At 41.3% G+C, this 141,271-nt stretch overlaps 1 protein-coding gene across 7 annotated transcripts; it reads right to left on the reverse strand.

Annotated features, from left to right (window-relative positions):
- Positions 1-5,055: 5,055 nt before the first annotated feature.
- PTPN5 (protein tyrosine phosphatase non-receptor type 5) lies at positions 5,056-91,090 on the reverse strand. Of its 7 annotated transcripts, none has more exons than XM_074884552.1 (16): positions 91,029-91,090; positions 86,899-87,046; positions 85,747-85,907; positions 66,934-67,044; positions 43,449-43,630; positions 42,431-42,550; positions 40,491-40,574; positions 35,055-35,293; positions 31,908-32,097; positions 28,800-28,884; positions 24,189-24,268; positions 23,565-23,702; positions 20,152-20,262; positions 14,282-14,442; positions 10,764-10,877; positions 5,056-6,930 (listed from the first exon to the last, which is right to left on the reverse strand). In XM_074884552.1, the coding sequence occupies exons 4-16, from the start codon at positions 66,941-66,943 to the stop codon at positions 6,837-6,839; spliced, it is 1,608 nt and encodes a 535-aa protein (XP_074740653.1). In that variant the 5' UTR covers positions 66,944-67,044; positions 85,747-85,907; positions 86,899-87,046; positions 91,029-91,090; the 3' UTR covers positions 5,056-6,836. The 7 variants fall into 7 exon arrangements, with proteins under 7 accessions (XP_074740653.1, XP_074740656.1, XP_074740652.1 ...); XM_074884555.1 differs by lacking the exon at positions 91,029-91,090 and adding an exon at positions 89,921-90,042 and having other exon boundaries at positions 43,449-43,615; XM_074884551.1 differs by lacking the exon at positions 91,029-91,090 and adding an exon at positions 89,921-90,042.
- Positions 91,091-141,271: the final 50,181 nt, after the last annotated feature.

Consider the following 141,271-nt stretch of genomic DNA (forward strand, 5'->3'; position numbering starts at 1 on the left):
TACATACTGGCCTCTTGTGGGCTGTGGTGTTACATCCTTTACACTGGCTTCAGCAGTTTCTCATTCTTGGAATAACAGGATGATAAAACTTCAAGTATGAGGCTAAAAGGAGTAAACCTTCTGTAGGCCAAAACCACCTTTTTATTTAAAAACAAACATTACCTCCCCAATCCCAGGTTTTCTTATAATTGTGACGCCATTTCAAAACTTTGATCAAAGCCAGACTATTAAACAATTTATCAGTCTTGTTTTTCATGTTAAAAACAAAATAATGTGGGTCCAGGTTTCAAACAGTTACAACATTCAACAAATGCTGCTTCGGTGTTTAGGTCAGGCTCCAGTGCTCCTTTCAGACCTCAGTGAAACAGCCAAGCTTTGGCTTTGGTTATTTTTAAGTTATACAGGCAGCACTTCCCACCATTTCCAAGTCCAGCCAGTTCATTACTCAAACAGGGACTAGGCTCATTAGAAAATCAGTTTTTCTAACTTTAGATTACAGAGGTCACTCTTTAACCAGTTTTCTACACCTTAGTAAGTCTGAGATTCTGTCACCCTTCTTCATACTGAGAAGGACTTCATTCCCAACGAGTAAGGTACTTTTCAAGAAGCGAATGAATTACAGATCTCAGCCTGTGTATTTAGCTCTCTTATTTTACTAGTGTTAACAGCATCAGTGCTGAAATAGTGCAGGTACAAGAAGCCATTTTACGTGTATATGGATCTATCCATTCTGAAGGACACAATCTTGCTTGCAACGACGGCTGAACTAGTGGCAATAAACTGCTTAATTGTTTAATGACCGCATTTGATTTCCATTTGGAACAGACCGCTGTTATCTATTCTGTATTTATGTTAAATTCAAATGAAAAGGAAGTCTAGTGCAGGAGGCACCTGGGTTATGCTTTGCAAAACACAGGAACTTAGAAAACCAAGAACATCAAAATCTAGCCAACTTCCAGAGACTGACATGAATAATTCTAGGCGTAAACTCTTGGAAAAAGCAACGGCAAAACCTTGCAGGAATATGACACCTTTTCTGATGATTTTAAGATGATTTCTGCTAGTCTAGGAAAGAAAGAGGAAGGTAAAATTTTAACAAAAATCAAGAAAAACATGTGCAGAAGTTGAAACATTGTCAACTTTTCCAGTGAGCAAAAAACACCATATACAGACAGCCAAAATAAACACATGCTGTAGTTCGCAGGCTAAAGGATTCCAGCAAGTCAGAGGCTCTGTGCTCCCTTCTCTTGAAGTTAGTGTTCTTATTAACACAGATGCATTTATCAAATCAGAAGTGCATGGAAATGGGATCAGTCATGCTGTAGATAAAGTATTATTTATTGTTTGTCTAATAAATCTATCAAGGAACTAACCTCCACTTACCTCTTCAATATTCTAATTCAGGTACAAGAGCCCAAGACAGATACAGAGAAACCTAGTATCTGGGCTGGAAGTCACATTTTCCCCAACAAAACCAAAACACTGCCAACCCAATCCAACCCCTCCCACCTATCCAAACTGCCTCAAAAACCAGGCAGTCCCTTTCCGTGTTCATTTCACAGTGCTTGTGAATCCTCCCTCATGCTTCTGTTCTTACACTTGCCACTGTGGCCCAAGTGGGCACCTGCGTATGCACACACACTGCTGTGGGGGAAAACCAATGCATGTGAATGAAAAGATCTTTCAGTGTGGATCGTTAAGTCTGGCCACCCTGCCAGGCATAGGCCTCAACAAGGAGGTGAGTGACTGAATGATCTCTTCATTACCCTGACCTTTGTGATGCTTGAGTGTTTGCTTGCCATATTCCTCTCAACAGCCTAAAGACCACAAAGACAGTGGATGTAGTGAAACCGATCACATCTGGTTTTCTTTTGAGACAAAAGGAGTGAAAGCTAATTTACAAGGGGAGGTTTGTGCTGTTCTGTTTATTTTTTATTGTTAGTTTTGACTTAATTCCTGACAGTCTTCCTTGCGTCCACTTCAGAGGCAAACAAGCAAAGGAGAAAGAGCAAAAGGATCTATGCAGGATTTTTTTCCCTGGAGACAAGTGTTGTCTTTGCCTTCTCAGAGGAAAGAAGACACCTTGCAGCTGCTACTGGGACTATGGGAGTTAAGGTCAGACATAATAAGAAGACTTTGACTCAGGCAAACACTACTGTTTCCCAAAGGAGAAATGCCTTTAGTAAGATGCACAGTACTGCAGACTACTCTGTCCCCAAAATTCTGAGATGTATTGAGATCAAAAGGTAGTCAGAAGGGTCTGATCCCTCTGAAGAGTGTTTAGCAAGACAGGCTCTCTCCAAGGGAAGAGATGATCCCTGGAAAACAGTGGCTGTCAACATACTGGATTCAAACTAGTGCAATACAGTGACTCATTTAACTCTATTTTAAGCCTAAGAAGCAACAGGCAGATAAGAGATAAAGAAGCAATAGAACACAGAAGTTGAGTAGCACGGTCCAGGGAAGAGAAAGGGCTGGGAATTGCAATACCCGAGTCCTTGGCAGACTTTATCTTCTTAAATGCTCTGAGCCATATTGCCAGCTCCAGTGCCAACATGGCTTTTAATTTTGAGTAAATAATTCAGCCTTTCTCTGCATTCAGCTTTGCTATCAACTGAATAAACCTGACACTGCTGCCCTGCTGGGGATTACATGGTGCACAAGCTTGGGCAGGTCTTCTGCACTGAAGTTAATCATACCCCCTTCTGTGACTTTCACACCATGCCATGAGAATGTGGCATCTGTTTTTATCCGGGTGCTGGAGCCTGATCTGTATCAGTACTCAGAGGAGAGTGGACTCTTCTCTTTCCTTGTGTCTAATAGAAGGAATTCATCTCTTTGTGAGTATGTGAAATTCACTCTGAGACATTAGAAATCAACGCTTGTGTTGAGAGCATGCAGTTCTTTGACTGCCTGTCCCTTATGCACAAAGCTGCAAATGCAGCTTTCATTCACATATTTCTGCTGTGGTTTTGAATGGAGCAGTATTTTTTCTTGCAGAACTTCTGAGCTGCCCTACATTATCGTAAGTTGATAGTCACTCTCGCAGACATCGGCAAATAAACATCTACAGACTTAGGAGAAGAAACAAGGTTATCCCCAGTGTATCTCAGAAAAAGTGTTTTGTTTTTCTCTCCCTAGCAAATGTATAAAGCATGTTTCACGTCAAAAATAGAGACACACAGTTATGATTAACAAATCGTAAATTTACCACTTCCCTTTGTTTAAAATGGTTTCCAGGGATAAAGTAATATAAAATAAAATAAACACACCAAAAATAATAGCGCAGGTCCACCTCTAAAACCTGACAACTCACCAATCAACAGATATACACTTTCTAAGAGCACCTGCGTGCACGCTGCGTGGTTTCTCCACTACAGAGACAGCAGGGAAGTGACAGGAACCAAGATCCCCTTTAGTGATCTCTTCAGTCTCAAGCCCTTCTGCAACTGCAAATTCACAGGTTAAGATTTTCCGAAGTAAACTAATTGTAGAGGAAAAACCTTGAACTGTTAACTACTTTTGGAAGTCTTGCAAATAAATGTGACTACTGTACATGACCTGCTAGGTAGTTGATGTTTCAGAATAATTTGATCAAGTCATCTTTATCTCAGTCCTTCAGAGAGTCAGACATGTGCTTTACCTGGGGACAGCTCTTGCTGTGAAGTGCAATCTTAGTTTTTGTTTTACGTAACTGTGTATCTGCTGATCTCAGAGTACCTACAAAAGGACAGACTGTGTCATTAATCTGTTACTACATAAACAGCATAACACTGCTTAAGTGTGATAGCCAATAACCAAATGACCAGCGAACAAGCGAGGCATTGAGCTAGGCCCTGCCCTCTTCACAAAGTGTGAAAAAACTTATGAAACAAAAAACATCACAGTTGGTTCTAAATAAAATAATCTCAAGTTTTTTATACACTAACCCACCTGGAGAGAGGGCTTCAGTCCTCTGGGAAACAACTGTGTTGTAGGTATCAATGCTGTAGTCTCCAGTACAGAGGTCTGGATGGTGAGCTGGAGAGAGCAGGTAAGTGTGCCAGGAATTTTTTTTTAATAGAGTGCCCATTAAAAACAGAAGTCTAGTAGGTCACATAGCTGAGCTTAGTTCCTATTTTCAGCTCAGTTTCAAACCTACTGATTACAGAAGCAGCAGCCCCACTCATCTCAAGTGCTTCTGCATGGCCAGAGCTCCTTTCTGCTAATCCTAAGTATTTCTTAAGATTACCTCTGCCATCAGAAGAGATCAGAACAGCTGATATAAGGTCCTTCACACCTCAAATTCTATTTTTTAAAAGAGAGAGGAAAAAAAAAGTTAATTACAGTAAGGCCAAAGAGTAAATAGGAGGATTAGCTCCAAATCTCTTAGACAAAATAATGCTTCAAGAGGCATTTGAATATTTTGATCCTGACCAAGTGGTATGCTCTTGCCTGGTGTGAGATGGCAGCAGTGCAGCCCTCATAACCAGACTCTGCGACTAGGCTGATGTTTGCTTTGTACTTGTGAACTGATGCAAAGCAGCCTGATTTTATCAATGATCGCTCTCTCAGGATATTCCACAGATGTAGAATGAAAGTGCACAGGCACGCTAGATTTCCTTCATTCACTTCTACTAAAGTCAGTGAAGCATTGACAACTAGTACCTGCTGAGGGTCTGCACAAGGACCTTAAAGTCAGTATTTTAGAGCCCTTTATACCCTGTTTGCTGTAAAGCAAGTCCCCTCTAGAAAGTCTCCTTGTACAGGAAGCAACTTATACATTGAACTTCACTCCTATATGCGCACTCCTATCAATCAACAAATATTCTTTAGCAGATGCACAGGAAGCTGATCACAGAACAAGTAGTTTTATTCACTGAGTCAGTTTTGACACTGAAGGGCACTGAACAGCTGAAAACATTTAAAGGGAGTTCCACTTACAATGTTACTCAGATCAGTGGTGCTTTTGTTATTTCTAAGGAGTGCTTAGATGGAATAGTGTTACCCCTTTGAAAGAACCAGTAGCAGTGGGGAGAATACAGCTAGCAAGTTTACATAAAACTAACAGTCATGTTATGCTCAAAAGCTTAAGTTTATTGCTCTATTTAATGACTACCACCAGTATTTTTAAAAAGAATGCCAGTTCTTCCTGCTAGTTTCTCACTGAAGGAAATATTTTAAATACAGCAATAAAATCAAGTGGTTTAAAGATAACACATTTTGCCACACATTCATGCAAACCCTGCTGACAGGATTTTTTACAGGTTCATGGATACAGAATAAACACAAAGGATGTGTACTGAAATACTGGGAAACTCTCCCCACAGTGATGAAGTTGTAGGCATAACATTTCAGGCCCTACCCTGCACCTACTGACGTCAATGGCAAAACCTCAGTGGGAGCAGGATCAGCCCTTATTGTTCTGAGAGCTGCTTTACCTTCTCCTGATTAAGAAGTGCAGTAAATTCTCAGAATCTCCTGCACTAATAAAAGCAGTGGGTTTTGGTTATTGTTACAAATAAAGAGAAGCAAAAATATTTTTAGTAGATCATTACAGCTTCTATTCACAAAACGCTCATCTTTCAAGTTAAGGGTCCTGTGTACCTCCATTTTTCTCTACTCAATAAAGCACTTAAACATGTGCTTACCTCTAAGCATTAAACACAAACTACAGTCTTCATAGCCTGATTAAGGTCTAAAAAGAATAGCATTGGCAGCAGTCTGTATTATTGGAAAAGAAACACTGCTGCCTGGACTAGTGATTAGAATGGCTAATGATTGTCTAAATTTGATCTGAGGGCAAATTTATCAAAAAGCAGCGAACACATTCAGACTGATTTTTTTTTTTTAAAGCTGCCTATAGGCTTTGTGTTAATTTTAACAAGCACTGGGCACCCAGTCCCCCTCAAAGCTTTGAAACAAGTTTAAATTCATAGAATACAAGTGATTTTATTATTACATTTTTAATAAAGATGAACTCAACTCACAGAATTCCTCACCTGGTTTCAAACCTCAAATTTCAGGGGAAATTGTGTCTGGATTGTGGTCTGACTACGTAAAAAGAGAAAAATCAAATCTGGTTGCAGACTGAGATGCCAAAATATTGACAAAGAAAAGGTAAAGCATGAAGAATCTGTGTTCAAATTAACTTCTACTATTCACCTCAGATTGACCCAGCTGTCATGATACTGGGATACATTGCTGGTAAGAACTGGAGGTATGAATTTGACTCACATCATTGAAATATTTTTTCCCTTTAGTTCTGGTAACACTGGTGGTGGACTGCTTTAGAAAAAATAAACAAGCAAACATGATGTGTGAAACATCATTTCAATGTGAATCTACTTGAATCTTTCAATGCAGAGGCTCAGAAGGTTTACGATATACACAGTATTCGGTAATTTTATATGTAAAAACAATCAGAAAGAGGCAAAAAGTTACTTTCAAGCTTAGTCAACATACGGCACATTTCAGCATGACAATTCCAAAAGTTTCACACTGTATTTGGATATATTAGCAATGATCTTTTAAAAATAGCAAACTGAAGACAGTGGATTTTTTTCTGATTTTTTTTCTTGCTTTTGTAACAAATGAAGCTACTATTCTTATTTACAGTATAAATAAGCCTTTTTTGGTGAATATTATGTCCTGTCACGTATGTTTAAGACAAGGCGTACCTCAGCTCTTAAATGTCAATGCAAACAAGAGCATAAAAGCAATATCAAAGTAAAATAATATATCTTTCTTTCCAGCTAAGACAGCCAGGTTACCATGTATGTCTTATCAGATCTGAAATATATCTGAATGCAGTCAGAAGTTCTCTTGGTTTTAGCCTTTAGGAATGTCATGAACACTTATTCTTCTGCTGCTCTAGAAAGCTGTTTTCCGTACAAGCTCATGACATGATGGACAAATTGATACTGTTCACAAGTCTGGATCATTCCTCCCCTGAAAAGGAAAGAAAAAGAGGGGAGGGAAACAGCAGCCTTATTACATGCAAACACATGAGGAAACGGCACAGCTAACATAAAGCTTGTGTTACACACAAAAGGTCTACTCAAAAGCTTCCTGAAATGAGTGAAAAGTGCTCAATGATTGCAACCAGCTCGCAGTCTGACCTCGAGCTCCATTCTGAAAGTCTCTACTAACTAAGGAACAGAGGTAGTCAGGACAGGAATGGGCCTTACCTTAATTTTTCTTGGCAGAGACCCTCATTCAGTAAGGCAACACCATCATCTACATTGATATTACTGGAGTACCTCTACTCCAAGCAGCATTTTAATCATCAATGAAAAGCAATCCCCACCCCAAAGCTCTAGACGGAGAGATGGGAACAGGGGGAATAAAAAGGGGAAGCAGCTTATCCAAGATGTCAGACCTCTCCTAGGGACTGCATTCAGGGCTACAGAGCGCCCGGCCAGCCCAGCCCAGACACCTGATGCAGCACACAACTTTCTCATCCTGGAACGCGGGTTCGTTCCTCTGTGCCATCCCATGCTGTGCTTTGGCAAGTTCACCATGGAACTAGGGGATGGCCAGTAGGATTTTGGAACAGACAATGGAACTTTAACAAAGACAACCCAGATTTGTAACTGCCACGCACACCTTGATCACTAAAAGACTCCCAGCACAGAAATCTGTTTTGGTTCAGCTTTTATTTCAGCTTTTGCTGTTCTCTAAAACTGCAAACCTGAAAGGAAACGCAAGCAGGAGCAGAAACAGTTTGCTTTTCCATGTATCATTAGCTTGAGTATTTCTGCACGTAGCATATTAATCAACATGAGTACTACAACCGGAGACAGAAATTAACAAAAAGAACAAGGATGAAGTTGTCCATTTTAAGCACTTACTAACATTTAAAAGTCTGCTAAGAGTACTTCATCAACAGTGATACATTCTCTTGATAATCCATTACGAAAATAATTAAACCCCATGGCTCAAATTCACAGAAGGTGTATGCAGAATTGTGCCAGCACTGGTGCTGGTGCACAGATCCTGGGAACGCAGTGCCAAAAGGAGGCCAAAAGGAAACGACAAGGGGGGCTGAGGAACATGGGAACCTGCAGGTGGCCAGAGCCAACCACACTGTGTCAGTCTGAGGAAATGTGGTGCATTCCCTCAGAAACCTTCACCAGAGGAAACTAATGAGAAGTTGCTTTCTCTTAGATAAACTGGTAGCAGACTGCTAGCACCCTCTTTGGGGACTGCCCTCTTCTATGGGGTCCAGCTTAACAACTGTGGGTCACACAGTAACCATACCAGTAAGGGGTAGATGAGTGGGCAAGACTGCACTTGATTTCCATTTGGAACAGACCAGTGTTATCTATTCTGTATTTATGTTAAATTCAAATTAAAGGGGAGTCTAGTGCAGGAGGCACCAGGGCAAGACAACCTCCCCCTTCAGTCTCTTGCAGTTACTCTGTTAAGTGACTGCTAGAAATAACACTTAACAATGAGCAGAGAAGGGCAGGGACCCATGCTCCAACCTCTCATCAATAAGAAAAGGTGGGAAACATACTGTGTTTCTAAAGAACCTACTTCCTAGCTGAGCATCTCCTCCCCATCTGGTATACTTAATGCAGGCTCACAGTTGACCTGTTTCTGAGTCCTTCTGTGCTGCACATAGCATTGAAATGTATTTATGTCAGTCCATGACACACAAGGAACATTAGTCATATCTGGCAATTACTCTCTGTGCAATTCCATTAACAGTGAGGTTGTTCCCTGAAGTTGTAGCAACAGAAGCACTAAGGTGGCCATCAAGTTTCAGACCACAGGAAATTATTTTCCTTTTTATCTGGTTCCCTGCTATGTGGTGGCTTCCTCCTCTTCCCACACACATGCACACCATGACATGTGCTTGCTGTCCAGGCTTTGGCATAGAATAGAGACATTATGTTTTCACCCCTATTTGCCACAGAAACCTTTCAAATCTGAGTTGCATTGTGGGAAAGGACAGCAAATGTCTCTCAGCACTGTGGGAAGGATGCAGGAATGATCACTTCCTCTCCTTAGTCATATGAGGTTATTTTAGGAACAACTTTTGGCCACTGGTGCAAAGCCCAGTGCATAGGTTTTTCCAAGGGAAAATGTTTCTTCCCAATGAAGGGGAAGAAACATTTGTTCCCTTCACCCCCACAGCAACCTCAAATGTGGTTCTCAGGGATAATGTCAACCTCTCTATGGCTGTGAAGCAGTGAGGTGCATTCATTTAAATGTCTGCTCTGGCTTGCACCCAACCCTCTTTCTCTAAGTGCCTGGTGACTCCTTCCTACCCGCCCTATTTTCTCTAGTCAGTAACCACCAGACAGAGAGGGTCTTCCTTCCTATAGCTGCTTGGACACTGTCTCATCCTCTCATGCTGCTTTTGAAGTCACTAAGAGCTCTTGTGGCAGTGTAGTGAAAATGACAGTGGATGGCAGCATGACTTCCAAGAGACTACAAGCCCCATTTTTCAGTCCTTGAAGAAACCATGCTCTTCTGTAGCAAGGATGTTGATTTGACTGCTTTCCATCTTGAGTATTTTCTCCCATGACATTTAAATGGCTTTTTCCTATCCCATCCCACTCCTAAGAGGTACATGGCAGCCACAGAAGTCCCTGTAGTCTTTCTTTCCCTCCATGACATCCTTGAAGTGTGATCTCCCTTCTTCAGCCTCTGCAAATGACTGCCAGTTCCCCCCTCCCTGCAAAGCTAGTATTTTTAATTGGCCTTCTGTACCACACACATTTGTAAGCAGGTGTCTTCAACCTTCTATTGGCTATCTTCCTGTGTAACATTAGTCACAGAGACAAGATATTTCTGATACAGCCAGATATTTCATTGGGCCATGGATAATCAGCACTCACTATTCATATTCTGGTTCTCTTTTTCTCAACAAGCCTTTCCTTGTCTGGCCTGAAATCCACTGAAATAGCAAAACCTCCAAGCCCCTGCAGGTCCCTGTCTATCAGAGCCTCAGCAGGGCAGCAAGTATTTCATTTTCTGCCTCCCACTGAGCATAATTTCTCCTCTGAAATAAAGTTCAGCGTGGGGTTGAGGTTCTTTTTTTTTTCCTCAGAAAAATCTTTGGTATGTTTTTCGTGACATCTCTTCCCCCGACTACATTTATCATTATCATTAGAGAGAGCACTGAGACATGTTTTGATGGCACTTGAAACCAGTGGGAGAGGAAAAATAACATCTCTGGTGCAAAATTCAAGTCTGTTTACTTCATAATCAAACTCAAGGTGATGTGTTAAGAAATGCTTATCTGGAAACCATCGAATTTCTGGAGATTTTCACAGCTCCTTTTGTATGTCTGCAAACACTCCAGAGTGTGCATAGTCTCCCTCTCCCCTCAATGTCCCAAGCAGCCATGCCCTCCCAACAGTGCTCCCAGCTCCAAGTATGCAAGGCCAGTTTTCCTTACTCCTCCTGGAAGCAAAGTGCTGATCTGTGGCTCTGAATTTAAGTACAGCAAACCTTTAAGCCTTTGCTTCTGTATGAACATGGGGCCAACTCCTCCGCTGGTGAAAGATCATCCCTGTGCAGCTATGCAGATTTTGATGCCAGACGTGAATCTAGCTCAGTTCTAGGGCTGTTCATTAAGGTTTACTGCTCATAAAATAGGCAAAGATTGCAAGTCAGAACGACTTAGAACATGACAACTTCCTTCAAGGAATGTTCTCTCTTGACCTTTGCCTTTGTTCCTCCTCTCTTCCCATTTGTTTCTCCTTAAATAAAGGGAAATGTTATGATTTTTCTTTTTATTTTTCTGGAAAGGAAACAGGGTTTCTTACCTGTCTAACCGTAACTGGCAGGCTGTTCGCAATATGTCAACTATGCCCTCGCTCTTCAGCTGTTTACAGCAGACACTAGTTGCAATAAAGCAGCCAGTCCTCCCGATGCCTGCACTAAGGGAGGGAAAAGCAGAGAGAGGCAGTGGAGATGTTAGAATGGCTTTGGAACGTTCTTGTTAAACGAGCACCATTAAACCAGTAATCAAACCCCATTATCCCTTTCCTCCCTCCAACCCTTGCCAGGTGGGTGCTTCTGAATATAAAGCCATAACTAGGAAAAGATACTAACTTCAATGGGACAACACAATTAAGTGTGAGCTACTCACAGCAAAAGTGTGAACATTGCACATACAGTGCTAAAAATGGTACCGTTTGGCCCAATATGTCATTGAACCTGTCACTGAACCATCGAAAATAACCAGTTAAACAGTATTTCTTAGTTAGACTTGGTCTGAGGGCAACCCTTGCTTTGAAGGCAACCTTTGCTTTGAGATTCTTAGTCCTAATAGCTTCTTTGAATATTTTCATTCACAGGTACAGTAAAAATACCCCCTTGCTTAAATAATTAAAGCTAACAGCAGTATGGTAAGTGTGATGCCATTTGCTGATCAGATCTACAATCTACTAATTCTCTGAATTAGTGCTGGATACAACAAATTCACTATTAAAGAAATTTCTTTGTCTTTCCTGAACACGTTTCTATCTGATTCAATCTTTGCTTCATGACCAGAATTGATTTTATTCTCAAAGGTACAGTGCAATCGAAGCTGTGAATTCATCTTATCACCTAATAAAAAACTAGCAGCAAAAGCTGACAGCCCTTCTTATGCGTTAAATAATTAAGTGAGCATACTCAGGAATAATTACTTGACAACTGCAAGAAATCCTGCTTCCATTTAGATTGCACCAAAGTCGTAATACAAAACCACTGGCAACAAACGTACAAGCAAGAATGGAGTTTGCAGTTAGCTGCTGCTTGCAAAGTCCAAATACTGTTTCTTTGACTAAACAGACAGGTTTTTTACTCTGAGTTTATGCTTGTTGAGGAAACAGCTACATTTGAATCATTTTAACTTCTATTATGGAATAATCAAGGCAATTCAGTAATTTGGGGGATGGTCTTACTCACTAAGAACTCATCTCAGTCTTCAAATAATTGTGATGGAGGTACCTACCTGACCTAAATTTTTTGTCCCTGAAGCTCTGTGTACCTCATTGTCCTGACTTCTCTTTTCTTGACTGTATCTAGTTTGTTCATCAAGACTTCAAATATTTCATGGTTTCAGAGGACTCTTTGCTGCATATGGATGGACATCAATGATTAAAAAAAAGGCCCTTCGCCTTCCAACTGATGCCATAACCAAACAGGCCACAGTATACAGCTCTTGTATACTGTTTCCTATCCACAGACCTCAGTGTTTTACAAAGGGAGGGAACACCCATCTTTAGATAAAGCAAACAGCACCACTGAGACAGCACTCGTCCCAGGACAAGCTGCAAGTCTCTCAGTGGTTGAGAAAAAGTCATAATCCCTCCAAGACTGCCCAAGAGCGGCACATTATCCATAGGACCTTAACAGGACTGCTAGCCTGCCTCTAACACAAAGCTGCTTTTAAGAATAGCTTCATGATTAGCTTTGTATCTATTTTTTTCTTAAAGGAGCATTATTTTACGTCACTAGAGGCCAAAACCACAGCGATTATGTTCTACAGAGAATCTCCCATAAAGGTCAAAGGAGCTACAGTACTCAGAGTAACACAGGCCTTGGCTAATGGGTTGCTACATGTAACAGTCTGAAATAGAGGCAAGGTATTAAATTCCTTCTTCAGATGAGGTGACTGCAACTGGGAATAATCTGAAAGGGCTCTGGTCCACAGTTATCACATAAAATACTTTATAATCCTATCACCATGTCTCTTAGTAGATATTTCAAATAAAAACGCCCCATTTCCCCCCCAGTTATTACCGTGTCATGGGGATGACACCATACAAGAGGACAAAACAAGTATGCAAAGCAAGAGTGACATGGTGACCAGAATCTTTACCTGCAGTAAATACCATAATACTTCAAGAAGCTCTTAGAGAGTCACAGATTTCCAAGGACAAAGGGGACCTTCTTACAAACCATTTCTTATTTTTCTCTGAACTCTCCCCAATTTGTCAAAATCTGTTTTAAAACACAGGCAGAAAAACTGGACATGTGGCATCACACGAACATTTCACTAGTGATTACTCCATATTAGCTTATAGGTGGATCTTTGATGACACCAGGCTACCAACCATTCATGCCAAGAGTCTCTTTAAAAAGATTCCCACTGTATGATAATAACCCATTTACTTCGACTTCTGGATAGCAACCATCTGCCATTTCCTAGAAAATCTTATGCAAAACTAAGTAAAATCCCTCAAAAAAACCCCAAAGATCAATTTGGCAAAATGTATTTTATTGAAATTATGGAAGATTAACCTGGCAAGATTACTGCATCACTTATCAGGCTTTCTGCTATTTACCTAGAATAATTGTTCTGAGAACTGACTTGTAATTTTCAGGTAACCACATTTAACCTTTCTAAACACTGGAAAAACAGGACTTGCTTTTAGACTTCTAGAATTTCTCCAAGTTGCCAAGAACTAGAATCTAGCTATACTAAACTTTAATGCTTTAGAGCCTATGGACCAATTTTTTTAAACACTCGTGGGTAAAAATCATCCAGTATAGCTGATTTAATAATGGTTAGTAGTTGTTGCTTGACATGCTCCCTAGTTAGCAGTGCAAAGGAATGTACTTCATCATGTCTACAAGTGATAAGTACATCATCCCACTTCTTTCTGAAGACAGAAGAGAAGTATCTACCTTTCACCTATTTATTCTGTTCTGTGATTGATAATTACAATTTTCTCATCAGGCTTCAAACCACTGTCAAGATTTTGATTCTTCCATATAAGAGTTTTCATCTTTGCCAGGGGCTTTTCACAGATACTTCAGGTTTATTATCAATTGTATGCATTTCCTGTCTGTTAATTAGTACTTGCTGCAATCAGCTTTGCCACTGTTTCATTTGTTTTATGTATTAAACTTAAATTATTGTCTTTGGCCTAATGAGGATTTTTTAAAATCAAAGAAGAAATCTACAAAATGGGGGCTTTTGAGGCTTGAAGTTGAATGTTCTTGTTTTTCTGCTTGCATGTGCCTTCCTCCTCAATTTCACTCACAGTAGGTTAATCTTTGGTAAACTGGACCTTTTAAGATCATTAAAGGCATATATTACTGGTAAGGCAAATGAAATGACTGTTCTTACAAGTAACTGAGCCACCACCAGCTTCTGTGTTCATCTCTGTATCTGAATGTAACACTTGGTAACAGAAAATTATTGTCATTAAAGTTCAGAAGTTCAAGCACATTTCAGAATCAGTTGGGCAAGATTTCCCACGTCTGACTGATAGCCAATACAACAGTACCTGCACTATGCCACTGTATGTGAAGAAGCCCTTAGAAGTCAGATATAACATTTATTTACCTGCAGTGAACAATCACTGGTGCATTCTTCTCTTCTGCACTCTGCATGGCCTCTTCCACTTCCAGTACAAGCTGTAACAGAGGTGGGGCTTGATCTGGTGTCTTCTGGTCTGGCCAAGACGTGTACCAGTAATGTTTCAGGTTTCTGACCTCTTCTCCTTTCTGCAATCCAGTTAAGACAAACACCACAGTTTTTAAAAGAACTTCTGGTTATAAACTGGTATTGAAACCTGGTCTTCCCTTTAAAAATGAGATGAGTAAATCAATGCTAAATGGAACAGGAGATCCAAATGGCAAGCCACACAACACAGAAGTCTGGATTTCAAATATCACATCTGCACTTCAGTAAACTGCCTTAAAAAAAAATATCCCCCCCAAGTATTCTGCTCTTTTAGTGCCAAGAGCTGTGTGCAAAACACTCCAGGCAGTCTGTTCCCTCTTGACAGATTCATTCAGCAAAGCCAGAGCTGTGCTTGTGACATAATAGCTTTCATAATGTATTTGACAGACAGAGAGCCAGGAGCCATATCTCTGTCTCAGATAGATAGATAGATAGATGAGGGAGAGAGATAGAAGCTTATTTTTCTATCTCCTCTGACAGACAGACTGATATCAGTTTCCTGTCAATTCTACTTTTCTCTTAGACATGGTGAGAAATTCAGAGACACTGCGGAAGGTGGGAATTGTATCTAGACTCAGTCCAGGGCTTTTTGAGAGACACAAATTCCAATTCTCTGTCTCAGCATGGCTATGAATATAGCAAGTGTGCCGTTACCTTTTCTGAGTGCCAAGTAGCACTGTGTGCTTCTGATTTTGTGTGTTCAAAGTGACATCCTTCTGCTTGATTTCTAAAGGTGCCAAAGAGTAACATGGAGCTCAGGGAACTGGCCTTACCCTTTCAGCCATTACATAAGCCAGCTGGCAAGGGGCTAAGCAAACGTCTTCAAAAGGTCTGGGAACAGAAGTGTTAGCTTCCACAACCTTCCCTTAAACACATGCCTGTCTAAGTTTAAGAGGGGAGGAAAAAAAGAACAAATTTCTCTCCTTCCAAAGAACCAGGCACAAAAATCTGGAAATGGTTTCTAAACTCCTAAGTACCTATGACTGTCAGTCACTGGATGTTAAAAGTGCTCTGTGGTTGTGCCACTTTTCAACCTTCTCTTTGGTTGACAAAGCTTTTGCATAGCTTTACAGTGAACTAGACTGGGGAAGTGATCTAGTTAAATCTTTTTTCATTCTCATGCTGGATTAATTTTCAGATGGGTTGATCAGTTTCCCCCTTTGGCTTACCACACAGTCACATAAACGCTTGTGTGGGCACATGGGAGATGGCACAAGGGTAGGAACAAGAGAGCTGGACAAAGGGAGGCTGGGCTTCACTGAGTTGCTTGTTCTAGCTTATACTGGGTTTAAAGTGCTCATTGAAGCACAGCCATAGGAACCTTAAGGGCATATGTCTAGCTCAGTTGAGGAAAAAAGTGTCTTATTATACTAGCACAGAGCCTGGCCATAGTTATTTACCCTAGTGAGAAGATATTGTGGTTAAGAGAGCATAACTAGTTGTCATGAATAGTACTTGAGCTCACTACAGTAAATCTGATCACCACTGCTCTGAAACATGAACATACACAGTTGCTTTTGAATGTATGACTATGTGTGAGCCATAGAAGTTATGAACACGGGATTCTTAAGTGGGTTGTGGAAAATTAAAATAAAAATGTCAATAATACTGAGAGAAAAGCAAAAGATAAAGAGTCATCTGAAGAAAAACATGAATCACTCCATAAAGTCACTCATTTGACAGAAACAGAAAACAGCCAAAGTTCTAATTATGAACTTGGGTTGTCTTTAGTTTTGTCTATGCTGTTATCAGTTTTATGCTTCTGCTTAGAGAACGCTGACTTCTGCGGTTCTGTACACTTCTGCTTTGACTTTAACAAAATATTCTCTATTGGTGCTTCCTTGAGAGTGAGAAGACTTGGGAACACCTAGGAGGAAGCAAGATTTAACTGACGGTTTGAAGTCTACCATCAGGTATGCTGTAGCTGAGGCTGAGATCATGAATCAGTGGCTAGACACTGGCAAGTTCCTTTGAGAAAGGAAAACAAGCCTTGTCCTATTGCCTGAGTATTTTCTAAATTCCTAAAGCTTGCCAGATCCCCTGTTCTGAGAGAAGTATGAGATGCAGTAATACTGCTGGTGGTGGTATCATATATTTCTGACCACTCCTGTTTAAGGGAAAATAGGAGTCAATTCACTGCTTCTCTAGTTTTCACTACTGAGTCATTTAACATACATAAGGTCTGGAGCTGCTACTCCACTACTGCTATTAAATGACAAATGTACAGCTCTAGGCAATGGTAACTTAACAAATGGAATCTTTATTTCAGCTCTAGAACTCAGCAGTTCACCTCCTGACTTTGGGGGTGGGGGAAAGAGACACTGTCGCACTAGTACAGAAAACAAAGACATTGTTTAACTGAGAAACAAACTGGGATGAGCGTAAAGAAAATAACCAAAATGATAAGTCATTTGAGTAGCGAAGGAACTGCATCCTTGGAGATGTTTACATCCAATAAAGGCTTTTGCATCATTTGTGATAGGAAAGCACTTGTCTTTCTTGGCTATGATTGGGAAAAATGTGTGGTATCTATACTTCTTTACTTATAACTTTGCTGTACTCTGCTACCCTAGCTGTTCTTTTTTTCTTTCTGTGAGTGCCTGAATATACAGGATACACCAGCCCTGACAAATAACTTTGCTTTCAGTTTGCTGCTGGTTGTTTTTTTTTCCCCTTGTGGGATCCACAGTTATATATACAGAAAAGATATATTCAAATCTGGCTCTGAATTCTGAAGCCCCTTCTCTAACACTCAGAGCTTCACCTAGGGAATACCTGAGCAGGGACAAGAGAATTTGGGAAAATACTGAGAGGGTGCTGTTGGAAGAAAACATTCTGCAGGGATGAGTATTAGCATGAAAGGTATTTGTGAGATAAGAGTATGGCCTATTATGCTTGAATTGTTGTATATAAGCTCTTCGGGACTGTTTCTTTGTTTTGTGCAACACCTGTTAGTGCAATGGGTTTTTGGATATGTGTAAGGAACTGAAGGAATGCCTCAAACATTCATCGACACAGAAAACCCCAAGGAGAAGCTGTGGCCTCTGTAATTAGTCTAAGGAATGTCACCTAAGGAAGCACGGAGTGTATCAAAGGATGCACTCCCCACTCCCCTGCAGTTGCATTGACTAACTTCTTAGATAAACCTCAAAGGGGGGAAACATGGACTGAGTGAAACCAAATGTTTCTCATCAAACACAAGGACCACTAATCACTGGCTCCACTGTGTAAGTCCAATACTCTGTGGCTGTATTGCATAAGCCTAACACCATGCAGGCCTTGCTAACGACTTCGCCATTGAAGAGGTGATAAGGCCTGATAAGAGGTAAGCACTTCTGCCCCAGAAGCCGGATGACTGCTCAAGAAACAGGAAGTCAGCAAAAATCTGTGGGAACTGGGGTAGAAGTAAAGGTGGCAGGGCAAGCACAACCACTGACTCAATTGGACAAGGGCATTGGTGCACCCCATTCCCCCTCAATGCATGCACAGAACCCATGCTCCATGTTTTTTCTCGTCTCTTATGGAATCGAATTTGTGGAATACTTGCCTCTCCTCATCTAGCACGCTAATCAGCTGATAAAATGAATTTAAAAGGTGACAGAAAACTTTGCTGTGTGTTCACCCACCACCCGAGATTACTGGACCTCAGACAATGCTGGATCCAGGGGTGGTGACTGGATTTCTTTGACTCTCTCTCCTTTCTTTTTCTTTCCTTTCTTTTCTTTCTTATAGATGTATAAGAGACCACAGTGCTTATTATCCTTTCCGAAGTTTAAGTTGTTTCTACCACAAGTAAAACATTTTAACTGGTCGTTTGGTGTCGTTTCACCTTAATTTAATCCAAGGGGATCACAGAATCTTTATGACTCTCTGGGCTCCCAGTCCAGGTCGTGATAATATGCTACTCCAATATTGCTATTAAAAGCCACTCCCTTGTAATTCCCATTTGAAAATGGAACTGGCTATTACCTTCCGGAGAAGAATTTGAATAATCCTTCCCCAGGGAGAGAATCAAATTTCTTTCCATAAATACAGAGGGAAAGTGGTTTTTTATTGGGGGGTGGGCGAAAGAAAAAAAGAACATTTCAACCTAAATGTCTAACGTTTATGTCAAGCCTAAAAAAAATGCAATATTCACTAATACTAAAATGCTGTATTTAACGATTTAAAACAATTATGAAAATCTCTTCTGGCAGACAGTATAGTTTTTATTGAAAAAATTTTGTTTTGTCACCATAATAAAAAAAATGACTGGTTCTGTTAGATACCAGCATTCCAGCAGAATTAATCTGTGTATTACTCTTGCTGCTGCACTGTACTGTTTGGGATAAGTTGTACTTAAGACGTCTGCAAGTCTGCAACATACTTGTAAATATTCTTTACTTCCCACTTGTCAGGGAGTGTGATTTTCTCCTTGCTGCCTTTGCCAAAAGCATGAGTGACAGACTTTCCACACTCTCAATCCAGACATGGGATTTCATACGCTGGCTTTCTGCCTATTAGCATATGGCTGAAGAGACTTGAAACTGGTTGGATAAAAGGAGAGTTTTTTCAGCTTGGAAAGAAACTGTGGTGTTATACTGAGGTCAGGGGTAGATCTGGTAGATGAAAGATGTATGAAGTTTATGTAAATAGACTGTTCTTATTAAAACGTAGCTTGAGATTCTAGAGCCTAGCAATGAAAACAGTTGTAAAGTAGGACTCTGGTACTTTAGACTAAGTACTTAAAAAATTAAACCCGTGTTTAAGCTCTCTATCCACAAGATGATAGAATGGCTACTGGTATGTAAAACTACATATACAGTTAGTCAGAAAGATACCAATGTTTAGAAATGTAAGCATGGAGAATGCTGTGGTGAAAGTGTTTTTAAAGGTCATCCACAGTTTTAGTGTCTTGGAGTGGAATGATCCCTTAAAGCATCTCCAAAGTCAAGTCAGCCGAATAGCTCAAAGAATAAATTAGCATGCTGCCTATTAAAAGGGGTTCAGCCATGGTGAACAGAAGTGTTGCTACCACACCACTGACAAGTGCCAAGCAGACCAGTATTCCCACTGCTGAGAGAAACTGAAAACAGGTTAAGAAGAATTAAAACGCCTTTTGTTCAGTTCTCAACTCCCCAACTTCTTGTTAGTAGCAAGCAGCTGGTGGGTATCCAGTAGTCTGACAGAATTCTAATAATGATCATAAAAAGACAAGAAGCACAATCTAAATATTTCCTAGAGGTCTCTGCATACTACAAAATTTGTAAGACGCCATGCAGGTAGAAGTGCCCTGTTAGTAATCAGTAACCCTTTGCCTAAGCCCATGGCCCAAAGAATAAAAAAGCCTTTGAATTTTACAGAATCACAGAGTCTAGTGGGTTATTCCACAAGTGCTGTCTGTAGTATGACTTACAAAGGCTGGTAAGAAGCTATCCGTGAGCTAACATGTCACTAAATGACCAGTGAACGCAGAGGACACAGGCACAGAATGAGTCACTGGTTTCTTCCACTGAGTGAACCCCGTACCACTACAACTGGCCTGGTAGCTTTCAGACTGTACATATGCAGTCTAAATCTCTGACTGCTTGTTTTACTGTAGGCTTTGTATGTTGATGAACTGGGCAAAGCTATAATGACTTCAGTAATGAAAAGTGGTATTTGTACAGCAGTACAATGTGCAGAAGATTTTTTTTACACAGCTCTCCATGAACATCTCCATTTAAGGGTTTAGACAGCTGAACTACTGTAAGTACATTGGAATGATTTACCTTTAGGGTGATGAGCCTTAAACGGTAATCGTCTGCTTGTATGACTCGGTTAACTGTGATTTCTATTCCTTCGTAGGTGACCTGTTCCTCTGGCCAATATTCTGTGCATTTCTGTATGCAATATAAAATAAATCTAGTTAAGCAGGTATCAAGGGAGGTTCATTTTTACTCCTCTGAAATTGGATATAGCACATGCATAGATGAATATGAATAAACTTCGTTTCTATAATAAGTACAAGTTTTCACTTTCTAAACAGGGACCACATTTCAGGTGATTTTTGCTGCATTCGTAATAGCCTGATTGCGTGATTAAAAACGCACAAATCAAGTAATGACTAACCAATGCTTTTAAATACACACGTCCTTATTTATCTTTATGCAACTAATGCGCATTTTGAAGGTTCACTGGAAAGGCCAGTGGCTATGTGCTTGTGTTTTTAGATTAAGCCTTTTCTTAAGATAATAATGACTAGTATAATATACACTAGTAACCAATATCTCTGTGGTGTGTATACACTGATATGAAAACACAAAATATATCTTTATTTTTTTATAAAAGGTCAAGACTCTCCGAATGCAAGATAATAATTTGCATAGGCTTTTGTACAAAAGAACACGACTGGGGATGTTTTAGGAATTAGATTATGTACCAAAATCCACTTTAAATGGACACTGGGAATCTTTCAAAGCTAAGGAACCTAAAGGAAGCAATAGCTGTGAGAGCTATTAGACTACTACATTTGATTTTGCCAAAAAAACAGAAATGCAGTCAGCACAACCTGACAATTAGAGAAGCAGTAACTACAGTCCATTTGCAAATCTACATTGTGGTACTAATACACTAGAGATGAGTAGGCGAGATGAGAATTTGTAAGCGCTCCTATCTTGGAAGGAGGACTGAAAGAGACTGGTTTTTTGTATGTGGTGTCTCTTTAAACTAATCAATATGCAAAGGAAGACAGGCACTTCAACATGGTGCATGAACTAGTTCACGGACAAGGAATGACATGAACAAGGCAGGGTCTGAGAAGAAGGCTCCCTTGTGATCATGGAAGAAGCAATCTCATCACTGGAGAATAAGAATCTGCTATTGGACAAACCCAGTTAAAGATGATGCTTGTAAGCTTCCTCTTTTACATAGCTGTACACAATCTTGAAGGAAGCAAGTTAAATCATTTTGCTCTCCCCCACAAAAAGAACTCCACTTCAGGAGAAAGGCTAACAACAGAAAAGTATCTTGCAAAGTTTCCGAGTCAAAATTTTTGTGTGGGAGAATCAGTGTTGTTCCATCTGCGTAGTGCATCAGTTAATAACCCACTGGGAGTGTGGCCCACTGTGTCTCTGTAAAACTATTTACGCAGATTGCGTTTTTTCTTCCTCTACCCTTAAACTGCAGAATCCATTGTAAAAATTGTCAAGAGCGCTAGCAGCTATCAATAGCACAGACGTTGCTCTGCTTAAAGGAGTGGAGTAAGATTGCCCACTCATTTCTGTGGGCTGTCTGTCAGTTCAGATTAGATGTGACAGAGGGCTGAGATACAGAGCTTTTAATACTCACATTAGCAAAATCACTGCACTGAGGAGGAACACAAAGCCTCTGTTACTAGCATCATTGCTGAACAAAGGTTTTGGTTTTGAATCTATGTACTTCTGAGTCCTGTTATTCATATATTAATATATGTGTTATGGAAGAAAGGGAATGAATGTAGAAGACATTTACATGAAAGGACTTACCCTATATTTACGGCTGAGATTCCTGACACCGTTTAATTTTTGACACAAAAGGTATAGGAAAAGACTCAGCAGCTCTGTTATGATATATAGCCTGTAGCAAGCTCCAGTTATATAGTGTATCAGCACTGCAGTGCACTGCTTCCCAAGACTGGTATGATGGGTGAAATACTTGGTCAGCCAGGATAAGAGGAAGTTCAGATGTAATGGTTATTTTACATTCCTGTTATACAATCTTGCTAGGAAAATAACAGTGGAAGAACTTATCACCAGATATGTCATTCAGGACCAATATTTCCTCTGCATCTTCTTTAAACCTCAAAGTCCTTAAATGATTCTGGTACACTACGTCATGACATTTTAACATCTTATTTGCCATACACTGGCAACTCTGATCAACAAGCAAGTTATTACTTCAGTGGTGCCTCTCAGAGGCAGATGTGAGTTTAAAATGTTAGTGCAAATAAAGCATTTAGACCAGCAACATACTGTATTTTGCATCAGCAATGCCCTGACAGTATGTGTCCAATCAGTAGACTGACTATTTTTAACTTGCAAAGCATGATAATTCTGTGTCTGTCTTGTTCATGTCTTTTTTCACTAAAGTTCAAGGTTAAATATATTTACTTCACAACTGGGGAAAGGTAAAGGTTTGTGCACATGCATAGTTATGGGCACAAAGCTTCCACAGCTAGCAGTTGTGTATGATGGAGGTATGCCTATACTCTTGGGCTTCTAAGTGTCTAAAGCCTCTTCTCCAAAGGAAACTCACCTAAATTACTAATAAGTTCTCAGGGACAAGCTTTGACAAATACTGCTGCTGCAGCTTACGAAACACCAGTCGGATCTCTCCACTACATCTTGCTGCTAGTGGTGAGGGGGGAACGCAGAGCTCAACACATGCCCAGACAACTTTCTTACATCTTATACTGCCAATAAAGGCAGATGTAAGCTCAGCTACCTGTCTCTGAATTGAAGCTCAGGCACATGGTTCTTGCAACTCTGCTATGGGGCAAATATTTCAGCAGATAAGTAATGAACAGCTGGAGGGCAGCAGTATTTTAAACTGTAAACAAAAATCACATTAGGTGGATTAGCAGAAACACAGTGACAGTTTAATTTCTGAAAGTAGGTGGTGGGTAGTAAACTTCAGCATTTTGATTTCAGTATTTCAAAAGCATTTCCTAGATGCATTCAGGAAAAGGTACTCCATATCCAAGTCAGCTCTAGTTGTTGATTATTTTAACTACCATCTTTCATAAGCCAGGGACAGCCTCAATGAAATGTAGATATAGACACCGAATCATAATAAATGCAAAATGAAGCAGCACCAGTTCTGTTGACTAAAGATATTCAACCTTAGCAGTTATGGAATTGTTTTTGATTCTTTTAGAGAGAACTTGAAAAGAGAGAACTGCAAATGGAACTGGGTTTGGAGAGGTTTCAGGTCAGCTGGCAGAGGAAAAATGGCAAAACCAGCAGTAGGCTGTCAGACAGCAAAACAAGACTTCCAGTAAACTGAACTGAAAGAGAAGCCCACATCTTCTCCAAGCCTGAAGAATTTAATGCTGGCTCTGACTGCTCAGGCCACCAAGCTAACTTCTGTTCGCTGGCTTAGCATCTATGCTGAAAATATCTGCTAGAGTACAGATAAAAATACAGACTATATGTATCACCATTACCTCATTCATCTCTTCTATGTTGGTAATCATGACAATGATGGGAGAACGCTCCTGCCACACCATTCTCCAGAAGTCACTGACAGTATTAACTATCGGTCCCTGAGTAGCAATATATACCTTTTCCTCTCCTCCATAGCCCTGCCAACAAAACAACAAGAGATCAATTTTAACAGGGATGTCCACCACAACCTTGAAGGTTCAGTCCTTAAAACAGAGAGCTACCACTGGTTGAAATGGTCATTCCATAGCATCACTTCTTCCCCGCTCTCTCCTGCACATATGTACATGGAGCAAAGGCACAGTATGGACTCACGTAATTCCAGCAATCAGTGTCCAACAACCTTGAGGTGACTCTGGCTACGTCAAGAGCCTTACTTAGGCTTACTATCCAGTGCCTGGGTCAGGCCAGCTGACAAGCAATTTGCATCAAGAAGTGCAGAAGTGTGGTTAAGGTCTGAACCTGTACAGTTGCTCTCAGATTTGGTTTTCAGTTAATGTAAGCAGGAGAGAAGAGCAATCAGTTCAGCTAGGATGCCTTTAAAAGCCAGTGGATGCTGCAATTCTGTTTACATTGACAGTGGCTGATAAAGGCTAGGCAGACACATTGGACTATTGAGCTCTTACCCTGATGTAATTAGCATTGATGTAAGAGCTGAGGGGGTCGTCCTGATCAGCTGAGGTAAGGCACACTCTGCTGTGAGGATCTGAAAGGTGTAAAGGGATAAGTAATAGTTTATGAGTTGCTCAGAGGAGAGAGACACAAGATTACTTTGTACAGCAAGACATTTACATGCATTCATGGCCATCACAACAGATGTGAGTGGCCTTGGAGAGCTCCCATGTTAAAATGTTATCATAAAAATGGGGCACGGATAGTTGGGGTAATTTGGCTTCTTCTGATAGTTTTACCCACTCTCTGAAGCCTGCTTAATTGTTCTTGTTGCAGTCAGTGTCCCAGAGTGATTCTGGAAAAGCAGTTTTCTGCTCTAGGAAATTATTTCTCAATTTGTTAGGTCAACAGACTCATTCTGGCTTGTAAGACATTAGAATATTGTTTGTGAAAGGACAACAAACAGCTTTTCTCCCAAACCATAAACACACATTTCTTGTACAAAGGCAAGCCAGATGACAATAACTCTTTCCCTGTTTTATCTTGCAGTGAACTAAACTCCAAGATGTGCTATTAACAAATATAACGGTTAAAAATAAATTAAAGAATATTAACAGTCTCTTGTACTTCGCATGAGTCTCTTCAGTACTTGAGTCTCCTTCATTGGGGCTGTTTATGAAGCATGATTCTTGTTTTAATAAGACGACAAATGAAAACATTATTCCACCTGAGAAGTTCAGTCCAATTCCCACTGAAGTCAATGGGAGCTGTTCCACTGATTTTGATGCGAGCTGACACAGGCCCGTGTTCATCCACTTTCACCAGTACTACACAGTTTGTTATCACTGACAAGAAACATTCTCCTGACAGAGGCCTCAGCAAACAGCAACAGCATGTATCACCAGGAGAGTATTAAAAACAAACCACAGATGACTTCTTCATAAAAAAATCCAGCCTGCTTAGAAACCAGAACAAAATAAAAAATATGCAAAAATAGTGTGATATTGGGTAAAGGACTAAGCACACAGTAATTTTTACAGTACTACAAACACAGACTTTGCATGAAACTCTGTCCGCAGACAGAACGGATTCATGTTATCTATTATGTGATAATATAATCAAAGCAAAGATATTAACAAAGGTACTGTTTTATAGCACAGAAGTACAGAAACCAGCGAGTTCCTCTCTAACAGTTCCCTCCTGCTCAACTTTGCTCATGTCTCTAGTACTGGGGAGATGGTGAGACAAGAGATAAAATCTGCATTTTAATCAGTAATTCTGACAGCCTGCAACATGTCACACCATTATAAAGGTGACATCGGTTGCCAGATATTTATTCAAAAGTCACTGGACTGGGTAGTTAGACCCCTTGCATGAAGTCCCTTTGCCTGGGTTTTATGCAGTCATCCATGGAGTCTACTGAAGTTTGAGTAATGATTACATGGCTTTTCCCTACTAATAACAGCAATAATACTACATTGTATGTCCAGCTCATGGTGGGCCTTTAGGGAGAAATAAAATGGATCTGAAGAACTCTATCAACAGGTGCCACAGACTTTTAAGCACAGGCTTCTTTTAGTATTCTTCAACTGCAGTAGAATTTGAGTTACTATTCACTGTGGACTTTTTTAGTGCTGTATCCACAAATATTAAAACATTACTCAAAATGTGCTTTTACTTTATAATACTTGTCCTGTGATTTTTCTGTTAATGTAGTATTTACATTTGTCAAGGTAGTACGTTAGTGAACAGTTTCAATCTTATTTCATATAAGGGAGGCCTATTAATGCATTGCTGATACAGAAACATGCACTGTTTTGCAGAATGCATAGCCGAAGCTGAATCGCATCTCTTAAAAATATACAAAACAGGAATAACTCCTCCTTAAAAAAAAAAAAAAATCCTAAAAAGACTGTATTTAATATAAGAGTTTGCCATGTGAATTTCAAATTTTCAATAGAGAGGCATTCAAGCAAACCCAAATCCTACTCTTAATGAAAACATTTCTCCCAGGACAAAACAAGTGCACAGGCCAGGTTCAAGAAGACACCACGCCTTTAAAAAAGCAGCAGTAGTCTGTACCTCTAAGAAATCAAATGATATGTCAGCTATTTTTTCCACAGTCTCTTTGATGGCCATTTTCTGTTGACACTATGTCTGACATTTTACAGAAACTTGCTAAACTGAAGTGTTCTGCATAACTTAAAATGGTGTAAAGGCAATAGAGTATGTAGAAATTTAAAAAGTCTGTTGTCTAGACATTACTCTTGAGAAAAGGATTCTAAGAGATTGATATACAACATGCTTCAGTAAGTTCTTGCCACCTCTGGAATTCTATAACAAGAACATCCTTTTCTACGTATTCAAAAAGTGCCTCCAAACATCTTATAGAAAAGTTATCATTTTCCAGGAAATGCCATAGGAATCATCCCCAGAAGAGGACTGTCTGCAAACAAACAAATTCATAGTTAGGAAATATCCAAATCAACCTCCTTAGCTTGGCATTTTCCCAAAAACACCCTTCTGCCATCAAAAAGCCACCTTCTAAGCCATTTTACTACCAACAGCACAACTGGGAGAATCTGCAAGAAAAATTATTACAAAAGAAATATAAATGAAATTAATTACAGACTATTATCATGTCTCTCACTTACTACAATCAACTCTAGGGTTACAAGTAACTGATCATTATATTAAGTGCTTACCTTTTAATGACAACTGCCTAGACTGCTTCTGGCGATAGAGCTGGTAAGGGAATTTTAGTTACTTTTTTAAATTCAGATTTTGGGTTTGACTCTAGTTTGGTAATCAAGCATTTGATGTTCCCTATGATAATCAGTCATTTGAGTCTGCAGCACTGCAGCCTGTTCAGCGGTTCCTGCCATTACTGCTTTCTGCAGCTAGAACTTGGAGGAATGCTAGGGAGATACTCAAGGTAGCATAGACACCATTTGGTCAACTGAGAAACAAAAGTCAGTGGATGGTCATAGCCTGAAAAGCACTGGAATCTCCCTCATCTTGCCTCTGGTTCCCCCTCCTGTTTTGTGCATGAATAGTTTACTGGGATCCTCGGCTTTGGAGCACGAAGAGGATGTCTAGCTCTCCTTGCTAGCCTCTTTACTGTCAGCACCAAGCCCTTCAAAATGGAGGTATTTGGATAAAAGTGAACAGTCAGCCCTCTTCTTTCCTCAGCACATCAAGCCATCCTTTGGTCACATCCAGGGACAAAGCGGCACAGAAGTTACTAGTTTTGGAATTCATTCAGAAAAAATATCCATATCACAATGAGCTTGGAATAAGCTTGGTAACCCTTGTAGGCATGGAAGGGTAGAACCTAGTTATCTTATCTGGAGAGGTCAAAGTGACAACAATGGCTGCCAGCAGATATCCATACGGCTGAAATGAAGTTTCCAGCAAATAATTAACCCACTGAGTGATCATTCTTAAAAATATAGGATAGTGGGCCAATTGGCATTTGTTAGAGTGTTCAAAATGGCAGCAACACTGATGTTTCAGTTTAAACATCCAATGTGAGATATTTAAAATTGATCCAGTTCTCAAAGTACACATTAGGTACCAAATTCAGAATATACAGATCACTTTAAAATCTAGCAGTTTGGGTATCTGAAATCACTAGCAACTTTTGCAATCTTCCCTTTCCAGCAAAAACAGTGAATTAAATTTTCCAGCAAAAACTTGAACGATTCACCTAGTCATTAGCACAGCAATAGTGAAACGTGGCTGAACATTTTTACACTTCTAGTCTAAGGTGGAATACAAAGTCATTAGAAGGGCAGTGCACATTGGATCATTGGCTGCAGCTGCCAGAGTTGTAAGCCTAGATAAAATAATCTCTTCTGGAACCATTTCCAACCCAGGTTCATTGACTAAAATGACAGGTATAACTGAGGATATTTCTGCACTTATCTTTGCTAACCTGACACTGAACCTTCTGGGCTTTGCAAACAGAGCTACTGTGGCTAGTGGTGGCATCTTCCAGCAATGGCTTAGAGCTAAAAAAAGAGGCATGACATCTAATCGTATCACTTTGCAAAGTAACTTTAGGTATGACAGAGGGGAAAATGATGACACGTGTAAAAATTTGTGCCAAAATGTTTCTCAAAACTCCTACTCCTGGCTACAAATAAAGTAGTGTAATAGAAAAGGATTTTGATTTTCTGTACCATCTTAATGCCATCAGGCCAGTTCCCAGTATTCTCAGTTTGCATCTAAGGCATGACTGAGAAAAACATTGGTCAGGAAAATAACATTGCTAGAATTTAGTCCTTCTAAAGGAGTTTAATCAAAGAAACCACTAAGTATTATCTGAATAAACACACCAAGTTCTTCAGTAGAATTTTTAAGCAGCACCAAATGATGCAAATTCTAATGACTTAAAAACCTAAGTGCTGCTGATGTTCAGTGAATCTCAGGTTCTTCATACTCTGTACCTCTTTTGAAATTTAATCTATGCTTTGAAGCCATGTTGGTGCTTCATCATATGGGCTTTGGACAATACACTGTAGTGACAGCACACTTCATGCATTCTGGAAAGGAAAGTGCAAAGCCCTTCAGCATGTGCAATAAACCACCCTGCCTCAGTGACTTAAAAAGCAGAAACTTACTTGGGAGAATTGTTTTGTAGCGATTCTTACGCACTAAGCCTGGAATATCATATTCCTTTGGGTCAACAAAGTTCATTGGAATTTCCTGTTAAAAAAACACAACCAAACACAAAACATAGTAGGTAGTATTATTAGATTCACGAAAGGAATAAAAATCCCAAGCCCATTATGTCCTGCCTGTGAGTGAGGCAAAGTGATGAAGTCACCTGAGACATATGGCACAGTACTTCTAGCAATTTACCACCAAAATATGATTGATGTTTCCTTTTACTGTCACTGGCTTTCTTTTCTGAAATTCTTAATATGAAAATGCTCATAGTGACTAATTCGTTGAGTAATACACACGACGGTGTTGTGTTAGCTCCTAATATTATTAGAACTGAATTGCAAGTGTAGGCTCAGAACTAAGCAAAAGGTGGTACGTAAGATACTCTGCTCCAAAAGCAATGGACCTCAGACACCATCCTTTCTGACTCACACTCTCTCTTCCTCTCTGAAGGCAGAAGGAAATAATTTGCTACTGACTCTCACCAAGCAACAAATTATGACACATGTTGTGACAGGCTGGCATGCTGACCTGCCTCTATGGAGCTGGGGAGTGTCACTCTCTTTGCTCACCACACTTCAAAGCTCCATGGGCAAGGAGAGCAAAGAGGTGTTCAGGGATTACCTGCTCTCTACACTGCTGAGCCAAAGAACACAGAAAGATGGAGGGGCTTCTTCTCCACTACTCATCTCCTGCAAGTTAAGTGGCCAGGCAGGAACAAACAGGAACCTTTCACCAACTGGAGTCAGTGGGCATGTGATGAGATGGGATGTGTTCACCAGGCTCAGCAGAGAAAGGGCTCACAGCAGCTTGGGAGCATAGCTGGTCATCCCAGTGGCTGCACACTGGATTTGAGAGGCCAACACTGGACATACTGGTAACAGGAGTCAGGGTTGAGTAAGACAAGCCTCACTCGAGGAAGAAATTAAGATGAGCAGAGCTATGGACTATGTTAAATTCTGGAACTTTAGAAGACTGACTACCTGCGTTCTGTCTCTTACACAGCACTGTTGGGCTTAACCAGAGGCAATTAATAATAAAAACATTTTGTTGAAGTAGTTTCCTATCAGTCTGGGGAACGGCATGGGAACAAAACCTTCATGTTCTCCTCAACTGTTACTTGGTGTTTAGTCAGCCAAAACTCCTTCTTGAGTCAAGCTCCCAGGTCTGTTTTTGGGACTTAGTCATTCACTGGTCAAGCAAATTCTTGGTGAAGTCAACAGGACTTCTGCCTGAGTGAAACCTCTGAATCTTGTAAGAATTTCAGGACTTAGCCCTGCAAGTGACATCCCCTCTGACTTTCCTTCCAAAATGAAACACATCATAGATCTGGACTTTGAAAACCAAGTAGGTTAGACAGACTGAAAAGACATGATGCAGAGCTAGTTGGTGATAACTGTTTCATAAAAAAACCAAACTAGTTTACAATTTTTAATTATGGAAATGACATTTTGATTACACAGCATTTTTATCTATGCTTTTTCAGTTTTCATTAAAGAATGAAAATGGCTTGGGATAGTTTGGCTGTAGAATGATCTTCTGAACACCAGGAAAACTAATTCAAAATCTCTCAGAGAAATGAAGTGTATTTTTTTCTTACTTCTAACATTATTTTCTTTGCTTGAAAACTACAGTGCACCTCAGAGACTGATGAAACTGTATGTGGACTTGTTCATCAGTCAATTCAGACACTCAGTAAGTGAACATTTCCTCCCTAGAATGGCAACTGATGCTTTACTTTAAAAGAATCAGGGCTTGCCTACACAAAAGCTGCTTTTCTTCAACTTGCATAGCATTAAGTGAATTAAGGACCACAGATACCTAGCAGTCTGTTTTAAAACAGAAGTCCAGACTATCTCATCTCCCCCTGTGCTTGTAAACTGAAAAAACCCCTGAAATTGCACAAGGAGGGAGGACAGCAAGGGATAATCAAAGTGTTACTCCTGTCCTTTCAGACCCTTACAGGTCATAAAGAGGAGAGGCTGAAAGGCCTGTTATGTTGCAAAACATCATCATCTTCTTCCTCTGCTGAGATTCCATGCTTAAGAGAATATTTGACTTGGCAGCATTAACTTCATTATTAACTCTTGATCATGTGCTCTGAAATACCCCAGCATGCAAAGACTGTGTCCTGGTTACCTTCTGTCTCGTGCAGGAATTTACAACCCTGCCTAGCAGACGTAATACTCCTAGCCACTGCAGCATTTTGCATGTTTTTTTGTTAGGTATAATAAACATGACAATGCTTATCACATGGACACTCAAGCAATAAGGGAAGAGACTCATAAAATGCAAAGATCTAAAAAGTCAGTGTACTCAATACACTGAAACGCATCTGGCCTTTATCCTACTACTTAGAAATCCAATTTTCAACTGCTTGCTTCATCTGTGTATGTATATTTTTTCCCAAAATGAGGGAAAGAATTCTTTCTCCCAAAGCAACAGTGGATACAGTGAGCCAAGGAAACATACTTCAAATTCTTAAAAGCAACTGACAGAGCAGCTTACAACTAGTAAATAATTTTTCTGCAGAAAAAAACCCCAGTAAGACATACTTTCTATGGCTCCTGCTGAGTGACATCGCCATCCTGTGCTTCAGTTAACTGGAGAACATTCAGGCTTGGAAAGCAGCTCCATGCCAAGCATTCAACAGCAAAGAGCATGCACTTGGAATAATTTCATCCCTAGGGCAACTCCAGACACATTTCAGGAAGTTATACCTACAGCAAGCTTGGCTTTTTTTTCTGTACTCTAGTGAAAAAGTGGGGTTTTTTTTTGTTAAAAAGTAGCATGCGAAGAAAAAAAAAAAAAATACTTGTGAAAACAAAGCTTTTTTTTCGTTGCCAGAACCAATTCTCTAGTTTTTAAGTGACAATATCACTGAAAGCTTTCAGACATTGTCATTTCAAGGGATGACAAATTTAGGAATTGCATTAAACGTTTCACTGATGGAAGTGGAGTTTGTACTAATTTTAGACTTGCAGAAAATAATAGCAAGGTTCATAGAAGACAGACAACATTCCATTTTTCTGATGCTCCTAAAAGAGAGATCAGATACTCACAAAGAACTCTGCCTGGAGTATGAAAGGATCCAGTGCTTTCTTGTGCAATTCCTCTTCAGTAAGGATGTTTGATGCCGTCTGGAGGTATTCTCGGGCTGACTGTTCCCGTGGTGACATGACATAGCCAAAACCTTGCTCAGAACAGCCTGGGGTACACATATCCAGAGTGAGTGAAACATTTGAACCTCTCCTGTAAAACACAGCAATCGAAGTTTGCTTACAACAGAACAGACTGACCCATCATGGTCAGCAATGGACACGGTCCCAATGACAGATAAACAGCAACTTCAGAAAACACACAGCTGGTTCTGCTGTGTACATTTTGGTCACTAACTGTGACAACGGCTGATGCTTCTTGCGTCAACAAGACCAGAAAATGACTTTGCACAATGGAATATGAAGGCCAACATTTTCAAAGTGTTGTCTGTAGTGAGGTAACTGTATACTTCATCACCTAAACAGAAGCAACTTGCTTGTCAAAGGTGCTGAGCAGGCAACTGCAGGAAAGTTTTCATACTTGTGTAAATCACAACATATTTTTGGATGCTTAAATATGGACTGACACTTTAGACGTGATAGGTGAAAATCCTGGTCTTAGTTTTAGTCAGGCCAGATCCTACTGAATAATCCTTTATTAGTAGCACAGACTACATCAGTGGGGTAAGATCTTAGGATAAACACCACCAGTTCAACATTAATAAAGACATGAGAAGCCAACCATTACAGTGAATAATTTTTCTGTCTGAAGAACTTTCTTTCCACAACAGTACATCATGAGAAGGGTAAAATGAAGGTCCAAACATTTTAACAGTTACATTAAAAACACAGATGCTGTTGAGTGTAGAATTTTTAGTGGCTTTACTGTAAGTCAGCCACACAACAAAAGGAAAGTCAAAATGCCTGCATTGTTTATTGAATGCAGTTTTAAAGCATTTCCGAGCTTCTGTCAATCTCACAGATCACAGACAAAAGCAAGATTCAAATGCCATCAGTGAATCTATATTTAAATATCTTTAACATAATAATAGAATCACACAATACGATGATGACTAGGTGTAATGTTCTATACATCCACACAGTAAACTTATTTTTGATGACTCTCAACTGGCAAAATCTAGTTAGGAGGTGTTTGCAGGAGCTGTTGAAAAACCATGTAAACATGCTGGCATGGCCAGCTCACAGAGAAGACAGTAGAAGTTGTTACTTGGATCACAGCCCTTTTCTGGATTCAGGAGTTTTTCCAAAAGAATGTGCAGCCAGCCTCCTGCTATGATTCACAGTCATGGGGAAATGATTTTGGATGAAACATGACCACTAGTGGTAGACACTGAATCTTTAGTGACACCTTTCAAAAGATTTTGACCTCATGCTCCTGTGTGGTATTAAATAGCTACTACATTCCTCCTTAGAAACAGCTGCATTTGATAACAAATGCTTTTGGTTCTTTTAAGGTAGAAGAGGCTACATACATTAATATATTGATAGTTCTTCAGCATGAGGAAATGAGATTGTTTCTTCTTAAGACTAACATTCAGTGCTGTTTGAATTTAACTAGTGACTACCCTTCTAATGGCGTAGGTGGTTAAAGAATGAGAGGGAAGTAAGATGGAGAAGCTGAATGGATGCAAAAGAGGGACAAGTAGATAATTCAACACACCACCAAACAAAGGAAGACCAATGCTTGATGTAAATGAAATCTATCAGAGCACAGCTCAAACCTGAAATGATGGCTTCTCAAGCACACACGTATGTTGAAAGTTTATTTTACATCTTAAGCGTACACGTTCTACCTACTGCGAGAACTTCAAGCAATTGCTTTCTTTTTCTCTTCTGTACCCCTTTGACAGCTTTTTTCATTGTAATTCATTATGTGAACCAATTGATATTCCCCAACTGATACTCCCCAATTCTCTTGAAACAGTGAATATCTTTCCTGCAGGCTAGCAGTCACCTAAGAAATGTCAGCATCTTTAAAATGAGAGAGATGGAACGAAATCAGGGGTAGTGAAAAGCACAAATAACTGATGCATTTCAAGCCCAATTTTATCCATAATGAAAAGCAACAGCAAAACTCACCAATAGCAGCAGGTTCAGGGACAAGCCCCAGAGATTACTGCAATCTCATATTTAAAGTAGAATATAACAATAAATGGTAGGACATTTTAGGACAAATGTTGTAGCCAAGAATAAAGTGACAAAAAACATTCTAAGCTCACAGAGCGCAAATTAAAAGCCTCTTCTGTAACATTTCCTTTTACTGTGTCATGTGGAGCTTCAGAAACTCAGCATCATACTTCTAAAAATCTAAGTTCTGCTGTTTGTTTTAAATTTTAGATATGAGAATTAACTATGGTTACCACTCCATTTAAGCTTGCAAACCTAGAAATAAAGAAAGATGATACTTTGCTGTGTTGGGCCCTTCAGTAACCTCATTCTTATTCATAACATGATCACCTTTGCAGAATTTCTTCACAGGATTTCTATCATCAATTTCTTTGTGCTATTTCGCTACGACAACTGAAAGAACACAAACCAGAGAAAGATCTTCCTTTTATCATAAAACTGCCTTTTCCCAGCTGCCAATCTCTCTGAGAACCTCCACTGCCCTGATGGTTCAAGCAGTGAACACCAGTTCACCTCGAAGTTTCATTACTGCGTCAATTTAAAAAGGAATTAATTTACTTTTGGACTAACCCATTTATATGACAATTATTGTAGGTTACAACTTGTCCTATGGTTTTCTGTTGGAAAAAGGACTCCAGCATGAGCGACAGAAAAAAATTAACAAGATCCATCTCTTTCAGAGGTAAAAGCTTTCACCACCTGTAGTGGATTACATGCTATGCAGGTGCTATCTTGGGGAATGGCAAGAAGGTGATCAAACACAAAGGGATATTTCAAAGGAAAGAAACTATGTTTTTGAATAACGCTTGTTGACAGCTGTCTAGAAACTGTATGTTTTTTGGCTAATATGTTTATATTTATGACTGGACTAAAAAGAAGACAGGAAATAAAGCAGGTGCTTGGCTTTGAAAACACATTTTAAAGTGACATTCATGAAGGCAATAAAGCTTCCTACTAGGCACAGAACTCCTAATCCACAAAATCTTGGACCAGACTTTGCCCTATTAGTCACATCTACCCTACCTTTCTTGCAAGCCCACGGATTTAACCGTTAGAGTAGCTGGATCTGTCTCCGCTTTAATGTCCATTACGCAGTCAAAGACCGGAGTCTCTGGTACAGGATCCAAATCTAGGAAGTCATCCTCATTTTTATCCTCTGTCCACTCTGAGTACGTGAACGAAGGCTGACGGCTCACAGATTGGCGTCTGTCCTCTTGTAGCGGAAAGGGGGGGTCTGGACGGGCTCTGAGTAGATGCCAACACTGGAGGAAACAAACATTTAAAAAAGCTTTCTGCTTGTTGTCAGCCCTTCCACACAGCCTAGAGGACGGGTCTTTAGGGCAGCATCCCAGCTCACTATAACGTACTAGAATTGGAGAGTACTGAAGAGGACAGGAATATTCCATGCAGGAGTAGCTTTGTGGTGCATGTTACAAGGATTCATGTCTACCCATTCAAACCTGCTTTCAGCCACAGAGGTTTCCACAGAGCTGGCCAGGCTTAACTCAGGGATACAGTGGAAGCGGAATGTGCTTGTGACCATCATATGCAAGCCAACGTGATATCACTGTCCTTTTGTTCAGTTCCTTACCCTTCCTAGGCTTGTTTACAAAATAGAAATCTACTGTACTACTGTACAAATCATACCTCTCCTGACTTAATGGTTTTCCATCTAAAATTTAGATATAGTTGGGTTAAGAAAAGTAAATATGATTTTCCTGAACTGCACACCTTTGATAATCTGGCACTGTACCCCAAATTCATAGATAAATCAATTATTTTTTATAGAGGCCTTGATTTTAGTGTACTTGGTTTGAGGTCCAGAATGCTCATATCAGTTTTTGGCCAGTGGTAAAGACTGTTTTTTAATCTAATTATCTAATTTAAACATGGTATAGACATTAAATAATAAATCTTGTGAAGTTATAGCACATAAATGTATTATCAAAGTTTATAATATAAATTAATGAAAGGTTTGAAATAGCATGAACCTAAAAGATTACTGTATTGTATTGGTTTGCACAGATGCTGTGGCAGAGTAGAAGATTTGGAGATTTTATCAGTAGACTCTTTAATCCTCCACACAGGCCTCAGTTAAAAATTTCAAGCCCACCTCTGAACTCCAGGATCCGGAACCTTACAGCTTCAACCAACCTTGTGAACTTCATCCCTCTAGCATTGAAGTTGGAGCAGTATCACTCAGGCTAAATGTTACACAAATGATATTGTACCGTCATACATTCTTTTGAGACTAAGAAGAACAGGTTGTATTTTTCAAAGTAAAGCCTCTTCTGTCCTTTCCTTATATGGCTTTTAAAGGGACAGTTGAATTTAGAAAATGTACCATTAAAAAAGGTCAAATTTATCTTCCTAGGCTACTAAATCACATTAGCTTTAGGATTTTAAACAACATAGGATTTTAAGCAACAATTTTCTTGTGCCTGTGTGTCTTCACGTACTCTCATTTCTCTGAGCGCAAAGAATGAAGTGAAGCAAGTTTTAATTTCTGTCCACAGTCAGCTTTAGCAAATGTTAGACTCTCACAAACTTCAAACAAAATTTTCTTTTTTTTCCAGTTAATCAGAGTACACAGAAATTACAAAAGCAAACATAAGAACATGATTACTAGACTTATTTTACACACATTTTGGGCCAAGTCTGAACTAAGCCTGTCCTAGATACTTGGACTGCTGGATGACAAGCAAGAAGCTTGAAGATCTGATTCTATTTTCATTCCCCAAGATGACTTCTAGAGCTTGGCAGTCCCACAGTACTATAGCCATGGTTCTTTCACATACTGCAAGACTAACAGCTGAGCAGTTCACAGCATAAAGCATCCACTCAACAACTTTGAACTGCTGGAGAGTGCTGTTGTTACTAAAAACCAACACTGAGGGCCAAGTGTCAGGTCTAGGTACCAATTATATGTTACAGATTCTAGAGCTGGTATGATGACACAGGACTGATTTTACTGGTGATTTAACGCAGTGTAAATCCAAAGGAACAAAAATTTCACCATAGAAACTAAGCAGCTTTTCTCTATGTTGAAAGAAGTGTATGGAAAATAAGGAGCTGCCCAAGACACTGGAAGAAATCAAGTTATACTTAAAAGTGATTAAACTATTAAATTAAATAAAAAAATATTAACTAAATTAAACTAAATAATAGAAAAATAGCTCTGAAAACCTGTTCAGGAGGACTAGACAGCTCAATGCTGGTTCTCTGCAGCTGCCTGGGTCTTAACACACCATTGTATGAGACAGAAAACAGACAGCATCACTAATACAAGCCTCAAGCACTCTATCCAGCCCTTAATTTTCACTGTGATTGCTAACCTCCCAATGCATTCTGGTACCTGGGTATTCTCAGAAAAGTGCTTCAAACGTCAGCTGAGGTCTGCTCTCCTGAAAAACTCGCTCTGTGTGTAGAGTGACAAATTCCCTGATATAGGAATGAGCTGCACTTTAGCATGTGCACAGATCAGACAGGGCCTTTGTTCTCTTGGTATCACTTCTGAGAATCTGCCTGACCACCATTTCTCAGCCTTGTTACGTGGCCCAACAGTTATTGCTCTACATTAAAGCAACAAAGTACCTGTATAAACAAGCACGTTTTCTCCCTTCCCCAGGAAACTACTAAATGATTACTGTAAGTTACCACAGTTGCTGAATAAAAAAAACACATAATCTGCTTTTCACTGCTATGTCATCTAGTATATACATCATTGTGGGACTGATGTATCAGGTCCATCTATAAAGAGAGAAGGGTACATTTGGGAAAGAAAGATTTCATCATAAAGGCACTCCTCAACGTAAAAGACCCCTTCAAGGTCCCTTCTAGGCAGCACATCACTTAAAACCCATTAAGAGAAAGAAAGAGAGAGGTCACTCAGCTGAGACACAGCGAAAATGAAGTTGCATGAAGACAGTCTTCTATCTGTTGTCCACCAGGCTGGGATTCTAGAAACCCTGCTTAGCTCCATCTCTACATTATTTTCAGTGTTCTGCTAATGACTATTGTATACCTTATTCCCTAAATACTGGTAGAAGCAGATGTTTTCAAATTGCAAAGCAGCATGACCTGAGATATCAGAGTAAGGTAACCGGTAGGTAGGAAGGAACAAGGCTCATATGCTCTCTCTAAACAGCCTCTCTCCTATATTCTGATACTCTGCAAATCATCTAGAGGACAGTGACACACAGTGATATATGTACCTCCACTCTAGCTAGAAGACTGTTAGCACAGACCACTGGAATACAAAACAGAGCAAGCTTGACTACACAGAAATGGTTATAAAACCATTTTCTGTACAAAAGTTTTAAGCAACACTTAAAAATGGGCCAAGTCTGCTCTCATCTACACTGGTATAAGTGTTCACTTGCAAGGAGTTACTACATATGCAAAGCAGTTCAAACTGAGATCAGAATTTCTGTGCACAGAAAGCTTTCATTTAAAGTTACTTTGTGTGCTAAGAATGGGTCAGCAATGTTTCTATCCACAAAGAAATAGGCTGGATATGCAGAAAAATCACAACCCGCTATTCTGATTTCCAGCTAATCACCCCCTGCTATTCTGATTTCCCTGCTATTCAATCCAGAATTTTTGGGCACAGAGAGCTTTCATTTAAAGTTACTTTCTGTGCTAAGAACAGGTCAGCAATAAAATGTTTCCATCCATCAAGAAATAGGTTGGATATGCGGGGTGGGGTGGGGGGGGGCGGAATCAAACCTCTACTATTCTGATTTCCAGCTCAGAATGTTTTGCTGCAAAATTACCTGGAATTCACACAGTTCATCACAATTCTCAGATATATCAATTTTGTTCTTTAATGTTTGCAATTACAAAATCACCAGAAGTTTATTTTTTGAGGACAAAATTCATCTGGATAAGGAACAGCTGCAGAAAATAGCATAAATCCAGCTAACTTCCAGGCCTACATCAGTGATCACAATAATGGAGGCATTAACACTAATTACTATGCCTTGTGAATAGTTTTAAGAAGTACATTCACCCAACACATTAAACAGAAGATTTTGCCACTGTGCTGCCTCTGAGTGAGCTTAACCATGGTATGTAATACAACGAACTTCCTACCGGGGAGCGTGGCCAGCAAATCAAAGGAGGTATTGCCTTCTCCTTGGCACTGATGCAGCTGCACTTTCAATACTGTGTCCAGTTTTAGGCCCTCCAAATTAAGACAGATATGGACAAACTGGAGTGGGCCCAGTGGAAGGTTACACAGGAGATCAGGGGTCTGGAGCACATGACCTCTGAAAAACGTGGAGGGAATTGGACTTGTTCATTCTGGCAAAGGGGAGGCTGGGGTGATCTAACAGCCACCTCCAACTACGTGAAGGGCAGCTCCAGAGATGACGCAGCCAGACTCTTCTTGGTAGTGGCAGCTGATACCACAAGGGACAATGGCCACAAGCTGCAGAAATTCAGCTCGGACATTAAGCTTTGGGAATTTCAGATCAGGCATTAGGAAAAAAATTGTTCCCCAAAAGCACCATGCAGCCATGGCACAGGTACCCAGAGAGATGATACATCTCCTTCCCTGGAGGTTTTCAAAACCTGTGTAGAAAAATGCAAGGCTGACCTTATCGAGTGTTGGCAACAGCCCTCCTTCAAGCAGGATGTTAGACTAGCAATCCCTAGAGGTCCCTTCCCACTAACAGTCCTGTGATTCTATGATGTACTTCACTATACTGTGCATCACTCAAATGGCATGGACGCAGAACAGCTTCATCTTCCTGAGCTACCTGATGGTGCACTGCTGTAAGAACAGGAGATGATGTTCCACCTGCATGTTCAGCAACTGCATTCCCATTCTAACAGAACAGTACAGAGGGGCATGGAAAGCCATGTTCAATTAGAGCTCCCTAAAAAGAAAGAATTCTCCATAGCCTTCCTATCTACCACACAACTTTGTGCCAGTTACACAATCAATGGAGAAACACAATACACTGCCCCTGTTCCCAAACAGCTGACAGCTAACTAGATTAATTGTAGTCATGCCTCTAATCTTGTTCTGCAGCTGGGGCCTTGGCCTACATCTACAAGGGCATTACATTCACAAGTACACTGGTGCTCTGGAACAGCTCTTTCTGCCACTTAAGTCAACGGATGTTCTGCAGGCAATTCATAAGGCAGCAATATTAGATGGTCCCATTACTGAACCATATCCCTTCTATTTACGTGAAAATAGTTTGTCCATCTGTGGATGCAAAGAATAAAAACCATCAGCGTAATCCCCAGTTCATCAAGAAATTGAATAAGGGTAAGTGTAGTCGTGACTCCTCTACATAAAGCAAGCAGATAATGATATAGAAATAGCCCCAAGGATGCTGCTTTACAATCAACTTAGCCATAACATCAACAACTTTGGGTAAATTGGACATCTTATAAAACCTCACTGAAAAAGGGCATGAATATGGTTTGCACAGTATCATAACTTACCAGAGATCCTACAAATAACAGTCCTAGAGAAGCTAAAGACAGCAGGATGTATGATACCACAATGCTCCCAATTCTAGTCAGGTCCTGTGAAACAACAGAATTGACAATGATTCATAAAGTATTTAGGGGCACAGTATAGCATCTGCATGCATGCTCTTGGCAAACCGTGTATTCATTCTTGGATTTCCCATGCAGATTTAGTCATACCATACTCTAGTCTGTGGAAAAGCCACCACCACCAACAGAAAAAATGCCAGGCTTCAGAGAAGACTGAAATTGAAACCCTCTTTAAGCCCCAGCATCTCAGAAGGTCTAAAAACCAGATTTCACTGTGAAGGCACACAGGAAATCTGCTCCCTACCCTCTTGCATTGCCAAAATTGAGATCTGGATCCACAATTCAATTTTGCAGCCTGGACCAATGTTTCATTGCCACAGTCAGTGTAATTTTATACTGTGGCAAAGGGCTTTGACGAAAGTTTAGTACTGTTCCCATGCGTGTGGGTCCTTACATAAAACCCAGTCACAAGAGGACTCTTCTATGCTTTCTACACGTTCTGTGAAATACCATCAGGTTCATTCACACACTGGCAGTGAAATTCACTCCAATGTCTTAGTCATGTTTAAGTAGTTTAGAGTTCAGCCTATTCTCAGTAGTAGGTGCAAAACTCAATTCTAATGGACTTCAGTGGGCAAGGAAATTTATTTTGTTTCTGACCCATTAGTACAGCTCAAGAGAAATTCAGAGTTAAGAACTTTCATTTGCTTATTTTCACATCAGAAGATTTCTTTGCCTTTACTGTTTTCAAGTCTAAATTTGCACGGTAAATAGTGCTATAATAAACAGTCCCCAAATATATGCATGAACATCTGCACAGTTATACTTGGGGTGTTCTTGTGGTGCATTCTAGGAATTGGTTTCCTCCACACTGAACACTTATTTTAAGTCAAAATCATATAAATCAGGGATTTTCTGTAAGGAACAATTTGTTAACGATTGACCCACTGCAAATAAGATACAGGCAATACTCTATGAAGAGCTCTGATTGTGCATAATAAATCCAGTGGAGAAAGGTCAAAGAAAAGGTGCTTCTTTCAAATAACAAAAGAGCAGGTGACATGCAGCTCAAAGACTGCTATGAAAACACAGAAAACAGTCTCCACTGTACTTCAGCCACAAGAGGCACTGAGTCAGATTTCCTTTTTGTACCGCATAGCCTATGCTACGAAGATTACGTACAATTAATCTAAGCATTCTGATAGCAAATATATTTCACCTGATTTTTGAAAGTAACTGCTCAACATTTAATTAAGGTTCTGTCCACACTACAGAAATCTGCACTGGGTATAATTACCCCAGTAATTTATCAGATGAATCATACCGGTATATGTGTCATTACGTCATGGTGAGAAGCTAAGCAATTTTACTGGGGTAGCTTTGTAGATATAATTGAATCTGTAAACCTAGTACACCTGAAATACTTTTACTGCACATAGATATCCTCTAAACACTCCACAAAAATAGACTTTTGTGACTGAGTATCTTGTGATTTGCACCCTTTATGTGGGTTGATCCATTCTTCCATAATTTAAGCTTCAATCCATCCTAATAAATTAAGTTCCAGCTCTCCCTTTACAGTGGGCTAAACCTTAGTGGGCTGATTTCTTATTGCTTTGTTTCATTTGCAATCATTTGCACATTATGAAAAATCTGCTGTGCTGATCTAACACCATAGCCAAAAATTCATCCCTGTACCCTGAAGATAAAATATGGATCTTTTTTCAGAAAATGTTTTTCACTGTTTCAGGACACACACACAATGGCAGCAGTCACTGTATTATATGAAAAACATGTATATTATATTTTTAATCAGAAGAGATATTAGAAGCACCACCCAAGGCTACTGACATCAACTGTATGAGAGGAGTATAGGGACTTACCTCCCCTTGATCTGACAAAAACTGTTTAAATGGGGTAAGCAAGTAAGACAGCAGGTCAAAGGTATTCTGAGCTGCTGGGATGGTCCCGTAAGTGCTGTACCACAGCATCATGCAGAGAAGCTGTGCAATCAATCAGAAAATACATAATAAGCATCTCTCATTATACAAACATTCATTTTCATTTCAAGACTGCATAATTAACTAATTTAGTTCTCATTGATTTCATGTTGATCATCATTTTTGCTTTATGAAGTCAGGTATTTTCTAGGCTGTAGCTTGACAAGAATAAAAAGACTGAAGGCTAAATGCTCAGCTACCGTTAACTAGATGCATATCACTGAGTTAAGCAAGCTTACTCTGCTCTACGCTAGCGAAAGAACTGCCCACGGTAGCCTGTACATCGAAAAAGCAACAGATTCTTCCGACTTCTGAACTTTCAGCATTATTATGTTTAGCTCAAAACTGGTAATTCAATGAACTCTGTATGTTATTAAAAGCCTATTAAGGCCTATCATACTACGCAAAGCTCTCACAAACAGCCATATTCACAAACACACACATGTTGAAACATTTCATTTAAACCACTTAAGGTTGCTGCACACACCACAATGAACATAAAACTACAAAAGCAACAATGCTCTATTTAACACCCTCACAGAGAGGTATATCCTCATCCCCAACCACCAAGGGCACACTGCAACTTTAAAGGATACACCTCCCAGTCCACTTCTTAATGAGATGGTTAGTTACCCCCATACGTATCAGTTACAGAAAACAGATTTGTTGGGAGATGGGTCATTTGGCAAAGAAGGCTTTTGCAGAGGGGCAGGGAATGGGATGGGAGTCAGGGACATCAAAAGGCTGTTTGCAAAGCAAGGCTGGGAGAGGTGGCTGCAGAAATGAAAGGACTGCAGCTATGTCCATCGCTACATCTACAATGAATGAGGAGGACACCACCCAAGCCAGCAAAGTTAAAAGAACGGTCCCAGCATTTCAAAGTGATGACAAGATACCTTACCAGTATCTGTGAGAGGACAAACAGATACATGTTGCCTCCAGGCATTAATCCATTCCACTGGCCAGCCCAACCACGCAGTGCCGTTTTCTGAGAGGTTTTCAGGGACTGCTCCTTCCTGTTCAGCTGTCCTTGTTGCGTTTCGGCTTCATCCATTGACTCCATAACAGCTGGATTGGAAAGACCTTCACGTGAAAATGACATGTGCAGGGAATGAATAGTATGTAACCCTGCAGCCCCCGCAGAGGCTGCAAGGGCTATTGTTTTCCTAGAGACGATGGTTACCTCTCAGTTCTGCATCAGTAAGCGCGGCTCAGGATTGTGAGCGTCACACTCTATTAGTGCAGCTGTATTCACCTGCCTTCGTCAGAAAAAAGTGAGTGTGGGCGGATAAATTATTTTCCCTTTCTTTCCGGAGGTACAGATTCTGGGCTTTGTTGTTAATAAATTCTCATTTACATTGCTGCACCTTTTCGTTTCTACTTTTTAAAAGAAACCATCTGGGCTATTTCCTAGCTCCACACTTCCCAGCTACATGGTGGCAGAGAACCCATTTTGTCCCTCCCCTGCCTCAATTTGTCTATTTCCCCTTACTTGTCTGCTTTGTCTAATTTGATTATAAATTTCTGGGTAGAGACTGTTTCAAGTTATGTGTCTGAAAAGCGCTCAAGGGCTCTGGGTTTTGGCTGAGTGTCCTAAAGGCACTAATAAAATAGACTTTATTCTAATAACCTACTTCTTGGATGAATTCATACTCAAGAGCTATTTAATAATGTTGTAATGCTATTCTATTCAGTGGAAATATGCACTGGAGTGGCTAATCCCTCAGTAACACTATTTTGAACACAGTCTGTGTAGATATAAATTAATTTACAAGCTAAAAGGAGGGAAAGATCAGACCCATTTGATGTAAGTACTATTGATTTACTTCTTTCTGCATGAGGAAAGCCCCAAGGCTGCCCTATGTACAACACAGTAGCCTTAAGCCTAAGCCAGCCACCTGTGCCCCAAGGAAAGGCCACATCGCTGGCCCTTCCATGGTTTGTTGAGGTGAGGTTTCTACAAAATGTTCCTCTCATCAGACGTTTCTCGAAACGTCTCACAATAGCAACTCTAAGTCACATGTGCATCTATAAACTAGCCACAGCTCTAATTACACAAGTGAAACATAGGATCCATGTATCAGCTGAGGGTCTGGCCATTGGTACAGCAAAGATTTATGAAAATATCCCGTTCTGATTTCAAAAACACAAAAATGTGTGAGTGGACAGGAACACGAGATGCTTATTCCCACTCTGTGACTGTTCTCCCTCCTCTCACTGAAAAAGACCTTAGGACATCCATCCCTGCACAAGAGAACAAGGTCTTTGGGAAACACTGATGGCTTCCTCTACAAGGTTCTCCATTCCCACAGCCGCCCAGGAACAAAAGGGTCATGTGTAATGACTGGGGAGACCCAGAGATGTAAGGAGGAGCACCTGCAAGGTACTACCAGCTACCTTCTCAGAAGCTCAGGTTACTGGTTTCTCATTTTCAAAGTATCTCCAGTCAGTTTATGATGGGTAGTGGTCTCAACAGCGTATGTGGGGTATAACCGATTATATGTAGCTATTTTCATTGTCTTTACACAGGTATTTCTCAGGAACTGTAGAGAATGTGCATCTAGATAGACATACACCCATGTATGTCACACCATAGGGATATACTGAAATTAACTATTTGCCAGGAAGGACTCAGTACAGGTCAATAAATATGGAAAAATACAGAACTGAAGAGGTAAAGTCAGAAGTGTCAACAAAACCAACCTGTATTTCTCACAATGGTAAAACTTCCTTCAGTTTCACCTATATCTCTTTAATGCTAGAAGACAACTGCTTGAAAACAGCACTTTTCAAAGAAAAGCAGACAATTTCTGGAATATAGCTCAAGAGGTCATGGGAGCTCTATCTCTCTGTCCTTCAGGCTCCAGCTGGTAATCTACAGGTTGTGACAAACCCCCCAAAGAAACACCAAGAGCCCAGATGCAGTCCTTGGTGTCCAGGGACACTGACCATATGCTTAACACCTGACTTCTAATACCATGCTCCACAGAGCTGGACTCAAAGTTCTCCAGGAGCACACCACAGTGGCCACATTAAGCAGCCACAGTTAAGGCTGCCTAAGTACTTTCAATGCTGACCTCTGTTTTCCTTTTCTATAATGTGCTAAAACTTAACAGTTAAAGTGAAAAATTTTCAAGCTTCCAAACTGCTTTATGTCTCACTGGATTTCGACAAGAATCGAGGGGAAAACCCTTGTTAACGATTGCCAATTTTTTCCTGCTATTTTTGTGGGATGTTTATGCTCTGTGATTTGGAACAGGAATTTGAAATTTAGCAGGGACGGAATCTTGATGTCAGAAATTATTTTTGCCATCCATGCAAAAAGACATGCACCTGTGGCTGAGATACCAACCTTAAAAAAAATATCTATTTACATACAGTCTATTATGGCTTGTTCCTAAACTCTCTAACCTTCTGTTTTCACTAAGCATGTTTTAAGTTCTACTTTTCCTTTATCTGCATTAAATAATGTGCCTCTGTCCCTAGGAATGGCTAATGAACCTACTGTTTTTCCAAATTCTAGTGATTTCATTTCTTGGATACTCCTCCCCAAAGCTCAAGATAAAATACACACAGAGTAGAACTAGAACATCTTTGGAAAGACAACCAGAACAATGAATCAGGGAATGCAGATTTCAAGCTCAGCTTTCAACTGTTTTTTTATAATTCATAATATTTCATATTTCAGAAGACTTTTTAACTGACCAAAAGCTCATTCACCTGCCTTATGCAGCAGGTAAACAGAATTTGTTTGATATCTGTACAGCCTGAGATTTTACAAGGTCACTTCTGTCTAGGTTGGAAACAGCCCTGACTCCAGTATGATGATGTGAAGGTCCCTTAACCACATGCCTTCTGGAACAAAGATGTCAAAGTTAGGGGACCACTCTGTGTTTGTAACCATGGGGATCTATGCCTCTCCACAGCCCAGAAGCCCAATTCCTGCTATTTCAGTGTTGTCTAGCAACAGCTGTACAATTGTAGGAGTCACATTCTCCATCTTATGACTGCCCTATATGAAGGGCAATAGACTACTTCTACTTTCAATTATTTTCACTGCGTAAGGTAGAGATCTGGTCTATGGACCTAGGAACCCAGGATTCCAGCTCTGCTGAATTGATACTGTTATCAACAGGTATTTCATTAATACAGTAAATAACAATGGGGGTAAGAACTAAAATAATGAAGAACTGTCTGAATTCACAGATATAGTTGTATAGATTAAGATTCATGTCTTGGGTATACAAAGAAATGCCTTGGATTAATTAAAGTCCACTCAAAAATTTGCTACTCCAAATCACAAACGATTAGATTTTAACAAACATAATGATGCCCATCTATGGTTCTGTATTGATTTAACTATGTCAGCTTTAAACAATACTTCAATTACCATTCATGCTTCATCTTGCAACCCTATATTCCTGTATTATTTGTCCTAATAGGCCCTGGGTTCTTTCAGTGCACAGATTAGGTAATAAGTGAGTGAGACATCAGTAAAGTTTTCTTGTGTCAAGGTCAGTGTGAAGGTCTTGAGACAGCTGACAAGGATGACTACACCCAGGAAGAGTAAATTAAGCTACTCCTCTGCTAGCAATATGACTGACAGTGAAATCTAACATCCATGTAATATCCTCCTGAATTTCTGCACCATGGAGATTGAGATTCAAGTTCCACTAGTACTAATGCTTTAACACAGGACTATGCCTGCTAGAAAAAAACCTTTTGGCATAAGAATTAAAAGGTCTTTGACATCTGCAGCAGCCATATGGCTTGTTAAAGCAACTTGAAACTTTGAAACAGTACCATAAACTTAACCTCATCTTTGCTGTTCAGGGAAAGGAACTTTCTGGATCAAGCCAGTGATCCACTCATCCTGTATTTTTTTCCTTAAATGTAGCCACCAGTACAAGCTGCCAAAAAATAAATGGCAGAACACTTTGCTACAGAATAGTCTATACAGGAAAACATCTTTGTCCACTCACAAGGTAACAGCTGGCTTCCGTAACTCAGACAATGCCCATTTTAAAACCCCTGTGCCTCCATCTCTTTCTTTTTCTGACTTCATATGTGGATACATAAAAGGCAGAAGAATGAAACAATACCTATATACTCTCTCAGAAAAACATGTGCTTAGAGTACAAGACTTAACTGAAACACTAAAAGGCACTGTAGTAATGATAAGTAAGTCAACAACACCTTGCAGTAACAAACATGTCATGATCCAATGAAACGCTACTGTGGGAGAGGCATCAGCAGCTCTGTAACTCAACTGATTCATACTTAGAGCCTTCAGAGAAAAACAAACCAAAACAAAACACAAGCTCCCAGGACCACGTATCCTGGCTGTATTTCCTAATGAAGTTATCACTTTAAAAGCAACTTGTGTCCTCTTGCACACGGGAGTTAACTGACACAGCTCCATTGGCACACTTAATTTAACAATGTATTTTTGAGATGAAAAAAAGACTTGTTCCTTACCAAAAAGATTTTTATAATAGAAATAAAATGTATCCCAGCAATGAAAATATAGTGCTCATACAGTTATTCGACTTTTACTTACATCCATCACACTGCGCCTGTGGGAATTATGCTTCTGGGGGATTGGGTGTTACTGCCTTTTCACTGGGAAATAGAAATTTTGTTAATGGTCGCTGCTTCTTCATTCGTGGTGGAATCCCCAAGCTCTGTGGAACTACCTGCCAAACACACAAGACAGGAGGGAAACATGGGCCTCACCTGTTTTGCCAACTCTCAAGCTGCAGCAGTCATCACACCACAGCAGCTCAGCTGCACTGTCCCATATTTGCTTTACATGTGTGGAGATCCATATCCCTCTGGACCTGTCTGTATCTTCATGATGGCTGTGCATGGCAAGAATTTACTTTATAGAAAGGGACCACAGTGTAGAAGCATTGCAAAGTATGAACATGCCAGCTGTACTTCACATCCATCAAGATTACCAACACCTGAGTCTTACAGCCTCTACATCTTCAGACATCAAAATACAACTGCCTGCTGAAATCACTGTCTCCTGATTTCCAGCTAACTGCTAGAGAGACCTGCTATTGATTAGAGAACAGTAGATGAATGTATACTACTGATAGGGGTCTGCAAATCAATTGCTTATTTTCACATGCACCTAAATTGCATATGCAGGACATACCCCTGGGATTGTACTTCATGTATCTGGTCAAGACCTTGTTAAATTTGCAGGTCATAAGACATACAGATTGCAGGCAAGTCCAGACGCTGGCAAGACACATCAAAGCTGAATGAGCTGCCTCAGAGTGCACATGAATGAGACATAGCTTGTGCTGGAGGGTGAAAAGACAGCTCATCTAATCAAAGAATGGAGCTTTAGGAGAAAGGTATTGGCTAAGAAGACACGTTATCTTTTTTGCTTGCCACTGCAGTATGAGAAGGATGGTAACAGAATAATTAGCTTTTGGACCAAAAGTCAATTTTTCTTTTGTACTGCAGTGGCATGGGAGGAAGTGGGTAAGAGGAAGGGGACCTTTCATACTTGCCTGGCAAACACAACTATTACATTCCTCTCTCCACAGGAAACCAACTGGTGGGTCACTATTCTACAACTCAGAAACTTTTACTGAACTTTATAACCAGCCAGTCTCAAATATTAAAGAGCTAAGTATAATGACAGAAGCTGCATCATTACTGTTTACAGATGGATACAACTCGCCACCTATAAAAGCCTTTTTTTTCTTGATGCTCTCTGCACTCCTAACTCATCTGACAAATTATGTTAAAATTACACCCAAGATCTAATGAGCTGTATTGAAAGCTGGAAATGTTATTTCCAACATTTGCTGTAATCCTCAGAATGCATGTCTTTCTCTGGCTCCTCCATTATCCATTTTTTTTACCTTCCCAGTCATGATACGGTACTGTCTACTTCTACTCTACTTGATCCCTGACCCACTCTGTTTACAACAGTTCGATACATTTTCCTTTTCCAAATGGATGAATAAAACACTGACCAGGAGGAGAGCATCTAGTCCCCAGAAGTATCCAGATTAAGAGTTGCAAAGAAAAACATTCCCAGATGCACCCTACAGCTACCTACTACTGCCTGACTGGAGATAGAAGGGATTTACAACAATGTAATTGTCTCAATACTTCTAATTCCACTCTGGAAAAAGTGGAAGTTTTAGCTGTCAAGAACTTGTGGTTGGAAGATCTTACATTTGTATTGCAAAACCACATAGAGAACTACTTCAGAAGATACCAGACAGCTTAATTCAAACACTAGCAACAATCCAGACAGATAACATATCCCACTAGGTTTATCACCAACACTGCAAGCCACCAAAGCAATTCTAAAATTACTTTGGGATCTAACTGGAAGCCTGTTAGATTCATCCAGTGGTCCTTTGTAGGACTGCAAACTGTAACTGCAGATTTCATTCTCCTCTGTGCACCAGAGCTTAAAGTAGAAACAAGCCTGACATACCATTAATCCAAGTAAGAGGTCCAAGAAATTTTAACCACCATCTCTGACGCATTACAGAGCAATGGAAAACTCTTCACCAAGACTCAGTCTACATACGAGCAACCTGGTTGTCAGTCTCCTATGTTACTTATTCTGAGATGAAATTCAGCTTATGATTTCTAACGCTTTCAGTTTGCACTAAGGATATCTACTCCAGACCATAAGAATTAGATGGGCCAAGCTACAGGTATTCATAGCTGTGTGGAGAAAAACTGAAATGTGTAACATTCACGGCTTGTATTTGGGATGTTTTTGCTAAAATGATCGCACTGGAAGTAGCCAAGAATACTGGTATGTAATTCACCCTGATTCCTGGGTTGATATGCCCATCAAGAGGAATTCAGCAGCTCAAGAGCTCTCAAATGACACTTTCAGACTCTCTGCAGATTGAAGAAAACACCACCCCATGCATTTTATTTTTGGGGTGGGGTGGGAATGGGGGGGTGTATGTTGGCGGGTTTTCTATATCTACATCAGCTGAAAGGTAAAAAGTTCATCTGAGAGATCAAACTCTGGAACACAAGTCTGGAAAATTCTGCAAGAAAGATGCACGCTACAGCTTTAAAACAGCTTTTAGTAGTACAACTACTGATATAAAATGTCTACCTGCTGTTGCTTAGTCTATAGAAAAAAAAAATCTGCTTCAGTCCTCCCTTCTGAAAAACACAGAAACTGATAATAAAATACCACAACTTTTATCATCATTACAAAACTGCTTAGAAAGACACCTCCCTAATACTGAGTGAGAAAACGGTTAATTTACACTTGTGTGACAGAGGGCAACCCACAAATATAATCAATTTTCCTTTGCACTCACTTGTCCGTGAGTGGCAGCTAGCATGCTTGAAGTCAGCAGCCTCATTCTGAGAAAGTCAAACCTTCTCTGTGCGGAGTTCTTGAAACAACAGCTCAGAGAGAAATGGGTACCATCTACTAGCCACAAAAGGCACTGGAGTCTTGCACTTTTCGAGCTCAGCTGGTAGAGTTTGCTGCTGCTTAAGCCAAACTCTGATTTCCAAAATGGAAAGACGCATCAAGAGAAAAAGAAAGAAAAGATGATGGAAACTCACGCAGAAAATCTGTGGGCAAGCAAGACAGCAAACTGAGGCCTACATATTTCTGGTCCAATGTTTCTCCCCTTTCCCTGGCAACATTTTTAATGAACTTGGAGAAGAAACTTTGCTCTCAAGTAAATTCTGCTGAAAAGAATATGCAGCCCCTTCTCCCTGCTGGTGGGCTGCACAGCTCCATCCATAAATGGCCTATTCTCATCTCTGAGGGAACAGGAACCCAATGCCAGAGTGTGCGAGGAGAATAGTTGCCTTTCCACTCAGCAGCTCCCCGCTGAACTGCTGAGTCACACATTTTCTCTGCATTCATTTTCACACTGCTCCCACTCAGTCCACCTGCCACTTCATCTGGGATGGGTGGGAGGAGAGAAAAAGAGGTGAAGGCAGAAAAAAATGTTCATGTTCACCCAGGACCATTATTATGATACTGCAGGGTCGCATATAAAAGCAAGCCTGCAAGCTGCTAGAGAGGAACAGAGAAGAGAAATATCAGATTGCAAGACAAACTGCCTCCCCTTCTTCTTTAACAAGAGTGGACTGGCTATCAAACAAGTTGCAAACCTTATCTGATTCCCAATCAGTCACTGATGTTATGTGCTTGCTGATATGTTCTGCAAATTTCAGGCTTCAGACTAGTCCTTGAGGTTTTCCCTCTTTTCAGTCATTTAGAAGAACTTTCAAGCTGTTGTGATTTTTTTTTCAACAGTCCAACAGGTACTGCGTAGCAACTGACTGGCTGCCACAAGGAAGTGCCACAAGGCTAAGTGCCAATGCCATCTGGATAGATTCCAGTTCCTAAGGGCATCTTCAGCTGAGTTGCTGCAGTGGAAAAGCCCACCAGTCCCAACTTTCATTGTTCAAGAAGACGAAGAGAAAATTTTAGCCATTTTCTTGCAGTTTCCATAAAACCCAAGCATAACAGGAGCCGACATCTCCTACTACCTATCAAATTCTTATGTAGAAAAGGGACTCTGCTATCAGTGGTGGGATACATGTTTATCATGGTTATAGAGGGTCCAGATTGCTCTTAGGTTGGGCTGTACATACGGAAACATAGGAAACATACATTTAATTAAATTATCAAGGTAGTAATTTTTTCTTTAATTAGATTTCTGGACAGTACAGTTTATAGGTCATGGAAAAAGAAAATGCTGCTAAGCCTCCTAGTTTATTAAACCAATGATCTGAAAAAGTGCTTCTGGAACTGACTTTCAGACTAAACCAGGACAACTGTGATTAATTTTCAGACTAATTCTTAAATCTACTGCTACTGTTAGTATTCAGTAGAAAAACTGAGGGCTTGTTAGGAACTAAATAAGGATTTTGTTTCATTAAGCAGAATTAGCAATTCAAAAAGTAAGCCTGTTTCTCCCTGTGAGAGTCTGTTCTTAGGTAATGTTCAGCCTTGCTTCTCAGTAATTTTTCTGGTGCAAGTTTGTTCCCTTGAAAATGTGCTTGTGCTCTACAGGCCTGAAATGCATACAAACCCCAGCCTCAGAAGTGTTTCATGATATGTTTTTCTATATCAACTTCCACTCCCCACTCCCTTGAGTGGCTCATCTTCGTGTTGCTCAAGAAATAGTTAATGAAAAAATATGTTAACTGCAGCAAAAAAAATGGGGAAAAGAAAAGCAAAACTCAAAACCCTCTCGAATTTCCCTGCCTCCATACAGTTTTTTTGTTCCAAGTAACAAAAAGAATTTGGAAACCACACTTTTACAAGACAGGACTCTGGTCTATGAAGTCATCCCTGAAGAGGGAAGGATGCAGCCTGCTACCAGAGACTGTTTCATTGAAAGGTGAGACTGGGAAACTTCATTTGAGCTGCCATCAAACTCTTGTTCCTGGAAGAAACCAGATGCTCAAGACAACACTCCTCCCAGACCTGGAGTCCTACACAGTGCTATTGGCTGCTTAATATACCTAGCCCATCTAGTGTCAGAGAAAGTAACTTATTTGATCATCTCACCAAATCTCTAGTCCATAATAATTCATATGAAACAGCATTCTCGGCTGACACTACTCTAAATCAGGTGTAAGCCTCACTTAACGGGAGCAAGAAGAAAACAAAATCATCAGGCTCGCTGCTCTAGAAAGACAGGCCTCCAGGTTCAGCAAAGATGAACCACCAGGAGCCATCAGAAGGATTAAGGGACTGTCAGATAAAGCAACCATATGGGAAGTATATGAGAGCGACTGTACCATCTGTTGGGGTCCGATTCTCCTCCAATACTTGTTATAAACCGCTATGTCTCTACTAATAATGGGGGAGTTGCTCTTAATTTCCAATGCAAGATTAGTTATGCCTTTGTCCACATATAAATCGTACTCCCACTACTAAATCAAATACAGAAGAGGTTTATTCTTAATGGCTCTACTAATGCTTACAGGTCTTAAACACAGGATGTGTTGTTAAGCATTGTCCTTTTTCCTTTTCTCCTGTAAAATGTGTCAAGTTAAAGGATATGCTATTTCTTATGGCAGCTAGGGCCCCTAGAGCAGTGTTTGCTTCGAAACAATTAAAATATTAAATATGGTGTCAAATTACAGCTCTTAAGTGAATGTAGACCCTCGGCAGGCAGAGACAGTGAATATTAACTTCTATCACACCCACACATAATTAGCATTTGCCATCTTTCAATCAGGGCTCTGTTCAAAGCTTCTTTTGTTTTCTGCATAAGGCTCTTTTCTCCTTTCCTATTAGACCCCTTACAGAAGGTCCATCTGATTACTGCTTAACAATTAGATGCAATTTTTTTTCTTTTTTTTTAATTAAGAATACATTTCTTTGTTATGGTGTTTTCTTCAGTGAAAGTTCTCAAGTGCCTGGTGATAATTTTGGAGGTGCCTTCAGCTTTTGTAAACAAGTTGACTTTCAGTGGAGTTGGTTGTCCCAAATTATTCTCAAGCCTGCAAACTGCCTCTAACACTGAAAATGGAAACCCACAAAGCAGCTCTGTAATTCCACAGTTAAAGAGCTATGGCTCATGAATCAGCTTTGCACAGACAACATAGCCAGGGAGAACTGTCAACAGCACAACAACGATGCAGATTGAGATGTACAGGGTTGAATTCTCTTTCTGAAACAGGATAACCAACTCTCCCCTCCCAAACCCAAATTATAATTTTTGTGCCTTTAGCCTTTAACTACAGGATATACTTAAATGTGCCCGAACGCATAATCAAAAAATAGCAGCAATAATTTAAAACCAGTCAAATGGTCTCTGCGATACAAGAGTGAATCTGACAATTAAAAGAAACAAGCACATTCTGGTTTCACGCACTGTTGAAAGTATTTACTATTCATACTACTATTATCTGAATTAGTGTTAGCACACTTGTATTGCTTGAAAAAAGCATATTTCTTCTCATAAATTAATAACTTCCACAGTTCTAATGCTAATACCATTGTGTATTTCCGATTTCTCTTCAGTGACTCACTAGCCTGGTGTCCTGTAGGTATTAAATCTGCCTGGTGAATGAGAGGGTTTGCACCTTGAAGCAGACGGGTGATATGCTGGCTTCCTGCCAGGTTCAAATGGAACACTTTGATGACATTCATTTGGGGATAGCCGGCTTTACTGAGTGACTAAAATCTTATGCCCCGAAGCCTTCAGCAAAAACATTCAGGAAAGCCACTATCACATTCCACATTTATTTCAAAGACATTGTCTTTCCTGAGCAAAGTAAATTATATCAAGACTGGTCTCAACAATCATCTTCAGCCACAAACCTGATACATGCCTCAAGGGTACTATCCCAAGTATCAGCATTTCACTTTCTTTCATGCATTTAAAAAGGCTATGTTTGCACTGCTTGGCTTCCTCAGAAAGCAATGGTATCATTCAGATACTGTAATTTCGGCTCCAGAAAAAGCACTTGTATAGGTAAGGGTGTGGACATAGAGAAACAGGATGTCCACACTCAATTTTACCTCTGTACTAGAGTGTTATTTCCACCCAGGGCTACTCCATTATGGGCCCAAATACAAAGCCTGCACAATTAAGTATCACTGCTTCCAGTTCAGTGCTCTGCTACCTCTAACTGCAGTGCCTTCATGTCAGGGGCATGCTTAGGTTATTAAAACCAGGATACGTATAACAGTCTCATTAATCTCTCCTTCTCCCTAGCTAACCACATAGCAATAGAAAAAGTGAATAGTACACATAGAAGGAGGTAACAGTCCACTTTGTTTACTTGTGTCTCGTCTATACAGGTTCCTATACTGTGCTTATCAACATGGATACACAGCCTTAAGTAGCGAACTAAAAAAATACAACAGCTTGTCTTCTCATCCTCTTCCCAGTGAGGGAACATGCACAGAGCAATGTTTTGTCTAGATAGATAAGCAGACATGCACAAGTTGTTACAGATCTATGTCAGAGAAGGTGAGACGAAAAAAGCACACGCTGATGATGAGCTTTGCAATTATTCTGGGAGGATTTTGCACCACTTGCCTGTAGTCATGAGCTTCACTCTACAAAACAATCCACAGAAACAAACCTCTCACAGACACATGCATCCCAAGGCTCCATTTCGTCTGAGGTGACTGTACCTCACGCCACACAGCCTCATGCTGAGGTATCTTAGCAAGAGCTGACATTAATCAGCAGGTCTGCAAGGGGGTAAGCAAAATTCTGTGGAGACACCATTTTGGATCCTGCATCAGCACAGCATTTCTACTTCTAGCTCCAGGGCCAGCTTGGTGTCAGCTAGCCTAGGGATTTTTGTTCTGTACTCCAGTAAAAAGTGCAGAAATGCTCTTCGATACCTTAGACAAGACCATTCTGGAGAGGATGTGAATATGATCTGATGTTACATGGAAGCAGGTGGCAGGTATGCTGAATTTGGGGGAGGCATGGCTGCCAAGGAGGTACACTGAAAACCTCCCATTGCTACAGGTATAAAAAAAAGGTCTCACAGTATCTCCTGTTCCGAGGATGAAAAACCAACAAGTTATTTCACCACTTCATCTATGCAACAAAAACTGGGGCTATTCAAAAATGCTGTTTCCTCAGGCCTTGATTAAAGCATTTCTTCCTTTTCAGGAGCTCCTGATTTCATAACATTTAGAATTCAGGTCACCACAAAGGCACCAAACATATCCTTATGGACTCCCAGTTGCCCCACTGTTCTGTCTCCGTGTTGAAACACTGCTGTGTATAGAATATATTTTGAAATACAGATAGTCGCTTTCCATGGCTTGTTCTTATGAAGTGTGGGTGACAGTACATGTCAATGGGAAGCAAGATTTCATCCACACAGCTATATTCCTGCTATGCTATCCAGAACACTTCATCTGCATTAACAGGAGATGCCAAACGCCTCATACCAAGTCTCTTCCCACACTGAGGTATACACTTGATTTCAATATGAAGAAGTTAAACCTGCACTGAGTAATCCTGTAAATCTCATTCTTAGCTTCTAAGGACCAATGCAGTGCTTTCAAACCCACACCACCTCTGTCTTCCTCCGCCTGGGCCAGATTCTACTAGAAGATTTTTTTCTTTGTACCCCTCAACTCCTAGTGACAACTATGTGCAACACACTCTCTTGGTCCTTTCTCCTGAAAATAGCATTAATTATTCTGGGAAGATCACAAGCAGAACGGACAAGAGCAAGCTACGTTTTATGCACTGCCCCGGTAAAAGCACTATGATCTATTTCAGATATGCTGAGCAGAGACACAAAAGATGAATCAAGGAAATATCAAGTCCTACTTTTGGGGGATAATTATAACATTATAGTCCATCCTTTCATGTCTACAGATCTTGAAATGGTCTTACCAACTGAAAAGACATCGCATCACTGAACCCATACGTGCACCCAATAGGAATAGCACTTTAGTAGCACACAGAAAACCCTCAAGAACAAAGGAAGCTTCACCTAAGAGCTGTTGCACAAGCATCTTCCTCTATAGAAAATAGCATAGGCTCTTCAATGTCCTGGCAAAATACATTCAGAACCTGCCAGTACCAGTGAGCACACAGGGTGGTAAACGGGGCCATTTTGAGAGCCCCTGCATGAACATGACAGAAGGAAAAATGACCTATTCTGAAAAAGCTTTCTGTATTTATCTTTGTCTCCCACAGAAGGCATACAAAATGGAAGGCATTTAGAGTCTTTCAGGAGTGCTATCCCTCTTCCTGAAAGCTTGCAAAATTGGTCAGATGAAACTTTTACCTATTTCAGCAGGAATGTTGCCTGTGCAAGGAAGCTGGGACCAAGCCTTGCGGCCTAACCACCTCCTCTCCTATTTCTGGGCTCAGAAGAGATCTTTTTAACATACATGTAGGGAAGACAAAGGCATTCAAACTGCTAAAGACTTTGCAAAGCAGCAACTTTGGACTGTCATTTGAAGGTCAGTCTCCAACATACAGTATTTATCTGCCTATTGTCAAACAACTGCTGGAGCAGAAAGGCGTTTTAATAGAATATGTTAGTTAATTAAATCTGGAACGTTAATGGGTTTTTCATAACACTGTGGCATTCTATCTATGAAAAGCAATGAAAAAATGGTTCTATTTAAAAGTCATAATAGCTGTAGTCTTTGAACATATGCTTAATGAATAAATCTGTTAAGAAAAAAGGCCTGTGTGTATTGGAGGGGGGTAGTATGTTTGTTCTCACTTAAAGCGTGCCATGATGGCAATCATCAACAGCAAATGGCCTCCATTGTTGGGACTAAATAAAATTCCATTTGGCCATTTACTTTCAGGTGAAATTGCTTTTTTCTTTTAAATGACACATTCTTTCAGCTAAAAGGCTGAGTTGAAAATCAAGCAATGCCAGATTCATGTTATTAAGGACACCTGATAAGCATTCATGCTCTTTGGTTGGTGCAAAGAGCCACAATATAGTAATATCCAGGCAGCTTGCTACCACAGCATGGGGTGCTGCACGCAAGAAGCCAAATAGACTACAGTGAAGAGGCATTCAGATCCCATGGTGAGAACAGTCTAACAACCCAGTGTTAGCACATATCGTAGTGGTGGGCGCAATTTCAGGGATGAAATTATATAGTATACAGTGCAACACAAAACCTGAAGAGAATAGGCTATGTAAAGGTTACATGACAGCTATGATGGCAAAGCACATGAGAACAAACTCAATCTACTGGGTTTCCATTTCCCTGAGCAGGTGGATGAATCTAGTAAACTGGTAGATTAGTTTGTGATATTAGAATGCCAATTCCTTACGCTGGGAAGCAAGTATGAAAAATATCCAGTTACGCCATAGCTGACTGAGTATTTTTAAAGGAAGCTTGACAGACACTGCTAAAACGCACCCCAAAAAAGTCAAACATGTCAATATTTACTCAACTCTTCTTCTGTTCTCCCAAAAACTCTTCTCACAAGTGCCAGAATCTCTCCTTTCTCTACTAAATCTGAGAGCTTAAGGTCCTCAGTTCCACTCTGAATGCTCCTAAGGAAGGTTCACCAAGACAGACTCCCCTTCCTGTTCTTTCCTTCAGTAACATGCTTGAGTATGACTCTTTTTTCGCAACATAGCCAGATCTCAATTGGAAGGCGTGTTTTGTGGTCAAAGGGCCATGCGGAACTCCCAGGTTGCATTCAACCACATTTCCTAGTGCAACACACTGCAGCTGGAAATCTAACAACCAGGTGAGACCATGCCACTATCACCTCTGCTTTGACAACTCTTCTCAGGCAGCAGGGTTGGGAGACTGCTCCTCACAGCTTTCAGACAGCTGAGCGTGACTCAACGCCTGCTCTCCATCAGCTTTTCTAACTTCTCAGTCCTTACAGTCCCTCCTCTTTAAGAACTTTTCCTTGTGAACATGCAGAGCAGATCCAGATTAACAAATATCAGAGATCATGAGTAGGTGGAAAGAGATAAGAAGATGCACAAAGATAAAGCAAGCCTCAGGTTCCCAAGACTTCTTTTCTGAGAGAGAACTGTGATACAATGAAGAAAACATTCCAGCATTAAAACCTGTAATTCTTGGGGACGGTATTCCCCTCCCACTCTCTTCTTAATGCTATCCTTATTGAAATACTTTTCTCATTGAGGTTCCTTGCATTTTTCCATGGTGACAGAGATGTCACCAAAAGGCATAAGGAAAGCATGAAACCTCAATCTGCAAACTGGTAAGGCAGAGGTCTAGAAAGCATGATTTCCAAAAGCAGTAGAGGTTTGAGATACTGTGACAACAGACATTAGACTTCCAAAGAGTGGTTTGCTTCAGCTAAAATAACATTTATAATACTGTTGCAGGCACACACATGTCAGCAAGGTTCTGTTCTCAGAAATTACTAGCATTTTTACCAGGCTGATTTTCAGCTTATTTCAGCATGTAGTTATGTGATTAGTTTGTCCGTTAATCAATCAATCCACCAACCAAACACTGACCATGAGGCATGCATAAATTTGGTTTGTAACAATGTGCCCAACTCACTGGTTTGGATCCCTGAAACAGGCCCTTTTGTATTTATGACCTCTGAAATGTCTGTTCTGTGACATTAAACCAGGTCCTACAAAACCCACTCTCCTCAGGTAACATGAAAGATGAAAGTTAAGCTAGACAACGGAGTAGCAGCAACAAGCAGAGAAAGGAGAAGATAAAATAAAGATGACAAAAGTGACAAAAGATGTGAGTCTGAGAATAATGGAAATGAGAATATCTGATGAGGTGAAAGAAGGAAGATAAATACAAGGCCACAGAGAAGCCCACAGGAGGAGGAGGAGTGTGAAAGCCTGGCAGAAGGACTGAGCAGAGACTAAAAACAGCATCTGGCAGTAGCTCAAATCAAACAAGGCAGCATATGCAAGAAGTGCAGTACACTGAAAACTTCCTTCCTCTTGGGGATTAAGTAACCTCTGAGTTAGGGTAGAGAGTCTTCTCTCCCTCTCCTCTGGAATACCTTGCTCTAAACTCTGAAGTAGGAAAAAACTCTAGTTAAACTTTTCTGTGATTGTCATGTCCCAATTGCCACTGTGAGTCCTTCATGAAAATTTTCAAAAGCAAAGTTGCAGAAATCAGACATTGATTTTGATTAATTTTTCTAATGGGAAACATGATGGTGGGTACCTCCTCCCTGAGTGATTTAGCATCAAGAGGCCAGATTTTCAAAAGGTCTAGGGAAATTTTCAAAATCCCCAATCCAGCCAGATAGGACCCTAGTTCTGCTGAAACAACTTTAATCTGCTGAAAAAACTTTTTTCAAAAGATGGGCCTAAATTCCATTTTCAAAAGCGGATTAAAAATATGGAGTCCATTTCACCGCGAAAGACAATGAGACAATACTGCACAGTTGCTTTCTAAACTGAGACTGGCATGCTTTTCAAACTGCTGCCTACCATATGCTTTTGCTTCCTTTAATTGTGTGTCTGCGAATACAGCAGACAAATGCTGTCCATTTGTCACTCACAAGTAAGAAGACACAGGTGCAGTTGTGAGAATATCAAATACTACAGACTGGGCAGCCCGAGGACAGGCCAGCATTCCAGATCTTCAACTGCAGCAGTGTTTATGATATTTGCACCTGCCCAAAACCTTTGAGAAAGTTCCATGTGGGGAAGTACTACAGCACTAGCAAGGGCCTAATATAACCTCAGTTCTCTCAACAAACACAGGGGTGGAACACGGACTTACAGGTAGACAGGCCAAGCCAAGCCAAGCAATGCCATTTCAGGGAATATCCCACCGTGCCCCACCTGTTTTGTGTCATTGTGCATGTCCATAGGCTGCTACATCTAACTGCACAGCAGGAACAAACTACAACTGTGGTTATTCCCTGCCGTGACTACCCAGAGCAGGGTTGTAACTGGAGTTTGCTGTTGCTCTCCTCAGGTCCATGTGCCCACATTTCCTTCATCAGAAACCAGGAAAAAAGACAAAGATGATGCCACCCAGATCTCACTCTGACACAGATAAAGCACATAGTCAGATTTATCTTCTGTAACAGTCCCTATTGTTGAAGATCAAGCTTAAAAGGTGGGAACTACATACAGAGAGGCAAGAGCACACGAGGGGAAGGCTGTGCTAATATGCATGGTGAAAGAAGGACTGACAGAACAGTCCTGAATAATCCTTGGAGGAGAGTGATAGCCCAGAGATACTATCTTCCTGCCTGTGTAGTAGTGGAGACACAGTAAAATTTACTTTTACCTTAGACTTAGGATCCCAATCTCCTAAGGACTGCCAGAAATTGTTTTAAAAAACAAACTCTGTGATCCAAATACAACTGCCTACTTCTGTTAGCACTCCTGGGTGCCGTATTAAGTGGCACTCCATATACCATATTAAGTATATCTCAGTGTCCTGTCAAGATATGCTCATGATTCTTGATAAATCTTTAAAGTTTTCAAGTGACATTCTTGTATTAAGGTCCAAAGACAGAAACCAAAAAATTGGTGCGGTCAAATGGATATATGTGAACCCAAACTCAGATGCATTCCGCTTCATTCGGTTATTTTTTCATTGCAAGCACAGTACAGCATTATCAAACAAACAAGAGGCAGCTTCATCTCATCAATTTGGAAAAAAACCCCAAACCATTCTGTCACTGCAACTGGAAATGGAGTGTTTATCTGGGAAAGACAGAAGCAGGGTGGAATGCACCTGGAGGAACACAGGTATACATCCTTCAGGAAACCAAGGAAAAACTCACACCTGCTGGGGAAGCGGCAGCGTAGTGGTTAGAATACCTTGCTGTGGAAACCCCAAATCACGAACTGGAGCTTTGCACCAAAACACTGTGCTAGATTAGCCTGTGTATATCTTTTACTTGAGCCTGCTAGGTTGAAAATGACAACACACACCACTACAAACTGCTGTCTGCAGAAACCTGTATGCTCTAACCCAGTTGATTGGCCTGCTAGGCCTTTTGAAGTTCAAGATGAACCTTTGTAGTGGTTCATACTTTGAAAATGCATACTCCACCAATACCAAACTGCCAGCATTGTCAGAGACCAGCCTGCTTCACAGTTTTCTAGTTACAGTGACATGATGACTGGCAATCTCTCTACAGTGACCTAGAAGGTCACTTAGCAATAGAGACCAAGGTATGCATCAGGAAATGGATTCTGTTGTGTTTTCATGTAGGATCCCAGAAAGGTGACCAAAGGATTCCAACTTCCACTGGAACTTCAGTGGAAGACAAATGATCAGTTTCCTTAAATGCCTCATAAAATTCCAGTCTGAATAACAAGAGTATTATCTTTGGTATTAAACAAAAAGATATCCTTGATACTGTAACTGCTATGCTGGGCTAGTGGAGCTGGCGGAGGAATAAGCATACATCTGGGGACAGTGTCAACAGGTTCAAGTCTCTGTAAGTTACAAATGCCAGTTTACCAGAGTTATAACCCTTACTTGGTATGAGGCAAGACTTTTATGCACAGGATAGAAGGAGAAGGAAGAGCATCAAGTCAACTCACTTGCCAACTGTCCAGCTTGAGAAAGGATCAAGTACAAGAAGAATTAAAAAAATAAATGCCTATGAATTTGTCCAGCTCTTCATAAAGGTATGCCACACAAAAAACATATTCCAAACATTACCTTCCAAGTCACTGATTATCCTTTAAGATCTTGACAAAGACGGAATTTTGCTGTATTTACCCAAGTTATCCATATAGCATATAACACATTGTAAATACAGGTTAACCACATGTTGTTGCATATTGTTGCTGCCAATTGACATTTTCACCACTTTTACCTAGAGTGCTGTGAATGCCACTTCATGATTTGTAATGGAACAGGAAGAAAAACAACCTTACAAGAAAACGGGTGTGATTTTTCAAGCCAAAGTCAGAGTGGCTTTTTTCATGGTTCTATTTGCATTCCACATGCAAGCATATGGTTAGCCAAACTCTGTTCATGTTACTATACAAACATTTCATAAGCACAAATCTCTTTTCTGAATCAAGCATTCGTTAGGAATGCTGACTACTGTTTATAAATACTACAGTGAAATCATGGAATGTCCATGTAATGAAAGCTCAGTGTTAAATGAACGGTCTCTCAACTATTATTTGTCAAACCATTAAGTAAAGAAAACAATCTCTTCTTCCTTCCACTATGTTCCCAGAGAAGCGTTCTTTCCACTGAGAGTATATTTCTGTATTTTATTTCTCAAACAGAAGCAGTATAAACCACAGAGCCAGACTAAGGCTTCCTTATTCACTTCTTTGCTCTTCTTTTTGTGAGAAATGAAACAGGGATTACAGTCTGGCCCACAAGAAACACCAATTACTCTCTCACGTATTGCAGATCGCCAATACCTTTCTTTAAGTAAAGTTCCTTGAAGGCAAACTGTATGATATAATCCTGAAAGAAACTGTACTAAAGCAGTAAGGACCACAGAACTAAAACTGGCACATGATAATCTACCAAACAGATGCATGTCAAAAAGAACAGGCTGATTTTTAATTTAACTCTTTGTTGAAATCAGGGTCCCTGCAGATGCAGTGTACTTTGGCACTGCATACTGCCTCATTTTTATCATCTGTGATTCTTAGATGCTCTTCAGAGATGGACTGACATTTTCATGAGTTTAATTTTCTGCAGTGTTTTGTGTACAACTGCAGAAGAAACTTGCTTTAGCAAAGATTTAACTGAAAGACTTCAAACTGTCAACCCAAGCGCACACTCCTTTAAAAATAGCATGTTAATTTTGCTCATCCCCACAGACTCATGTGACCTCTTTTATCTGTATCCTGTTTTCCACCCGCACCACAGCAGCTCACGGCTATGTCACACAGCTACAGCAAAACTTTTCACGCCTCCAGGAACACCATCCAGTTTTATTTCACTCTGCACACTTTTTCCTTCATGCGCTATGCTGGATGCGAGCATATGCAAAATCTAACATGAGGCAGTTCTGTGAAATAAATAGCCTTCTGGTTACTTAAAATGACCATTTTTCAATCTAATCCATCATTTTAGGGTTTCACCATCCCTTTTCACTGGGTGACACAAACACATCCTAAGTTTCTCAAGGTATTTTTGAAAATTTGAAAGTGAACACTGGTTTAACATTTGCCCTCCAATCTACCCTAACCAAGCAATACATCAGAAGTTTCTCATTAGCTCACATGCCCTGCAATGAAAACAACAGTATTTTCTTTGTATGTGTTTTATTGATTGCTCAACTTAGGCACTAAAAACCTCTGGCCACATTCTACATAGCATTTTCTGCAATACTGAAGTTTATTAGTGTGTTTGTGACAGCTGAACAGAATGACACCCAAATTTGAAACAAGGGCCAGTCTACAGTCCTATGACAATGCCTGGACAATGACTTTTACTTCACATGTTTATTGGAGCATCTTCCATCAACTTTAAAGACATGGATTTGCACTTAATGCACCATTTCCTGAGCCTTCACTCAAATTAGTATCATTGATACTTTCCAATTGTCTTTGACTCTTGTGCCAAAACCAGTCTGTTCAGACACCTCAGACTGAGGCCTTTTCAGGGTACCTTTTCAGCAAGCATGCTTGCCAGAGGCAGCCTATACAAACAGACCTTCTTCCATAGTACTTTACCAATGCTTCCATGCTGACACTGTTATGTTAACACGAAGGCAAGTGCATGACCTTCAGCTCACATTCAACTGGAAAGCTTTACCACAAGTTTTTTTGTTGGAACTATTCCACTTTGATGTCACATGATAAATGACTGTCGATCTTTTCTTTCTCCCCTCCCACATCAGGTTTTCCCAGGCTAAGCTTTTCTGCAAGGCAGATCTACCCACGCCTTATTCTTCAATAAAAACAAAACTGTTTGAAAAACTTCCCTTTGTATTGCCCACATATAAAGAGTAAGCCAGTACCACTGCTGAATTAAAGATCTTTTTGACGAACAATCTGCAGGCTATGTGCATGAACACATGATTATTTTGGCCAAGCAGAATTCAGTGGTGGAGAAGTGAATAGAGGGGAACACTTCTCTTACAGCAGTGTCAAAGCCTAGGTGAAAATACAAGGGGAAGAAGTGAAATCCCATATAAACCAAGAGAGAAAAAAAAAAGTAAAAAAAAAAAGCGCATTACTCTACCAGAACCATTCTCACATTTCCCTGCAAAGCAGTCATATTGGTGGACAGGAAATAGGAAATGAAATGTCAAAGACTCCTGAACATACTCAGTATCCGTAAGAATCATATATGGCATTTATAGCACAGAGATACAATTTTTTTAAACTACCCAGTTAAAAATAGGATGTGTGTGTGTGGTTTCTATGTTGGTGGATTGATCAAATTCACTCATGGTTTAACTCCATACTTTTAACTGCATTTTACAACTGATTTCAGTGCAGGGTTTAAATTTGATAAACTTTGCAAAGTGATTTCTGAATTCATTATTTTGTATAACCAGCAGAATTGCATTTACATCTTGCTCTGAAATGAATATAGTCTATGATTATAAAGAACAGGTAACATACAATATCATGTTTTTACTCATGCTAAACTATCAAGAGTGCTTTGAGGCAAAAAGTGCATGTTTGCCGTTTACTGCATGTTTGTACATGTCCTAACATAATGAGGCTTCCAATTATTTGGCACACCTACATGTCACCTCAATACAAAAGTAAGTAATACTGGTGTTTTCTGGCCCAGGTTTAACACTGTCCTAAAAGGATCTGGAAAAGACCATACAACACAAAGGCTGTAAAGAACACTAGTATGATGCTCTGAGCTTACAGAAAGGAAAGCGCACCCCTTCTGACATCAAATGAGTGGCAAGCATTGACTAGTAGCTGGCCAAAGCTGACCACTTACACCTGATCTGTAAAGAGAATGTGAACACGCAAGAGAAATATCTGTAGGTTACCTGAAGTTTCTATGGATTCTTATTTAAGTAATAAAAGGTCACAGCTCATAAAGGGCTTTTCAGAAGTGAAGCATAAAATGTGGAATGAACCCACTCCCCTTACAGCTCATTCGCATACAGAACATGTTTTGCCTTCCAAACGCTCCCTAATAAAGGCTTGCAGCATCCTCTTTCCATGAGCTGGGCCTCCTTCACAGTGTGGAGTTGACTCCAAAGGCACACCTGCATCAGCTGAAATGGCTTCTGTACCTTAAGAACAACCACAGACTGCAACAGTCTGCAAGACATCTCTACCTGCAAGATGGAATGAAAGGCTGGTGCAGTGCAGCATTAAGGCATACTCAGGCTGTAACCAGAAAGTAAACAGATCAGCTAACCAATAAGAACTAAAAAAGGTTTATCTATATTAGATGCATGATTGAAAGTCCAAAGTCCAGTAGCCTTAAGAGCTCTCATCACACAGATAGCAAACACTTTCTGGTAAGAGCCAGAATATGCTTAGAACCAAGTCCAGAATGACTTGAAAACACCCACTTCTTTGATGATTAAACAAAACTGATTTACTTACTGCTTACCACAAACAAATAAAAACATGTTTGAGACAGATATGGACTGGATTTAGAAAGACCTTCTAAGGAGCTTTTAGAAGACAAAGGCTCAATCCTTTAGGCTTCCTTAGAAATCCTAGTTAAAACGAACTTCATAGACATCTAGTAAGTAAAGGAGGTTAAATGGACTCTTTGCATGATGTGAGAACCACAACTACATTAAAAGGTATACTCCACTACAAAAAGATCTAGCAAAAAGTACCTTCCATGCTAAGTGGGCTTTGCAAAACATTTACAACCTGCTATGAATTTTTCTTTTTTTTTGTTTTGTTTTTGGTTTTGTTCCTTGTTCCTTTCGTTCTCCAAGAAGATTAGGACAAGTTCTGAAAGAGTGTATGACTATTTTTCATCTGTACTGAAGTGACAGTATGATATATCTGATCTTCCTTTTCTTACTTACCATCTGACATGCACTCAGTCCTTTCAGTCACATAGTAGCTCACTTCCAATGTCTGCTCCAGGACAGATGGTCCTCTGGGATTATCATTTATGTCCTTTATGCACTAGAATCCTAAAAAAATAAGTGAAAAATCTAAGTTTTAACACTATCAGATGTCCAAGAATCATTCAGGGCTTTTATACATAATTTTTCTTGAAAAGAAATTCTAAAAGACCATGATGTGATGCTCATTCATAAAGGAGTATCAAGCAACTGACCTGTGGGGTGGGGGGTGAAGCAGAAAGGAGATGGAAGCATATTCCTGTGTTGTTATTGATCCACTTGCTTTTGCTTATTGCCTGCATGCAGGAACTAGGATCTACCTAAAGCCTTCCAGGTATCCAAAGGGTATGTACCATAAAGTCTTTTAGTATTTAAGGAAGATGGGGCAATCCATAAGCTAAGCTCCCCTAGGAGCCATCTGCTCCACACAGAAAAAGCCTTCTGCTGAAATCATAATGGCCAACTTCATTAAAATCACAGAGACTGCTTAAAGGTCTGTGAGTACAACACAGAAACCCTTACTACTTATTTGTGAAGGACTGTTGAATGTGTCATACATACCACGCAGTAGGGCTACAGGAATACATAATTAAGAAACACACAGTCCATCATAGCCTCAGAGACTGTGGGTCCAACATGCCACAAAAGAGGGTAAAAAGGGTCATGCAGGCATGTAGAAAGAAATTCACCTCTAACAAACTGCAAGGACTTTTTCCTTCTTTACAAATTCTGCTAAGGGAGGGGCCACAGATGTATTCTTTGTCCAGATTACAAAGTGCTCTGCCTTCAAGCCTTTTATGATTTGTCATCCTCTTCTAAAGCACCTCGCACTGTGCACATCAGGCCAGTTCATTGACAGTCTCATTCAAAGCCCACAGAGACCAATACACTCTTTCTATTGATGCCAACACACTTTGCATCACAAAACCAATCAAGAAGTCTTCTGAAGAGTAAGAGTATAAAGGGATAAATCCTGAAAGTGCCCTCTCCTATAGAGGTCATATTGAAATCACAGAGAGTTCATTTCATTAGAAACTGATCTTTCCTGTTTTGAACAGGCTAATAAATTGAAGACCACCTAGATACCCAGACTTCACCCCTGACACTAGGACATGAGGTGACCATTGCATACAGATAAGCACATCTGCATGTTAAACATATTTAAAAGCAAGTCACATTCTTAGAAGACACCAGGACACAACAAGACAGCACCCAGGTAAAAGCAAGTCAGGAGAGTCATGTGTGAGGCACTCCTCAAAAAAATCACCTCAATCATTATTGTATATCTTTGCATTAAGCAGTCCTCTGATATCCAGGACAAGGGACTATTAAATCACAGGAGGAAACGATGTAAAGGCCTGGATACATGCTGTGTCTTTCACTTGTAATACAAACATAGTATGGAGGAACTATGCAGGTCCAAGAATAAGAAATACTGTCTGTCTATACTGTGCGTCAAAACATAATCCAAAAGTTATTCTTAAAACCAGAAAAATCAGACATAAAGCATACAGATGGTATTTATACTTTTATAGCCACTTAGAAACACCTCTCCCTCCCTCGCAGGAAAAGATGACAACCAATTACCTTCAGCTAGATGTTTTTATTAAGTTTGTTTCCTGATGTGTTTTCTCAAGTCAAAGCTCAAACACAGAAAAGATGTCTTGCAGGCAAGTCCCAAGGGGAGTCAACCTTCTTTTACAGGGCAGGTGCCATTCAAAACAACTAACAAGCACCATAAAAAGATGGTGTGGATAGTTCTGAGTCCACCACCAGCACCCCCATTGCTCCTCTGAAACTTCTGTTGATGACATCATTGCCAGCTCAGAGCACTCATTCCACTCCAGCACCACGTTCATGAGGTGCAGAACCAAGAAATAACTGAATTTTGTGATCGCCACTAGAAAAAAGGAATTGGTGCCTCTTGACTCACTACTGAAGGCCAAATTATATCCCTAAACTAGATCAAGTGGTCTAAGTGCCTCTCTATACAGCTCTCCTTATGCTGCCTTGTCTTTACATGTAGGGCTCAGGTATATGAACAGCTTGCCCCAGTATATGAAGTTATTACTTCTGTTAAGTGGAAGTGTAATTGACTCCGCATGCTTTCAGTCCAATGCAAACAGAAGACAAGATTGCTAAAATTCAAGCAAGAAGTGCTTAGTGCTTTTACAAAATCAGCCCAAGAACGTGTACACATAGTTACTGTGGTTCAGCTGACACAAGGTAACTTGATCTTAGTTTTTAGCACAAAGTTGTTTGGAATGACAGTAGCCCCAAATGCTGTTCTTTAACCTTCAGTGCCTGCAGTCCACCACAATATTCAGATGCCGGTATAAAAGTGTTTTCTTTACACACACTGCTGTGCAAGGAACTTGGTATCATGACAGTTCCAGAGAGGCCAAATGAACAAGAATTAATACTGAAGCTGTAGACACAAGGCCTATATCTCTAGGTCTTTAAACTTCTAGAAAGAAAGAGTTACCTCCTCTTAAGCTATGTGCAACTGCTGTAGTCTGCCTTCAGTACAAGTGCCTTGCCAGACTCCACGCTTAAGCCCTTTCTCTACACTGCCTCCAAATTCAAGCGTTCCTCCTCTGCCTCCTCTTTCCCCCACCACGTAACTTCAGACAAGTGTAGTTTTAAACTGCCGGAGGAAATAAGCCCATCTATTGCCTAACATGCCCCATCTTTCTGTCTCTCCAACAGCACGTGAATGATCAGAAGAGAATACCATTAGAGCAAGGACAGTTAGGAATCATTCCTCTCTCTGAAAACACATACAGCCTTATTCTCAATTACCTTACATCTTGCAGTTATTATCAATGCAAAACTGATGTGAAAACAACATTTAGATTTGGTAGCATTTTACACCTACTTTACACTGATGTAGAATATGCTGCCATGTGCCCATGACTATGAGGAAAACCTTGAAGGCAGAGTAGTTTTACAGAAAGCCAGTCACCTTAAACAATAAAGGCAATACAGCTGCATGACCTTGCTTTTAAAACTCATGTGTCCTTCATTATACTGACATGAGCAGCTAAAACTAGTCACAGGAGCACTTACTCATGTGCATAAGTGCCAGCAAAATCAGGCTCCAAGTTAAGAGAAGATCTCAGCACTTCACTTTGCTCTGTGTGAAACCTCTAGAGGATGCGTCACAGAGGACTGATAAGCAACCGCAAAACTTCTCGTAGCAAGTACTCAACAGCACAGTCAGACTACTTTATGGAAGCAAGAGTGACTTAATCTTGTGCTCTGTATGAGCAAAACACCATGTTTTTAAGCTACCAGGTTAATTTTTGCTGAAAACACTGGCATAGTCTGCCCAGATGCAAGCAAAAATTGTGCACACTATTACACGGATATACACCCTGGCACTGACAGAGCAGCAAAGCAGGTTAATGTGCAGGAGCATCACCAGAGAACAGTAACACAAATCCAGAGGGTGGAACACAAAACAATAAAATGCTTTATTGCTACTGTTCACTTTTTTCCTGTTCTGGGAAGGACGTAGAATGTATTCTAAAGAACACATGATTCAGGCAATCTGTAGCAATGTTGTAAAATGTTCCCTCACTTCATCTACAACCGAAATCAGACAAGAGTATTTGCCTGAAAAGGGACTACACAGAGCCACACATTCTCCTTTTCTCCTTATATTCCCTTTTCTCCATCTTAAGAATGGACAAACCTGAAGACAAGGCCAAGTCTCCTGGGGCAAAGGAACAGAAACATGTTATTAAAATAAAGTGTGCACATAAGTGGTTTCTGTCTTGGGATCTGAAAACCAAGTTTAATTAACCAGCTGAGTGGAAAGCACAGTTTATATAACGCAGACTATCTGTGGACTCTCACCCCAGTCATTCCACACAACCCCCTTTAACTGCTAGTCTACATAATAGCAATTTTTGCTGGTAAAAATAAAAGTAACTGGGATGAGGGATCTAGATGCCAACTTTCACAAGAAAGAAGAAACAGGTGTTTAAAATCGAGGAAGTTGAGACTGATCCATATTACACAGGCTACTAAATAGTTCTGTAAGGGAAACGTAGCTTCGTTGCTTCTTGAACTCCTAGAAATTAGTTTCTCATCACATAGAAAGTTATTCAGTGCTAAAAGGATATTGACAGATTCTGCCACTGCCAGTGAAAGAGATTCCTGGAAAGTGTTTGAAGACTTCTACCTTTCTCTACCTGTACTCTGGAAGTCTGATTTCTGAAATACTGTATGCTTATGAGATAAGCCAGTGAACAGTGTGATAAACCTGGAAAAATTTTAGCTCTGGGAACAACTGAGGTCTGTCTATTGATTACTTGATCATCCAGTTGTCAGGCCACAGAACTGTAATTTGGTGGTTTGTGATTCTGTCTTTGGTTTCCAGTGTCTCCATTTTTTTTTAAGATTCAGCTCAAGAGACTGTCTCCCATTCTGTGTTTGCACAGTTCTTAGCTCAGTGGGTCCTTAATATTTCTTGGGGAATTTAAATGAGGCTACCATCCAACCAACCAACACTTAAGGTTAGCTTCATGTTGCATTTAAGAGGATCTAACCTTACACTGCTGCAGAAAGAGGGGGGTTTGTTTCATCCTGTTCACTCTCATCTATTGCATCATACCCATCTATTTTACCTATCTATTCAGCAACAAGGCTGCTGCTTCAGCTTGCAGAATTGATGGAGAACTAATTAATTTGGGCAGGGTGGATTAGTCATCATTGAAGGAGTGAAAAGGGGACCATCTTCAGTGGAAACTCACTGCTAGACTGAATGCAAAGGTGAACTGCACTCTGCTTGCAGGGATTTACAGAACTTCCCTGGGTGTTTGGCTCAGTTCTATCTGCATGTGTACTTTAAAACTATGGCTAAGCAGGTATCAAATGGAATTCAACTCCTTTGTTACAGCATACAAATTTCTGTGAAAACCTCACACCAATTTTATCAAAGAGAACAAACCTCAACCAGGGCAGTTAAATACCAAACTATTCAATAACATTCCCACTGGAAAAAAACAAAAAGGGTTTTTCCAGGCATTAAAAAAAAAGGTAAACTCAGATAATTACATATGATATGCGCAGATATCCTAGTGAACATTTATAGCAATTACTTGAAATTCTGATGTCACTCGCAATAGATGTATCAGCTGGTAGTTTTAAAAACTTGATCGTATATCAAAAACTATGACCAATATTGTTTTCTGTGCATAGAGATAAACATCCTGCTCAAGGATCTGAACTCCTATTTAAAAACAAAACCAAACATTAAGAATAAAAAGCACTCAGTATGGTTCTGAGACACATATGTGGCTGCATTGCATATTCCCTGCCTACACTGACAGTGTGGGAGCTCTGTTAGTCATCTAATGCGCATATTTGCTTGGCACAATGCCTTTACTTTCTTATGCAGGCAAGAAAGATGATCACCAGTTTATTGTATTCTTACATCTTCATTGCATGTTCATCAGACAGTATGACCAGGCCTTCCCAATTCAAACTACAAGCTGTTAGGAGACAGACCAGTTCAAAGTGAAGCCCAGGGACAGGGAGGTTGTTAAGCACATCTGTAAAGACAAGGGTGACTTTCAGATTCATGCTGCTTAGACACATTTTTTGGTGGGAACTAACAGAATGTTTATTTTAAGAATAAGGACCTTTTATTGAATAGAAGCCTAATTTAGTTTTGCTTCCAACCCTGAACCAGATCCTTTTACTATCTTCAACAGCATTAGAGGCTCTCAGTCGGCTTGCTTTAACCGTCCTTCTCTGCCTCCGTTCTGAAGGAAGCTGGAGCAGAACCTGAATTTAGTTTTCACGTAAGGCTGTCGTAAGACTTCCTTGCCCAGACTACAGCAGGATCACACAGATCGCGTCTTTCTGGCATCCCAATTTCATTTAAACCATACAAAACACATACAAGAAAGGTGTGCCTTTTTAGTGTAATGTTGATAATGAGACCTGAAGAGGAAGGGAGGAAGGCAGAATTTCCAGGTGCCTCAGTGCTGTGAGACCTTGAAGAAGCAACTGGCTATTTCCCCTCCCAATGGCCCAGGACACTGCAAATTAGTATTTTACCATGAGATACTCCATGTTACAACCTGCTTTGTATAGAATTAACAAAGCACCAGTTCAATTGCTGACACACAATGGAAGAAGTGCTTCAAGGGGACGTGGCTCAGCTGTTACTTAGGTATCTCAGTGGTGAACCCACTTAACACTGACTACTGTATTTATATCAAGAAGTCTCATGCTGCCCCACTCCACTGTGGAAACCGGCAAGGCCAGCCTTCAAAGGCAATCTGGGTCTGCCTTGCAGGACCTCTTCTAACCATTTCTTATTTTAAGTGCCTTTGGCAATATGGGCTGCCATGTCTCTGCAGTTTTTGCCCCAGATGTGCACAAATTTGCACTCCTGAGGACTGCAGTGCTTTGGTGTAATGTCTGCTGACTACGCCCAGTGTGTTAGTATCTAGCTGAAGGGAACAGCTTTTGACAAGCAGGAGTTCAGAACAGGTAAGATCTGGTCTGATCTAGTGGAACTCTGTCTTTAAATTCTATGATGGTAAGACAGAAGAAATACGTGGGAAGCATCCACAATAATCAACCATCTCAAGTTAATTAGCAATTAATTTAGTGAGCTACTAAAGTCTAGCAAAGATGAATCCTGAGAGATTCTGGTCACAGTTACCCTGATGTAAATCTAGATTAACTCCTAGAGAGAACATCAATCTCCATGACAGTTACTTCAGATTTACACCCAGCTACTCTGAATTTGTGCACTTGTTTTCACAGCCGTGTGGGAGATCTGTCTCAACACAAATCAGCTCTGCTCTCCTGCAGATTCTGCAAGGTACACAGAGTTACATTTCTGTAAAAATCCAACCTCAGTGAAATGGGGAAATTAAATTCTCCACTCCGATGAAACCTAAGCCTCCCACATAACAGACAAAAACCCTGCTACACAGCCAGCCACTATAAGTGGTCACAATACCCTCCTCAGCTCTCAGTCTTTGGGCAGCAAGGATAATTCCCTCTCACTGGATTTCACAAAGCACAACAGGAAGCATCAAAATTACTACATTCTTCTGCCTAGGACTCTTATGAGTATTAAGAATACCAGATCCACAGAGTGCATAGTTTTGACCCCAGTCTCACAACCTTACCAAAATCCACATAAGCCTTTCAAGGTCATCTTTCTGAGAGGGTAAGGAGGAGGTAGATACCTCCTGGCCATTAGCACTGCCCCACATGATATACACTGCAGCTGTGTCAAAGAAATTTGATAGGAAAAAGGAGTTACTGTCCTGCCACACAGCCCTTCGCCCTTCTACCAACTCTATCCAGCTCTGCATCCCCATGCCTGCACAGCCATCACTTCCCCCATCCTTTACCCCTTAAACTAAACTCTGAACTAAAATGATATAATGCCCTTCCCACCCACATGAATCTCAATCCAAGTAAAGCAGCACTGCTCATGAAATTCTAAGTTGCTTCAGGTAAGGAAATGTTTGTATGCTTCTGGGTGAGCCAGAGTACAGGCCATAAGTAACAAAGAGCAGAAACAGATCACAGGCAACATACAAATGCAAGTGCTGTAATTCTGAATTCAACATATGTCCAGAGAGCTTGTCAAATGGTTTGTGGAAACATTATGGAGTCATTTTTGCTAGATGGTTCACATTAAGAACTTGCATCAAACTCATTCGTGTGCAGATTTTTATAAGCGAACTATAAATCTCCCCATACCAGCCTAACTTTGAAAGAACTGAACACATTCCTATCCCCATTCCACTGACAATTATGCTTGCACTGCAGATCCTAACTGCCTCACCTAGTTTTATCCTTCGCAGGAACTGGCTATCTGAAGGAGTCCAGAATCTGCTTGCTATTCTTTTGTTTCATGCTGTAAGTGGGGTTGACAGGGTTACTCAAGATAACCCAGCAAGCTCAGAGCATAGTCTTCATGCATTCATAAGGATGTTTCAGAGCTGTAGTTCATTTTGGAGTATTCTTTTCTGCTCTCACGTGCACTATAATTATGAAGACTGTTTTGCCATTAAATATTAGTGTGGATTCATGATCTCTCAGCATCGAATCTCCATCAAAACAGCCTGATCAGCTTATGAGCAAGCATCATACTAGCAAAGCATATGGCATAAGTAAAGGTAGCCAAAATTTTCATGGTCCCCAGCGCTTGCAGAGTTCAAACAGCGTAAGTCAAATGCATCCACAAATCAGTCAACTCACAGTAGAATACACAGAAGAACACATGTCATCACTAAATAAGCTTTTGTCTTCAGTAATATTCTAAAATTTTTTAAAAATTAAGCTATTTTCATGGTTAATGCTAGATTGGAGGGTGCATATTTTGAATCTATAAAATTGCTGGAAAAGGGACAGTCGTTTTAGAGTGAAGCATTTTAAAGGACCCACTAATTCATTTACTTTCTTTCAAAAAAAAAAAAGCCATTTTTTTACAAGAAAGATTAGTTCTCACTTAAGTATTTAAATGAAGTGGCTGGAAACTATTTGGCAATCAACAACTTGAAAACAAAATGGTAATTTTTAAGGTAGCACACTTTGAAAGGCAGTATATAATAACTAAATAAATGCTGAGCTTTATAAAAGATGACATTTTAGCTAAGCAACTCTGCACAAAAGAATTTCTTCTACATAGGCCAGTTTGGTTCTTATAATTAGACCTCCCCAAAACTATTAAACTTTTAAAAACTTGTCTACAGATACAAGTTATGTCACAGTACAGGGTAAGTATTTTAAGAATAGCTATTCCAGAATGACTATGGCTGTACATGAAGTTGTGCAGAAAGTTACTGCACAGTGATGTTACATGGATAACCTGTAAGTAGTACAGAATATTGTAGCAACCCACAAAATAAAACAATTCAACGTTTTTCCGAGATGAAGCAAAATCATCTAGTCTTCAGATATACCAAGAACTAAGTAAATACCGCAGCACCCTATAATGCTTATCTCAACCTCCATAAAATTACTGTTCAGAAATAAAGTTAGAATTACACATAAATCTCAGGTGCCTTTTCTGAATTTAACTGAGCTTCACCAACAGGTGAGAGAGGAATTCAACTGCTTACTGAAGGCTGGGCATGAATATCCTGCTTAATTTCTAGAAGACTAACTGGACACAAAGCAATTTGTCTTTGTACTGTTTCTCCAGGATCTCCCCAGCTGACTCATCCTCCTGCCTAAAGTACAGCATGAAAGTAAAACAAAGGAAAACAGAATCTCTCACATTATCAGAATCAAAATTGCTTTGTATAGTAGCAAGAGATAGACTAAAAACAAAGTGGATGCCAATTTGCAAACTGCCATTAAATTTCCAGGAAGCTAATCCACCAAGGAGTATACTGCACCCTAGAGAGTCCTTAATGAATAGTGTCACATTTGCAATAGGCTAGTTAAGGTTGTGTCAGCATTTACATTATAAATCCCTAATTATATGTCAGCAAAACAATCCTGAAACTTAGTGAAAGATGATATACAGGGTTCCAGTCCAGGAAGACAGACTCTGGGAGAGAGGTGGGGAGAAAGTGTTAGTGTCAGGGTAGATTGGATTTCATGTTTTAATTTGAAAATACAAAAAAAAAAAAAAAAAAAAAAAGAAGCAGCTTGGAACCATTTCAAGTTCCAAAAGCAGAGAACATTTTGGCAGGCATTTAAGGCCAAATCTTGGAGGTGGTAAATGCCCTTGACTCTAATCTTAGTGGGACATATGGGTGGTTAGCATCCCCCCAAAGAATGGGGGATTGATTAACAGTGTCTAAGTACTGATTTATATCAATGAACGTTAAAGCACGGAGCTGTTTCTGCGGTCTAGATCACAGTCCATCTATACTTGCTCCGTTATTCTTGGTTTAGAGAGCTTGATCCTGCTTCCATCACAGCGCTGATGATGTCTACAGTTCACGGTCTGGAGGATAAGCACTATAAACTTCCAAACATGATGAAATATATAGGATATACAAGAGCTTTATGCACAGAATACACTTTGCATTAGATGGAGCATTTCTGTCCCCTTGTTTTTATGTGGTGTATTTCACACTACCTTGGCATTGTTTCTTTAATTAGAAAATATATAGTACCAAATTTGGAGCTCCTACAGCTTCCAACCCCATCAGCTGGAGCAGAGTGCATGTCTCTGACTTCTAATTCTTGGAAATGGATTGCACTAGTGGGGAGGGGAAGCAGCATTAGACAGTGTTTATAGAATGGATGGAGCAGACAGAGGCACTTCATGACCATCCAAGTCTGCAGTAAGCGGTCTCAGTACTAAAGTAAGGCCAGTAAGGTTAAAAGTGAGGATGGTAAGGTCAAAGTAAAGCCAGGAAGTAGTTTCAGTACCAAATGGAGGCCCATCTACTGACAGCTTTCATCCTTCATTGTCCTGAGGTCCTGGCACTGGTGCCCCTAAATGTCCTGTTATACCCCACTCTGTATCCTTCAATACTTCTGTTACCTTCACAGAGGTGCACATGTGCCCCAGAACAGCCTTCAGAGTGCCTCAGGCCTTGGCTGCAGCCAGGTCTGTCCCACTTGCAAACTCCAGCCAACTGGCAGTGGGGCACAGGAGGATCCCCCTTTTATCCTGCCCCATGCATTGTGGCTGTGTGTCCAGGTGACAACAAAACGGCATCCGGGCCACAGAGCTATGCCACAGCCTCCCCTGCTTCGGCTTTGCCAGCTCAGCATTGATGACTGCCCCTTCAAAGCACCCACCCATGGAAAAAATAGTACATTTCTTCTAGAGTCCTGGGCTGTAGCTCAAAAGGCAGTGGCAGTCTGTTGTGACTTTTAAGAGAGGAAGGTGGGTAAAACAACTCGGGTCCTAGGTCTGGACTCAGGATCTCTCCGCCCTGTCTGATATGAGACTTCTCTCATTAAGACAGTATTGTCTTAATTTTACTCATTGTATTACGCATGGACACTACAAACAGGCCATATATTCATGTACATGAAAGACAACCACTCTTAATGTACCCAGGTTTGAAAAGCTTATCCATTCACAACATTAAGACCCTGTAAGTCAACAATCAAGACACTCATCCTGACTAGCAATTACTGGTTAGAAATCATACTGTAACTCAGAACCTTGCCCTTCACATGCTGTTGTCTCCCCAGCATAAATGGTGGCGAGCCTGACCATCTTGCATAATTCCCTTCTACAAACAGGTTGAGTCTATTAGCACGGTAAGTCAATCTTAAGAAGCATTCAGAGAGCAATGTTCTAGAAAAGAGAAGAGTCTTCTTGTTTCCACCATTGTACCAAATGGCATCTTCCTGTCTGCTAAATAGCCACCTTCTCAGGTTAAATTGCCCCATTGATCCTGGGGTGCCACACACATCATTGAAGGGAGCAGAAGTGGTTATCCCAAAAGGATGCAGCACCTCAAACCATCAGTGTATCACTTCTGTATCTATTTAGCCTACTGCTGCCACAGCCTTAAAAATTAATGAGTTCTCTAGGGAGTATACAGACATAATGCTTAAAGCAAAAGAACCTGCTGCCAATACTGTTTTCTTCTCCCTAGACACCACTTCAAGTCAAAACAGAATAGCAGCTTTTGCCCCCCAGCAGAGTATCAGGATCCTTTCAGACAGAAAAAATATGTATGCTTGTGTGGACAGGCCTTGAAATTTCACAACCTGCAAGCCATTACCACATAGTCTGATCTTGTTCCCTCCACCATCTGGGGTATTTCTGCCAACAAGTTCAAGATTAAGAGAAATTAAGCCTCATTTTGGGGTAAGTTCTGAAGTTATCTTGGTTCAAGTTTTGTGAAGATGCTAAACCTTGCTTAGAAATAATGACCTGCATACAACTAATGGGGGTGTTGAGTTTCTCCAGCTCTAGCACTGACTTCATTTCTCACTTTTCTGTGCAGCAGTTAACACCACACCCACAGCTATGAAATGGCATATACACAGAAACACAGGTCAGCGAAGCCATTTATGTAAGACCCCTTCTTTAAGGGACTATCTCATGCCAAGGGGAACATCAGCAGATGGGGCTCTGCTTCTGCATCATATTCTTCAAATGTGAATGCCTGGTGGGTGCAGAGGAGGATAGGAACAATCATTCTCTCACCCTTTCCAGCCCTTGCTTTTCATGGCATCACTGCACACAAAAGACGCAAAAGAGAAACAGCTTCTTTTGCCTTCCAATCCCTTTGCTTCCCCCAAAACACTCCCCACATCAACCAGTGTCACTGAGAAATAGTCTGCCAGAAAAAGGTTTAGACATCCTCCAAATGGGCTAAGCATTCGGAATTATCACCAATTACCAGCTCCAAAATGACGCAATAAGAAATTAGCACAGCAGAGGAGCTTTAAAATTTACACTGATCAAAGATCTGAGATCAGTTCTTGAACAGGAAAAAAAAAATGCTTCTCTATGACGAAGGACCAGTGTCATGTAAATCACTACAACTAGCAAGCAAGCAAGGCCTGACATGTTAGTGGGATCTCAGATTTCTGCTCATCTCTAGCTCTGGTATCTTATGAAGCATCAGCTCCTAAAAGCATGAAGCAACCAAAGAAGAAAGTTTGCAATCACAAGCAGGTAGATGCAATGCTTAAGTTCAGTATTTCAAGAAATGGCCTAGAAAAGGCTAGCTGTATTAACGTGGCATTTTCCAGGACCAATACTGGTTTCAAGATGATTATTTCCAAATACCCGTGTTCTCAGAATCAGAGAGCATGATGTCCGCTGCAATCAGTTGCAAAAGAGGAATAAAACCCAGAAGCAAATGATTCTTTCATGTATCCTGTAGGGGTGACCACCAGCTCACTTCAGTCCATGATAAAGTCCCTTACAAACAAGGGATTCTACAGCTTCCACAGAAAAGCTGCTTCTTTCATACTTGGACAACATCAAACAGAAACTGCTAATCTGAGAGGATGTAAGGGACAAAGAGGGCAGTTTGCACTTCCTTGGTTTGAAGCCTTTGTGGCAGAAGGTTACTCAGCTCTTTGTGAGAGAAACAGAGGAAAATACATAGCTAGGGGAGATGACACTTGGGCTGGAGAGGTGACAGACACAGATGGAAAGGATGAAAGCCATGCACAGAGCAGGAGAGATTGGTATCGGCTGAAAAAATGAAGGAAGAAAAGCTCATAGAAACAGATAGGAACTGGAATAAACATCCGGTTTCAAGGACAGTAAATTGGCTTAGAGATCTGCTCTCAATTTCTACTTCTGTTCAGTATCAACAACCAAGGGAGTAAGTGGGATGCCTTAATAAAGCAAATTCCCAAATGACAGCAGACAGTACTCCAGCTAGCTTTGGACTGCCTTCTCTTCCCACTGTAATCAGCAATCTCATAGGCAGAGCTTTACAAATCCCAGGCCACCAGATAAATGCCAGTAGGCTGTGACAGAACACAGTAAAGCCAGAGACAGTGTTAGCAGGACTTAGTGTTAGCAAGCTTGCCAAGTAGAAGAGAATCTTTTTCTAAACCCTGGGTACACAGGTAATGGTCTCCTCTGTCCAAACACAGGAACCAGCACCATGCCTGAATCAGTATCCTACCACTGGCACAATTTTTGGGTTAAAAAAACCTTTATGTAACATTAAAGTCATGCCCAGGACTAACACAAAGCAACAGTTCTCAATTTAATCTAATGCAAGCTAATATAATGTAATCTAATCCACTCAAGGATAACAGACTGAAAACTGATGTTCCGAGCTGCATAGAATACACTGCAGATAAAACATATTGTTGCTTAATTGATGGTTCTCTCATTATCTAGCATCACTACAAAACTTTAGAGCACTGAATCTCCTTTTGTGATCTGCTGCTCACTGGCAACATGCAGAACTGTGGCAAATGGCCAAAACTATATTCAGGAGCGAGATCTACAGTGTTTCCAATCAAGTGTTTGAGGGGTTAGGTTGCCAGAGAGCGCATACGAAATTCAAAGGGACACAATTTTTTTTTTCTAAAAAATTCAGGACATTGTACATGATGCTTAAAGCTCAGAAGAGGTAAAAGTTAAGAACAAATGGCAGCGCCTACTTCAGTGAAAAAAATACGTGATTAGAAAACTAGAGATGTTATAAAATGTACATAGCACAGCGAATGTTACACATGCTTGCAGTAATTTATCAAAGAATAGAGCACTTAAGGGCCTGAAAACATGGTTTAAGACAATAAATAACAGGCTAACACACACAGAGCATTTGGGCACTTAACTCCTTATGTCTGTCAGCACAAGTTCAGCATCACACAGGTATGTGAGAAGTCACCCTCTAATTTAAAAGAAAATGTTAACTATTTTAATTACATGGCCATTCTAAATGGGCTCTGAAGTGCAGAAGCAATCACCAGCAGAATAAAATAGCCATTACATGCTTTTTAGTCACAGTGTTTGTTACAATAATTCATGAAGCTCCCAGCAGTTTCATAACAAAGTAGTCACATCTACAGTTTCACAGAAATGATCATGTCTGTGCCAATGTTTCATCTTACCAATGTTTGCAGGCTCTGATTCCCATGTTTAGAAGAGGACTGAAACAAGCCAACTACTTAAATTATTCCACCTCTCTGGCTTGCTATTCTCAAACTTAAGGAGCAAATGGTCAGCGTAATGGAATGGTGGCAGTGATCTGTACTGGCAAGGGAGGTTCTGCTCCTAAAGGAGATGGCTACAGCCAAGCCCCAGGCTGGTAATATGCACTGTTACTGAGACTGAAAATGAAGGAACAGCTGCTGTTGGGAGTACCAAATGGGAGATGTTCTGTAAAAGAAAATAAACAAATCTAGCCATACTCAACAAGTCAAGGTACAGGAAGGAAGCAGCAAGTCTCTGCTCCTAAAAGTAAGAAGAACTCTGCAGAACTATCATAAAAAAAAATCTAATGCCTGATGAATAAAATGGATTCCCTTTTCCAGAATCTCTGGATGATGCTACAAAAAATATTAAGCATATTTTATTTACCTGTATTAAAAAAAAAAAAAAAAGGCAAAAAAAATCCGAACCCCAAAAAACCAAACAGGCAAGTGGAATTCAGTAAATTCAGAAGTTGTATCATATATCCAAGGGAATGCTTTAAATACCATCTCTAGCAAAATAAGCACTCTCTTAAGAGAAGCTGAATCAAGATGCCTAGCTTGCTTCTAAGTGTCCTGACCTAAACAGTATGACCTAAATCTTGCAAGAGAGGAGAAAAATGAAACCTCAAGTCCATAAGGATTCTTACTGCCATTAGCAGGCCTGCAACAGTCTGCCTTCCTTATTATTGTATAGGAGTATATGCCTGTATTTTAAATAGCCCAAATTTTGGTCAAGTCCAAGACACCACTATGAGATCCAAAATTTCATTATTGATTGAGAAACACATGGAATGCATCCAGGGAGATCCAGCTGCCTGCCTTTTGAGTAGGTAGATACTCAGTAGCTGAACTATAAGAATAGGTCTCCAGAGTCGCTGTGTGGAAAAGCTTCTAGTGTTTGTGTGTTGTCACCACAGCTGCACATGACAGCTGTCAACCTACAACCCATGGACTGCTTGTGACAACCCGATTTTCAAAGACCAGCTGGGATCAGTGAGCAGATTCAATGGACTGTTCTGCTCCCCTGTACTTTTCTCTCAACCAAAGAAGTAATTTCTCAACTCCTCCTTTCCCTGTCCCCTTACTGTTCACTTCCAACTGTCATTCTACACACGTGAAGCAAAGCTGTGGTCCTGGCAAGCTGGTTGGAGACAGGAATGGGATATCAAAAAAGAACCCTTCTTTAAGACTGAAATTAGATAAGTATCTGCCTGCAAAAAAAAAATAAAAGACCAGTTACTGTTTTAGCCCACCTCAGCTTTTGGAATCCTGCCTTCCAAAAGGATCCACAGCTTGATATACTCCAGTGCAGCCTTCCCCTTATCTCACATCCATAGACTAGCCATCTCCACCTATAAAAGTCTGCAATGCTGTTGGTTGCTAGAAGCCTCCTGTCACTGAAGCAGCAGGAAGAAAAAGAAGGTAGTAACTGGAATGACCTGCTTTTATAGACTGCAAGTCATCTATTATGAAAATAGTTATTATTTATAGGACCTGAGAGATACAGTTCAGAATAAATACCCTCACCATGCAAAATACTGAGCTTTTTTCAGTAGTTTTGGTTATTCCATGATATCTGAAAAAGCTCTCTGCATCTTTACAAAACGCCAGCATTTGTATTTCCTAACAAACTCTAAGATACCATTAGAGGCTCATGATATTGCTGGTGTTACAAAACAGAGTATGCTCTCCCACTGAAGGGGAGCAGCAACTAGCTGCAGGGAAAAAGGGAATGTTTGTGTCTCAGAGTAGAAACCACAAGGATTGCTACTTTCTGGGGTGTGGAACTAGGGAAAAAAATGAGATACAACCTCATTTTGAAAGCAACATATACATTCATCCAAATGAATTCATCATCTAAATTTATCTAAGCCGCCCCTGCTAAGAAGTGAAGTCAGTAAAGAATTAAACTATACATTAAACAATATCATAAGTACTATGCTGTAGTTTCAGTGATGAAAGAAGGTATGCACAAATGTAATATGAGTAAATACAAATGGTCTTGTAAGCTTTGATTGAGTCTTTAAGCATGTGAAAGTTTCAGTTTCTGCTTATAATAATGTCAGAAACAATATAGGTAGGTTATGAAAAATGACCCGAAAGGAAGTATAGATGAAATAAGTGAAGGTAATCAAAGCCTTCCTAATTGTATCTCCTCAATAAAAATATTTTTTTCTAAAAGATTTTCAATTTAAATTGAAGTTCAAACACAATTTTAGAATATGTTTTAACTCACAGGCCAACAATGAATTTGTTGTAATACTTCTCTGGACTCTCATTTGCAATGATTTCATAGGCTGATGTGGTCCCACACTGCAAATACTCCACTGTCAAATGCTTAACTTGACATGAAAAACGTAACTTACAGCTTGTGTATTATGAAGAAAATCTAAAACACTTACCCCAAACAACACTTTACCAAAATTCCTGAAAATAATTTACTTTTTTTTTTTTAAAGGACAATTTCCTTCAAGCATCTTGTTTGCTGCTTTGCATGCATCAACAGCCCCTGCTGTTCCATGTCTGCTCCTCTGCCATTTATTTCAAACAATTTTATACCTTACTGACTGAAGCTTACAGACTACTCCCATTCTTACACCAATTTTCAACATCTAATTCTTAATGACACATCACACAAGTTACCTTTACCTGTACTCCTTGCATTTGAGTAAAGGGTATGCATCTCCAGACACACAGAATGCAGAGGATCTAGGGAGACTGTGATTTCTAGGTGTAATTGATTTCAGTAAACATGCACTTGAAAAAGTAACAAATGTCAGAGTCACTTCTCTGCTGCACTAGTAATACAAGATGCATCATTACCTGAATAAACAGCTACAACTGTAAATAGAAAGTATTTGTCTAAATAGAAAGTATTCTGTTCACTATACAGATACAGAACAAAGGAGTGGATATGTAAGACAACATTTAACCTTAACTTCTCATACTGAATTTACAGATGAAAATATGTATCTTTACCAAAGCATACGTACTTTGAAGATCTCTGTGCTTTTGTTACACTTCAACTTGCACTATTATTGGGCTCCTTTTGTTGTTTTATTCTCCTTTAAGTTTACTTCTGCAATAGTAACTTAGATCTAAGAGTCTGTCTACAAAGGGCTACCTACCAGAATAGTCATTCTGAATATTTAGGCATATACATTTCCATGTTCACAGTCTGCTTCAGAAAGAGGTGTGCACGTGTGGAAAATAAGCTTTGTATGCTACTGTTAGCAAACTTCCATATGTAAATTAACCCTCATCTTCCCCATGAAATACATCCATCTCCTACATCTCTCAGGGTCACACAGGAGTGAAAGACAGGATTTGATCACTGCCTACTTACAAATAGAAACACACTTTGCAAGATTGCTTTCTCCATTTAGTGTTTCTTACAAGAACTGTGTAATGAAGGTGAAAGGAAATGGAAGCCAGAGATAAGATTCTCCCACTTCCTGAAATGGAAAAATAGAAATCCACTAGACTTGTCCACTAAAATATTCACTGACATTGATTTTTTTCCCCAGGAGCAGTTATCAATCTTACATCTGCCAAGTACAGTGTTATTTTTGTATTTAATATTGGAGTTACAACGGCGCAATGTATTTCAAGGCATAACATGCAGTGTTAGTGTCCTAACCTCCTGACTTGTAACCTGTTCCCTACTGACAGGGCCCTATACTGCAAAAAGCCTCAGTGAGAAAAAAAGACTTTGCAAGGGAATGGATATCGTTCAGATGAAATATTCTGCATATTTCACGATGTCAAGGATTTAATGACCTTTGTGAACTGCAGGTTTCAAACAGCCTTGGAACACTTCAAACATCTTTGGAACACACAGCTTTCAAAATGGAGATTCCTCTGGAACCAGCAGTTTCAGTCATGCTGTAAAGCTTACACCATCCATTTCCTATACTTCCTAGCAGTTTTAGAAACAGGGTAGTTCAGATATGATGGGGGCAGATCTCAGGTTCACCAGGGTAAATAAAATTACTTCCTCTAGTGCAAAGCAATTCAATTCACACTCGCATGTAGAGAAAACCTAGTTGCTCCATAGTCATATTAGTATAACTGAACAAATGCATCTACAGAGGGCCTGAAAGCAGACCCTAGCCCACTATTAAGTTTCTTCAGTTCAATAACTTCTTGTAAAGTCAAGGACATCTAGTCCTCCTTAAGACTTACAATTTCAGGCTAGACTACGGTGCCATCTTATGCTGTCAGTGTCTGCCAGGAACCCTGGAGCTCTATCCTCCATCAGCTTCTTTAAGGAACATTCTTATCTTGCACAAAACTGCTGTCTTCAGAGTCCTGGGTGCTCATCAGCACTTTTAATGAAACATGATCTGTGGACAAATGAGTGGTAGAACAATTCTAGTGATATATGAATTACAACATTTGAATGATTTAAAAAAGCAGCGTAATTAAGACTAGCTGTGTCATAGCTTATGCAGTTTGACAAAGTGGTGTATGCACACAGACATCAGTTTGGATAGTGACATGTTAGCTGTGTGCTAACATGTCACATTTTAACCACTCTGTGACAGTGGGTAAAACTAGCGAGCAGGCTCTGCACACTGCAGCTATTAGTAACTTTTCACTGAAGCTTTCAAAATCTGTCTGAACCTCTGGCACATCAAGTACCAACTTTGCACACACGGGATTATGAAGATAGGTATCATCCTAAACAAATTCATGCACATAAAAGATACTGCATGCAGTTGTCACTCTTTCTAGCACTCATTGCTATTTGAGCCCAGCATCACATATTCAATTATTTTCTAAAAGATGGCTAAATGGTTTTATTATACTGCAGTGATTGACAAGGCTAGTCTGAAGGTGTTTATCTGATTATAGGTAAGGGAGATCACAGTCTCCCTGCAACTTAAGCAAGTTTGTGTCACGAACAAGAGTTCCCATTAACACATGTAGTTGTGTCCACAGGTCATCACTGCTATAAAAATGCAGTAGGTCATGCTATCTAGCTGTTATACCTATACCCATAAGCACAGCAGCAAAACACAGAATGAAACTAGTCACAATAAGGAATGACAAAGAAAACAAGGAACTTTTTTTTTTTAATGTTAGAGGTCCACCTCTTCAAAATACTAAATATTTTGGACAGCTACCCTTGACCTTAAACCAGGGTCAGACTGTTACTTTCTATTACACCAGTCCCTTAGAGCTGCAAACAGGGATTTGAGCCTAACTGAAACAAGTTATGAAAGGCTGCTCCTGCCCCAAACAGGTTAGGAGTCAGGTTCCATGTAGCAGATCACGAAGCAAGGAAGGGCTGAGAGGGAAAAAAAACCACAAACCAAGAACATAATCACTTACTGTAATTCTAGCTGGTCACAAATCAGGAGTCTTACAACGCAGGAGCTCGAATCTGACTTCTAACATGCAAATTATTACCATACTAGTTCTTTAAAATGTTGCCCAAAATCACAGGGTCAAGTTGGTTCCGTACCATTAAGGGAGGAGTCTGAAAAGAGCCAAAAAAGAATTACTGTGCCTGAACTCCGTAGTGAGATAAAAAAAAATCCTGCCACCTTCCAGAGGCATTCAAGACCCTTGCCTTTCTTCAGTATCATGGCTTGCTCACCATGTGGTAGCACACATACATATAGCATAGCATACACGTACTCTGCATGTCTTCTGGCCTTATTCTGCTAAAGATGCTTTAGTACAAATCAACTCTTCAGTTCTTAACTTTTACTTGCATGTTTTCTTTGCAGGGAGTCTCAAATACCCTCTGAAAACTAAAACTTTAACACATCAGCTTAAACCAAAACCCCATGCCCTATCATAGGTTGAATCTTGGGTCCCATCAGTCACACTTTGCTGTGGTCTACACAGCGTAAGAAGCAAACCGAAAGAGCTGCGACAGCACAATTCGCAGTGATTTGAGTGAAGATGGATTCTGTCATGCACTTTCAAAAAAGCTGCAACTCAGAAAGCCTCTTCTACAGAAGCCTACAGGGCTCTACTCTCCACTGCCTCTTTTGCCTTTTGACTCAACATCCCACAGGACAGAGTGATCTGGTTAAGCAACTAACAACCAAAAAACCTAGGAAAACTCTCTGACTTTTGGCGAGGGTTTGTTTGTGGACAATTGTGGGGTAAAGTGAAGCAAGTTGGATTCTTGAACTTACTCTGTTAGGCAAATTTACTCATTTTATTCTGGAAAGAGAGATTTTCCAATTTGTACATTAACTTCACTCCCTTTGTTGAACAAACTTAACTTCCCTATCTCATCTCTTCTGTTGACAAGCCCAAAACAGAGCTAAATGGCTGATCTTTTCAGGCAGAGGCAGAAAGTCAGAATTTTTTTTTTTTTTCTCCTGTGCTGCAAATCAGTGTAATTGCTCCTGCTGCAGCAACATCTGCCTTTCCAGATACTGAGAAAGCAGATACTGGAAAGCATCCTGCTACGTAATGGAATTTTGAGATCCAGAAAACAAAATAAATGCTCGTAAATAACTTTACTGCCCCCCCCCCCCCTTTTTTTAATCATAAATTGCGTACAGAAAACAGCTCTTCCATTTCAAACCAGTGTAGGTACTTAAAAGCTGAATATGTGTATCTGCTTTTCTGCTTTGTACTTTATCAATATTAATATCAAAGGATGCATGCTATAATCACTCAGATATGCATTCTTGTGTATTCTACCATTTATCACACTAAATTGCTACTAAATTGATGGTCTTGCTATTTAAAGGCTCTTGTTCTAGTTTTACACGCATGACATCCAGTTGGCAACTCTCTCTGCAGTGAAGTGAGAAACATTTTAGAGCTTAGCCCTTAAACCACAATGATAATGCTAAATGAGAAATTAAAAAAAAAAAAAAACACAACAAAACCACAACAAAATACTACCTTCCAGAATAATACCTATTCAATTATAACAAAATGAATTAAACAATCAAACATGATGTGCTTACCTTCCTGCACATAACTACTGAAAATGTTGGGACTCATTATATTCTAATGTAAAATAAAGAGTTCTGGTGTCCATTTTATTCACGTTCAAGTCAACGGGCTAAATTTTCTCTCTCTCAGTGGGTGCCTATTGAGCCCCTGAACTATCCTTGGCTTCAGATACACAACCCTAATTCAAATATATCAATGAAAGCACTGGCAAAAGCACTACATTCTGCTACTCCAAAGGAACAAATTGGAAAACAAGTGTAGGGCAAGCAGAGAAAATTTTTTGCTTCAGTTATTTCACACAGTAAAATACAGCACTCTGTCGTGTACCACACAACTTCCGCTGGAAACAGCATGAGCTCTGGGTCTATCCAAGATTTGAACTTAATCCGTTAACTTCTTGTTTGTGTAAGTTATACAGTCATCTCAAACTGCCGAACAAAACGCTGTGATCAAACCAAAAAAACTGCTTCTTCAGTATATACGACGCTCATGAAATAAAAAGAGGGTAATGCAGCCGCATTTCTTTTGAATCAGTAATGTACTGCTCTATCACAAGCACAGAATCTGATCCTCAGCTGCAAATCTTTGCCAGCCAGTGGAGCTGGATCCAAACCTCAGAAACTTTGTAAATAACGCTGTAATACAAAGGCTTAACCTACTAAATTTGTTTTTCCTTTCCAGATTTAATGTCAGAATCACAGTCTCGCTAAAACGTAACTGCATAACCAGATAACCATATCCAAAGTTTGAAAAAATCCTCTTAATAGCAAATAAGCTCACAGGGCACATGTGAAGCCTCTTCTGTTCCACCCCTAACTCCACCAAAATCCAGCTGCACGTAAGTCTCCAGCTTCCCAACACTTTATTGCCTACAACGCCAACTGTCCTGCTCTCAGCACTGCCATCTAGTAGAAAGCGGCAGCGTACACGGGCTGCCTGTCACACCAGCTCAAAGGCAGCGGTATTCCCGGAAAGCATCGCAAAGCTGTTGCTGCTGCTGCTGAAATTTTAACTGCAGCCAGTAGTTAACTACCGACCGTGCCGCTCTGAAAGCGGCCTCCCCCAAATCCCCCCGTCCTTCCCAAGCGAGATCCGCTATGCGCATCTACCGGCGCCTGCTTCGCGTATCCTGGCGGGGGAAAACAGGGGAAATTCACGTTGCGCGCACCCAGCGCTGTGCGCGCCGCCACCGCGCCCGGGCCCCGCGCCCGGCTCCGGGGGGCAGGGAGGGGAGCGGGCGCCTCGGGCCGTACGCGGCGCCGGCGGAGCCGGGCTGGCAGCCGCCCCCGGCGCCCCTCGCCGCTTCCCGGAGCACGGCGGGAGCGGGGCAGGCACCGCCGGCTGCCGCCCCCCCACCTCCCCCCCGCCCCAGCCCCTCGCCCGGCAGCCCCTCCGCGCATCGGCCGGGCTGATGCGGCTCGCCCACCTCCGAGCACCGTCCGTCCCCGGGGCACCGGGCGGCTGCTGTTGCATCTCTCTCTGTGCAGCAGGACGAGACGGGAAGCGGCTGCAAGAAGAGCCAGGCGAGGGACCGGACCTGCCCTGCCCTGCCCTGCCCGCCGCCCCCGCCGCCGGCCGAAGGCGCAGCCGCCCCCCGCAGCCCCGGGAGCGGCCGCCGCAGCGCGGCAGAGCCTTACCTCCCCTCCCAGGCTCCGGGGATCCGCCGCCGCTGCCCACCGTGCCCGCCCCCACCTGCGCCGTCCCTCCCAGCCCCGCACTCAGGTGCGGAGGGAGCACAAAGGCAGCGCCGTCCGCTGCGGTGCGGGGATGCGCGGCGCGGCGGGGGGCAGCGCGCCCTCACACGCCGCGCCTTTCCCCCGCCGAGCCCCCGGCCCTGCTGCGCGCTGCACCGCCACCGGCGCCCCCGCTCCCGCCGCCGGCAGCCGCCCGCACCCTCCCCGCTGCCGAGCGCCCAGCCCGCCTCAGCCCGCTGCGGGGCGCGCGCGCCGGCCTCCCCCCCCCCCCCCGCAACGACCGTTAAAACCGTTACAATTCACCCCGCGCCTCTCCTCACCCCGCCACCCCCCCCCAGGCGACGAAGCGCCCCTCAGCCTCAGGAAGTTCCCCAGCCCCGGGGAGAGCTGAGGGGGACCCGCCACCCCACGTACCCCCCCCCGCCACTGACACAGAGCGGCGGGGCCACGCAGTCCGGTCCCGTTCCGTGTCCCCCCCCCCCCCCCCGCCGGCGCGCCGCCCCCGCAGCCCCCGGCAGACACGTACTCGCCTCCCCGCCGCCGGGGGCGCGGACCCCCCGCTCCGCGCTGCCGCCAGACAGAGCGGCCTCGGCGCCCCCCCTCCCCCCCCCCCCCCCCACCCTGCGGAGCGGGTGCGTGTGGAGGGGGCACAGGTGATGAGCGGGCAGTGGAGGAGCCGCTCCCCCCCCTCCCCTCCCTGAGGCGGGAAGGTCTGTGGTGCAAAACCGCTCCCGCCTTCCCCGCACCCCGTCTCTGCAGATGCCCCCGGGAAGGGCTGCGAGGCTGGCAGCGACAACAGCCGCCCCCTCCCCCGGGAAAGCTGTTCTCCCTCCTTCTCACTCGCTCGCCTTCTTTGCAGCTCGGCCGCCTGACTGACAGGGAGCCTTCCAGCGGCCGCCCACGCGCGCTCCCGTTTCCCCTCAGTCGGAGAGGGAGATGGCGAAGGAGAAAGCATGAATGAAACAGCCAGGCAGCGAGCGGGAGCGGCCCCGGGGGGGGTCGGCTGGGCACCCCCCGCCTCTTCTAGGGCTGCTGCTTCCTGAGGGGGGGACCCGGCGGCCGCAGCCTGCCAGCGGCACCCCCAGCCCCCCCCCCCCCCATCCGTCTGCTCCGAGGGGGCCGAGAGGCCATTTTAAGACGCAGCTGCCCCTCCTCAGGGGTTCGTTCTGCCACTCGGCCCCCAGATTCCCGCGTCTGAAGGGTGCCCGGAGCACGTGGCGTGGTGCAAACGTGTAGCTGCTGCGGTTGACTTTGTGCTGAATGAATGGAGACCGTGACTCTCGTCAGCTCTAGTTTGGGTGAAAAAGCTCGGGGCTGAAGGTGGAGGGCTGATGCCTTCTCAAACCAGAGCCGTGGCTTTATATGTAGGCAACGTGGCTGATTCCTCATCTCCTATAACCCTGCTTTGCTCCACCAAAGGCAACCTGTTTTATACTGATGAAAACCCAGCACCTACTACCTGAACCAGGACTCTTATCCAGGAGTAACAGGAGGGAGGAGAGGATCTCGAAGGTTGCTTTAAGCCCACTCGGTTTCTCCAGTGATCACTTGGTACGGTGGGCTAGCCTGGTAACCCTTCTGTTCCTCAGATCAGTTGTCCCTAAAAAGGTTGTAACTTGTTGAACACATACTTCACAACCTCTGGCTGGAGACTAGAGGTTTTCCCAGTGCTTTGGCATGAATAACGTTGAGTTTGATTTGTGATGTTAGTTTTACTAGCCTAACTTACTGGAGAGTCAAAGGATTAAATGTTCAGGTAATGGGGGCCTACTGAGTCAGTGACATTGCCTCAGTATCCATTCACTGAAGGTCAGCAATTCCTCTAAGTTACTTATTTTATATATTTTCTAAATTTTATTTATTGGAATCCTTGATTGGAAAACCCAATACTGTTTATCTATCTAAATCTCTCCTATAATTTAAATTGAACAGGGCATTTTCCACTTCTGCATATGCATGGAATATTCTGTTATATGCTGTTAGATACATTGCATGCTGCACTTGAGACATATCTGCATTTGCAGTTACATAATCAATAAACATGGGTTTTCATCCCATGAATCTAGAATCAGATTCTGAGCTGTTTTAAATCAGTATGCCTCCACAAATTTAATGCCTGCCAGAAAATTTATATCAGCTAAAATTTTAGCCTCTGAATTTATAAAGCTGCTTGGGATTCATATGATGAAAAGTGTCTTAGTAACTTTATTTTTTAAATTTTGCATTCCTGAAAACTGAGTGCACAATAAAAAAATTGTCAAGTCCTTTGCTGTAGAATAACAAATGCAAGATTGTAATTTGGATGGGTCAGTGCAATTCTTTATGTATTTGTTTTATAAGGTCCTTATGTTTGCACTAATAGTTCAACATGACTCACCTACAGTACATATCACTGCCACAGCTGTTGTAAACCTTCTTCTGAGTCAGAGAATGACTTTATGACCCAGAATTCTGGCAGTGAGTACTATCCTAGTGATTTTCCCAATTAAGAGAGAATTGCAAGTTGGTATCAGTGCAGGGTGAGTCAGAGTTGGATGTTAGAGGCAAAACTGGACTCATCAGTTACTACGGGACTAGCTCAGTATTCTCTTCCCTTCCAAAATCAGTGACATGAAAACCTGGAATGAGCCTGTGACGGGAACTCCTCTTAAGAGTTCAGAAGGTCTGCAGTGGACCAGGGAATTAGCTCTCCTAGTAAATAGTTGAGAGGCAGCAGGGCTTCTCTGCTTTACTCTGAGAAACCATTCTGCTTCTTGGGCTTACCAAAGTGCAGGACGTATGACAGTAAAACCACATGTGCTGCTGCATGTGATTCTCTGTATTTTTTTTTCGTGTGAAAACAGCCCGAATCTGCCCCAACTGATTTTGAACAGCAAAATTTGGGTACCCTGTACTCTATCAACTGCTCACAGCAGAGAACATGTTGGAATCAGTCAACTAGCTACTTTCTGTTAAAATTATGTCAGAAGAAAAGGGGCCAACATTTAAGGTTGGGTGTATGCCTGAGCCATGAGGACAGGATGAGCTTGAATTTAGGCTGGTTGCAATCTGGCATTAGGGTTTGTTCTGGTGTTTGTCACCCTGCCAGTCAGGGTCTAGCAGGGTTAGGGCCTGGCTTGAGTCTGTGGAGAGCAGTGAGAGGGAATCTGCTGGGGAAGCTGGAAATCACTAGCCTGCCACAATTAGGAAGAGTTTAGGTGTGAGATTAGGGTGAGGTTAACATCAGACATGAGGCTGAGGGTGAAGGCTAGAGATTCAGTGACTGCTCCCTAGGTTTATTTCCAGCTGTGCTGGGGACTTGAGAGTTGACTCTGGCAGCAGCTTTCTGTGAGGTGGGCAGAGGCTGACTTAGGGTGACAGCTGGGACCAGGGTTGAACTTTGGGTGAAGCCTAGCTGATGAGCCAGGTTTGAAGTAGCGTTCAGAAGGTGCTACCCAAATAATTTTGGGCCATCCACTGATATGGTTGTGAAGCAGAAGCTATAGTTGAAATTTGGGTTAAATTTTGATCTTGCTGAGAGTGAAGCATTTATACTAAGCTGGTTCTGAGGCAGCTGTTGGAGCAGGTAAAGGATCCTGGGTAAGGGTTAAGGTGGGAATAGCTTGGAGTTTGTAACATTTGAAGTTGGTACGCTGCCATATTTGTGTCCTTGTTAATGCTATACGTCCATTTGATTTCGTGGCTCAGGAAGTCATTAAAAAATCTAGTCCATCTGGTTTCTAAATGACTTTGTTCTTTATTTCCCTTTTGACCGTCCAACTGCTTGCAGCAAGGAGCAGTCAGGCCTGCACAACATGCTTCTTTCGGTGAAATTCCTGTTAGTGTCTGAGGGATGTGGGTTGAGACTGCTCTTTGGGGCTGTATTTGATACAGAGATATATATTTTTTTAAACCTCAGGTTCATAAATGCAAATCAGCCTTCTGGAGGCAGAAAGTCAGTGAAGGTTTTAATTTTATGACAAGATAGACACACTGAGGTCAAAATGTTACCTGGGGTGCACTGGTGAGGTTGCTTCCATTCCCTGCGTTTCATCTGCAGCAAAACAGCTGACCTGCACTAGTAACCATGACTTTACACCAGCCCACTTCTCCTTAGATGTAAGAGCAAGCCTTGTGGAATCACAGGCACCATTGCGAGTAATCTTTGTGGGGTTTTTTTGAGGATTTGTGGATCTGTGGCTGAGAGAGTAGGAGCAGGTTTTTGCAGTGAAAGCCCACTCCAAACATCAAGGTGATGCCCTCAGAAGAATGATGAGCTGTTCAGCTGTAGCTCTCACTCTTCTTGTTGCCACTCAGTTGTTCTTTTTAAAAAGAGAAGGAGGGTCCCATTGACGACATAGCAGATGAAACAACACACTCCCTAGTGGACTTGTGTTGTCTTGGGGGAAAGTAGCAAAGGAGCAGTTAATAAATAATGCAACAGCTCTGGACCTCACACCCGAATGGCTCAGTTCTTTCAAATTAGCCAAACCTGCTGCATTTATCTGGCCATGTTGATACATAGGGGCTACATCCTTCCCTGCCCCCCCCCCCCCCTTTTGCATTGTAAGGAAAGGATTGATCCTACTTCTGATGGGAAGTGTCCAGTGGAACCTGGCAGGCTTTTATATTTATTTTCCTTCTCTTGGTTACTTCAGCCTATGTCTTCTTTTAAACAGAACAGATCTCACGCAGAGATGGTGGAATAAAAGAGCCAGAAGGCTAACCAGAGACAGCAGAGAGAGCTGATGAAGTCCATGTACACTGATGTGAGAAACGTTTCCAGCCCAACTCAGTAGTTCTGCATCAGGTATGTGAGGTCATACAAAATGAACATATCCACATTTCCTTAAGGGTTCTCCAAACAATATTAGGGCCAGCTTACATTTGGCCTCAAAGTCAGGTCATATCTCCCCATCTCTTTCCTGTCTTGAGGTAAAGCAAGGAAGAAGTGATGGAGAGGAACTTACTCTGTCCAAATATCCTCAAACTAACAAGAGCAGGTCCTTCAGTAATGAAGGGTTAGTTACTGTTTTTCTTCTACAAAAGGTTATTCCAAAAATTGTGAACTATTGCATATATAGTTATGTTTATTTTGACTTTGAGCTATGCCCTACTGTGTCTATTGGACTTTTTACAAGTTCACCTTTGATATAAAAAATATCTATAAATAAATGTCCATGGGACCGCACAAGATGCATCTAAGGGTGCTAAGGGAGTGGTTTCTGTCAGTACAAAGCTGCTTTCTCCTGTCTTTGAATGGTTGTGGCAACTGGAGGAGGTCCCTGATGACTGGAGAAAGGCAAATGCAATGCCCATCTTCAAAAAGGGCAAGGAGGAAGATTTGTGTTACTGCAGGCTGGTTGGTCCCACCTCAGTCCCTGGGGAGGTTATGAAGGAGCTTTGCCTGGAAGCAATTTCGAGGCACATGAAGGAGAAGATGGTGAGTGAGAACATCAAGAATGGGCTTACCAAAGACAAACCATACCTGACCAGTCTGATTGTCTTGTATGATGAAAAGTTTAGTTCGGGGAACAAGATGAAAGCAGTTGCTGTTGTTCACCTTGACATTAGCAAGGCTTTTGACTTAGTCTCCTATAGCATCCTTGTAGACAGCTGGGGAGGTATGGAATGATGGGTGAGCTGCAAGGTCAATGAAAAATTGGCTGAGCCCCAGGGCTTGAAGGGTAGTGGTCAACAATTCACAATTTATCTGGTGACTGGTTATTAAGGATGTTCCTCTGGGGCTGTTGCTATCTATCAATGTATTATCCGTGACCTACCGGAGGGGACAGACTATACCCTCATTTCAAACCAAATTGGGGCTGCTGTTCAGAGGGATGTCAAGAAGCCAAGGAATGGGCTGACAGAAACTTCATGATGTTCTGAGGCAAATGTAAAGTTTTGTGCTTTTGTGCAAAGTCTTGTATTTTTTTCCTGTATTGTTTTTATTGATGGAGTAATCCCATGTGACGGTGCAAGCTGGGGACCATCTGGCCAGAGAGCAGCTTTGCAGGAAAGGATGTTGGAGTCCCAGTGTATGACAAGTTGAACCTGAATCAGCAGTGTGCCCTTGCAGCAATGAAGGCCAACTGCATACCAGGTTATATTAGCAAAAGCATAGGGAGCAGTTGAGGGAAATTATTTCTCCCTCTGTGAGGTACTTGTGAGGTTGCACCTGGAGTTCTGAGTCTCCCTATACAAGAGAGAGATTAACAAACTGGAGTCTAGTGGAGTGATTCCTAAGATAGTTAGGAGCTGAAACACGCTGCTGCAAAGAGAGGTTGAGAGAGCTGAGGGTTTTTTTTTTTTAACCTGGATAAGAGGAGGCAGAGGGAGGATCATAGTGCTGTCTTCACCTACCTAACAGTGAGTAATAAAGACAGAATCAGACTCTGCATAGCAAAAGAGCAGGAGGCCAGCGCTCTTAAGTTGTAGCAAGAGCTACATTCTGACCAGATATAAGGAAATTGTGACTCCTTTTGCTTTCACAGTGAGCATGATTAAAAACTGGCACAGGCTGCCCAGAGAGACTGTGGTATCTCCGCACTTGGTGGTACTCAGAACTCAGCTGGACAACGCCATGAGCAACCTCTAGCTTCCAAGTTGGTCCTGCTTTTAGTAGGAGTCAGATGACCTCCAGAGGTCCTTTCCAACCTGAATTCTTCTATGGTTTTAGAGGGAATCTTTGCAGCTAGCCTTTGACAATGACTCTGTATCCTGATTTTCCAAGGAGGGAGTGTAAGGTTAAGGCAAGGAAACAGGCAGAGCTGTGTGAAACAGTGGGGTAAAAAAGTCAGGTAGCAAGTACAAAAAAAGGGGCTACAATAGAAACTTTATGTCCAAAAGCTTTAGGAAGAGTCTACGCAGTGGATTCTGGTTAGAGGAGAAAGGAACTGTATTGTGAACCATCTGCAGGAACTGACTTGGATTGGTGTGGAAACATTTTGTTAGGCAGAATGCAGGGAGCTTTGTATGAAATGCTGCCTGCTTAGCTGGCCCCTTTTGTTTTGTAGTACCCTCTATGTCTTCCCCTCTGACCACTTTTCTGATATGTGTATGCATGATATAAATCAAGATAGCTTTACTGAAGTGAACAGAGCCACGCCACATTTGTTTTGGTTAAATATGAAATTAAAATTAGAGGGTTGTTTTCGTGCAGTAAACTTGGTAGAAGCGTAAGGGAGAAATGCGACTTAAAATAGCATTTGGGAAATATATATAGCAAAATGAACAAACAATATGCAGTGAGTCATGTCCAGCGGTTCTTGCAATAAAAGAAAGAGGAGCTTCTCTGAGGAAACTAACAGGGAATAGCTTCTGCTTATCTGAAGCTACCCTCTGGGTACAGTGTTTTGGCAGTGCCCGTTTGCCCTGTAGCATTGCTATGTTGGGGTGTGCTGGCCCCAGGGGAGGGGAGCACTTGGTGTTCACAGCAGTCAGACTGATGGTAACAGAGAATCTGTACTAATTTCTGAATTGCCAGCACTCAGGAGCACTCATGAAGACAAATCGTGTGCAAGTTGAGTCACAGTGTGGTCTTGAGTCTTGGTGCCTGCTTCAGCACTCTTGTCCTGTATCAGGCTGGGTGTGATGCATCTCTGCACTCAGCTGGTAGCCCCTGAAGCCAGTGGATCCGTTTGTGGGTACAAAGCACTCTCTGGGCAGAGGTTGTTGCAGGACTGGACCACAGACAGTCATGCACTGAGACACCCTGCATAGGTTAGCAAAGAAATCTTCTAGCACAGTTAAGTAAACGTGATTTAAAATCTGGTTTGTCTGGCAAGTGAAGACCAAGAACTTACACATGGCCGAAGGCTATACCGGAGTATGTCCTAGGGACATGACAAATGCCACTGTCTTAGGGGAATCTGCTACAACACAGTTATCCTCTTACCTGTCTGCTATGCAGATTTATAAGCTAGTGGCACTGCTGCCCTGAAGCAAAACTAACTGTGCTAAGGTGGAAGGGAGCAGTGCAGGGCAGCTTTGCTTTTACAAGCTTTGAAACCCAGGATGGAATTGGCCAGGCTGGGTGGCAGCAGTTTGGCCATCTCTATTAAATATAAAACTCAACACACAGCAGAGAGAAGGGGCTCTGATGACACTATTTCAGCTTTGTTCTCATGGTAACCATTATGTCATCAGGATACCATGGTTACTATAATACTCCTTGTATTTCAAATGTTAAAAAAGGCAGAAAGAGAAAAAAAAAACTTTTCCTGAAGTTGAGAAAGAGAGTGTTTATTCAGAATTAAGTAGTCATAAGGAAGGATTAACCAGCAATTGTTAATACTTCATGGAAAAGCCATTTTGAAACCATGAAGAACTGTTTAAATTAGTAATTGCTGTTTCTGCTACTGTACCTGTCACCATATGGTGCATGTCCTGGGGTTTCCCCTCTCTCAGCTTGTGTCACCAGCAGCTATTTTGATAAATGCACACTGCAGAAAGGCTAACGTGGTCATATATTACAAAACTTTGGAAGCATAATTTCTGCTTGAGGTAAAAACCTCAATTTCTACAAAAGTCAGAAATAAAAGATCCAAAAGTTTAAGATTGGGATTGTGAGGTTATCTCACTTTAGAGGTTCAAGAAAAGCAAAAGAAGTCTTGGCTTGGATGCTTTCAAGATGCCGAAGCATATGGCTCGGAGGAAATCAGAATGGCAGCTTGCTATTCCTTGTTTGAGGACAGAGAGTATGCTGATGGCAGTGTGCTTTCAGGGGATCATGCCTGCACACCTCTACAGCTACTGCATGAAAGATACCTTTACTGAAGGAGAGAACACGTGCTCCAATACTGCGAGAATGTACAGTTTTGAAAATGGCCTTATAATGAGAAGTAAAAGAGCTTCAGACCATTTTATGTATGAATATGGGAAGGAACAAAAATAAAATAGATAATGCATATGTTTTCAAAAGCAGCTCATGTTTGTGGGACCTTTAGTATTAGTAACTGCTCAACTTAAGACTGCTTAAGGAAATTGGTGGGCATTCTGCGCATTGTCAGTATCAGGTCCTGGGAGATAGTTCAAGACAGAATCCACAAATGCAGCACATTTAAAATTTCAAATTCACTTTTGGAACTCCTGTGAGTTCCAGATTGCTCAGCTGGTTCAGGGCTGATTCTGAAACAGTAAAAAAGAAGATTAACGAAATATTAGATATTAAGATTTGATGGGGAAATTCTAAAATCAAAAGAATTTTGCAATTGCTTGATCTTATCACCTGTATTGTTCTTCCTCCATTTTCCCCTGATAACTTGTGATCACTGATTAAAGTATCTTTTTCTAAATTGGATAGTAAATTCCTGAGGCCAGGATTGTAGTTTCTTACACCAGCTCAACAGGGCTCAATCATTACAAAGCAGGCAAGGCTCTTACAAAAGCGTGAAACTACATGGGCTGGATTTTAGGTGCTAAAAGACATCTTTTTTTTCAAACAGAAATGCAGTCCATTGAGAAGTACAGTATGTCACGTATAGATGTACTCACAGACCAGGAAAATTTGTTCTATTAGCCAACAAGAAAAAGGACTAATGGCTTCTGTGGAAACCTAACCATAACAGAATCAATGAGATGTATACAGTTGACTCTAAAATGTTGCCTTTTAATATATGTCAAATTAAAGTATCCCAGTTATTCCTAGATTCATCTGACCTCTGCAGGATCCCTTCTGTCCACATCTAGCATTCAAAACATTGGCTCTGCATGCTTTTTGCATTCTTGCTGTTGCATATTTTACATAGAAATAGTCAAATCACAAAAGTTTTGGCAAAACCCACAGCGATCACCAGCCAGATCTCCCTGTACGTAAAAATCCAAAGTCTAGCTTCAGCTGCTATGATTTCAGGGGGAATGAAGGGGGGCAAAAGCACAAAATCTGAAAGGAAAGGCTGTCACTATAGAGAATATTGCCTCTTGACTATAAAAATTTCCATGCCAGCCAACAGCTAGCGGTGTTTCTAACAAACTCTCTCTCTCTAGATTAAGCAATCAGCTGCCCTTTCTTAATGTTCACTGTAGCCTAGCTGATTTTGTACATCTGTTGTAGTCTTGCAAATATTAGTAAACAAGCATTTCACAGCAAGCGCTGCTGCTAAGCAGAATTGATAGACACTTGAGGTAGCTGAAGTCTATATAGCTGGGTATGGCTAAAGGCCTGTTTATTTCTCTGATTTAATAGTTCTCTTGCTCCAGATTGAAGAAAATTAATGTCAGAAATCATCCTTGGGAACAGAAATACAAGCTCTGGTAGAAAGTGACTGCATGTACATTTGGTCCAAGAGTCCCATAGAAAAATGTTCCACAAAAATGTTGAAATAGTCGTACCAAGGTCAGAAATATTTTTAAAACATGGGATTTCAGATAACTCATTCAGAAAAGAATCATTTCAGTGATACTTTCTAAGCTTTCCATGTGTCTGGGATAAATAAATACCTTTTGCTACTGAAGTTCATTCACTGCCAGTATATACCAGCAGTATGGCTGTGCAGAGACATGTGTATGAATATGTATATGATGTATGTGACTAATGGTGTCCCCAAGGGATCACCATGTGGCAAGCCAAAATACTAAACTGATTAGGGCCTTATGATCAATACCTTGAGCAGAGCTAAGTTCAGTATCATATTTCTAAGAGATCGCCACCATAGAAAATAACTTTTTTAATGGTACCTTGATGTCTTAAAAAATACCTTCAGTATATTGGAAAAAGACAAGGTTTGTCTCTGGTTTAATTAGGTTTCAGGGCATATAATCAGCTAAGAATTTTGCCTTAGATGTCATGGCAGGTAACATAAAGACAAGATATATATTCCTTTGCTGAAAATAACTTGATTAAGAAACCAAGGACCTGCATATTGTATGTAGTCATCAGAAGTTGGCATATGCTCTGCAAGACTGCTTTGTCTGGCACCTGAAGCTGTTTTCAAGCTTTTTCTTTGAATTCTTCTAGTTGGTATTCGTTCCCAGTCTTGTCACTTAGCATTACTGAACTGCCAGCAGCAGCAGCACCCTTTCTTTCTTCCTGTTGTGACAAAGCCTAGTTCATCAGGCAGTGCTCAAAAGTTACTCCAAATTCTGGCATATGGGAGTTTATGAATTAAGTTTTCCCCATTTGAAAATATTAGTAATGAAGAATGACAATAAAAAAACCTGAAGAGCAATAGCCTATGTCAGGTGAAAATTTTCTAGTGCAACTTTGGCAGTTTTCTTGTGTGGGTATTCCTTTTATGGTAGATGAAACCAATTGTTTTTCTAAAATGCTATTTACAGATTATATGCAGGAACCCATTGTTAATGACATCAGTCTTCTTACTGCATACATGTATCTTTAATTCTTAGCCCGTTTTTGTTGTTACACAGTTTCTGCACAAATCACCATAACATGGTCTGACTTACTTTTGGTTGGAAAAAAAAATATAGAGAGTATAAATACACAATTTTAAGAATACTTGATTAGAATACTAAAACTAACCAGTTGGGAATAACTGTCTTTGAAAAACCTTATTGCTGTTGCTTAACAGTACTGTCTGCCATGTAATTTAGTACCTCTCTACATGCAAAATATGAATGCTGTTAATACACTGCAAGGAACATAGAACTTTAATTTTCTGTAATAACCATTTGAGAAAGTAATAAGCAATTTCCATTATTTAGTGCTTGGGTAATGCACACCAGTTGATGTGTATGATACTCACAGTAGGAGTAACCGACATAGGACCCATATGGCACTCGAGCATAGAGTTCAGCAAGAGAAACTGAAAGGTCATCTAAACTTAAACTGGAGGATGAGCTTAATCTTGAGAAGAAAAAATTACTTACCTGTGGCCAACTGTTATATCACTATATGTAGTGATATAACATCTGTATCCGTACCTCGAATCTATATCCTTACCCTGTTGCTATATCTTCTTAAAATGAAACAGGGGGTGGACTGTCACAGACCTTCTGAGGACATAAGAAGTAAACAGGTATTATTAAAGAAAGCAAGTGCACTCACTCCAAGCTATACAGCTCTGACAGTTACTGGTTGCACTGGTTTTGGCTCGGATAGAGTTCATTTTCTTCACAGTATCTTGTATGGGGTTGCAGTTTGGATCTGTGCTGAACACAGTGTTGATAACAGAGGGATGTTTTTGTTACCGCTGAGCAGGGCTTACACAGAGCCAAGGCCTTTTCTGCCTCTCCCCCCACCCCCCAGCGAGCAGGCTGGGGGTGCACAAGGACTCGGGAGGGGACACAGCCGGGACAGCTGATCCCAGGGGTATCCCCCACCGCATGGCTCATGCTCAGCACATACAGCTGGGGGAGCAGGAGGAAGGGGGGACGTTCGCAGTGATGGCGTTTGTCTTCCCAAGTCACCGTCACGCGTGATGGAGCCCGGCTGTGCTGGAGATGGCTGAGCACCCGCCTGCCCATGGGGAGTGGGCAAGGAATCCCTTGTTTTGCTTTGCTTGTGCACCCGGCTTTTGCTTTACCTATTAAAGTGGTTTTATCTCAAGCCATGAGTTTTCTCACTTTTACCCTTCCAATGGTTTCCCCCATCCCACCAGGGGGGAGCGAGCAAGTGGCTGTGTGGGGCTGAGTTGCCAGCTGGGGATAAACCATGACACTGGTCTTCACGTTTCATGATACCAGCTCATGACCAGGTGGGATCAGGTAAAGAGTTTTCTAAGAAAAGTGGCTAAGGCTATGGCACTCAAGAGAGTAAGAAGGTGGGTTTTTTTCCCCCTCCTTTCTTTCATGTTCTCCTTTTAAGCATTCTGTGTAAGCCAGATACAGAGGCAGGATTCAGACCAAACTGGACTATTACTCTGTTCCTGAACGGCAACAGTTACATTTCATCTTTCCATCTACTTCCTATATAAAATAATGTCATCAGAATAAAGCAATAAACAAGCTTGAGAACTGTGAGTAGTGGTCATTAGGGCCTATTGCAAAGTGCTACTTTGTGAAGGAAATGGAGCCCAGTTAATTGAAAGTGGGCTGTTGAAAACTGTTTTGGTGTTACCTGGCTTGTTAATGCCCACTGATAGCTTGGTACTGCAGGAGAAAAGGGAGGGATTCATTTCAGCAGTGTACCTCTTAGCTATTACTTGTTGAGAAAAGTCTCCCTCTGACTGGAGTTCTCAAAGGGACAAGCTACAGATCTAGCAGACTGTCTGTGGAGATGTAGCTTGATTTACCTGTAGTGCCACCAAATCCCTATGAAGACTTAGACAAATAGCAAAGGGTGCTTAATGACTCAGTGTGCTCTCAGGCTTTACCAGAGAGGGTCCCAGACAGGGGACCTGACTGGAAACCCCTCTGTCATTCTTCAGGCTTGACTACCTATTTTTTTCCTCCACATAAATCCTGTTGTCAGGTAAGATAGTGGGAAAATAGCACCTGCCCAGATAACAACTCAGCCTGGAGCTGGGAGATTGCCGACGTTTGCATCTGGAGCATGGAGAGAGGGAATGATCTTGAATCTTAATCTCTCAGCATATCATTCTTTTATCTATGGAATACTGATGAAGTTTTACCCCAGAAAAGTGTTGCATTGATTAGCTGTTGATGTGAGAGGAGTCTTTGTGCGGCGGTTGTTGCCCTGCAGGAACTGACTGGGAGAGAGGCATTTCCATGAGTCGATACTTGTGATGTGACAGCGTCAAAAGCAGTGTCAAGAAGCTGCAACATTTCACTGCAGGTCTGGCAGCATTTGATGCTGTTATGGCTAAACCGTAGCTACATTATAAGAATCTTAACTTTTAAAGTAAAAATAAATTTTTCTCCTGGTCTGAGTCTTCAGGGACCACAAACCAGAAGGAGAAAAAAAAGAACCACAGTTCAATGATTTTAAATGTTTAGTGTTTTTTTTTCTGCCGTTATCATGGTTTTGGATTTCTTGGCTGCAGGGAAACATGAGACCAAAACTGAAGTAGAACAGAAAACTATAGTATCAGATGTGACTCTCATCATTTTAGCGTAAGTTGTGCTGACTCTTCTTTTAATTGAATGCTTTCAATCCTGCTAACTTCAATAAGGTTCTACAGCTGTAACAAACAACAGCATTTACCCATGAATCCTCTAGTCCGAGGAAGGTGTAACAGCAGAAGCAAGAGGAGGTAGTTGGTTAACAGTAAATGGTGGGAATTCAGTATCCTGAATCTAAATGTGTGTGATTTTAAACAGTACCACAAGGACAAAGCGACAGCACTTCTTAAGTACTGCAGTATTCTTGTATTGTGTTCTGCATGACCCAGATTGATCCTACTCTGACTGAACCTTTACAGACTCTCTTGCTTTTACCTCCCCATAATTCCTTCTCTCCCGACCTTAGGTCATGCTCTGGACCATCCAAGAGAGCCATTTGGCCTCTCAGCTCTAGCAACAAGGTGGTGAAGGAACTGGAAATGGCTCTTTTTCTTGGAATGCATCTTCATCTTCTCAGTGAAGTTTCAGAGCTTCCATACTTATTGGGGCAGTGGCTACCTGTGGATGGCAAGGTGTCACAAATGAAGGAAAGGTGGAGGGTTGTGGTGAAGCACAATGTCTAAGGAAGCAGGAGCTCCGATGCAGTCATTGTGCTGAAGTCCTGGATGAGGAGATTTCAGCTTCCATCCAACAAGATCGATTCTCTGTGGAGTGGATGGTATATGAGGGAAGAAATAGTCCTCATGGCCTGGAGACTCTGTCTCATTCCTGGTCTGGAGGGTCAAGATAGGGCATTGTGTGATGAGTCTGCAGTACTATTTTGTGTATTAGTGTCATTGAAGATTGAAATATATCAGCAATCTTAGCTGAAGTAGTAGGAAAATCTCTTCTAAACTGAAATGATGTGTCAAAACTATTAAGTACTGGAGTTTCTTTCTTGAATTCTTCAGAGCTTTCTTTACTTTGAACTTTTGTAATTTATTAAGATGGTATGGCTGTGGACAAAGCCTGCCTTACAGCCTCCTTAACCTCTTGCCCCCAGGCCCTAACTTCAAAGGTGCTATTTTGAGCTCATACCTGGATATATTTGACTTAGTATATAAAATAAATATGCTCTAAGGTCACACTCATCCATGGCATAAACCAGGGCAGTTCTTTTTGAAGGTGATGCAAGTTTTGTCTGCTTATATCCAGAGTGGACTAAGTCTTAAAAGGCCTAAAGCTTGATTTTTCTCTTTCCATGTTCTTTGTGTGACTGGCTAGAGCTGTTTGAATATACGTAGCTATTGGAACAGTTCAACAACTGGGGAACAAAAGAGTTAAGAATAAGTTTTTGTTTATTTGCTAAAGTATCAACTGAAAGCTCCCTTCACAGTTTTCATGGCAGTGTGATGGTGAGACTCGCCTAAAACAGTACTGAGACATGTCTAGATCCATGTTTCAAAGTAAATTCTATCAGAGATCCATTTTGCTTGTTACATTTACAGCATTTTAATCCATTCATTTAAATGTCAATTCTCTGGACATTAACTCTTCTACAACATGGAAGTCCTGTTTATATTTATTGATGCAATGTCCCTGAGAGCAGGAGAGCAACAAAAGGGTGACCTTCAGTTTCAATTTAATGCCACCCAGGAATGAAGCAATCTAGTATCTCTCTTGTTGGTTCAGAGTAGTGACACATATCACTAATATATTGCATGCACACACACAAGTAACTTGCTTGCGTTATTACTCACTTCCTATTTCTAACTTAAGAACGTGTTAGTAAGAGTGTTACACAAACTGTTGATACAGTTTTAACAAGAAGAAATATAGTACAATGCATCGTAGGAGTATGAAGTGATACAGTTTTCCTGTGTGGGTTGGAGAAAGTATTTTTTTAAGTGTTCGTATTACACAGACTATATATGATTAGCCTAGCTGTTGCCAATTACAGGTGTCCTAACGCCCACCTTCTCCTGTTAGATGGTTTTTATCATGACTGGCATCATCATTTAATCATTACAGCAGTGGACAAAGAGTCAGGATTCCTGGCTCCTGAGAGTAATTTGGGTGATTTACTGGGGTTTTGCCCTTGGATCAGTCATAGTTCAGTCTCTTTATGCCTCCATCTTTCCATCTGAAAGCAGAAATAATCTGGAGGTTGATATATTTATGCTTCGGATTCTTTCCCACTCTCTGCAGTAAAAGAGCAAATAAATATAAACATTTTGTCCCACATGAAATTCTGGTATTTGAAAATTTGTGTTTATCAGGAATTGGGCCAAACATGATAATATTGATATGTTTTCCTTTCTGTGGGTTGAAAAGTTCCAATAAATGCTGGTTAGGAAATGGAGGCCTCAGATATTTCTGTAGTCCCAAAGTGAATTGGTTGTATTATGTTTCCTGAACAGAAAAGGAACATTTTGATTTGAATTCAGTTTGACTTGTCTCTGTGTCACCTAAATAATTTGGTATTGTCATGCCAACCTACTGGGTTTCTCTAAATTGCCTAGGGTGAGGTGAGTCCCAGGGCATACTGCATTAGATGCCCTACCTTGGGCCCGTTCAGTATCAGTGGGAGAGCTCAGCTGGGACCGGAGGGAAAAGCAGCACAAGGCAGCTGTACTGCAGTTCACATGAGGCACCACAGCAGCAGACACACGTGCAAATTAACATTGGTGTGACTTGGAGCCAGTCCAGTTTGGCTCAACAACCTGAAGTTTATTGGTGAGAGGGAGCAAAGGCTGGGGCTTGTGGCATCAGAAGACTGAAGCAATCCCTTTGTCTACCATGTTAAACACTAGCGATATCAAGGTGGAATCCAAGAGAACACATGGCAGAACAAATGTCAGAATGCAAAATATGAAAGAACAGTGCTAATATGAGTTTGGAAACCTGGATGGGGTGAAATAGTTGTGCCTTGTGAGGGAAAGAATGGTTAACATAAAATTCCAGAAGGCTGCAATTCTGTCACAGGCTCTGGTACAGACCTGTGGCATAAGTGATTCATGATGCCTGAAGCTAGTCTATATTCTTACCAGGAATTTGCCTTTCAAAACCTAAATCTGTGACTTTAGCAAACCGTCCCCATCCTCCTAAGGGGGAGTTGGTCATCAGCTGAGAGATGTTTATATAGGTCTAATAAGAGTAAATTCAGTGAACCTTTATGCTGTCCCGATATTTTCCAACATGTCAAATGCAGAGACATTTCAAAAAACTTGTATTCTGATACACTGAACCTACAGAATCCAATCTGGGCCTCTTAGAAAATGAACATCTAAGGAGAATATGAACTAGGACATGATTCTTGAAGAAAATAATAGCGTATTTTTTTGCAGTACAAGGTTTAGTATTTGGCTGCCAACTTGGCTACAGGAAGGAAAAGAATTGCAACTGGAGTGGCTGGGATCTCACTGGGATGTATTTGAAAATGGGTTCTCAATTCCTGCCTCCTATCCGAGGAGGGCTGTAATTCTACATTCTGAGGCACTCTGTGTGTGCCCAGCGCTCAGCTACCTGCCAGTGGGGTGTTCTCAACCTCCTGGTTTGTTCTGCCTGCATCTAAATGTCACAGCTTCCTCTGAAAGCCATTTAAGGTACTTCAGGAATACTCCCTCAAGGCAGCTGTCACCTCCTAGGAGAAAACAACAGCCTCCAGTGAATGGCACTGAATGATTAGAAAAGCCTCAGAAGGAGAGGGAGGGGGGAAAGACATTTGTCAATGTTTTTTTGTGTTTTGTTTTGTTTTGTTTTTTTTCCCCAGAGTGACATTAAAGGAAATGGTTGCATCCTGTGTTTGAATGCTGTTGTACTGGATCAGAACAGAGACTCTGAAGTTGCTATATTTTATCCCTAGTACCTTCAGGAGCATGAGCAAGAGAGGAGCCACAGAGGGATTTTATACCGAGTTGTTGATACTTGTGACCAATCATGTGCAAATTTCTTGAGCTTTCCAGGTCAGAATTTCTGAGAAGCTCTTCAGTGGTCAAGAAGAACTACTGTTAATTTTTTTTTTATTTGCATAGATGAACCACATTCTAGATGTTCCAGGGACATGCTCTGTGGTGGTCATACTGCTACATACCTGTACATGCCTGGCTACTTCTACCCCGTTTCGGTGCAGAATTCCCCGATCTGTTGTGATTCAGTCCCAAACTAGGAGTTGGCAGATTCTAGGGCTTTTGGAAACATGGCTGTTTCTTAGTGTGTGGTGTGGGCTTTTTCATGCTAGAGGTCTGGATATTCTTCCTCTTTCATATTACTCTCTCACTTTTGATGTAGGCTCTAAGCAAAGGTTTCTTCTGTGTGCGTCTACTGGTTTTGTCTTCCTGTTATGCTGCGCTTTTAAATAATCATCAAGAGCGCCTAGGGCACAGGATGGGCACCTTTCCTATCTGGTTTTACAAGCATAAATAAATACTTATAGAAAAGACAGCTGTGGCAGTTCCCCCTCTTCTCTGATAGATGTCTCTTCAAAGCTGTGGATCAAAAGAGCATTGCAAATATTCAGCAGCAGGGACCATGACTCTGAGGACTGGCACAGAAGAGTCACACATGAACTTCTAAGCCTGCATAAGTAACCTTCCAAAATGCAGGTTGAGAAAATAATAAACACACTTATCTTGCCAGCAGGGAAAGAAAGTGCCTCCTGTCACTCAGAGCAACTCTCTGAGGCACATTGCAGTCATGTATGGAAGCTGAAGGAGGCCTGTTTGAGGCCCGCTGCCTCAGAAATGTGACAGAAATTCAAGTCTGCTTTCACTGAGACATTAGAAATGGCACTGCAGAGACTCAAGAGATCTAAATTAAAATTCCAGCTCTGACACAGACTTCTGGAGTGTATGAGCAAATTACCATGTGCCTCAGTTCCTACTGGTAAAAAAAAGGATGATAATATTTCTCCTCTCCAACTTTGTCTCCTATCAGAGCATCAGACCAAGGCCTTTCCTCACTAAATAGATGTATTTGAACCCCAGTCCTCCTGGGGCAGTTAAGCAATAAAAACAGAAGTAAAAATAGTGGTAAATAAGTGACTTTTAGTATCTTGGAATTAATGTGGGATGTCCTGGTATTGATTTTATATACTAAATAAGTAAGATTTATCTGTTTATGAAGACAAGTGAGCTTTTATTGAACAGTGTAAAACTTACCTGAGAGACATGCAAGTAAATAGATTTGACTGTAGACAACTATTTTCTTCATATAAAACCAATGAGGCAAGAGATAATTTTACAACTGCATACGCTCTCAAAAGAGCTCATCCACTCTCCTGTCTTTAAGCCTAGTGGAAGATCGGTAAGGGGAATGATCCCAAACTCGCAGATTTTACTACTGTGCTCCAAATTTTGTTCTTTTTCTTTCCATAGCTCATTCCAGCATGACTTGGGATGTCAAAGGTTGATGACAACAAGACATCTACTGCTGTCTGAAAATCTCTGATTGGTAATATTAACTTTGTTTCTTTAAATGTGGTGTTTTACAGTAGAGAATGTATCTCCTTCCCAACTAATACCACCGATTTGGACTAAACAAGCCTGGTTCTTCACTGTCTGGCTATCCACCTGCAAAGAGCATTTCTTAAAAAACAGGAATCTGCTTAGGCAGGATTTTGCGGTGACATAAATAAATGTGTGAGGCAGTACAGAACAACAAATAACCAGACTGGTGTTTTAAGTGTGGAATCCCACACTGAGTTGTTTCTCAGTCTGAATGGCTGAGGAAAGTGAAGGGCAAAGGAAACTGCAGTAACTCCACAGCTCTATAGATGTCACCAGCCCTTCGCTCCAGCCTTCCCCAGCCGTTCTCTGGTTGGTACCTATCTCCCTCCAGCCATTTATTTTGAGGCCCCAGAGGAACTGTTGTTTGGATGATGAAATACTGCATAGTACAAATTAAGAGCTGCCAGCAGTGAGCTGTGCCTGGACAGGAGATGATACAAAATGGAAAATGTAAATGGTAACACAGTACTTTTTCAATTACATCTTAAGCAAACATACTTACTTACCAGGAGTCAGAGAACAGTGTGAACTTCTTTTTAGATATTGCCAGCTAAATCATTATGGCATTTCCTGAGCTTTGTTTAAAATTATTTATGGAGGTTATTTGCAACATTTCACCTTCTCCTGGAATTCTCACGTAAAAATCCAAACCACATAATTTCCGTTCACATAACACCCACAGCAGGCATGCACTGTTCTCTTGGAGCTGGAAACTTGTCTGCAAAATGGCAAGAACAGTTCCAAAAAGAAAAAAAAAAAAACAGTACAGAAGGAAAATGACCCCCTTAGATCCTCACAGAGGATGACTTAGGTGCTAACTTCACATAAGGAGCCAAAGGTGTGAAGACAGGGCAAGGTGGGAGGGGAACAGAGAAGAAGGAGATGGGTTTGCTTGTTGAGGTGGGATTTTGGAGCATAACGCAGCCTCTTTAATTAACAACTCAATTTGAATATTCTACAGCAACACTGCAGAGATTTCAGGTTTGAGTCCCAAGTGGAGCAGCTGCAGCTGCACTGGAGAGCATGGCTGTGCATTGGCTGTGCCGCTGTCCCACCACACATCCCTCTACTTGATGGTACTGGTGGGTCTATTGCCTCCTGTAATCAGCCCCCTGCTTAGGGCTCTGAGCAAAACTGATTTCTGTTACATCAGTGGGGAAAAGATGGAACCGACTGCTGTGTGTTCATGGGAAGAAGCAGATAGATTGAGGTCAGGTTTGTACTACAGTATTTGGCTAGTGTAGTTGCTAGCTGGAGGCGTGGGGAGGAGGGGAGGAAGGCACCCCGATGTAGCAATGCTTTCAGAGAAACTCCTTTAGTTGTTGTATGACAAGTATCTGCAGGGGGCTTTGCCAGCACAGCTAGAGCTTGGCCATGACTCCTGGAGTCAAGCTCTGGCCAAAGAGACTGTAACATACACTCATCAGTCCCAGGAAAGTGTTTCGACACAGGCTTCGTTCAATCCCTACTTGAGACTTATTTTTGAGGCTGCCCCAAACAGTGGTACTTTCCCAGCTTGAAGTTTAAATAAGTCACAGGGAGTAGAATGGAGAGATCAGAGACTGAGGTTAGGAGAAGGGCAGGTCATGGCAGGGGGGGCAGTAGGGTCTGGCTGCTGGGATCCTCAGGTCAGTGGTTTGTCCATGAGATCACACAGTTGGCTAGCCCATAGTAGTGCATCTGTGGGGATACAGAGCAGGGCAGTGTTTTCTCTTGGATTTTGAGCAAATTTCTCAGAGTAGTGAGGAGAAATACTAAAAAACAGGATTTTGTCAGGATTTCCATTTTTTAAAGTCACATCTTAAAATATATTTAAAAGCTTTGTTAATAAAGGATCCTCAAAAATTTAAAAGTACATATTATGTCAGCTGCAGGCACCCCGCTATTGATAAGTAATCGACATTTCGCATACTGTGTCTTTCAGCTTTGGGTGGAGGGCCATACCCTAATTTGATATACAAGGGTATGTTTCAATGCAAGACCACCAACATCAGTGCTATTGCTATGAATTTACATTGGTGTAATATGAAGTAGAATTTGTCCCTAAAAGAGAGGCAGTGAAAAATGAACATATACTATAATTCCATGAGTGGTAGATTTTCCTATTATCTATGTTCATTCAGGATTTGAATCTTGGAGATTGAATTAATTTCCGATCTTCTACCACCTGACCCAAAACAAAAACCAGACAGCTGTGTTTGTTACTGCTTGGTAATATATTTTTCCAGAAAAAACACAGCTTAAGCTTGACTCTACTAAAATAGCTGGCTGTTGTTTGGGCTTTACAAAGTGCACCACTAGCTGAAGAGAGAACAAGTATCTGCCTACCCCAGGGAACATAATATTTAACTTTTGTGCATTGCAAGAGTGTGTCAAAAATGGGTTTAAAACAATGTTTCAAAATCGTGTTCAATGAAAAGGAGATAAAAATTAGAAGACTACTGTGAGGAAGTGCTTAGTTTGGTTTATTGTTTGATGCAGAACAAAACACACTGTTCAAGAAAAGGGGCAACGACTCAAGAGACTGCAAATGTGCTGGCAGGATTAGAAATCATGAGAACAGAAGAAGAGTCCATTTTCTGCAGCACTATGTAAAATAGGGACCAAAAAAATAGGCTCATTCACCATATTGACCATGACTCATGACTTAATCCCTGGAAGACATCTATTACGTAGATTATGTCTGATCTTGAAATTTGAAAAAGGACTAATACCTTGGGACCCAAAGCTGAGGTTTTAGAAGGAGTCAGCTTTACCTGAACACCTGTACTGACAGGCTGGGCCCTGTGGCAGAAGGGGGAAGCTTTTTGGTCTGCTCCACTGCAGTCAGACCTTTTGGGATTCATGCTTTTCTGCCTGGGAGCAGCAAAGAAGTTGTTTTTTATGCTGAACTCTGAAGTTGGAGGGCAGCAGAGATCCCAAATAGTTTCAGTGGTTTTACACAGAGGACAGAATGGCACAGTGACTGAAAATGGAGCTTGTTGATGGACAGCCAGCCACAAAAGGCTAGTTCGCTGTGTTCTCTTGCATACATTCCAGTGAGCTGTCTTGGGACTATTCTGGACCACTGTTTTCTGAACAGGATAGTTCCCTTTTTTATGTGCAGTGATGCTTGGAGATGGACACGGGCACATGTGTGTACAGGTAATTCACACATTATTCATAGCCATCTACATGTTTAAACGGCAGAAGAAAATAAGCTTTTAATCTCCTTTATCTCAAGAAACAGAGTTCTGATCTATTCTTTTTGTGCACTTTACTAATGAGCAGACAAAAAGACTGTTATATACTTTTGTAATGTGTAGATTAAGTGATTGAAAAGAAAGCAATTTCAATTAGTTATGCCAGTCGTGAATTATAACAGTTTTAATTGAAGCAAAGAGAGATCCACATGAATATCCACTCTATTAATCAAGATGCATGGCAATGAGTACTGAATGAATAATATTGAAACACCAAGAATAAAATGTCACCATTTAGAGATACTATATATCTTTGCTCTTCCATGTACTAGACTATCAGAATTAACGGAACTAGTACAAAACTTTATGGCTGATGTCATGTTCATTGTTGCTTAAAAGGAATGAAAGCATAGGCACAATCTGGCCCATTTATCAAAAGCTGGCTCAGCTAGAACTTGTTAAAAACTCAGCTGATTATGTTTTCCTAATCAGTTTTGCTCATTGCTAGTTACAGTAGCATGGATCCATCTTCATTAGATACTCTTGTACCACAGTTCATTAGAGGTAAATGTATGTGTCTGAGGACACATGGACAAACATTTGCAAACTATATTAATTGTTTGGAGAGAAATATATGTCTTTTTGGTGAGAAATCATTTTAAACTAGCTCACAGGCTTTGCTATCTGGAAGAGATTAAGGGCAAATGAATCTTTGATATGACTATTATTTATGTTGAACTTCCAAGGTCGCATTTTATTGCTGAGAGAGGCAGATTCTAGCTGAATGATTTGTGTCCATCTCTGGCAAGTTGGCTGGAATCTTAAGTGAGATTAACCAGCAGAGATGCAATAGTAAAACCAAAATGTTGGGGTCACAAATTTTGCCTGTAAATTAGGCTTGATCTTGGTTATCTAAAATCATAATGCAGAGCAAAGGTACTAATTCCAAAAAGGAAGTTAATTCACTTGTATCATAACCAGTTTAGATGAGCTAATGTGAATTTCAAATGATGTAATTATACCAGCAGATGAGTTATGAAAAAAAAGAACTTTGAATCCTGCATTGCAAGTATTTACACCAGAAGCTTGGTTCATGCACCCACTTGAGAAACAATAATGCAGGGCCCAATTCTCTCTTCATTTGCTCTGGCTGTTACAGATCAATAAAACTAAGAGCCAGGTTGAATAGTATGTTCTCTAATCACAGACCATAGGCTGCTATCCTTGCAGTGAGCTTTGTGTGTCTCACTAAAACACAGCCCGCACAAAGCAGGCATCCAGTTTAGGCCCAGAAAATGGAGAATATGCTGCATCCCCTGCTAGTCTGTTCCAATGGTTAGTCACTCTCACTCTTAAAAATGTGTTACTTATTTCCCATCTGGCATCCAGATATGGGAATGTATGTCAGAATAGCTCTGCTGACTTTAATGTGCTACTCCTGATGAGAGGAGAAACAGGCCTAAGGTCTGTTTGCTCCTGATGCTGAATTGGAGAGCCTGATAGTGCTACAGGTCTGAGCACTTGGTGCCAGCTATTGCAGTCAGCAAGCTGGGATGTTAGTTATTGTCTCTTCTGTTTGTTCCACTAAGTGAACATTTGTTCACTGAGTCAGCCCTTACATGCCTGTTCTACCCGCTCCTTTTTTCCCTTCTCCCCCAGTGGAGAATTGTTGCAAAGTAGTGATGCACAGTGTCTGCCATTTCCACGAGCAGGGCAGGAGTTCATTCTGCCCATTCACAAGTTATTCCTACTCTTTAAAACACAGGCACATGCGCACACTAAAACATGAGCAAACCCACTCAGAATCTGTCTCAAAAACTGCTGAAAGCTGTCAGTTATCCCACACTGAGGTAACCTTCCTTTTAGTCTTTTAAAGGTCAAATCTATCCTGTTACAGAGGATCAGAAAGTTAGTGCATGTCAGATCATGCAGTTGCTAGAGTGTGATAAAATTTTCATTTTGGATCAGTAATGATATATGAAAGTGTCTAGATAATAATTTTAACACTTCTACTACATGATTTTGTGATATGACTGCTAATCTTGTAATTACATCGCCACCTGGTGCCTGCTAGCATCATATACCAAGTTGCAGAAAATGCAGTTTCTATGACAATATCTGTAGCAAATGCTGTAAAATATTGGGCTTGAAAGGTGTCTTATGAGAGGGGCAGGATGGGCACAGTTGATACCAAAATTCTGGAGCCCAGGTGTCTGATGATTTTGGAATGTGCTGGGTGCCGGAGTCCTCACTGCCATTTGTAAACCCGGTATAACCCCATAGTTTCCTGCCGTGGTGGGTCTCCTGGGGGACACTGAGGTGGTGGCTGCATCCCTTCTTAGCACTGTGCAGTACAACATGTGCTGCAGGTCAGCACATAGGCAGTACCTCTTGACCCTCTTCATCCCAGTGTCCAAGAAAACTCCTGATTTTTGAATACTCTTCAAATGCAGAAGAGTTCCTTTTTCTTTATTTTGCTTTGGTGTTGGAGGGAAAGTGAATCAGTAGTTAAGAGCCAGTTTCTGCTTCCCTTAAAGTGAATTTGTTCTTGGTCGTGGGAGAAGTCCCACAGGGTTCCAGAGCTAGGATTTACCTTTTGCTACACTGCACACATAATGAAGGAAGCAGGAGACAGACTTTCAGGATAGGAAGTAGTTGTCACTCGCTAGATATACTGGACAGACCACACCTACAGATCTGATTTTATTCTATAATTTAATTTCATAGTTTAGGATCACCTCCTTGTAGGCTGAGTACAGAGAACACTCCATTTCCATGCCCTAATATGCTGTGAAACCTGCATCCACACCAACTTGACTGAAGGAGTCTGTCTGCTGTGACAAGCAGCTCCGTTTCCTCTGAGTCAAGAGAGTCCTGGAACAGCCTCTTCCTAACATCCTCTTTGCACACTGTCTTGTAGGGAATACTTTTGGACACCACCCGGACACCATCCCATGCTGTGCTGTGCTACAGAGAGTTTCACAATTGCCTTACTGTGCAGAAGGGAACCGGGAACTTGGCCACAACCATTTCCTAAGCTCCTTACACTGCTGTGGTTTCAAGAGCTTTTGTGTCCTGGGCCAAGCGGAGGTGCTAGCTCACCCTTCTACCCTAAAATACGTGCTCAGGCAAGAGAAGTGTTCCTCTGTGTCTTGCTTCCTGCTGCCGCTACCAAAAGCATGGGTAGCATGAGGCCACATGATATCATGAGAGGGATGAGCAGGGCAATGGTGGGGGTTGGTTGTTAGCAGCAGGGAAAGGTAGGGCAGCTAGGAAGCCTGGAAGAGCAAGAAGTCCTAGAGCCCTATGACTTTTTCTAGTGGGCTTTCTCCTGCCAGAGAAGAATGAATCAAGTTAAAATGTAGAAGAAGAACGCTGATCAGAGCAGCGGAGGCTGGAGTGGAGGGATTAAGTTAGGGCAGATGGGAAGTTCAGTGCTCAGAAGAAGCACTTCAGAAGAAGTCACCTCAGAGAGAATCTGCTCCTGAAAATAGTGCTTGGTTCTTCACATCCCACATTCTCCTTTCCCTCCCAGAGTATGCCATGGGAAAGGGAGTAGCACCATCTACCCCCACCAAGACCTTTTCAGAATCTCTGTTGCTTGCCATACCAGTGATGGTTTGTCCACAGATGCAGGCAGACCTTATTTTCAGATGCTGATTGCCATGTTCATAGTGATTTCTCTTCCCGTTCCCCAGCATCTTCAAGGTGAAGGAAATGCACTCCTGGGTCTTCTTATGCTGGGTCCTGCAGGCATACTCTTATCTGCATAGGTGGCCCACTCCAAATACTAAGCTCAGACTCACCTCTGATCATTTCTTTATGCTGTATCGTGGGTAGAGGTCAGTACCCAGCACTTCCTCATTTCCTGTAGCCTTCGTTCCTCCGCACTCCACAAGCAACTCTGTCCCACCTCACAGGGCCTGTGTTTAACCTGGAGTACATCTTTAGACAGTTAGGGCACTAAACAAGAATAAGTGTCACTATCTGGTCCCCAGACCTGAATTTCAGAGGTACTAAGTACTTGCAGCTTTGATTGACTTTGTTTGGAGCTGCTACGGTTCAGGAGGTTGGCCAGCAGTCTTCCAATGAATAAACCAATACATCCAGCCAAACCTGAGCTTACGTTTGTCAGCCAAGTGAAGGGAATTAGGCGTATTGACACCAGATGAGAATCTGGCCCTAAAATATCTGTAAGGCAAAGAATGGAAAACATGAAAAGCTTTCATAGATATTCCATTTAATGTTTTGTAAACTTTCCTGCTATGTTGCTAGGGGGATTTTAATACATCAATGCATTTAAAATAGATCTCAGCGAGATGTTTGAAATTGGAGCCAATTCTCCCCCCACCCTGAACTTCCTTATTGTTCCCGTCACCATTTCAGCTCTCTCCCGTCTGGAAAAGACCTTCTTGCTGACCCACTTCCTGCCCCTGTAGCAGTACTGGGAACTGCACAAGGAATCCTTGTTTTACTACACTTCAGACGCTGACATTGCATTTTTCAGCTAGCCAGGCTTCATCTGGAGAGTATAGTTCTTGTGTTTCCTGATGTGAGTCAGTTGTGAGGAAAGTGTTTAACCTTTTTGTCAAAGGTTAAACATATAAAAGGGGAATGTGAAGCTCTTGTGTTCCTGTTGTTGCCACATTAAAGAGAGCAGCTTTCACGGCTGAGCTAAATCTAACTTTTCTGGGGGGATATTTCTTTCTGTATCCAATTCAAAGCTGCAGTTTACTGCACTTGTTAAGTAAGGAAAGTGTATGTTTGAACAGGGCTATATGACAAGGGTCATTCGTTGACTGTTGCCATTAGTTTTTTCTGCTTAACAGTCCTCTCTGCCTCTCTCAATGGATTTGAAGAGGCTTGGACAGGCATTTGTATTAAGCGAGCCAATTAAAACTTCAGAGGCAAATAAATAGCGAGCATTCTTTTGCTTGAAAGCAAAAGAATTTGTCCCTACCTATTCTTACTGACACCATATTATTTTAATCCATCTTTCTCCACCGCTTGGCTGAGCATACTGTTTCCTTATCTGTAATTACCAAGACTGATGACTTAGCCATGCTACCTACAATCACATGCCTCTTCCCACTGACTAAATACTTAATGGCATACTCCTGTCATGATCCAGATGACTCTGTCAGAGAGCTCATTCCAGTTTTACTGTGTCTGTTGGCTGCTTCTGTCCTTTGTGAAGCACAGGAACACACCTATTTTTGTTTAGAGACAATTCCACAGGTGACCTGCTGGTTGTTCTGCACCAATTGCACCACTGATAATTTGTTGATATTTATCTTTATGGCTGGGTCTGAAATACCTGATTGTAATCAATCGGCGATGGTTACCCAATGAGCCTGTGAGAGAGCCAGCAACAGAGTCTACAGTAACCGCTAACTGTGGGTTTGCTCTTGAATCTCCGTTGCTCAAGGCCTCCATTCTAGCGGATAATTAGATTGTTCTTCCCTGGTCTGGGTTCTTCTGCAGCTCTCTAGGATTGTGTCATAAGTAGACAGCTTCACACAACAGTTTTGCTGGGCTGGAAAGATACAGTCTTGAAAGGGAAAAGAGGATAAACAAAAGATAAAGAATAAAGAAAAATTAAGAAACGTCATTCCCAAGGGAGTGTTCCTGACAATCTGTTAACTTTTCATTGGCATGTTCATAACCACTTCCAAAAAAATGTCACAAACTCTTAGCAGAGCAGCTTGAACCTCTGCTGATGAATTGAAGGAAATTTGTTCTGAAGAAAATACATCACATGAAGTTAACCCACAATACTGGATCAGCCAAAAACAACACCACGGAACAGGAATTCCTTCAATTTAACAATACCATAATCTCATTGCAGGCTGAGCGGTAACATTAGAAAGTGCACATATAACACCTTCCCTTACAGCTGAAATTTGGCAGTGGTGACTTTAAAAAAAATAATCCTAAAAACAACCTTAATCTTCAGCCTGGATGCATTTGTTTGATTAAGAGGATTTATGAGTTAACCACTTACAAAGTCAAATCAATGTAGTGTTAAGATTCCTATGTTTTATTCCAGGCATATAAGTAATGTGTTATTCAAAATACACTGCAGAATAGTTCAAAGCTGACACTGTGAGTGCTTCTTTGCATGAACTGTGGAGGAGTGCTGATTTTCCATCGCGCTGTTATGAGCTTCAGTCGCTGTAGTTCTGTCTCCTTCTGCAAGGCAAACTCGATCTGACTGTGCTTTCCTTAATTACATCGCTTTCATTGAAAGGACAGAAGTAACCACTGTGAATCATGCTGTCAAAAACCTAGGAACCACCTTCTATAGTTCTTCATTTACATTATAATTAAGTGCCTTTTGGTCCAAAAACTAATTCCTTGCAATGCTAGGGTAAAAGAGCTCTATGTGAGGACCTCCTGGGCTCAGGAATCAGTGGTGAAGCAATGTTATTGCCAGCATAGCATAGAGCAGCTGTATGGTCATCATCACAGCTCCTGGCCTGCAGCAGTAGCTTTGGCCTCCTCTGTGTTCCTGTATGGAGGGACTTTGAGAAACAGACCTGACTGCAGATCAGTAGGACAAACACAGACCTGTCTCCCTGGGCACACAACAGCTCTTGATGTTTGCTACAAAAGGAATCACTGCACCAACACCAGCAATTCCTGCATGTTGCTTCTCTGAACCTTCTGCCCCTCCCTGGCTTTGAGGCTCCAATATACCAGTAATCCAGGTATATACTTGGACTGGGATTTGTTTCACGTAATTGAATGCCTGGGCTAGGAGTGCAGTAACACCAGGCTCTGTAGGTTAATGGTTCAAGATGTCATTAAAATCTTCTACAACATAGATTCTGTGATATTAGCAGATCTTTTGGGCAGTGAGGAGCAGGAACAGGACATTTATTTGAGCAGGAATCTTTTCTCTCTTTCTCCCTCCCTGCTCAGGTCTCCCCACTGCCCAAACAGGTCCTGAGATGTTGGACAAAAAAAAGACAAACAAGACAACTAAAAAGGGTTCCAAAGGTATTTTTCATTTGTAAATCTCAGATTTGTAGAAACCTGGTTTAGGCATTTTGAAGATAAAAGGTTGCTGGAATGACAATAAAAGTTGGGTTTTATATTAGGGGAGGGAGAAAAAGCATGGCAAAACCCAAACCATTTTTTCCTCTAGGACAGGAGGCTTCACAGGGAGAGAAGTCTGTGTTAAACAAAGTGATTACTTCTGCTGCTATCGCTCTGAACAGTGCAGGCTGTAGCTGAACCTCCACCTTCATTCAGCTTAAATAAATAAAATTCAGCCTTTCCATTCACAGCATCTGTATATCCTCCTGTGTTTAGCCACAGACTACTAAAAAACCTGTGCATATTAATGAGTGATAGGGACCTTTTTTCCCTACAGACATAGGACAGTTTCCAATCCATTTCAGGAAGAAAGATGAATTGGAATTTGATTTGAAATGAGAGAACCTGGGCTCATTTCCCAGCTCTGCCATGTACATCTTGCAGTCTTGGGCAAGTCTTAGCTCTGTCTATTCTGAGCTATTTGGGGCAGGCACTTTCTCATTTGCTATGCATACATGCAGTGCTTTGCACAAAAGGGGACTCCAACCACTCATGAGTAACCAGTGAACAGATGGTAGTAAGTTGTCAGTGTGACTAGGTATTCCCACTCTGATAGTTTTTGTAGCAAATTTAATCTTTGAAAAAATCCTACCAACAGGCCAAAACTGAAGGTATGTAAAAGAAAAATTAAATTAAGGAGTCTATTTTCAAAATATCTCTTTTCCAGCTCTAAAATATGGAAAGGACTTTCCACTGTAGGAACTGAGACACGTTTGACATACTGGCAAAGTCTAGCTAAAGCCAAATGTCAGTGCTGTGCTTAGTTAAATCCATGGTAAGCTTGTCTTTTTGACTTCCAGAAATGGAGTAAAGAACTCTTTTGGGCCAGATATTTCCTTAATCTCTCACTTGCATTCACTCAGATGAGCTTTCTACAATGAGGAGTTTCCCTGTTTGGCAATACTTCTGCATTGTCACAGGCAGAGATGACATAATGAACTACTCTTACGTATACTCTTGAGCTCTTCTGGGTAAAAATAGTGACCCTCAGCTTTAATCTCCAGAACTTCGCGTCTCAGTGCAGCTATTCTGACGACAAGGGTGAACAGATCTGGCTAAGGCAGGAAACAGATGTATCCTCTTATTCTTAACATAAATTTTGGGGGTTTATTTTTCGGTTAGCTGCAGTCCTAATCTCACTTTTGATCGAGTGCAGAGGAAAAGAGTAATTAGTGAAGTATTAGTGTTATTATTATTTCCTGACATTAACTCTCCTGCTACTTGTCCATCCTTTTCTCAGGCCCAGCAAAATGGTGTGTGGGTTTAACAGCTGAAGAGTATTTTTTATTGCTGGTCCCTCTCTGCGCTCTCAAGTCATACTGCGTTCACTCTGCTGAGCTAATAAAAAAAGAAACAACTCCTACTGAATGTGACCACAGTTATGTGGGTGGTAAGTGCCTTATAACAGTAAGCTCATGCAGGAAGAGGAATACATTTTATTAGTGTAGTTTTTGTAGTTGAAGAACTGTTTTCCAAATGTACTGTTTTATCTGCAAAGCAGATACAAATATAGCTTATAGCAACTATATTGTTGTATAGCAACATATCATAACTAATATCTATTAGTATGACTATTTGATTTTAAAATAAATTATTCCTTTTTTTAACATGGCTCTGAATGATACAAAATTGCTATTTGGCTTAATCATCAGATGGGTGGCCGAGGCACGAAAAGAGATGAGTTGATTTACCAAACATCACAGCCAGGAACTGACCCCTCATCTTCTGAAGGTGACATCTACAACTAAGCACAGGAGTTTCTTCCTCCCCACTGCCTTCCACAAGCATGAGTTCCTCAGCATTTCTGACACCTCCTTACTTACCCTATTGCAAGAAGCATAGTCCTTGTGTCATTTGTTGTGCAGCAGGCTGTACAAGCACATCCTTCCCTCCTAACATCTGGTCTGGATAGATACCCCAGGGACCATGAGGAGATGCAGAGTGGTTTTTTTTTCCTCTCCCTCTTTCACCCTTTCTTTCAGCTATTGCATAATAGTTGATTTTTGGCTGCTAGGGTAGTTATCCCTGGTGAAATGCTTTAGTTCTCTAAGCAGTAATGATAATACTTCAGACCATCTTGCAAACATTTATGTAATTTTTTTATACAAACCTGCTGTATGTGTACCTTTTTAGTTACTGTGGTCATTGTTTTCAGTATGACTACAGCATGAGGCAGTTATGAAAAGATATCTCTCCTGTATATTTCATTCTCTTAAGAACCAGAAATCCCGGGATATATTTTGAAGGCAAGATTTTCTAAGACAGACAGGCTTTTATTTGAAGAATCTGTGTATTCAGGCAGAGATAATCATTCAAGAGGCAGTCTAGTCCATTTCCATAAAACTCTTTTGATCTTTCTTCATCATATTTAAATTTGGTTTCATTGTGATCAGCTGCTTTTAATATATTTTGACACTTAATTTAAAACCCGCAATTACAGGTTAGAATCATTATGGTCACTGAGGCAAATTCAGTTCTGAGGCAAGTCGGTGAAAATCAATGCAACAGAGCAATCATATGTGCCTGCAACATTTATGAATTTTTACCTCCCAGCATCAGGGCCTGACACAACTAACAGGCTGAGGGCTCTAGCAGACCTGTGGCAAAGCAGGAAGGGCACAGCTGTACAGCTCTCCCTGTACAGAGCAGCAAGAGCCTCCTCTGGGAGGCATTGTGACTACCAGGGTATTTCTTTTGTAGGGTAAGTGGGTACTCCTCTCTCTCAGGCATCTGGATGAGCAGTGGTGAAACACGGAAGCTGAGGAGTAGCTGAAAAATAGCTACACGCTACCGGATCACTATAATTTCTTACACTGTTGAACAGGAAGGGAAACCACCCTCTTCCACACTTGCACACATTTTGTTATGTTCAACTGCTCAAAGATGTATTGCAACTCATAGTTAATCTTTTCAATCTCTTCTGTCCCCATGGAAACTTTGGATAGCAAAAAATAACGGCATGATATGATACAAGTTGCTATATTTGCTAGCGCTGGCCAGCAGGTTAGTTCTATGCAGCCTTCCCATTTTTCTTCCTCTTTTCCCTCCTTTTCAACGTGAATATTGAATATAACAAACAATGCTGATTTCAAACTGAAGCTTTTAGACGAAGCTTCTACGCAAATTGGTGTGTTTAAAAACAAATTGAAAATAGTTCTCAACAGAAACTCTTCAACTGATCCAAGTACTTTAATTTAGATTACTAAACCAAATCCATCTAAACTGATTCAAGGGACCCATCCAGAGGACCTGCCCATTGCTACAGCCATAGTTTTGTAGATGAACTCTGATCTTTCAGATTAGACACCTCTACGAGAGGCAGAATTTTGGGGATCAGAATGTGCTGTTACGTTTTCTATAAGCTTGTAACATTCACAGCATGCATGATATTTTGGGGGTGTGATAACAGGGTGACGCCGATTGGAAAGGCCTCATGTTACATCATCTTTGGTGATTGAATGTAAAAATTCTTGAAATGGGTGGAGAAAGAATTGTTATAGTTCCCTGCCACCCTGAAATGATAAATGCTTGGAAAACTCCCAGAATGTTATTGAAGTGCCTAAAAAGTAAATATTTATTCTGCACACAAATCTTTTAGATCTGTCAGTAGCTGAATTTGATTATTCTTGTGTTGGTTTCTATTATTTGACTGGGTATTTGTAGACAGATGGCCTCTTGTAGTGTTAATAAAAACAACTTATGTAGAATGATTGGGCTGTGTAGTAATTGGGGAAAACTGAGGGATTAGGGAAGAGGATAGCCTGCCAAAACCTAGTTTCTGTTTATACACATTTAATTCCTTCTTATAGCAAATTAAGATTTTGTTCTTCAGGCATGTTCAGTTACTCTGATCAAGTAAAGCTAGAGTTTGGGATACTGAGAAATTGAGGTTTGTAGGTCAAACTCATCTTCCTGTGACATTTCACTGGTATAACAAAGCAAAGTGTATTTTTTAGTTGATTTTAATAGTTAAACCTTCTATACTTCTGAACCCATGCCAGCAAATCTCTAAAATCCTATGAACTCCAGATGATGCAGGAAAAGCTGGGAAGGGACTGAGCTGTGAATAGAGCTGACCGAAAGACAACTGAATTTCTGTCCCCTGACAATTTTTTTTTCACTGGGTATTGTTCCCCCAGTCTACCTTCTGCTTTGTACTGTAGCATCCATAGAACTTTTGTTTCTTTTCAAATCTTCTTAATCATAACTATCACCCACTCTTATTTAGTAAAAATGTACATAAGGAAAGTTTATCAAAGATTTAAAACAGTTAAAACTTTGTTACAAAATCAGCACAAGTATTTGGTGAACTTTACCAAGATGCAATGTTTTAAACTTGTTGAGAATTTATGATGTGAAAAAGCCTATGCTTTTTCAATAATGCCATCAGTTGCATCCTCTCTTCCCTTGAAAGAAAAATATGACCAGCTTTCTCTGCTTCAGGTTTTTAGGTGACTCTTGAATGAAGATGCAAAATTTAGCCTATAGGTATGAAGCATTTTGAAACACACTCATAGATGGGTGAGTTGTAGCAAGGGGAATAGAGAAGCCACCCCAAACCTACTGTGGCAAAGACTTTTATTAGCCTAGAACTGGGAGGGAACTGAAAGTCAGATTCTTCCTTCCTGACCCCAGAGATTTGCAATGTGGCTGTCTATACCTGAGCTAACTCTCTGCACAGCCTTAAAAATCAACACAGAGAAAGAGGCACTTGTAGGATGCAGTCTGCCCAGCTGCTTGCATCAGATGAGCTGCACTGTGCCAGTCAAGCAGCCTTTTATCGCTGTGGACAGTTAAAGGAGCCTGCAGTGACTAGTTCAGACATACTTGCCCCCATTGCAGGTACCTCTGCTTGGTCATCTGAATCCCACGCCAGCTGCCTGCTCTTTGGTGGTGGTTCTGAGTACCACAGCTCACTGACTGCAGTCTATTGACACTTGTGCTGAAGCAGACGTAGCTCCCTGGCCTAAGTGGTGTTTCTCCTCTTGGCTGTTGATGCTGAGACAGAATGTATCCTGTGATGAAAGGAAGGCATGTACAATGCAGTTCAAAGTATCAGAACTGTTTGCTGAGCTGGCAGGAAATTTAATTTAGCACATGGGACTTCATGCTGCAAAGATTAAATATTCTTATTCAGATGAGAATGAAAGCCTTGTGATTGTCTTATCAACTGAAACATGTGTAGGGCTTCCAGTCACCAGGCCATAAAAGCACTGATATATTTATGCACATTACAAAGGTCTTCCTAGTCCTTCCTCTTGCTCCTCTGAAAATGGTTTCGCTAAGACAGGGTGACTGACTGTACCACTGGAATAACCTCACCTAGTTTGCAGTTTACTGTATCACTGATACCAATTTAGCTCAAGAGGGTCAATGGGGTGCAGACAATGGAATATGAGACCAGGGCAGGCTGGGAAGTTCCCTCTTTCTTGCTTTTTAATTTATTTTTCCATAAAATTCTCAAGGCCTTCATCAAATGATTCTGGTATTTATAAGTCTGAGTTAGCTTTTGAAGAAAGAAACATCTGTATTTTGATTATTGATGAACTGTGTTCTTTCCCACAAAAAGCATCCGTGTCAGGGTCTAACCATGTAGATGCACTACAGGTTCCTGTATCTTTACATCCCAGAGCCCTGAGCTTCAGATTGTTGAGTGCTAGAGAAAACTTGCCAGAGACCCTGGGAAAGCATTACTACATGCTTAGCATGCTGTTCTTCTCTTCTCCTTTTATGCGCTAGGCTTGGCCACTGTAATTTTCAGGATAGTGGGCTAACAGGACATTTGATATCATCTGTCAAGTCTCATTTCCTGCATAACACAAGTACCTGCCATGGTAGCAGAGCTGTCGCTGTTTGCCTGGTTGAGTTCCAGTGTGGCCAGTCCCACCGAACTCAAATCCCAAGCAATGCAGCACCGAGGTGGCACAACGTGGTGCCTGGGCTAGCAAGGCTAGCTGGCTTGATGCTTAAATGCAGGGAGTCAACTGGTGGACAGTTTACTCAAGCGAGGCCAACACTAGCAATGCTCATAAGACTGAAGAGCAGCAGAGTTGTCCCCTGGGCAAAAACAGAGCTCCCACTCACTGAGGTTCTGTTGGGGTCCTTTGACAAGTGGTGTGGGTGTCTGTGCTCAGCTGCTCAAAATTCTCTTTCTGCCACTACCAACGTGTGCTTATGTAATAAGGACTTGTATAACGCTACTTCAGTAAAAACTCAGAGAGGAAGACAATACAGAATATTCTTAATTAATATTAATAATATTTATAAGAGTATTAAGAATAGCCATGGAATTTCCATTTTTCATAAGAGCTCAAACCTTTTTCAGGGTGCTTTATGAAGCCAGCCTGGCATCATCTTCCTGGTGGGAAGTTAGAGCAGCTTTTGTAGGCAAAATATAGAAAGCTGAGTGCTCTGCATTACAGTTTAGAAGATCAATAGATCTGTTTGTTAGGGATCCTGATGTTAAAAGAAGAAACCTCTTATTTATGTGCTGTCTTGGCCAATTAGCCTTGGTTGTTACTAATAAAAGTTCTTTCAAAGCACTCCGAGTGATCAGTCTTGAACAACTTTCCATAACCAGCAAAAGCATTAGATAGGAAAAAATAGACAAGAAAAAAAGCCTCCTAAAGTCTGCCTTTCTGCAGGCAATGTGTCCTTGGGTATGAATTTCAGAGTGGGTAGAGAACATACTTCTGCTTGGCATGGAAATATATACAAAGTGGAAATTAAAAAAAAAAGATTCAGGAAATATTCTTAGCTTATCAGTTCTATGGGTGTATTAGCAACTTAGATGAGAACAGTTTTCATGATGAAAAGTTAACTGTGCATGCTTCTGAACTGTTATTGCAAAATAAGAGGAAGGGGGAAGTTTAATAACTAATGTTTTGGGTTGGGCTTTTTTCTGTGCTTTTATGTATCTTTTAACAGCTGTGGGCAAGGGAGCATGGAGCGGACATGTTTCTGTTCTCAAATGGAAAAAAATAACCTTCAGAAATTTTCATTGGACAACATTCAAAAACTAAGAGCATTTAAATTTTTCCCCAGGCAAATGAGGCCATTTTATGAAAAGACAAATTGAAGGAACCACCCAAACAGACCCAAATTTTCAAGAATTTTTTTCTAGGTTTCTTTTAACATAGTCTTCATTTTCACACCCAACCTGTTGGTGTAGTTAGAGAGCACTACATGTACAACTTTTAGATGATAAGAAAAATCAGTTAGTAAAACAATATATTAGAGGAAGGTTAACATTTTACAAATGTGAATGTCTAAAGTTATGTTAATAAATGTTTAGGTTTAGCCTCCTACAGAGGAATATATTGCTTTTTCATAAGTTCTGGACATGTGCAAATCCCATTGGAGATGAGAACATGTGCTTATTTGAAAGTCAAATTACTTCTCTAAAAACTTATATATGGATTCTGAGGTATGGATTTTCTTTCTAGAGTGTGCAAAATCAATGCTATCTGAGCTCCTAATGTATTTAGGCCTTCTAAAAATCCTTCCTCATGGACTCAGACCTTTAACATTCAAGTTCAAAGTCTGTTTTGCTCAAAGTCCACATTGCTGCTATCTCCCTGTCAGAGCTCATGTGAACTGATGGGAAATGTTTAGCAAAAATCAAGCCTAGGCAATGCCAGAAGAGGCTCATTCTTGCATTTTTGGGAAGTACCTCAAGACAGCAGTGTAGTGGAGCATTTAGTTTGTGTGTTACACTCCAAGCCCAGATGCAGCCACGTTGCCTTCAACGAACTGCTTAAATGCTGCAAGTTGAATAGCTGTGAGTACTCTGCCAGATCAGAGGCTGACAGGGCAAACAAACACCTGCCAACTGGAGGATTTTTCCTACACAGTGGGACCCTCTGCCCCAGCTTTGTTTCTTTCTTTACCATCCTGTGTCATACCACCTCTTCAATTCTCTGGGCCCCCACGGAAAACATCAAATCTCTTTAGTGACTGAATTAGCTATTTGTTTGCCTTGTAGGCAGATGTGAAGGACTGTGTAATGCGACAGCACTGATGTTTCCACAGTGCTCCTGGGAAGCTCTCCTTTGCACTATCTTGGTGCCATATAAGGGTCTTAATTTTTATAAAGGTTACTTTTGGACACTGAATTTCTTGCTAATTCTTGCTAATTTCAGCTGGCTGGGGCTAATGCCAGCTTTGCCTGACCTCCTGTGAAGAGGAAGCAAGATGATCCTTTATTTTTTCACAACCAGTCTCCAGAGGAGAAATTCCTGTTCAATCTGCAGTGCTCTGCAATGCAATTCCCTCCTGATGCCCTCTTCCCCCCTCTCTGTGCTGTAAATTGCAAGGACTTCACCATTTAGCTGCCAGCCTCCCTTGGCATCTACCTGTACCTGTAGCAAACAGGCAGTATTTTCATATAGCTCCCTCCAGACCTATGAGTTTGGCTATGGAAACTTTGAATGAGCTGAAGAACTGTGGAAGATGGGCACAGTTGTAAAAATTGCCCAAAGCAAGGAAGTGAGATGTGCAAGAGAGACCAACAGCAGCGCCACAGTGTCAACACTAGTGAGTCATCTCCCTGTTGGAACCAAGCACAATGGTAACGCTGCTCAGCAGTGACCCAGAAGACTAGGCCACTGCCTTTCATGCAAATAAGTAGTTTACTTTCCACCCTCTGTAAGATAAAGGTCTTATTTTCTCTAAGCTAATGAAACCACTCTCTGTTTACTGAGTTCAGTTACATTTAAGCAACTTATGTGTATTATATCACAGCCGAGCTCCTTGGCATTTATGCAATGGGAAAAAATTCAGATGAGTAAACTCATGTTTTATGACTCAGCAGACATAGTCTCAGTTTCTGGCTCTCACACAATCTCCTTCTGCAACCTTGGGCAAGCTACTTAATCGCTTACTGTGCCATCTGTAAAAAACTTCCCTTCTCTGTCTCTCCTACTTCATCCATCACTTCTTTATTGCAAATGTTATCCGACATATTTGTATAGCACTCACTGGCAAAGGAACTTTGCTCCTGGTAATCCCTAGGCATTGCTGGAATTAGAAGTAAAGTAGCAATATCTGAGCAATCAAACCATGCCATTTCCTTATTTCAGCCTAGAGGCCTTTAACATGTCCCCTGGATGTCTTCCAAAAATTGCCAAACTAGAAACTAATAAGAATGTATCTCCTGTCATGTAGTTTGGCTACAGGCTCCAGAAATCGGGAACTTTCAATGCTGAAAGACTGAGCACAGATGCCATGTCAGTGGGGAACAAGGCTGCAAAGGGAGAATTGGAGCTATGAGCTGCCTGGCAGTTACTGCAAAGAGTGAAATTCTATTTATTCACTGTAACATTCTCTGTCTAATTTTCTTCCTGCCAGAGTATTATTGTACATAGGTGGCAGAACCCAGAAACCACGCTTTCTTGCCTCCCCATATGTGTCATGCTTAGACTTATGAGGGGAATGGGTTTTTTTTCCTATTGGATTTGCACCTCAGGTTCTGCCTCCTGTAAGACATCTCCAGATACAGATCAGGAAGGCGAAGGTGAAATACTCCCTGAAGAGTTGTCTTTGGAGCCTAGGAGAGGTTGCAACACATGAGATATCATGAGGTACCTCTATACCTGTGTCATCAGTAAGCATGCTGCCACGTAACTAAAAAGTAGTTCTCCTGAAGTTCAGGCAAATCTGACAGCAGCCATATTACTAGGTTTTGAGAAGAAATACATGCTGAATAAGGGAATAAAAGAGAGTGGACATATATATATATATATATATATATCCACCAACCTTCCTTCTCAATCAGTTTTGGGTGGGCCCAATCTTGCCACTCATAGGCAGCTGGGTGGGACTGATCTCTTTTGGCAGTACCCAAGGGCTTTGTAAGTGTTTGCATGGCAGCAGCTCCCTGTTTATGCTCACAAGCCTGCAAAGAACATTTCTGTAGCAAGACTCGTGAGATTCTTCAGCACTGCAATGTCTCCTGTAGTGTGAAATAGCTCTCAGAATCTTCCTATAGCAATCTGCTAAGCTATGTGGGATAATTCTGCTTATGAGCTAGCAAAGGGTTTTGTGAAAGAGATGAGAGGAGAGCAGAGTCCTTCTGGAGTCCTGCTCCAGTTGGAGCGGACTTCTGTGGTCTGTTATGAAGTGCTGGATGTTTACATTTTGCTTTTCCTGTCGGAAGAAATAGATCTGGCAAACAGCCAGCAAGCTATTTCTGGAAAACTACTTTCCTAATAATTAAAAGCACCTGGGCAGACTTTACTTGTCCAAACAGCACTGTCTAGCCAGGCCAGGCCTTTAGGGTCAGAGATTCAGACACTGAATGGCTTAGTGGTGGCAGGAATGTAGGAATTCAAGGTGTTCCTTCTTTACCTTAGGCATCTTGAATGTCCATTTGCAATCCAAGGTAAAAATGACAACTGAATGAAAGTCCATGACCTCTAAAGTGTCAAAAGCTCCTCAAAAGCCAGACTTTCATTCTGGCTCTGCCAGGTGTTCAGAGATCATGAGATGAACTCAAAAATCATGTGTTCTTGTCCTCCTCCCCCTCCCCCCAACACTGCCTTCTGGAGGCTCCTTTAGGGAGCTCATGGATCATATTTCCAGGCTTACTCCGGCAATCAGGAGGGATCTAATCATATTTCATCTTAAAGAAAAGCTGGGAATCTTTCCTGCTTGTGATGCAAATGCAGGTCCTTCTGCAAGGAAAAAACCCACTGTCTTGAGGTTGGCAGTCAAACTGTTAAAGGTGATGGTGCTGTAGTTAAAGTGAAATTAAATCAGAGAAATTGAGATGACTGCAATTATTTATAGTTGGATGGAAACAAAATCAGACATTGCACAGCATTTAGGCAGCTTCTACTTCTTTACTAGCTTTGCTAGTCAATAGGTGTCTCTTAGACAATACACCGTGTCTATCTGATATTGTCTGGGGAGGGAACAGGGACTGGCAGGGCATCCCAAGAGAAAGGTTGTCTGTTGGCTAACACCTGTCTTCCAGCTTATTCTGCCAGAGCCTCTAGATGAGGCAGTACAGCTTGCATGGCTACAGCATGTTCTGTAGCTAGTGGGCTGCCAGGAAGGATATGGCCCACATTTGTGGATAAATGAGTTATAGAGGTAATAGGCCATGTACAGCAGTCTTCTGTGTCCCAAAAAGGTGGGCTGAGGAACAAGGGGAGAGAAATTAGGGAATCTATTTGGCAAGTACCCTATAGAAAGGAATAGCACCACCACTGACTGCTAAATAAATTTCCCACCTCTTTTTTCTTCTATAGGTATTGCTTTGCTTTTGCCTATGCATGCCTTAACCTCTACCTCAGCCCACGCTTATATACAGTGTCCCATACTCCAGTAAGACATGACAGAAAGGTCAGTTCCTACAGGAAAGGGAGGAATTACTGCACCAAACTAAGTAGATTATTTACCTTCCTATCTTAAATCCTGTAAAGAAAAATCTAAATGGTCTCTCTTAACTATAAGTCTTGTTTAGGAAGTAAAAACTTTTAGCGAGCATGTAGACAGTAATCAAGATTAATCCTTGTGTCTCAAGACCTGAACAAGCCAAAACCTCTTCAGAAGGAGAGCAGCAAATAGAAGTTTTGATAGTTAATCAGTATCTCTTGGTTACTGAGATCAACATGTTTATGGGTTTAACTTTAATTTTGAATCTTCGACCTTTAGACAAACAACTGCTGATTCCTGGAGATACATACTTCCTGTAGAATCAGAACAGGCTAATAGACTAGGTAAGATTGATGCTAGGACAAATAATCTAAAAAAAAAAAAAAAATAGATCGTATTTATCCCACTAAACCGTATATTAATAGTAAAGGCAAGATTGAGTCCGGTGGAGAAAGAATATGCTTTCTAAAAGAGAAACATAATCAGTTTTATTCCCTAGATTAATTAAGTATACTGGATATAGGAAATTGTGCAAATGCTCCATTATGAATCCCTCTGATAAGAAGCTAAGAAGCACAAGCACATCCTCCATTATCTCCTGCTTTCTTGAGCTGTAGGGATTAGAAATCTCTCAAAAGGACATACCACCTTGAAAGTATGAGACACCCACCTGCCTGGGCCCCAGGCAAGGCTGGTCAAATCGCTATGGTAGATAGGCATGGTGAGTGTTCTCATAGCAATGATTTTTCCCGTGTCCCTCTAAGAGTGCATTACAGCAAAGAAGCCAGTGACTGAGAGTGAGTAGTTAGTCCTAGCAGAAAGCCTCAGTGCGGTCTGGTTTGTGGAAGATGACAGCATAGTCTGACAAAAAAACCCATGCAATTTGTTTATGGGCACTTCTGCAGTGCTTGCAGCCACAGATTTGAGTCCTACCTCTACACAGGCTGACGGTGCAGCAGCAGCAGCAATGTTCCTTCAACAAGAAAAAAACTAGTTTTACTGTTTCACTTGCTGCTTTCATGTTGATGTTCTGGGCAGTTTGATTTGTTCCTGATCAGCTGCTTCAAATCTTTACTCCCTTGCTTTGGTATCACCTGGAGGTATGAGTTTTGTGGAGAAATAAGGCAGTAATTTTCTGTCATGCCCTTGATATCTGTTTCCCCCTCACCCTATTACCTTCTTGTTTCCTCTCTCCCTGGCCACTCTTATTTCTTGCCAAAAAGGAGTATTTTTACAGTGACACAGTTAATTTGAGTAACTCTACTGCTGTAGAACCATGTATAGTATATACTTGAAAGGAGTTGTGTGCTTAATCTCTCAACTAGCAACGGAGGTGACACGTATAGCTCCTTAGCCACTCACTCATGGGAGCTAGAAGAGAACAAACCCACATTGCCTCTGGCGGAGAGTATAGTCTGTAGAGGCATTGCCCTTCTATACTAGATTGCTTTGGAGTTACCCTGCTCTGCAGCGATTAGCCAGGAGGACAAGTGTAGAAAATAACAAATGATTGCTTGTTTTCATATCCTGCAAAGCTGCTGCAACAGCATATACCTGTGTAGATGCACTTTGGGACTTTCAGGATCTTTAGGAAAATGGAAGTTTTTCATTTTAAGGGAACAGATTATTCACCTAACCTTTTTAAGATGTCAGCTGTAAAATTAACTTGGACTATTGCTGTTGAGTACCTATTGAAGCAGGTTGAATATAATCTGTCAGTTTTTAAAAGGATCTATACCTCCCACAGGATTGTTAGTTGTTGATGTGGCCTTTTGGACCCTTGTTTTCTTGGGGAGCAGAAGTACTGTTCAGAACAGCCTGTTGTTTAACTGAGGAATTGCAGGTGGAAGCATCGCATGCAGAAACTTAATCCAAAGAGCAATTTGCTGGTGTATCATTTTTGTTCTTAGGCAAGTGCATAGTATTAGAACACGGGGGAATAGCAATAGCAATACTTCGTTCTTTGACGTGTAGCTTATTATTTCACTTAGTAAAGTTTGGTGAGCATAAGAGCTTTTTCCAGTAGCATCAGGAAGCTGTATAGCACTGACTGTTCCAGCGGTAGATAGCAGGGAGTTTTTTAAAAACAGAAATTTAAAAAATTTTATCAAAAAACAGAACTTGGAATTTTTGAAAAGGGTATAAGCAAGCTAGGCAATCAGTTCTCATTGAGAAAGCCAGCAATAAGGATTTGGCCAGTTAAGCCTCAGCATGTTTTAAAGGATGTTTAAGGCTGTGGTGCCACAGTAAATATCAGGTTGTTGCCAAAACATCATTTCCAGTCAGACAGGACAAGTAAATGAACAAAGATCAAAGCGCATCACCAGGCACTAGAATTGCAAGTGCAGGGATGCAAATTCAGAGCCAGGGAGTTCAGCCGTGCTAGCTGGGATACAAACTGATAATTTTTTGATGTCAGCTTTTGTTTTCTTCCCAGGCAGATGTCTTCCTAGCCTTCTCGCCATCTTGCTTTTCAAGCTCAATTGCTAGGTGTTACTGCCAAGATGCTTGAAACCATCCCAATTCAACCACGGTGCTTTGAGCACAGTAAATAGGACCTGATATCCACCAAGAGGAGTCTTAGGATATCTTGCTGATCTCAGTCTCTCAGTGCTGGATACAAACACTCCAAGGATTCAGTCTCACTTCTGCCTTTTTGCCTTTTTGCTTCCTGACATTTTTTGCATACCTTTGTAAAAAGCAAGAGATGTTTAGCTTAAAGCAGGTGTTTGTGCAGGAGAATACTGGTTACACGTAAAACAGGCCAGTTGCGCTCCAGCCAGTAGTTTTATTGCTCAAATAAATGTTTCTCCTACTTCATTACAGTATTGACAAATGTAGATTGCTGTGAACACAGTCCATGCTTCAGTACCATGTGTGAAATGAGTACAAGAAGATGTGTCTACATCACTTTTAGGGGCAATCTCTGCAATGAAGCAAGAGTTAAATGACCCTGAAGACTCTAACTACTCTCCTAAAATGTCCATAAATGGTCCTTTCCTAGTTGATATGCATCACACTTGGAAGACACCTGCAACTTTTCATCATTTCTCCACATTATTATTTATATTTCTTGGGGAGGATAAGCAAAAGACATTATAAAAGTCCAGCATTCAAACTGTGCCCACCCCCCAATTTGTAATGTCAGAAGAAAGTGAAAAGAAGGCTCAGTCATTTTGCCAAAGATTTCAACACATTTAATTTTTAACCTTTTAATTTCTTCCTTCTTTAATGACTATCTGTCACTTCGGGATTTGAGCAGTCATCTGTGACTCTAGAGGTGACAATCCTCTGATGTGGAAGTCTTACCACTGTGAAAATCAGTGGTTTTGCAAGTGGTGTCACAGAACCATGGTTTTGCTGACAAGTTTCTTAAGGTTTCAGTTCTTAGAGGTAGCAGGATGTGTTGTAGGAGATCACAGCAGATGGGACTTCTCGAGACCATAAGGTGTCCAGCCACTCTCTTTTCTACTGCCCTTGACAGAGTTTCCCAGTCATATACACACCTGCTAGTTTACACTAGACAGGTGATTTCACTCATTCACTAAAGCAGACTCAGCTATTGGACTGTTTTGTAGTACCAATTTAGAAATTAGCTTGGTGTTATTCCATTTGGATTATATGGTGTCATTTTGGGGAATTAAATAGTAAGTGAAAGGGATTCCACTGAAGTTTTATACACTGAAAAATATCTATGCATTTCTTTAGTAAGCAGGGAGACAAGAACAAAAAAAAAAAAAAAAAAATGGCAGGTGGAGAAGGGGAAATCTTTCTGCCAGCTACACAGGCTGCCAGCTTCTGGTACCTCCCAGAATCCTGGCAGTCACTACTTCCTCTTGTTCTGTGTGCTACCTCAGGTCTCTCTCTCCTGTGTGGGGCTGTGCCTTTTGGTAATCCCTGCAGAGACTGCTGCCTTTTGGTAATCCCTGCAGAGACTGCCTGTCATGAACATCACTTTCCTCCTGCGCTTTCTACAGGTCTGAGTAAAACTCTGATATATATTTATTGTGCTAAAGCCCTTTGCAACACATGACGTTACTCCTGGCTGAAGCCTAGTGATTACATGGGACCTTGCATTTGTGAGACAAGCTATAAGACCATGACCTCTTCCCTACAGAGTCCATTTGTTGCTGTGTAGAAGATGACCTGTTTAAAAGGCTGGTGTCTGTTTGAACTTGAGTCACTTGCAGAAATGTTCTGTTCTGTTGGAAGTAGCTCAGGTGCTGCAGATCTTTGGAGTGTGCTAGTCTGTGGGGTTTTAATGCATATTTTCCCTTCAATTATTATGCAAAAGATATCCTCCCGCCCACCTGCCTTCCCACACAGAGGAAACTGGCCACTGAATGAGCGTAATAGATTAAAGGTGTTACCCACCTCCAAAAGCCATTTTCAGTTACTGCACTTTGAAGTGTTGTTGAAAGTTGGGTAAAAGACCCATAAAAGCTTGTTTTCAATTTGTTTTCTTAGCTAACCCCCACCACAACAACAGAACCTGTCTTCTTCCTCCCCCTCAGTCAAAATAAAACCATCCCAAACCTGGCCTAACCAGAACTCAAGTTAACTTCCCTCTTGTGAAAAGTGACATGTCTGCTCATGTTTTACACTCTATCTAAAAGATGGCTCTGCCAGCAGCTCCATAGACCTTTAATTCCTTGTGAGGAACATGAGAAAAAAAAAAAAAAAAAAAAGTACCTTTTAGGAGTTAAAATATTCCACAGCAGTCCCCATCTAGTACCTCCTGCTGCTACAGGCTGTAGAGAGCTTGTACCAGCAGAAACCAGGGTAGAGCCACATCCAACATCTGAGACCTTTCTGCATTGCTTCTAATGGTGGGACCATCCTCAGATGTAGTATTTAGCCACTTTCTGCTTTTTCACCAAAGCTGCTGCTGAGGTTAGTGTAGTGTTTGCTGTAAATTCTTCAATTTCTGCCTGTAGATTGACACCCAAGGAAGGTCCTCAGCACTCATGAAGACACTCGTCTCAATAACCTTTCCATGACTGTAACATGTTTCCCATGGACTACTCTGTTCTCAAGGAGGATTTCTAATTTAATGTCCAGTATTTATAATGTCCCTGATGAGCTCAGGCAAAGAGACTGGATTGCATGTTGTGGTCTTCCATTTGAACTAAGAACATATATTTGTTCTTGCCAAAATATATTTGTACCAATTTATGTTCTCTTTTGTTACTACTTTTGTGTATAGGTAAAAAAAAAATTAAAAATCCCTTCTACTATCAAGGCTTTTAGTCAATCTTTTTAATTTCAAGGTTATTTTAAAAGTAGCAGAACTGCATTTGTTCCTGGGACAACACTTGTGTACATTGTGTTCATGTACAATTTAGTTTATTCTCCTTATTCCTCTGTTGCAATGTAAAAGGGACTCGTAGTCCTGCTTTGTGAGTTGTTCCCAAGAGACTCATCTCTGAGTTCAGTGGTACATGGAAGTCCATTTGTCATTCTGTGTGAGTCACATAGGTCACATCTTGTCTGAATCTGAGGGCTTGAAATGGCAAGCAAGACCGCACAGCACTTTTTGGGCCTCAGTCTGAAATCATAACAGACTGCCTCCTCTCTTATGAATGACAATAGTAACATATGCTTTCCTTGCCATTTTACCTGTCTTGCTTACTGAAATAGCAAGCCAATGCTAGCAGACTTGTTTCTTGCTATATGCTTATACAGTACTTTTACAGGGAGGCTCTGTTTTGGTCATTGCTACTGTGAGCAACTAAGAAATGCCTTACTTGGTCAGACCAGTGATGAATCCATCCAACCCAGTGTCCTGCCACCAGCAGTGGCATTAGGAGATTCCGTTCAGGAAGAGCAAACAAACCTGACTGGTATCTGAGGCCCATTCCCAGTACCCCCAGTCATCGATCAGGGATGTTGCAGACTCATCTCTGCCTCTTCCCTGTTTATGGACATGTTGTCCATGAATTTATCTACTCTCTTTTTGGAACTGCTGATACTCTTTGCCTTTAAAACCTGCTGTGACTACATATTCCACAAGTTCATTGCCTGCTATGTAAGAAAGCACTTTATTGTATCTGTTAAACAAATCTCTTCCTAGTGTTAGGGACCCCTAGTTCTAGGTGGGATTTAGTGAACAAGTTTTCCATTCATCTTATTTCCAGGTAGCCTTCTCCTGTCTTAATTGAAAAGTCCCAGCTTTTTAAGTCTCCCCTGGTAAGACAGCTGCACTATCATCTACATCATTTTAACTGCCCTTCTTGGTACCTTCCCTCAGCCTGTTACGTCCTCCTTGCAATGCTGAGAGCAGTGGCACACAGGATGTGGGTGCACCTGGGTTTTATGCATTGGCAAAATGATGCTTTCTGCATTGTTCTCAGCACCCTTCCTGATGATGCTCAACAATTTGATGCCTCTTTTGGCTGACACTGCACATGGAGCTGATGAATGAAACTGTGAATAACTAATGAGAATATACTATTGTGATCAAGGCTGGCTGTGGTATGCAGTTAAATATAGCCATACTGATTTTATTTATTTTTTTTTTAGAAACCATATTTAATTGCCAGTCTCAGTGAAAGACAAATATTATCAGCCAGGGCAACTGCTCCAAATTGGACAGCTTTGGGTCACTATATTTTTGCAGTCTCCCCTTTCTCTCTGCCCAGAGCATTAGTAGTATACCTTACCGTATAAACGAGAGCACCCATAAGTAATATGCCTGCACATTCTTCCTGGATTTGTGTGCAAGAGCCCGGGGCAACTTTTAAACTTAGGTCTCTTGTTCGAAAGCTTGATTATAAGGATGTGGAAACACTTCTTTCTGACGCTTCCTTTTGAAGAGGTTTTATGACTCAGATGCACAAATTAACTTCCAGATGAAAGTATAGTAGAAGCTTTAGCCCAGGAGCAACACCTACCCAGTTTTATAATCCTGTCACACATATAGCTTTAATAAAAGCCTGTAGAATAAACAAAACTTATCTATAGAAACAATTAGGCAACAGCAAGTTGTAATTCAGGGAATTTTCAGCAGATTAGTAACAAACTGTGAAGAGCCTGTGGCCTGAAATACAACCTTGAGCCTCTAATTCCTAGGAAATTATTTGTGTTGTGATGGTTATTGCTGCTGAACAATTAACACCTGGAAGACTTTTAAAATTTTGGCTTTTAATTTCTCTTTTCCTTTTTCAGCATGTGAAGTCTCTGATTCTGGCATGAATCACAGCTCTTTGCCATCCAGCTCTTCCCTGAGGTCTGCAAGGCTAGCAGTCAACCAGAGCATGCTATAAAGAGCAGAGGCATTGATCCAAAGAAGCAATCAGGTACACGTGTGATGCTTTCTCCACAGAGCTCTCAAAATCTTTCTGGAACATTCCTCCCAGAATTTTAAACCATCTGGAGGAGACAAACATTTCATCAGAATGTGCAGACAGAGCTATGTCCCCGATTCCGTACTTCCTGCACCCAAGAAATGTCTCTGGAAAGGAGTTAGCCCTTTCCCTGAGGTCTGGTAACAGTCAGTCAGAGATGTACCCTAAAACAGTAGCGAACCTCCTATGCTCTCTTTGTGCCAGTTTAAACTACTATGTATATCCTACTGATGACTGGCACTACTTATGGTATAATTAAAGATATGCATTAAGGTAATTTTATACTACAGTTCTAGAAATACCCTGCTTAGATATCTCTACAAGCAAATTTAGTGCAGTCCTCTATTGTTTTGGATGCTCCAGAAATGAGAGTATCTCCCAGAACTTCCTAGGCCTCCTGGTCAGGTAGTTGACATACGAGCAGTTGTGAGGACTTAGCCACAAGTGTTGTATGAGAAAGTAATTAATCACAGATTCCGTGTAGCTTGTATGTGAAAAGCCTCACCAGCTATACTGAATCCAGACAGACACGGTGTGGTGAAAAAAGTTTAGCTTCCTGTGATATTGATGGAGCTGTGCAGTTGCTCTCTGGAGCAAGGAATTAACATAGCCTAAGAAATACAATGCCCCTTGCTTTTAAGTTGGGTTATGTGGCCTATTAAAGACAGAAGAATGAGTGAACTTGGAAGTCCAGGGACACACAGAGTCTGGGGATAGCAACATCAACTTGAAGATAGTTATAAATTTGAACAGGTCAGAATTCCACTTCTTGCTGTCTCAGTGCATTTTTTTTTTTAATTTCCTCCCTCAGGGTTGGCTGCCATTACTGCTTAAATCAGTAGAGAGATTCCCACTGAATTTCAGGGGTAACTGGATTAGTTACTAGGTTGTTGTACTGGCAAGGCATGCAATTAAAAAAGCCATGTTGTTCTGAGCTGGAGCCAAGGATGACCAAGTATGATTGCTTAAGTGCAGCTGTGCAGTGTAACCCTGATCTGCCACCACAAAGGCGGTTGGTTCCATTTTAGATGCAAGTGAAACCTGGCCTGGCCAGAAGCTGCAGTTTGGCAATTTAGACCCACCAGGGCTCTGCCCAGGCACAGGGAGCTGCCACAAGGAATTTCTGTTAAGAGTCAGAGCTGTAATTTCCAAATGGTAGGGTATGATCTGCAGAAGTTATCCGAGCATAACAACTTCACTGCAGCCGGTGAGACTTCTGGCAGGTGTGTGGTTTCCCAGGAGGAGTCTTCGGCTAGAAAACAATTCTGAGGTGCTTTGCACTGAATGGAAAGTGTAGAAAAGGTGGTTTTATTAATGGTGTTTGTATAGTGTTTATTTCCTTATTTGAATGCTTCCTAACATTTTTAAACTACTTTTCTGAAGTGATTATCTACTTCCTACAAATCTTATTGATATGAAGGGATGCCCCTACGCTGTTTATCTAACTCCAACTGTAAGTCTCAGCCTCCCAAACAGTAAGGTATGCGCATGTCCTGATAGAATCACAGTACCACAGAACGGTTGGGGTTGGAAGAGACCTTTAAAAGCCATCTAGTCCAAGCCCCCTGCCATAAGCAGGGACATCTTCAACTGGAACAGGTTGCTCTGGGCCCCATCCAGCCTCGCCTTGAATGTTTCCAGGGGTAGGTCATCTACAACTACCCTGGGCAACCTGTTCCAGTGCCTCACCACCCTCACAGTAAAGTCTTCCTTATATCTAAATCTACTCTCTTTCAGTTTAAAACCATTACCCCTCCATTCTATTGTTACAGGCCCCTACTAAAATCTGTCCTCATCTTCCTTATAAGCCCCCTTTAAGTACTGAAAGGCCACGATAAGGTCTCCCCAGAGCTTTCTCTTCTCCAGGCTGAACAACCCATTGCCCTTATTCTTGTGAGTCTTCCCATGAACTCCTGTGGAAATAGCTGCTTCCATAATGCTGTACATATGTTTTGAGGGCTCAGGAAAGACAGGGAAATTACAAACATGTGAGCTCAAAACTTTTGAGAAAATGAAGACTGCCAGTGTTTCCGTAATTAAAGATATGCTATGTAAACTGACCCTGTCTCTCCTTTTCCCTTATTCAAGATGAATGAAATGTGAAACAGTGCATTAAGCCTGGGAAGTAAGTTAAGGTTATAAAAGTGATTGTATTTGATGATGTCATGTCCCTTCTAATGACATGGATAAAACATGTCCAAAGCAGTGCCTGGAGAGGGACAGGGCTTTTGGGGGCACTGCCTGGCGGGGATGAAAGGTGCAATAAGCGGAGCCACTCACCGCCGCAAACTCACAATGGCCCGCGCGGGGCGCGGCAGCCCCCGACACCCTCCCGGGGCCTGGGGGGGGCCGCGGCCGCCACAGCGCTGCCCTCCCGCCGCGGCCGGCGTTACCTTCGCTTTACACCGACCCCTCCGCGTCCCGCCGCCCCCCAGCACCCTCCCGGGGCCGGGGCCGGGGCGGGCGGCGGGGCAGAGCCCGCGGCGCCGCTTCCTCCGGAGGCCGGGACACTTTCGGGGGGAACCACTTCCTCACCCGGCCCAGCGCGGCCCGGCGGGGGGAGATGTCAGATGCCGGGAAGGAGGGGTGAAGGCGGGGAAGCGCCGGCCGCAGTCCCCCCGCCCGCTGCGAGACGGCCATTTAAGCCCCGGGCGAGGGGCCGGCGGGAGCGGCGGCGGAGGGAGGTGACC

Source organism: Strix uralensis, chromosome 15 (genome assembly GCF_047716275.1).
Source record: "Strix uralensis isolate ZFMK-TIS-50842 chromosome 15, bStrUra1, whole genome shotgun sequence".
Classification (NCBI taxonomy): Eukaryota; Metazoa; Chordata; class Aves; order Strigiformes; family Strigidae; genus Strix; species Strix uralensis.

Excerpts from the sequence above, each read along its gene's own strand:
- PTPN5 (XM_074884552.1), bottom strand. Across the intron at positions 35,294-40,490 it reads TGTTATTTGTAGGATCTCTG|TGTTGGCATCTACTCAGAGC; the intron begins GTAAGTTATGAT and ends TGTTTCCTCCAG. Across the intron at positions 28,885-31,907 it reads TACTCCAGGCAGAGTTCTTT|GAAATTCCAATGAACTTTGT; the intron begins GTGAGTATCTGA and ends TTTTTTTAACAG.